Source organism: Perognathus longimembris, chromosome 4, assembly GCF_023159225.1.
Source record: "Perognathus longimembris pacificus isolate PPM17 chromosome 4, ASM2315922v1, whole genome shotgun sequence".
Classification (NCBI taxonomy): Eukaryota; Metazoa; Chordata; class Mammalia; order Rodentia; family Heteromyidae; genus Perognathus; species Perognathus longimembris.
In genome coordinates this window covers 60,505,249-60,635,138 of record NC_063164.1, presented here as the reverse complement: position 1 = coordinate 60,635,138, position 129,890 = coordinate 60,505,249, and the positions used below count along the sequence as shown (strand labels likewise).

General features: G+C 36.4%; 2 protein-coding genes and 1 pseudogene across 2 annotated transcripts; 2 read left to right on the top strand and 1 right to left on the bottom strand.

Annotated features, from left to right (window-relative positions):
* Positions 1-27,833: 27,833 nt before the first annotated feature.
* On the top strand, positions 27,834-114,683 carry Psmd14 (proteasome 26S subunit, non-ATPase 14). The gene is made up of 12 exons (XM_048345336.1): positions 27,834-28,015; positions 33,203-33,329; positions 35,492-35,543; positions 74,291-74,362; positions 74,822-74,941; positions 77,548-77,618; positions 78,582-78,732; positions 93,946-94,053; positions 98,818-98,892; positions 102,460-102,585; positions 112,183-112,245; positions 114,559-114,683. The coding sequence occupies exons 3-12, from the start codon at positions 35,496-35,498 to the stop codon at positions 114,655-114,657; spliced, it is 933 nt and encodes a 310-aa protein (XP_048201293.1). The 5' UTR covers positions 27,834-28,015; positions 33,203-33,329; positions 35,492-35,495; the 3' UTR covers positions 114,658-114,683.
* Positions 55,446-56,012, bottom strand: LOC125350623 (annotated as a pseudogene).
* A 5,238-nt stretch (positions 114,684-119,921) lies between the features above and the next one.
* Tbr1 (T-box brain transcription factor 1) lies at positions 119,922-129,593 on the top strand. Its single transcript, XM_048344283.1, has 6 exons — positions 119,922-120,868; positions 121,472-121,626; positions 121,991-122,112; positions 122,634-122,792; positions 123,928-123,989; positions 127,011-129,593. The coding sequence occupies exons 1-6, from the start codon at positions 120,177-120,179 to the stop codon at positions 127,867-127,869; spliced, it is 2,049 nt and encodes a 682-aa protein (XP_048200240.1). The 5' UTR covers positions 119,922-120,176; the 3' UTR covers positions 127,870-129,593.
* Positions 129,594-129,890: the final 297 nt, after the last annotated feature.

Genomic DNA, 129,890 nt, shown 5'->3' with positions numbered 1-129,890 from the left:
TCTAATTATAAAAGGATCATACTTATATGTATGTGAATGAAGGGATAAGTGAGATTAAATTCATTTTCTATATTTTTTAGCATTCTTAATTTTTTTAGGAAGTGAAAGCTAATAATAAGCTAATGATTTTCTTCTGTGCTTGCAAGGTGGTATGTGGCAACCTTTCTGATACTGATACTATTTAAACTGAAGATACTTCCATAGTAATTCAGTCAAATAATCACAAAGATTCCATGTCACACAACTTGTTTTTATTATTTGACTGCAATTAAGCAACAAAGATAATTCATTTTTTTTTCTTTGTAACAGGAAATGAGGAAAGTATTCTGAATTCCATTGGAAACATGGTCCATTTCTCATTAGGGTATGATGGAATTCCCGCCCGACCCATCCCCCACCCTCCTCCCCCCATTTTGTTGGTTAAATGGACTTTTAATAGTAAGAGAGGCCACCAAAGTGGATTTTCTTTGAGATAAGAAGTTCTGTGAAGACGATGGATTATTTTACCCAATACTTTTTGCTACAATCTACTCATAGTTATGTTCTGAACTGGGCTGCTTAACACTTATTTCATGATCTAATTTTTAGGGTTCTGAGGACAGCAGCTTCCACCATGATCCAGGAAAGACAATTCCCAAGTCTAGTCCCTCTAAATACTTAAGGTAGGCCTTCATTTCTTTAAAAATAACTGTTATTCAAGTTTGAAAAACAGCTACTGCATAAGCAGTCTGACTTAAAACTGACAAAAGCAAGGGAATTCTGGATCCATAATTCACCTTCCACCCCTTGACCTCACAAACCGCCATATTAGCGTGATCACACCAAAATACCAGCTTGTGTTTACAGTTTCAGTCCTCCTGATGGCGGACGGGCGCGTGTACACGAGCACTCGCTCTGTGTGCACTGAATAGGATCACGATCCGGAGAGCTGAAAATGTAAACACAAGCTGGTATTATGGTGTGACTGGCGGTTTGTGGTTCTTTGTTTGAATACTTTAAAAATGGGCACCCTGGCAAGAACAAAAGAGGCAGAAAGCAGAACTGCTCTTAAATGGTTTCTCTATCTTTGTCCCTCCGCAGGTAGATCCAAAATAACTTACCCATTTGATGTAGTCCCTGGAACCATGTGTTTTTTTCTAGTTGGCTACACTTCAACGCAACAGTTTTGTTTTCAAATGAAGGCCATTAGTACTTTGCCTTTGGTAGTTTTAAACAATTTTCTGAGTACCCTCAAGCACTATACTTCTCTAGTTATTACATGTATCAAATCTGCCCACATTGCAAATTCATTGCATCATTTGATGTGTTTAATCAAGAACCCAAACTCTTTATCTGGCCTTTTGAAAAATATTTGCAAGCCTGTCTTAGTGGTGTCTACGTGTAATCTCAGCATTTAGAAAGCTTAGGCAGGAGGATTGAGAGTTCCAGGCCAGTTTGGACTATGTAGTGAGACCCTATCTCAAAAAAGCCAATCCAAATAAAAACAGACAAAAAGAATATTGCTAGTTAGCAATGGTTCTTTCATCTCTAGTGAGAGATTAGTACCAATATTAAACTATTAGACAACATGTCTACCTGTAGTTTTTGCTTTTGCTATTTCAGTATTGATTTTGGAATTCAAAGGGTAGATACAAGACCGATGTAGATGATTTTTTTTAAGCTAAATTGTAAGCTTTATTTTACCACACGATATACTTGTATAACTGGTCATTTCTTTCCCCTGTATTCTTTATTATTTCTCCATGTTAACAGTAAATAAGTTTTATCATTGGCTTTTACACTGTGAAACTGGGTTTGAAAACTGATTAAATTGCTGGTTGAAGAGATGACTATCATTTCAGGGAGAAAATTAAGACATATAAAGAAGGAAGTTTGAAAAACATATTTTCTGAAAAATGTCAACACAACACATGATATGCTTGACTTTGTGGTAATATATATTATCTTGTTTTTCAAAGAACGAAGATTTCCCTTTGAATAAGATATATTATTGCTACCAAAAAAAGCAGTAACTAAAGGAACAGTGGGTAGTTTGGCAGATCTCTTTTCTTAAATAAAGTTACAAATTGATTTTACACCTATTGAAGCAACCATTCGCTAGTCTAAGCTTATTTCTGACAACTGTTTGTTTTAGAATCAACTAAGTAATTGAAAAACAAGTGATTTTCTCAATCCAGTTGAGAAGTAGTTAATGTAAAGACATAAACACAAACAACTCATGGTCATGGCCATAGACAGTTTTGATGTAGGCTGCAATTCTGAATAAATGAAATAAGAGGGATCTTAGCTTAGGACATTTTAATGAAATGCCACTCAAGTGGAAGCAAGTGATTCCGAAGTGTTGTCAGTCACTTTAGACTGAAAAGAAATAACGAGAAATAGCTTGTAAGATATCAAATAATTCACACTAAACTACTATGCTATAGCACTTCACTTTTGAATAGGCCAACAATTTGCCTTGTTTATTTAAAACAAACTGTACTTGATCACTTCATGAAATGGTACAACTTAACTTACCTTTACAGTCTTATATCTTGATTATCTTGCCTCATGTGAGATCTCTCCCTAAGACAGCTTGCAAGTATTTCACAAATTATACTTCAGGAACCACCAGCATATACATCAATACTGACAGATCTAGATCATCATATTTTCACCTGAGATACGTTCAGTCTAAATTGAAAACTAAGGAATGCATAGATTTCTTGGAAGAGTGAATTTAGGCTTATCTTACAGATGTTATAAGAACAATTATATGAAGCTTTTGGGGGGATTCAGTTCTGGTAATTTATTTAGATATACAAATAATGTACATTGAAAATTATGTAAATATGAAAAAGAAAGTACATGAAAAATGGCATTTTCAAAAGTTTTAGCCCCAATATTATATAAATTGTTATCTCATGTTTCATCTGAAAATGAAAGTCTAGGCTAAAGGAATTCATAGCTGTTAATTTTCAGTTTTAGAATTTTTAAAGAATAAATTCACTTAAAATATGCCTATATTGAGTTGCAGACATCATTATCACTCCTCATTATTTGTGTTGGCTCATGTATTTTTTAATATTATCACTTCCCTTAGCTACCTCATCCTACATAGTTCTGTTAGTAAACAAAGCCTTATAGATTAGAAATCTTTGATAAATTTGTGCTGTTGAAAGAAGCTAGGAAATATAAAGTAGAAATCACATAATAGTTCGCTCAATATTACTAGCAGATAGAAAAGTTCTAGAGATGAATTATAGTGATGGCTGAACAACATTTTAGTGGTTAAATGCTAAATTTTTTGTCACATATATTTGCCCACAATAGAAAAATAGAAACTGGGGACAAGTGAGGGAAGGAGTGACAGTGTCCAAAAAGAAATGTACTTGTTTCTTGATTTATATAACTGTAGTCCCTTTGTATATCACTTTTATAATAACAATAAAAATTCGATTAAAAAAAGAAAAATAGAGTAAGATGAATTTGAGTAAGAAATTAGGCATTGCCTTTAAATATGGAACAAATACACAATGGAATTCTACGCCTCTATCAGAAAGAATGACATTGCCCCATTCATAAGGAAATGAAAATCATACTAAGAAAAAAAATCATACTAAGTGAAGAGACCCCAAAAAAATAGACTCTATGGTATCCCTCATCAGGCTAATTAGTACACTTCTAGGGTTATCCTAACAGAAGAGCACAATAGCTCAATAGTCCATATGAACATATAAGATGATGCTAAGTGAAATGAACTCCAAGTTATGGAAACAAGTGGTTTATCACTATTGTTGTTATTTTCAACATAATATGTGAAATTATGCCCTTTTTCTTTTGTATTTCTTTCCCATGGTTTAACCACTGATGTTACTGTAAATAATTTTGGTACCCTGGAACTAGGGAAGGGAAAGGGAATATCAAAATCGAGAGACAAAGGATAAATAGGCAAACCAAGGCAACAGCAATACTTACAAAACTATATGGTGTAATCTAACTGCACACCTCAAGTGGGGGAGGGAAACGGGGAGAGGGAAAGGTGGGGGAAAATGAGGGAGGAGGTAACAAGTTGGATAAGAAATGAACCCACTGCCCTAGGTATGAAATTGTAACCCCTCTGTACATCACTCTGACAATAAAGAAATGGAAAAAAAAAAAAAAAAAAGAACCTATCTAAACCTGGCGCTAATGGCTCATGCCTATAATCCTAGCTTCTTAGGAGGCTGAAACCTGAGGATGGCAGTTCAAAGTCAGCCTGGGCAGGAAAGTCCCTGAGACTCATATCTCCAATGAACCACAAGAAAACCGGAAGTGGCGCTGTGGTTCAAGTGGTAGAGTGCTAGGCTTGAACTGAAGAGCTCAGAGACAGTGCCCAACCCAATAAATAAGGGGGGAAAAAAGAAAAAGAAAAAAGAAATGTTACATACTCATAACTAGGCACTTGAACCAGGATGAGAGTGATAATACTGAATGGGATAGAAAATAAAATGTGCATATTTAATAAAAATTAAAAAAAGAACCTATCTGGCTCATGAAAAAGCAAGCATATTACAGAAAGGAGGTAAGTATATTTGAGAGATCATGCAGACAAACCATGTGTCATTTCCAATTTATTGGAACAAACACTTAGAAACTGTTAGCCACTGTAATTTATTCAAACACAAATAATTATGTAAAGTAGACAAAATAAAATATTAAAGTAAGAAATGCTTTTTGTACATATTTTAATTTCCCCTTTTCTATATTTTTCAATTGACCATCTTTATTTCCAGATTGTTATTTTTTAAGTTCATGAACACGAGCATATATGACTGTATATGACTATTTATAAAAATGGAAAGGAATAAAGTAAAAAGAAGTGAAAAATAACACTGCTTTAAATACTAATGAATTTTAAGTAGTTGGATTTTTAAAAGTAAACTCTAAGTCATACTCAAGGGCCTACTTTCGCATTTTTTAATAGCTTTCTAAAAAAACTCCAACCTTGAAGTGCATGCAATTAGAAACATGCAACAGTGAAGGCTAGGCTTAGTCACAGTACTATTTCAATGCAAGCTGCTCCTATTTTTGGTGTCCTACAGAAAAATAGAATTAGAATGTTCTAACCTCTGCTCATTCTGTAGGTGAGAGTATTAAGCTGATTGCTTTAAAAATTGGGGAAGTGGTTCCTTTTGAATTAGTTCTTTTTCATGTTTTAGGCGTTAGGCATTTATTTTATTGTGATGTAGACCATGAAGGACATACAATTAATCTTGTACTCTACTCATAATTAGTTTCAAATTCTCCCTTCTAGATTTCCATGGACATAGCCTGTCTATGAGCATCAGAACAAGCTTTCTGAACCATACTCGTATTTCCTGGATGTGAGCTACACAGTTTTCAAGTGTCTCTGTAATCTAACACAGACATTATGTGAATTTATAAAAATCTCATAGCAAGATAAATTTTAGGTTTACTAATTCAAGAACCCATATGATACTTCAACTGGTTCAAATAGTTACGTAGCCTTAGCATCAATAATCCTTGTGATTTCAACACTGAAGCATATATAGCTGAGAACAGAGAAACTAATAAGCTAAGATTAAATTACTATAAAGTAGCAATTTCATCTGCAAAGTAATTTCATCCACAAGGATATATAAAATTGAGAGTTTAAGTAATCTATAGAACATTGCTTACCTAGTGGTAGCAATATAATTATTAAAACTATTTGCATCATACTTTTGTTTATGTTTTGTATGTCTAATGTTATTTAACATTGTATAGATTATTTGTTCGTAACTATTATGTTAGCATTGCCATTAGTCATATTATGATATAGAAACAGTTCATACGTTTTTAAAATGAAGGAAAAATAAAATTATTTCTATTAGACATTCGATTCTTGTGGTGTTGCTGTTTTGGCTTTGTCAAAATAAATTTGCATAAATATATACCTGTTCATTTATATTCTCATTTACTCTGTTGCTAAAACTTCAGTCACAAACTATAAGCATTACAAGATATTTTTGAATCTTATGATTGTCCCAATAAGGTTCCTCTCATATTTTGTTCATACCTCTTTATTACCTATATGCTGAGGAGTAGGAAAAACTATTAGCTTCTAGATCTAAAATATCACATGTTTATTTCATAATTTTATACATAGATACAAAAGAACCATTTTTTCTGGTAAAACTTCAGTCAGAAGATTTTACAGTCTTTGAGTTATGTTTTCAAATTATCTTAATGATTTCTAGCTCTATCAATATGATGATCATTAAACTAATCTGACTGCATGCAGCTTTTTGAAGATAAATTAATTCAAATTATAAATAAGTGACCTGAAATTTTTAAAGTAATTAGCAGTTCTGGTTTACCTGAAAGATGCAGTTATCAGGAGCATGGAATTTAATATCAGCACATCTCTAATATCGATGTTATTTAAAGCCATACATTAAGAGTCATAAGCATCTGTAGTGACAGAGAGGCATACAGCAAAACACTGAAAAACTGGAATAGAATTAATTGGTTTTGGTCTACCCACTTCAAATTAGAAAATAGCAACAGAAAAAAATTAAACACTAAATGTATTCCTTAGGCAGGATCAGCAATCATGCTGCCCACACATGATCTGCAATTAATTTGTAAATAAGAAGATTCATCACCTGGAGGATAATAAACTTTAGTTTTATGGCCCAAAAGACTAGACAAGTAAAAACCACTAATGAATGCACTGTATAAACACAGGGGCAAAAATGTACATTGGTTGAGCAAGTGAGGATAACAAGGAGACTCTTTTTTGTTAGTAAAGTAGACCAAAAGATACACGACACATATCTAGAGATTTTTCTGAAGTGTTAACACTGCTCAAAACAGGGTCACTTAAAAGGCATGGAAAAGTGTTACTACAAGGTAAGGAGGACAAAGTTGATGTTTAGAAAGAGTTAGCCATTTTTAAAAGTAAGGATCAGTGTTAAAAAAAAACTTAGTTACCTTAATTTTAATTAACTTTTATAATTGCATATGAGAAAGGCTTAACTACAAATAATCTGAAATTATTTTAGTTTGTCATCATTAGATGTGACACGGACTATGAAGAGATATTGCCACATACTATCTAGTGGGAAAAATATTAAATTGAATTTTAGGTATTGCTCTACTTTGGAAGGGACTTTAATGTGAAAAATTACATTCTTACAAAATATAGTTGTTTTCACATCTTAAATTTTACAAAGTATTAAACACAAATTTGAAGTTGTGTAAGTATGTTTTCAGACCTGCAGTCAGTGTAATAGAATCAGAATTGCTGCTAAAATTTAAAAAGGTCAAAAGGAAATGGCTTTTGTTTTTTAGCTTTTGGAGTTTTGTTTGTTTGTTGTTGTTATTTTGGTTGTGTTGGCATGTTGAAGTCAGGGCCTCATAGTGGTAATTTAATTGTTTTTCTTTTTGTGCCAGTCCTGAGGCTTGAACTCAGGGTTTTTTCACTCAAGACTAGTGCTATGCCATTTGAGCCACAGCTCCATTTTTGGCTCTCTTATTTGTTTGTTTATTTACTTGCTTACTTATTTATTGTTGTTAATTGGAGATCAGAGTCCATGGACTTTCCAGCCCAGACTGGCTTAAAACCACAAGCCTCAGATCTCAGTCTCCTAGTAGCTAGGATAATAGGCATCTAGCTCTAGAAGTTATTTTATTTCATTTTATTTACTTCATTTTTTGCATGGTCCCTGGGGCTTGAAGTCAGAGCCTGGACACTCTCCCTTAGTTATTTCACTCAAAGCTCTCCACCACTTGAGCCACAGCTCCATGAATGGCTGGTGGTGAAATAAGGGCCTCACAGATTTTCCTGACTGGGCTGGTTTCAAACTATAAACCTCAGAGCTCTGTCTCTTGAGTATCAAGGATTATAGGCCTGAGCCATCAGCTTTCAAATGACCTATTTAACCTATTCTTTATAGCATGTTAGTAGAGTACTATTTGGGGAGCTTGCTTTTAGTAAGGGTTTTTCCTTTTTCCAGATTTTAGGTATGTGGCTTTTTTTTTTTTTTTTTGCTAGCACCAAGGTTTGAACTCAGGACCTTGCATTTGGTTGACTTGCTTGTTTATCTCATTCTCTGAACTTCAGTCACTCCTCCCGTTCAGCTTTCTGGTGGTTGTTTTGGAGATAGAATCTTGTGTGATTTTCTGGTTCAGCTGTCTTCAAAACTTAGTCCTCCAAATATCTAACCCTTGAGTAGTTAGAATTACAGATGTGAACCATGGGTACCTGGTTAGATATTACTTCTTAAAAGTTAATTCTAGCTGGGAATTGATGGATTATGCCTGTAATTCTAGCTACTCAGAGGCTGACATCTGAGGATCACCATTCAAAGCCAGCCCAGGCAAGAAAGTCCATGAGACTCTTATCTCCAATTAACTATCAAAAAGCTGGAAATAGTATTATGGCTCAAAGTGGTAGAACACTAGGCATAATCATAAAAGCTTAGGGACAGTGCTCAGGACTTGAGTTCTAGCATCAATACCAGTCCCCTTCAGAAGAAAAGAAACAAAAAAAGAAAAATGAGTTCAAAGTACAACTATGCATAATAATATATATAGGGCTCCATGAGTTTACATACAAACAAACTTACTAAAGTAAGATATACATAGGGGAGAAATCTGAAGGAGTAGCTCTTCTGAACTATTAGAGTACTGTTTGGCAAAATGAACACCAGTAAGTAGAAGCATGTTTTGGAGGAGGGAAAACGAGGGACATAGAAAAAGAGGGAGGAAAGGTGAGCAAATGTAGTCATTACATTCAATGTACATTATGTAAAATGAACTATGTAACTTGAGGTTGCGGACAAGAGGAGGAAAATTAAGGAGAATGAAGGAAGGGATGACACTAAGAAGTATTGCATTCATAACTTCACTTATGGAATTATAACCCCTTTGTACAACTACTTAATAAAAATTAATAATAATAAAAGAATGAAGACATAGCTATCTACAGCCATCCATTTAATGTAGGGTCAAATGCTACACTTATCTGCATGTAATTTGTAGTACTAAAAATTAATTTTATATTGGTCATTATTATTCACCAGTAAAAGTGCATTCATTTTTTTTCTTTCAAAGTAATGCCATGCTATATTGTCCAGGGTGGCTTTAAACTTCTGGGCTCAAGCAATCCTCTTATCTCAGTCTTAAACTACAGGCCTGCAACTACAGAAAGAAATGTATAGAACATTTTTTAAAAGATTTTAATGAAGACAGTTTAACATGAACAATTATTTTACAAATAGAAATTCTTTAATTTGACATATCATGAAAACTCCGTTAGTTGGATTTGCCTCAAAGGAAGACAAGGGTTTTCCCAAATACATTAATAGATTGTGCTACTTAGACTTAGGTGCCATCTAGTGGCATGCAGAAATAGGGTAATTGTTTTACTCATTGGATTAGGACAATAAGAAATTTGCTAAACCCAAGGTACGATCATAGCAATGATAAGGACTTACAAAGTAAAAATAATAAGTTTAAGAAAAAACTTTATTGAATGCTGACTATATATATACATTTATGGGAATTATTTTCTTACATTTTCAAAAATATTCCCTTACTATGGAAAATCTGACAGATGAGGATGGTTGCATGAGATATCATATATTCAAAAATAAGCTAGTGTAAGATTGAACTGTTTTTTGTGAAATAACTATAGCTAAGAAAACTATAGGTAACTAAAATCAAGTACTAAAGAATTAATAAAATTGAAAGAAAAAAAGACTTCACTTTTAGTCTAATATAACTGAAATGACAAGAGATTAGCTACAATAAATAATACTTAATTATCTAGTACAGACAGGAATTTCACTGAAAAAATAATTCAAAATGGGACTTATAGTCACTGTCTAAATAAGGCCCAAGAAAGGAAGCACTTACAAAGCAATTCTCTTAAAGGTCTATAGCATATGGTCATTATTTGACTTGACATATATATATATATTTATTTAACTTTTGACATATTTTTTATAATTTCTGATGCTATAATGTTCAAACATATAAAACAAAAACTTTTTTTCTGAAGATACATAGGAATTCTTTTTGAATTGGTGCGTGTTTTGAATTAGAAGGCAGTATGTGAAATGGAAGTAGAATTTGCAGTTAGAGGACCATAGCATTGAATCCTAGTTTCTGCTAAGTCTTTAGTTCTGAGTCTGTTTGTGAACTGAGCACACAGCCTCCTGTTCTATAAAGAATTAATGATGTCAGTTTTGTGAAACAATAACTGTGGCTGTGGCAAGTATTAACTAAGCTGTATTCCCTTTAATTCTTTGGCCTTTTCATTAGCACATAAGTAAAGCTAGTTAATACTAGAAACTAGACAACTGTCAAAGGGAAATAGTTTAGATGTGATATGATTAGACAAGGGAAAAATGTAAGATGTTCTGAGCAAGATCTAAAAAGAGAATGATAGATACAAAATGACAAAGAGAGAGCAAAAAAGCATATAAGCTTGAAACATAAAACTTAAATTAACATCAAATATTGATACAGATGCCAAGGTAGAGTTTAAGAAAAAATAACATGAGAATGGCATTAGGGTTATATAAGAATCCTATCTTAGATTCATTTTATATGATAGACAATAGGGAACCACCGTATTTTCTTGAAAATAAATTTAAAACATCATAAAAGCAGGTGGTATTTCATGTCACTTTGTAATGAAATTGACACAATGCAAATGTACAATGACCTGTGAGTCTTTCCAAAGAAGAGTAACTGGAGTAAGTACTTCATGTTTGTATATGATTAGAAGGAAAAATCTTTTTAAAAGATTCCCACAAATAGTTGTTGTTGTTTATCATCTGGGCACAGATGGCTTTCATATCTGTAATTCTATCTACTCAGGAGGTTGAGATCTGGAAGATTATGATGAGAGCTCAGCCCTGGCAGATACGTGTCCTAGACTTCATCTTCAAGTTATCTGCAAAAGAGAACCAGACTGAAGACATAGCTTTAGTGGTACAGCACCAGGCTGGCAAGATCAAGGTCATGAGTGCAAACTCCAGTACTGCCCCGGCCCAAAAAGCTTTTCTCTAGACTTCTGCAGTACTTCCAATGTATACTTGTCGTACTTTCCTTCTCCTCAGTCACTCTTTTCTAAACTAAAATGTCTGTATCAAATGTTATAATAATTTTTAAATTCTATGGTCCTAGTCTTAGAAAAATAACAAAACAAAACAAGTAAAAAGAAACTCTGAAGATAACTGTTCTGTACCTTTTTTTTTTCTTTTTTCTTTTCCCATACTGGTGTTTGTACTCAGGGTCACATAGTGCTTTTGCTTGCAATTACTTGCTTCGCTAGTACTCTCCCACCTGAACCATGCCTCCAACTTTTTCCTGATTAAATACAGATAGAATCCTGTGGACTTTTCTGCCCTAGCTAGCTTTGAACCATGACCCTCTAGATCTCAAACTAGTGCCCTGCTTATAAGTTGACTTTTATGTGTGCCAGTTCGGAGGCTTGAACACAGGGCTTCGGGCTCTACCACTTGAGTCACAGCACCACTTCCAGCTTTTTCTGAGTAGTTTATTAAGAGTCTCACAGGCTTTTCTGCCCAGACTGGCTTCAAACCACAATCCTCAGATCTCAGCCTCCCAAGTAGGATTACAGGCACGAGCCACCAGCACCTGGCTATACTTGAATTTGAATAAACTGTATCAAGTCCTGTCAAAAATATTATAGTTTTTCTTTAGCAGCAAATAGGCACAATTGGTAATCCATAGCCTTTACCTACTTATTAACTAGGCACATAGATTCTTAGGTTTGAAAACTTCATGTTTTAATTGTGTGTGTGTGTGTGTGTGTGTGTGTGTGTGTGTGTGGGTGTGTGTGTGTGTCCTCAGGCTTGATATCAGGGCCTAGGCAATATTCCTGAGCTTATTTGCTCAAGGCTAGCATTCTAGCACTAAGCCACAGCTCCACTTCAAGTTCTTTTGGTGGTTAATTGGAGATATGAGTCTCATAAACTTTCCTGCCAGCTTATATATAAAGTTGTTTTTTTTAGTAAACTTATATATAAAGTTTTTAAAGTAAAAGACAGGGCTAGAATGAACATCTTTCCTCATTTTTATCAACTCTCTTCATTGTTATAGTACTCACTGTATTCAAGGAACCTGTGAAATTCCCTATACTATTCATCCTTTAGAGTTGTTTGTTGTTAAAATTTATTCATTCATTCTACTTCCTGAGAGCCTTTCTAGGTATTAAGTTTTTAAAAATGGATAAGATTACATTCCTGTTATCAAGGAGCTCATAATAAACTAGGGTAAGAAAGTTATCTAAGTGACAAAAAATTACAACTTATGGAATTAGTAGGAAGATGATTTTAAAGATGAAACATATTGATCAATTTATTTTTACAATTTATTCAGTTTACACATAATGGTTCACATGCTCATGGCTTTACTTTTATTTTTTTATTGTTATAAAGGTGATGTACATAGGATTTGTAGTTACATAAGTTACATAAAAAGTACATTTATTTTTGGACAATGTCACCTCCTCCCTCCTTCTCTCTGTTTTTTTCTTCCCATCCTTTTGTGTAGCTCATTTTCAACATAGTGTTCAGTGAGTACCATTGCTGCATTGCTCACCCTTTAGCCCTCTATTTCTGTGCCTCCTTCTATACTCAAAAAGGTATATAAACAAACAAACAGAACAAAAAAGGGAAAAAGGCAAAAAAGAAAAAAGAAAAAAAGGAGTTCATTTCATTGTATACATAATTATGTATATATATATTCTCTGCTTTTGTTTTTTACATTTTTAGTGATTTTATTTATAGTTTTTTTTTTTACTAGTCTATGGGAAGAAGCAAGAAGCTGTTTTGAGTGGACATAAAAGGATGGTCCCTTAAAGTCTGTGCACTTTCATGATCCTTGTAACTTTTGAAGTGCTTGTCAAATTGTAATTTGGGTATAAAATTTCTTAAGCCAGGTGCGGGTAGCTCATCCCTATAATCCTAGCTTCTCAGGAGGCTGAGATTTGAGGATCACAGTTCGAAGCCAGCCCAGGCAGGAAAGACTGTGAGATTCTTATCTCAAATTAACTACCAGAAAACTGGTGGTTAGAGCACTAGTCTTTCCTATCTATAATTCTAGCAACAAAACTATAGGAAAGAATGGTTTTCTAATCAAGAGAGAGTATTCAGGAGAGGCTAGGCTTATGTGGTGATAACAAAACTTCCAAATATTTCACAATTTAACACATGAGATTATTCTATATATTTATACATAGTATTTAAATTAGATTTTTAAACTTTTCACAATACAGATATATGAAATGCTTGTTTTTAAAAATTATACAAACCTTATTTGTTGATTCCCCTCTCTACTTTTTTTGGTTGTAGGGCTTGGACTAGGCACTGTCCCTGAGCTTTTCTGCTCAAGGCTTGTGCTCTCCCACTTGGAGCCCAGAGCTCCACTTCTGGTTTTCTGATTTTTTTTAATTGGAGAAAATATCAGAGACTTTCCTGCCCAGGTTGTCTTTGAACTGCTATCCCCAGATCTCAGCCTCTGGAGTAGCTAGGATTACAGGCATGAACCACCAGTGCCTGGCTACCCATCACCACTGCCACCACCACCACCCTTCCTTTTTTGAGATAGGGTTTCATTGAGTTCCTTGGCCTCAAAATCCTGGACTCAAGTAGTCCTCCTGCTTCAGACTCCCATGTAGATAGAACTACAGGCATGTGCCACTAAGTGCAATTTCTAACTACATTTGTTACAGTTTCTTATAATACTACTGTTCTGATGTCATGGTGTTAGTGTACAAAAATCTCTTTGTTCTTCTTTCATTTGTTATATAAGTATACAGAAATTTCTAGTTAAATATAAGAAAAAGTGTTTCTTGAATACAAAGCAATGTCTAAGGGGGAAAAAAAGGGAAAACCTTGAGATGCTAGAAATAAAGAGGAAATTAACAGTCATGAAGTAAGGCCAGATAATATTCCTCTCAAAGATGTCTGTTCCCAAGAATCTGTGAAAATGTTATCTTTTGTTGTAAAGAGTCTTTGCAGATCTGACTAAAGTCAAGTTCTTGACATAAGGAGACAATCAAGGATTACCTGAGTGGACACAATATAATCATGACAGCTCTTAGAGAGAGGTAAGAAATCAGAGAGAAAAAGTAATGAAGACATCAAGCACATTAGAGTGATTTAGCCAGAGGCAATGAAAATCTGGCCACTTGTAAAGATTAGAACAATTAAAGAATTGATTCTGTCCTGTAACATCTAGAAGGAATCATCCCTGTTAAAAGTTTGATTTTACCTTACAGCATTAATTTTGGACTTCAAAAGTCCAGAACTCTAGCATAATAAATGTGTGTTGTCACTAAGTTTGTGGTAATCTGTTACAGCAGCAATAAGAAACTAGTCAGATGCCAAGACAGAGGAGTTATCAGACATGAATATGAACTAGGTAGGACAGAAAATAGAGTTCAAACTCTCTGGTGGAAACGAGGCTTGGAGCTCAATTCCTACAAGAACGAACTGCAACCATGGCTTCTGAAAGACTACCCCTTTTTAGACTACCATGGCTTCTGAATGACTACCCCTTTTTATGTCTAGTAGTATAGTCCAAATTTACACAGCTGTAATGGTGCCAGACACCATGTACAAAGGAAACTAATAAAATTCAAATTTAGAATCTGGCTGGGCACTGTTGCCTCATGCCTGTAATCCTAGCTGCTCAGGAGGATATCTGAGGATTGTGGTAGGAAGCCAGCCTGGGAAGAAAGTCCGTGAAATTCTTATCTCCTTGAAACTCTTTATATATATATATATATATATATATATATATATATATATATATATATATATATATATGTATGTATTTTTATTATCGAACAACTACAGAGAGGTTACAGTTTCATACATTAGGCATTGGATACATTTCTTGTTCATCACAGAAAGACCAGGATGCTGTCACTAAAGTGGTAGAGCACTAGCCTTGAGCAAAAGGGACAGCAACCAGGCCCAGAGTTTCAGGCCCAGGACTGGCAAAAACAACAACAACAACAACAAAAAAAAAACCTGAAGAGAGAATTGGTTAATTGACAGATATGAGAAAACTAGCTAGACTTGTAGGATAAAAGGATATAAACATAGAAGATATAAAAAACAAATTCAAAGTATCCTCCGCTTAAATGTGTCTCTCAGAATTCATGTGCTTTACTTGATTACCAGTAGAATTGAGAGGTAATTGCTTCATTAGAGATCTTCCCTTATTAATGGATTGAGCCACTCACAGACTAAGAGATTAATTGGGTATTATGGAAGTGCCCGTGTTATAAGCCAGTTACCTCTGTCTTACCATATGAGAGTCGGAATGAAATAGGAAGCATTCACTAGGTGCCACCACAATGCTCTTTGACTTCCTAGCTTCTAGAATCATGAGCTAAATAAACTTCTTCCTCTTTTTCCTTCTCCTCCTCCTCTTCCTCCTTCTCCTCCTCTCCTTTCTCCTTTTCTTTCTTCTCTTTATTTTTCTTCCTCCTCCTTCTTTGTGCCAGTCATGGGGCTTGAACTCAGGGCTTGGGTGCTATTCTTGAGCATTTGTGCTCATAACTAGTCATAGCTCCACTTCCAATTTTTATGATGTTTTTTATGATTGGAGATAAGAGTCTCAAAAAAAAACTGGGAGAGAATGAAGGAGGGGGTGACACTGTTCAAAAGGAAATGCACTCATTTCCTGACTTATGTAATTGTAACCCCTCTGTTCATCACCTTTATATATTTGTATATTTAACAATTTCTGGATTTAATATTTTCTGAATTATTACTTATTTATTGTCAAAGTGATGTACAGAGGGGTTACAGTTTCATACGTAAGGCAGTGGGTACATTTCTTGTACAATGTGTTACATCCTCCCTCATTTCCCCCCTCCCCCTCCCCATTCCATCTTCCCCCGAGTTGTTCAGTTGGTTTATACCAAATGGTTTTGTAAGTATTGCTTTTGGAGTCGTTTGTCTTTTTATCCGTTGTCTGTTGATTTTGATATTTCCTTTCACTTCCCTAGTCCTAATACCAATAAATACAGTATCCAGGGTACTCAGATGAGATACAGTGATAGTGCGGGTACAACCACAGGAAGGGGATACAAGAGGATCATTAACAAAAGAAAAGCTACAGTTTCACATGGCATGTTGAAAGTAATTACAACAGTAATATAACACTTGTTTCCATAACATGGAGTTCATTTCACTTAGCATAATCTTATGTGTTCATAAGGGCATAGCTATTGGGCTCTTGTGATCTTCTGCTGTAACTAGCCTAAACCTGTACTATAATTATTCCTTATGAGAGAAACCATAGAGTCCATGTTTCTTTGGATCTGGCTCACTTCACTTAGTATAATTTTTTCCAAGTCCTGCCATTTCCTTATGAATGGGGCAATGTCATTCTTTCTGATAGAGGCATAAAATTCCATTGTGTATATGTACCACATTTTCCTGATCCATTCGTCTACTGAGGGGTATCTGGTTGGTTCCATCAAATATTGTCTTTTATTATATTAATTTATAATAAATTTTTATTTATTTATTTAATACCAAGAAGTGGGTACTTAGAAGGGGCAGAGTGTGGTCCAGGGGAAAAGAGTGGGGAAATGAAGAAGAGAAAAGGCAGATAATGCAGTCAAGAACTCAATATACATCCCCACAAAAATAATAATGAGGGAAGGGGTGGGTAGTACAAGGATGGGTGATAATGTTGAAAGGGATGACATTGCTCAGAATATATTGTATTCATACCTGCTTTGTTAAACGTCAACTCCTATGTACAACTACGTAAAGACAATTTAAAAAAAATTGACAAGTACTATAAACAAATCTATAGAGAGGGTTCCAGGATCCACTATTTCCCATCTCACCAGAGTAACTCTGGATTTATCTACTTTATACATGGATATTTTAACAGAAGATGCCATTTGACTAAATGTTCTGTTAGAATAAGAATAAAAAAAGAGGAAAACATTAAAATGAAACAAAACCAAACCGCTCTTTAGGCCCAAACACTGATGTCTAGGCATTTTGCTTAAGTAAAAAATTAAACAGTATAAGTCTTTGTTTGTACTATTTTTGTTTTGAGGTAAGATATGGTAGGTAGCTCAAAGAGGCCTGAAGTTTGCTACATAGTACAGGCTGTCTTTGCAATTTTGATCTTCTGGCCTTTGCCTCCAAGTACTGGCTTTATAGGCTTGAGTCATCATGCCCAAATAGTAACTTTTTTTCGCAGCAATTGAACAGTCTATAGATTCTTTTGTTATTTTTTTAGGTCTTAGTGCATGCAATTCGTTTTACATCTTTTGTATTGCTTCATTTTTGATTATATAATCACTAAATATGGCTGCAAAGTTAGGGAAAATATATATCATATGTATCTTTTTTCAAAGTATTTTTTTAAATTTTTATTGTCAAACTGATATACAGAGCAGTTACAGTTTCATACGTTAGGCAATGGATACATTTCTTGTAGTTTGTTACCTCGTCCCTCATTCCCCTCTCCCCTCTTTTCCCTTTCCCTCCACGAGTTGTTCAGTAGATTTACACTAAACAATTTTGCAAGTATTGCTTTTGTAATCGTTTGTCTTTTTTACCCTGTGTCTCTCGATTTTGGTAATCCCTTTCAGTTTCCTAGTTCTAATACCAGTATACACGGTTTCCAATGTACTCAGATAAGATACAGAGACAGTGCAGGTACAACCACAGGGGATACAAGATCATCAATAATAGAAGCTACAGCTTCACATCGCATGTTGAAAGTAATTACAACAGTGATATAACAGTCATTTCCATAACATGGAGTTCATTTCACTTAGCATCATCTTATGTGTTCACAAGGGTATAGCTATTGGGCTCTTGTGATCCTCTGCTGTGACTAGCCTAAACATGTGCTAATTATTCCCTATGGGGGAGACCATAGAGTCCATGTTTCTTTGGGTCTGGCTCACTTCACTTAGGATAATTTTTTCCAAGTCCTTCCACTTCCTTATAAATGGGGCAATGTCATTCTTTCTGATAGAGGCATAAAATTCCATTGTGTATATGTACCACATTTTCCTGATCCATTCATCTACTGAGAGGCCTCTGGGTTGGTTCCAGATTCTAGCTTGACAAATTGTGCTGCAATGAACATTGTTGTGCTGGTGGCTTTAGTGTGTTCTTGTTTGTGGTCTTTTGGGTAGATGCCCAAAAGTGGGGCTGCTGGGTCATAGGGGAGTTCTATGCTTAGCCTTCTGAGGAATCTCCATACTGCTTGCCAGAGTGGCTGAACCAGTTTACATTCCCACCAACAATGAAGTAGGGCTCCCTTTTGGCCACATCCTCTCTAACATTTGTCAGTTAGTTTTCTTGATATAGGACATTTTTACTGGGGTGAGATGGAATCTCAATGTTGTTTTGATTTGCATTTCTTTTATAGCCAGTGATGTAGAGCACTTTTTCATATGTCTCTTGGCCATTCTCATTTCCTCATCAGAGAAGTCTCTTTTTAAGTCTTTAGCCCACTTTTTGAGGGGGCTATTGGTTCTTTGCAGTTTTGTTTTGGAGGAATGTAATTTTTTTAGTTCTGCATATATTTTAGATATGAGGCCTTTGTCCATTGTATGGCCGGTAAAGATCTTTTCCCAATCTGTGGGCTTTCTGTTTATCTTGCTATGTCCTTAGCCATGCAGAAGCTCTGCAGTTTGATGCAGTCCCATTTGTCCATCCTTTCTTTGATTCATCACATTTCTGGGTCTTTGTTAAGGAAGTTCCTCAAAGTTATTTTTCAATCTGTCTAAACAATTAAAAGTTCAGTAGAAACATTTTGACAAAGGTAAAATTTGGCACAATATACTGATTTCATCCCAATTTCCAAAGTATCTTATAAGGTGTCATCTTTGAAGCAATTCCATAGCATAGATATGATGGCTAGTATTATAACTCTAGCACGACATTTTATATTCTAGCCTTTTAAAATTATTTCATGCCAATATAAATATATGTTTTGATGCTGAGTCATGTGTTTAAAATTATTTTTAAATGTTTTTAATTAAGGCAACTAATAGCTTAGTGACCCTTGTTAAACTTTAATGACTCAATTAGGTTTGAAATAAAATAAGTTACTTAAGTAAGAAAAATAATACTCCATTTAATTCTTAGTAACGTGTCATCTCAGAATTGCTACTTTTAAACTTTTTCATTGAACAGGTGTGTTTTTTTAAGTTATCATCTATCTGTAGTAAATTTTTGTCATTTTGTGAACAAACATTAACTTCTCTCCAGGCATAAGCTCATTTTCACCTAAATTGTAAGGAAATCCATCTATTACACTAACATATTGAAGTCTGAGGTTACTGTTTAATTTATTAAGTTCATAATAATTAGTCAATAAAACTACTGAGAAAACCAATATAAAGAGTAGAAATGGTTTATGGTGAACTAGTCTGCATATCAAATAAGTTCATTATAAAAATAGTTAATTTATAATAATAGGACTCTTTATACAACTTAATTAATATCCAACAAAGGTGATTTTTTAACTACCTCATTAAAGGATAAGAAAGCTTTTGAAGTTTAACTAGAGCAACATTTTATGACTTAACATATTTAGATTTAAATCCCCTTATAAGTGGATCAAGTTTATTTTATAAAGATTTAGAATCTTTACGTAAGTCTTAAACAATGAATGAATCACTAATATTTTACTCTTACAGTAGGAATTGTCAGTTGGGAAATTTTATGAAAATGAGAAAACTGGTTTCTACTCCAACTTTGAAGGCAGTAAAATTTTATGCAAATAGAATTCTGCATATTGAAACAAGAAATGAAAGAGGGAAAAGAAATCTAATGGGAATGAATATGATTATAATCATGATTATATGATGAAAAAATCCACTGGTTTGTACAATTAAAGATATGCTAATAATAATGAAAAGAAACAAGTGACAATATCATACTTGTGTCCTGTAGAAATTTAAAGTAGTCAAATTTTTCAAGCAGGAATATATATGAAGAGTGTCTTCAAAGGGTCTTTAAGCTAGCTCAAAAAAATGGTTAGAGTAGTGGGCTGGGGATATAGCCTAGTGGCAAGAGTGCCTGCCTCGGATACACGAGGCCCTAGGTTCGATTCCCCAGCACCACATATACAGAAAACGGCCAGAAGCGGTGCTGTGGCTCAAGTGGCAGAGTGCTAGCCTTGAGCGGGAAGAAGCCAGGGACAGTGCTCAGGCCCTGAGTCCAAGGCCCAGGACTGGCCAAAAAAAAAAAAAAAAAAGGTTAGAGTATAGAAATACAGTCTATTAGATCATCCCCTTCTACTTATGGCTATTCTTCACACTAAACAATTTTACAGGAGCTTCTTTAGGGTTTTTTCAATCTTTAATTTCCTTACATAATAAGCAGTGATACAACATTATCACTGCAAAACTCGACTATCTACTCCATTTTCATCTTATTTTCAAAGCACTTACAATTAAAAGCACAAAAAACTGAAATATTTTATTCTGTCTTTGCAGTTGATAAAGTCTTCTGTACTTATAACTCATAATGATCATTTTGGAATCATTTTTTTTTGTGTGTTTGCTAGCCTTGAGGTGTGAACTCCGGGCATGGGTAATGCCCTGGAGCTTTTTCCTGGAGGCTAGTGCTCTACCACAGGAGCCACAGCTCCACTTCTGGCTTTTGATGGTTAATTGGATAAAAGAGTTTCATAGACTTTCCTGCCCCGGCTCACTTAGAACCTTGATCCCAGATCTCAGTCTCCTGAGTAGCCAGGATTACAGATGTGAGCCAGGCATACTTAGCTGAGTTTTCCTTTTTATGTTACCTTCTATGCAGTTACTGACAATTCTTCACTAAATTATTTGTTCAATTGTTTGAAGAGAACTAATGGGATTACTTGAAAATATTAAATTTTATTGACACCAAGGATACTTACATTGCAATACCAAAAAGAGTTATGGCAATATCAGTAGTGCCTTTAAAATTAAACGACAAATTGGAAGTGTTTAACAACATATGGTCTCTTTTCCTTGACATATATGATTAAGAATATATCTTTTTATCAAAATGTAAAATACCATCTGGCTTAAGTAACAATTATGCTATTGACTTTATACATTAAATTAATTCACTGTATTTTAAAATGTAAATATTTTCCTATTTTTCTTTTTCTTGCACTGGATCTGTATTTATTTATAATACTCACAAACTGCATGACTAAAAAACTATAATTAGCTATAACAATTAAAACTAATTTTGAATTTTGAACAAAAAATGTTTCTTACATTCTTTCTAAACATTTCTTAGAAATATTTAATGGCATCAGACCTTTTTGACATTCATAATTGTAAAGCTGGGTAGATGAACATTTACCATTACAACTTATTTAACAAATTCTGTCCTTAGAATTCTTAATAGGAAGATTTTTTTTACAAAAGCATTGATGCATTTTAAGGTTTTCAAAATGAGTGTACAAATGTTAGTAGCCATTCATTCATTTAATAAATCTTCCAGATTCAGACAATACAAAATGAAAATTTTCTCTGACACACTATATGCATTACATACTTAGTAATGTGAACTTTTGACAACTTATGACTTTAGGAAATATGTTAAACATTTCACCATTCTGTGTACTATAGTGTTCTTCAAAACTCCATTGGGAATAATACAAATAAATGAACACATGCTTTAAGCATTAGCATTTGACATTCATATCAAATAAATTTTGTTTGCTTGTTATAAAATCACTTATTTCAACAGGATATAGATATGATTACATATGTAAACTTAAAATGTTCCTTATATTTTAAACTATTCTTTGTAAGCAAAGAATATCTTTAATATTCAACATTAATTTTTACTATCTTTTATGACCAGAGTATGTTCTCTGCTTTTAAAAATTGGTTATAAATATGCTAAGAACTACTGGAGTCACAACAATAGACAAGAAAATAATTGTCTCAGCAAGGCAAAATTTACTTATGAGGAAGGGCACGCATTAACCCAGAAATGAGGTAAGCAAGCACACAGAGCAGGCAGGCTGCTCCCTATTTATCCCCTAAAACAGCAGGGTATGTCTCTCTGCTTGGATTGGTTGAGCTCTGGTTCACAATCTGCTCTCAAGATTGGCTAGTTTGAATAAGGTAAAATGTATTTACCTAAGATGAACATTCAAAAGGCTTTGAAATAAAATTAACAGTACACAAAGAATCTCAAAATATATCCATATCCTATTTCTTGAACAATCTGAAGTGTGTCTTCTGAGGCATGTCTAATTCCATCTTGGAAAAACCAATTAAAACAAAACCTTACAGTTCAAAAATCCTTCCTTATTCCAAAGTAGTACTGCTTTTCCTTTTTGTACTTGCTAATAATGTCTTAGCAGAATAATCAACATGGGCCAATACCAAACTAAAGCAGGAACTTTTAAGCCACAGTCACACAAGTCAGATAATGAGTACATTTCTTTATGGACCCCTTCCCTTGCTCTTTCCTACTTTGTATTTCCCCACACACAAGTTGTATAGCTCGTTTTCAACATAATATCTAGGGAATCCTACTCATGCATTTGTTCACCCTGTGTTGCTCATTTCTGTGCCCTCCACCCCTAATTTTTTTTGGATTATCATTGTTAAGCCATGGTGTCGACATAGGCAACTATTTTTTAAAAAGCAATTGTTTAGTCAAATGGTAATTTTCTTTTTGAGACAGTGTTTTGGTATGTAGTTCCAGAGGCCTTTGAACTCAAGATCTACTTGCCTCAGCCTCAAATGTACTGGGATTACAAGCACTGCCACAAAGTCTAGCTTGGTAAATTTGGTTTTATTTATTTTTTTAATGCTAGAATAATTTCTAAAGTGATTCTGTCATCTTAGTTGCTCGTGGCAACTAAGTGTGTGTGTGTGTGTGTGTGTGTGTGTGTGTGTGTATGTATTTCATCCCTTTACTTTCAACTTGTTTGTGTCTTTGACTCTAAAATTTATTCCTTGTAGAGGGAATATAGTGGGATCATTTCTTGAAGACCATTCGTCAATTTCTGCCTCACTACTGGAATGTTTATCCCATTTACACAAGGTTCTTAGAAAGCATCTAAGGATCTATCCTGTTGAACTCTTCAGAAACTTGAGGTAAAGAGGAATTAGATAAGTGAAAGGTTAGTGGGAGAAAGGAGAGTGTGTAGCACTGTGCTCTAAGCAGAGTTCCAAAAGTTCAGTACTTGGGACTAGATCAAGCAAAGAAAGGAAGGATGGCTAGAAAAGAGGGGAATGGCAGGTCCCCAGAGGCCTTATAGAAAGGAAAAAGGTGTAGACTTATTTCTAAGGGCAGCATTTGTTTTCTTACCATCTTTTTGTTTGTTTCTCTTCATTATTGCTTGTTTTTGCATTGTCAGATACATATTTACACCATTTTAATTCCCTTGCCTTTCTTTCAATACACACACACACACATACACATTTTCTTTAGTGATTGTTCAAGGAACGTATAATTTAAAAGTTCTAACAGTGAAGTTTAGATTAACACAATTTAATTTTACTTGTATACTGAAAGGTTGCTACTGTTTAATTTTATTAGTATTTTCCTTTCTCTTCCATTGCCATACAAATTACATAAAATATTCATCAACAGATTTATAACTGTTATATTGGGGGAAAATGAGATACAAAGAAATATATATATATATATATATATAGTTTGTTTTTTACTTACTTTTACAGATGTTCTTTATTTCTTCATAAGAACTTGAATCAGTTATTGCCCTTTAATTCAGGTCTGAAAGATTCTCTAATTCTTTTCCTTTCGTGTGTGTGTGTGTGTGTGTGTGTGTGTGTGTGTGTGTGTGTACTTGGTTGTGGATTCAGAACAATGATTTTCAAGCATTTACTACTTGAGCTAAACTTCCATTTTTTTTTTTTTTGTACTGGAGTTTGAACTTGGGGCCTGAGTGTTGTCCCTGAACTTTTTTGCTCGAGGTTAGTACTCCACCACATGAGCCACTACTTCTGGCTTTTTGGTGTGTAATTGGAGATTAAAGTTCCACAGACTTTCCTGCTTGGGCTGGCTTTGAACAGAGTTTCTCAGATCTCAGCCTCCTGAGCAGCTAGGATTAAACACACTGCTGGGTTTCCCTCAGGTACTCTCATCTCTTCTCACCGGTATAGCTATGTCCTTTAATACTTCTTGTAGGGAGAATTTCTTGGTGATGTATCTCTTTTGTTTTTGTAGTATAGTAAGCCTGGGAGCAGACATTTAATGGACTTTTGCTTTCACTTTTTTTTCCCTGTTGTTCTGTGCTGGGGCTTGAGCTCAGGGCCTGGGCACTGTCCTTGAACTCTCCTGCTCAAAGCTATAGTTTTACCACTTTGATCCACATCTCCACTTCTGGTTTTCTGCTGGTTAATTGGAGATAAGAGTCTCATGGCCTTTCCTGCCTGGGCTGGCTTTGAAGGTGACACTAAAATTGCAGCTTCCTGAGTAGCCAGGATTACAGACATGAGCCACCAATGTCCAGCTATATTATTTCTTTACATATCATGTCTGTCCCATTTTTGTCCTCTCCTTCTGACACTCTCATTATGCTAGTATGTTAGTAATACATAGATTATACATTTCTTTCGTTTGGCTAGATTACCTGATTTCCTGTCGCCTGTTCATATGTGCTATTGAGCCCCACTACCCTCTAAGTTCTCATTTTAGTGAAACCTTTCAATAAGTGTTATTTATTCTGTGTGTGTGTGTGTATCTGTGCATGTGTGCACATACACTGGTACTGGCAGTTGAATTCGTGGTCTCATCTTTCCTAGGTGTTAGATCTATACTTGATCTATACTCCGGCCCTTTTGTATTTTTCTGGTAGTCTTGGAAATTTCTCCAGGGCAACCTCTGGACCATGATCCTCCTACCTATGGACTCCCACAAAGCTAGGAGCACAGGCTGGCCTAACTGAATCCAACTTAAGGACATGAAGATCTCCCTAGCATTTTTGTGCGTTTGCTCAAACTGTTATCCTCCATAGCTCCTTTTCTGAAATAGCTAGTATCACAGGCTTGAGCCTTTATCACAGCATTTTCCTCAATCCTGGGGCTTGAACTCAGGGCCTGAGCACTATCACTAGCTTCTTTTGCTCAAGGCTAGCACTCTACCACTTCAGCCACAACACCACTTCTGGCTTTTTCTATCTATGTGATGCTGAGGAATTGAACCCAGGGCTTCATGTATACAAGGCGAGCACTTTACTACTAGGCCATATTCCCAGCTCCTTCCTCTAGTTCTTTAGACATGGTTTCAGCAAGCTTTGTGAACCTATTTTAAATATATGATTTAAAAAATCTCAATTTTAACATTAGGTTTTCCTTTAGAATTTCCTTTTGGAGCTGGTTGCTGGTGGCTCACACCTGTAATCCTAGCTACTCTAGAGGCTGAGATCGAGGATCATGGTTCAAATCTAGCCCAACCAGAAAGTCTGTGAGACTCTTATCTCCAATAGACCACCAAAAAGCCAGAAGTGGTACTGTGTGTGGCTCATTGTGGTAGGGTGCTAGCCTTGAGTGGAAAAAGCTCAAGGACAGTGCCCACACCTTGAGTGCTCCACAAGCAACCTTCCAAAAAATTCCTTGTGGAACTTTAAGGGGCATGACTATAAGTGTATCACCCATCCACCCACACACACACACGTGTCAAAAAATAATAGCCAGTTGCTGGTAGCTCATGCCTGTTATACTAGCTACACATGAGACTTGAGGTGTAAGGATCAAAGTCTGAAGCCCATGAGACTCTTATCTCCAATTAACCACCAAAAGCTGGAAGTGAAGCTGTAGCTCAAAGTGCTAGAGCACTAGCCTTGAGTATAAAAGCTGAAGAGAGTGCCCAGGTCCTGAGTTCGAGTCCCAGGATCAAAAACAAAAAAGGTCAACAAGGTAGAGAATAGGCTGAAAGGAGACACACTAGAGATTGGAGGAACGGATTATTGTAGCATTCTAAGAAAAAGGGAGGGAGGCCTCATAAAGCTGAAGTGGTGAATGTGGAGAAAGGAATGATGGATTGTAAAAGCTATTATGGAGAATGGACATTTCATTGGTTACTAGACTGATCAATTGGAAGGCCAAATAGAGAAGTGATTAAGATGCAAGTGTCTATTCTCAGGTTTCGGGTTAGGGATATTAGTTGGATGATGAGGTTATTTATCAAAAAGCAAAGAGGTTTATGGGGAGATGAAGTTATGCATACAAATATAACTAAAATTACTTTGGATTCAAATACTTAATCTCATCTCACCCTCCATGCAACAGATTCACCAAGGTTTTTTATTTAGGTATGTTTTAAGGTTGTTTTTATTGATTAGTGTGGATATTGGGGCTTGAACTCAGGGCTTGGGCACTGTCCTTGAGCTTTGTTGCTCAAGGCTGGCACCACCTGAGCCAGAGCTCCACTCAGGCCTTTTGCTAAATGGAGTTTCATGGACTTTCCTGCCCTGGGTGGCTTTGAATTGTGATCTTCAGATCTCATCCTCTCTGAGTGGCTAGAATTACAAATATGAGTCACCAGTGCCCAACAAGGTTGTTTTTTTTGTTTGTTTGAATTTGGACCATACTTGAGAACGTGAAAAATGGGATTGCCAAATCTGGTGCCCTAAAACACAGACTGTATCTAGAATCAAAGTACTATAAACTTATCAACAGTAATTTTGGGGCAGTTTGTTTCTTTGCAAATTTAGAACAGATAAGATAAAGGTTTGCTAAGGCATGGCTGCCGATAAGCTTAAAATAGGTAGTGTAAGCCAGGTGTTGGCAGTTCATGCCTGTAACCCTAGCTACTCAGGAGGAAAGCCAATTCCAGTAGGAGAGTCCGCTAGTGTCAGGAATGATCAAGTAGACAAAAGGGAAGAAAAGGGACAAAGACTTCATCAGATCAGATTTTATTCATCATTGAGGAAGGGTGCCCTAGTACCACTTAGCAGTCAGAGATCTAAGGGGCAAGGGCACTGGGGGTCCAGGGTTTAAGTATATAGTCAAATAAGGATGGCAAATCATTCGGTTGAAGCAAAAGGTTCTGCACAGGCAATGCATGCTTTTGGACAGGTTTTCCTGAGAACTGTTGCTCCACGGCAGGGATTACAAAGACTGACACTGGGTGGGTGGGTCATGGGTGCTGTGAAGTCAGCATTGGGTTGTGAGAACAATGCCAATTGCCTTCACTTACTTCCAATTCGCCACCAAAAGGCAGGAAGTGGAGCTGTGGCTCAAGTGGTAGAGTGCTGCTAGCCTTGAGCACAAAAGCTCAGAGACAGCGCCCAGGCCCCGAGTTCATACCAGACCTGGCTAAATAAAATGAGTTTCAAATTAATATCCTTTAAACTCAATCCCTCAAAACATTGACTACAAGAAGATGGGTAAACTGGGCTATAGGACAGGTAAACAAAAACAGTCTAACCATTTCCCTTGTTTGGACCAAGTCCTTTTTCCTAGTTTTCCAGATAGCCAAGTTACTAAGGAAAACTTTTTAGTTTTTGAGGCGAGCCACACGGCGGTGGGATCAAGATGAAAGTTGTTCTGGGCCCCACAATACTAACAGTTTCTTTTCCGAGCCGGTCATCTCTCAAGCTGGACAGGCGCGTGTCTCTGGCCTGGGCGGCGGCTGGAGGCTCCGCGGAAGCCGGCATGGGAACTGCAGTCCGGTGGAGGGACTGAGCAGCCCGGGCCCAGGCGCCCACTTCCGCCTCGCCCTCGGGGAGGAGACCGCGGTGGGTTGGCCCGCACCGTCGGCTCCGCGCGCTCGTCCGGGGACGTCCGCCCAGCGCCTATTGGCCATAGGGGAAACGGAAGCCGAAATGGAGCCGTGAACCCGGAAGTGCTTCGCGGCTGAGGCCCGGGCGACTCTTTTTGAATGGAATTGGGCTGATTCATCGCCGGTTCGCGGAGTCAGAGCCGGGCCGAATCTGAGCCGCTGTCGCCGCCGCCGCGTCACCGCAGAGACCAGACGAAGGTCTAGACGGCGACCTCCTGCCCTGTCCTGCCCTGCTTGAGGTGAGGCCTAGAGAGTTAGCGCGGGCGATCCGCGGAGGTGGCCGCGCTAGGCCGCTGCCATCCCCGGGCTTTCCTGAGTCACGTTGCCCAGCCGAGTTGCTACTGGAGGCCCAGACCCCGAGAGAGGAACAGTGGCCGGTTTCTGCTTTCCACCGATTCCCCAGGTTCTGGAGAGGGTTCAGGTCTGCCAGGGATCTCTTCTTTCATTCGTTTCTACTTGCTGGAATTCACCACAGATCGGGACTGTCTCCTGCCCACACTGGGAGCAGCCTTGTTTATGGCCTGCTCGGGCCGTGTCGATAGTTGTTCCAGTGTTGGAAAACTTCTGGGCAATCCTGGACCACAGGGAGAGACCACAAAACTTTTCCAGAATACATACTTGCTTTTTCACTTGCTCCTCCTGTCTCTCCCACACCCCCCGTAGGCTCTGTCCATTTAAATTATTTTTTGTCTTAGATTTTCAAGTTAATTAAAAGAAACTCCTTGGAAAGGCATTACTTTTAACCTTGAATATTATCAAAACAGTATCGTTTTTCCTACCACTCATACTTATTTTCTGTATTGTAAATTAGGTAGTTGTCGTGAATTGATGACATTTTCTGTTTTGAGTCTAGTAGAAATACCTACCTCTATGAAGTCTGTGTCATTACCTTTTAGAAGTTCATTTTCTTGGGAACTTAACCTGTCAAAAGAAAAATAATATAAGCATTTTAAAATAGAAATCTAGTGGCCAAATGAAAAGTTTTCGAGATTAAAGTAATGATTTCCTAGAAAAGGCAGAGGAGAGGCTTTTGAACTAGCATAGAAATATAGTTCTAGTTGTGAATATATATATATATATATATATATATATATATATATATATATATATACTTTTGTGTGTGTGTGTGGTGGTGGTATGGGGGCAAGCTCTCATATGTAGCCCAGTCGGGTTTGGTGATCATACTGCCTTAGCTGGGATTTCAAGTTTATGTTTCCACACTGGCAACAAAGTACATTTTCAGTCTTGCTGACTTAATGAGTCAAGCTTCAAGACAAGTACTGATTGTGTTGAAATAAACTGACCAGGGGTTGAGTTAAAATAGTTAACATAATGGTAGCCTTGTCATGTAAGGCTCACTTAAAGTTACACAGATTTAAAGTATCTGGATAATTGTAGAGGTTAAGGTATGTAGTATCTAAGAACAAACTATGGTTAAGATATGTTCAGTGAATAGCCTGAGTGTTGTCTTAAATTTGACCAGGACAAAGGTAAGTCTTGCCAAAAGAAGAGGATGTGTGCACGCGCGCCAGCATGCCAGTTCTGGGGCTTGAGTTCAGGACTTGGGTGCTGTCCCTGAACTACTTTTGCTCAAAGCTAACACCCTACGACTTGAGTCACAGCTCTACTTCTGGCTTTTTTGGTGATTAACTGTAGATAAGAGTCTCACAGACTTTTCTGCTCTGGCTGGCTTCAAACAGATCTTCAGATCTCAACCTCCTGAGTAGCAGGGATTATAGTCGTGAGCCACTGGAGCCTGGCAAAAGAAGAGTTCTGATGTCATCTTTCATTTTAGCCTCATCTGTTTCTGTGGTTGCTTCTTGTTTGTTTCCTACAAGGTGCTTGGTAATCCTAGCTACTCGGGAGGCTGAGATCTGAGGATCATGGTTCAAAGCCAGCCATGGTTGAAAACTGTGATACTCTTAACGACCAGAAAACTGGAAGTGGCTCTGTGTCTCAAAGTGGTAGAGCACTACTCTCCTTGAGCTGAAAAGCTCAGGGACAGTGCCCAGGCCCAGAGTTCAAGCCCGCCCCCCCCATAATAATAATGCATTGTTATTCTAATTGGAAAGCTGGGACTCAATGACATGGGCCCATCCTATTTTTATAATTGCCATATAAACTTTGTACAAAGTATCTAGTTTCAGAACTGCTTGTTTGAAAAATTAGAAGTAATTGTGCTCTGCTTTTATTGAAATGTTTTTTCACTCTTCAGTGAAAGCCTTGCCTGATTTCTTGGTCATGAATTTAATATCTACCTTGGTTGCACTCATTTTACATTTCACATTTTGCTTTACAATACTCTGATGTTCTCATCTGTAAAATGAGAGAACTGGAGAGAATAATCCCTACCAGTTCTAAAATAGTTCAGACTTACAAGCTAGATAGATAGTACAGATGAGATCCCAAGTATCTAACCAGAGAAGGTTAACTTGTTCCAGACAACATAGTGAAATAGTAGTGGATCATGGATTTGAATCTAAGTAGACTAGTTTTAGAGACTTTGTTTTGTCTTTTTTTAAAACACCTTTTATTAGCATCAATTAGTTGTGCAAAAGGATTTCATTTTGTCATCTCTCCATATGTATACAATATACTTTGCTCAGATTCAGCTTTTGTCTCTCTAGAGGTCTTTCTGCTCTACAGTTTCCCTTCTACTATTCATATTTTTTATAGGGTTTTATCTTACCCACCTCCCGATTCTTGAGTGTACAAGGTCATGAAAAAAAGGGACATTGAAAAAGTTGTTAGAAATGTCATTAAAGCTTATATAAGACAAATACAAATGTTGATTCTGTATTTTCCTGGTCTTTAAGGTATATGTATCTTAAATGGTCAATATCTTTTTAATGCAATTAATTGCTAATCAGTGCTCATGCATGAACATGGAACATAATCTATCTTGTGAAGAGTAATTCTATATTCCAAATCTATCTGTAGGGGTTTGGGGCATAACTCCGAGATAAAAGACTTGCTAGCATACAAGGGGCCTTGGGTTCAATCTGTGGTCCTGCCAGAAACAAACAACAACAAAAATAAAGCCAACCAAGAAGTACAAGTACATTTGTAATAGACCTTGCCTTATTATTCTGTTTCTTCTTATATTTTTACACTGTCCGTGGGTAAAGTTATAAAATATAGATCACGTAAATTTTATTATTTTAACTACTTTTGGTTTACAGTTCAGCAGCATCAAGTACATTGACATAATGACTCACTAACCTGATCACCACTAGCCTTCACAGCTTTTCTAGTTTCTCAGTTGCAATTTCAGTACTTTTGGAAACATTGGCAGCTCATAATTTCATTGATTAGAGGATAAACATCATTGCTCCACAATTGCAAAACATTTTTATTTTTAGAGATAAGTTAGCCAGTGACTTCTTTCAATATTACATTGTAAATTATTTTCTTTCTTGTATCAAAACTGGAGCTTCAACTTAGCCTGTGTGCTATCTGTGAACTTCTTACACTAGTTTTAGGACATTTACATTGTTTGTAGGAAAAATTCTGTATATATTAAGTAGTTTCTCTAGTTTTCTTTCCAGTCAGCAGACTATCTGTGGATTCATTGGTTGGTTCACATAAATGGAATCACATGATATGAGATCGTTCATGCTGCTGCTGCTGCTGCTGCTTCTTCTTCTTCGTCTTCGTCTTCTTCTTCTTCGTCTTCTTCTTTTTCCCAGTCCTGAGGCTTGAACTCTGGGCCTGGTCACTGTCCCTGAACTTCTTTTGCTCAAGCCTAGCACTTTGCAAGTTGGGCCACAGCACCACTTCCAGCCTTTTCTGTTTATATGGTACTGAGGAATCAAACCCAAGGCTTCATGCATGCTAAGCAAGCACTCTATCAATAAGCCACATTCCCGGCCCCTTATGCTTATTTCTTTCTCAAAGTTGTTTATGTATTTATTTGACTTGCTATGTAGTCTATGATGGCCTTGATTTTGGAATCTTACTGCCTCAGCCATTTTCATCTTAAGAGATGAACCAATGCTTTAGGTAATACAATAATAACTTAATAACTGAATAATTATATAGTTGCTGTAGTTTGCTTTAAATTGCCTTATTTTATACAAATTATTACGATTGTTTTATCTTGTTATCTTAATCTCTTGTATAATTGTTAATCACTAAGAAATAACTAAATTCTGAGGATTATGAATGGCACATTTTAAAAGTAAGAGCTGTGTGCTAGTGGCATGTCCATAATCCTAGGAGGCTGAGGTCTGAAGATACCAGTTTGAAGCCAGCCCAGTCAGGAAAGCCTGTCTCCAATTAACCACTAAAAAACCAGAAGAGGAGCTGTAGCTTAAGTGGTAGAGAGCTAGCCTTGAGTGAAAAAGCTCAGGGACAGCATCCAGACCCTGAGTTCAAGCCCCAAGACCAGCACAAAACATGAAAGGAAAATATTACTAAGCACAGATTTGTAGTAATTTTTAATTAACCTTTATGTTAATAGCATGGTTGGATCTACTTTCTACTTAAAAATAGCTGTAGGGCTAGGTGTAATCCCAGCTGTGTAGAAGATGGAGATGGGAAGGTCATAGTTTAAGACCAGCCTAGCCAAAAAGTTAAGAAACTATCTTAAAGAACACATCTGTTGTGGTGGCACTGGTACTTTAAGCTAGAAGGGAAGCAGAGATAGGAAGATTGAGATTCAAGATCTCTGGCCAAAATAAAATAAATCCAGAGGGACTAGAAGTGTGGCCCGAGACTCTTGAGTTCAAACCTCAATACTTGCCCTCCCATGTAAATAAATAAATGTAAATTTTATACGTGGAGAAACTTCCAGACCAACTAAATGCCATAAAAAGTGAGTCTTTATAGTCAGTGTTCAGCATGAAATATACAAACAAAATTTGGACGTAGAACTAAATGTTCTATTCCGTACCTGCTTGAGATGGTATCAATTTAGGGCTGGAGCGTATGTAGCTCAGTGGTAGAATGTTTGCCGAGCATACTTGAGGCACTGGGTGTGATCCACAGCACTGCAAAATAAACAAATACCTTAATTTCCATGTCATTTCTAAAACTTCTTGTGATGTGGAGTTTCATACTTGCTCTGTAGAATACTCTTCCCCCAGCTCTTTTTGCTTATTTGTCATATAGAAACTTGTGGTCTTACCCAAGTTGGCCTTGGCCAAGATCTTTCCATTTATGCCACCCTTGTAGTTTTGAGTACATATGTGAAACACCATGCCTGGTTTATTGGTTAAGACAGGTTCTCTGTAACGTTTTTGTCTACACTGGCCTCAACTGCAGTTCTCTCATTCTCTGGCCCCTAAAGAGCTGGGATTGTGGACATAGATAGGCATGCACTACCACAATCAGCATAAAGTTTGCTTTTTGAAATGACTTTTGTATAAAAATATCCTCTTTAATTTTAAAAATAATTGTATTTAATTTGCTTTTGTTTTTTTAAGGAAAGAAAAAAATAGTTCCTGGAAAAATTATACCTGCCTAATATTAGCAAGAGTTTGAATTAAGAAGAAACTTGTCCAGACTCATCAACTTGAAGCTTAATACCTTACGATTTTTGTTACCAAACAGGTGGGATTTAAAATTGTGTTTTACATTTAATTTTTATTTCAGGATATGATAGACACTATGAAAAAGGATTTTTTTTTAGCAGACATAGAATTATGTATGTTTATTTATTTTAAAATCACCAGATTTTTAAAGTTGTGTGATTTAGAATATTGTATATTTCAATCCAAATGTTAGTATTTTTATTAAAATGTGGTCATCTGAAACATTTTAATTTGTTAAATATTTTTCCCAGATTGAGACGCTTAGTTTTGCTGAAAACACAAATTTGACCTGCCAGATTTTCTCTCTCGCCGTTTCCCACATTGCTCATGTATATTCACAGCATCTGGAGTCTGTGTAAAGTCATCAGAAACAACACAGAGGGAGTAGATAAAACTGAACACAGCTGGGAATTGACTTTGGCCTAGAATTTACATATATATTTGCACACATATGTATATAAAATGTATTTTCTTTATATACTAAAGTATTCTCTGCATTGTTTTTTGTTTGTAATGGTCCAATATTTTTCTTCTTTGTTAATATATTTAGAAAATCTTGTCTTTAATATATATCTATATAGATATAGATATCGAGGATGTTTTTTCTGTTTTGAAAATATGCTATATATTGAATGCCATATTTGAGTAGAGGCATTTTAATAAGAATTTGGTGAGATTTTATTTGTAGATATTATTAGGTTTAGTAAGGTAGTGAAATAAAAATTTTGTCTGGAACTTTAAGTTTTCTTACCCGTTCATTTGTACAAATGAATTTATTGTCACTTGCATAAGCTTTTATGCTTAGTGAAACAAGCCAGACACAATAAGTATCTGATTCTGTCCATATAAAATTTGAAGCTATAGCACTGGTCTTTGCTATTAGAAATTGGAGTCCTACCTATATAATATGGTGGAGACTGGAAGGAGGCATTTTGGAGATGTGCATTGTGGTTTGTTTTTTTTTTCTTCCTTTCCTGTATTTAGGTGATGGTTATTTGAGTACATGGGTTTCTAGTTTTTATACTTTTCTGTATGTGGGCTTGGATAAAGTTTGTAGTGTTATTGCTAAATATCTGAAGTTAAAATGCTACTGATTGGTTCAGCAAATATAGAGAAAAATGTAGTGATATTAAGTATATTATTGAATTTGCATAGCAGTTCTAACTAGAAGAACAACCTGGACAAATGTTATTAGCACTTAATATAGAATATAATTTGGTAATACTGATTTCTAAAGAACACATTTAGAAGAAGAGGAACTTGAAGTCATGATAGCAGTTTTCAAATTGACAAAATATATTTTTATTTTATAAGAATCTGTTTTACTGTTAAATTTTGTAATTTTATTACTTTAATGCATTTGAGGATATATTAAATACTTCTGTTAATTCTTTTCTTCAGTAAGTTTCTTGGGGTTTTGTATAGTTATTCAAAACACTCAAAATAAATTGTGGTCCAAAGTTAATCCTCTTTGTGTAGATGAACACTGAAATTGTAATTGAGAATAGCAGCTGAATTTCCTTAGTGGAAAAGGTTTGTATCTACATTTGAAGTAATAATATATCCATGTAGGTTCAGAACACTACCTTACTGTATTAATGTTTACTTTATAGTATTTCTTTTAGAATAATGAGTTCATTTTTTAAAAGCCTTTGATGCTAATTCAGAGATCCATAATCTGCTCACAATGTCTTTCACATGTAGTTTTGATGATAACTGACAAGCTGTAAGTTAATTAGCACAGAACTTACTAATGAGGATGTTAAAATTTAATTTAAAAGTGAGGATTTTTATTTGTACACTCTGGACAAATTGAAGGAAATTCAATCATACATATGATAAGCATTTCAGACACTTTTTCCTCATTCAGGTAGTTTATTAGATAACAATAAGAAAATATAATTAACTTAATGATAGCAAAGTTTTGAAAGTATGCTTAGATTGCTTGTCTTTAAAACTGGGGATAACCCAAAACTAAAGCAGTAAAATAAGGTCTGTTAATTAGCATGGAAGACAGCTTCTTGAATTAATATGTGGTGTTAATTAACAGGAAGTCTGATGTTGTGTTGTAATTACCACCAATATTTTTGACATACTGAGTGACTGAAGGTGAATTATATAGATAGCAGTTAAGTAAACACTTTTGTGCTTAGGAACATTTCCTTTGTTTCTGTTTTCTAGAAACATGGACAGGCTTCTTAGACTTGGAGGAGGTATGCCTGGACTTGGCCAGGTTAGTATGCAAACTCCTTAAGTATTTCATATTATGTAAACTACAAGCTATTCTACAGTTGCACAAAGAAGTCACCCAACAGATAACATGGCAAGGAGCTAACCTTAAAGATGCACTGTAACACTAAATGATGTGTGGAAAACATTTATTACTTTGATTAATCATTTTCCTGGAAATAAGAATTTTTTCTGTTCACTTTGTTTAACATTTTGAGATATGTGAAATTATAGTTAACTTTTAGGGAAAAGAAAGACATACATTTTATTTCTGGGTTTAAATCATAAACTTTGTTATGAAAAAGTAAGAAAGGTATACTTTTTGAGCACTTTTTGATTGTTTGTATATTTCTCATATGCCTTTGATATCAGCCAGTTTCTGATTCTTCATTTTGTAACATCTGTCTAACTCATTTTCTGGCATATGAAGATGCTAGATGTGAGCTGTGGTGATAGGGAGATTCTGTAAATTTAGTTGTGAATGTGGGTTAAGTAAATTCCTAACAAGTTAGGAATTCCTAACAGAAGTTGCATCATGCTTAGATACCAAAATAACTTTTCATTAATTTTTTTTGCCACTGTTTTAAACTCAGGATTTCTTGCTTGGTACTTTACTGCTGAGCAGTCTTCTAGCCCCCAAATAATTTTTCTAAGGCATTAGATTCAGATTAAGATATCCATCTTAATAAATTTATGCTGGAAAAATGGCTGGACATGTAATAATGACTACAAACTGCTATGCTGATTCTCAGAGACCACTAGAAACCATTGTGTTACACACATACTTAATGCTTGCTTAGTAATCTCATTTTCAATTTTACTAACTGGGTCTTAGGTACTCAGTTTGTAATCCTACTGGAACTTAAATATATTTTGCTTAAGAACCTGTTGTTTCATCCCCCATTGAATGATAAATTCTAAAAATAATTTGTAGAGTTTTTTGTTTTTTTTTAAACCAGTCCTGGAGCTTGAACTCAGGGCCTGGGCACTGTCCTGAGCTTTTTGTGCAAGGCTAGCATTCTACCACTTGAGCCACAGCACCACATTTGGATTTTTCTCTTTATGTGGTGCTGAAGAATTGAACTTAGGACTTTATGCATGCTAGGCAAACACTCTACCACTAAGCCACATTCCCAGCCCTAGAGTTTTATTTATTTATTTATTTATTTTTATGTTAACCCCCTTTTCAGGCAGTCAATTTTTTTCTCCCTAAAACTTATTTTATTCTAATTCTAGGACTAAATTGACAAATACTGTATTTCTTCTGCAACATGAAATATTAAGTATTACTCTCAAATAAAAATGATATGTGTATTTTTTGTCTAACTATTTGTCTATCTATATGAGTCCTGTGAACTCAGGGCTTGAGTTCTGTCTCTTAACTTTCTTGCTTGGGGCTTCTAACTTTTTGATGGTTAATCCAAGATAAGAGTGTCATGGGCTTTGCTGCTTTGAGCATCAATTCTCTGAGTAGCTAGAAATATGGACATGATTTATCAGTGCCCAGCGTGGATTCTTTATTTTTAATAAAAAGTTGAAGTTTGTTGTTTGATTGGTTGGTTTGTGTTGGAGATTGAGCCTATGGCCTTGCACATTTAGGGAAGTACTCTACCACTAAACTACTCCCCTAACCCCATAAAAAAACCGAGGTCTTTGAATCAGTTATCTTTATTTATCTTATTTTATTTATTATTATTATATTAGTTATCTCTATCTTAGTTATCTTTTTTTATTAGATACATATATTAGCTATACCATTGGTCATAGTATCTTAATATAATCTAGTATGAGATGACATTTAGGCATTGCTCTGTTAATCTTGTTGGTCACCTTTTTTTAGGGAATTCATAGTACCAATACAATTGCAATATTATAATCACAGTTGACACCGATATTTCATTGACTTGCCTTGACTGGTTTATTTAGGCATAACAGTTGGGCTAGAAGGTAAAAAGGAACTTTAAATAGTTCTTTAAAAAAAAAAAGTCAGTCTTCATTTTAGACTGTTGACATTCTCTCAATAGACGAGCACCCTTTACTATTACAAGTCTAATCCTTCCATAGTTTCACTCCCATGTTCTTGAAACCTGTCTCCACTGATCACTTTCTTTGATTATAAAGATGTTTTTCATATTATGTCTACAAAATGAAGTCTAGTAATCCCTTTTTACTATTTGTTTTAATACTCTCTAAAATAATATACTCTTTTTTTTATACTTCCTTATCTTTTTCTTTTTTCTTTTTTCTTTTTTTTTTTTTTGCCAGTCCTGGGGCTTGGGATTCAGAGCCAGAGCACTGTCCCTGGCTTCATTTGCTCAAGGCTAGCACTCTACCTCTTGTGACAGTGTCACTTCTGGCTTTTTCTGGTTTTGTGGTGCTGAGGAATCAAACCCCGGGCTTCATGCATGCTAGGCAAGCACTCTAGTGCTAAGCCACATTCCCAGCCCCTTCCTTATCTTTTTTTTTCCCTTTACTCTCATGAAACTATATTCTAGTCTTTTTTTTTTTGGCCAGTCCTGGGCCTTGGACTCGGCCTGAGCACTGTCCCTGGCTTCTTTTTGCTCAAGGCTAGCACTCTACCACTTGAGCCACAGCGCCACTTCTGGCCATTTTCTGTATATGTGGTACTGGAAAATCGAACCAGGGCTTTGTGTATACAAGGCAAGCACTCTTACCACTAGGCCATATTCCCAGCCCCTAGTCTCTTCTTCCACTACTGAACTATAATTGGTAAAATTGGTAAATCTGGTGGGCTGGAAATATGGCCTAGTGGCAGGAGTGCTTGCCTTGTATACATGTAAGCCCAGGTTTCAGTTCCCCAGCACCACATATATAGAAAATGGCCAGAAGTGGCGCTGTGGCAGTTCTGAGGCATGCTGCACAAATGTTCTATCACTGAATTATACTCCTTCCCAGTTTTATTTGAAACAGGGTATTGATAAGTTACCCAGGCTGGTCTCAAACTTATTGTCCTCTTACCCAACCCTACCTAGTAGCTGAGATTGTAGATGTGTATCACCATACTTGGCTCTTGACTTGCTCTTATTTCTTGTTTATTAGATTTGAATCTTTCATACTAACAATCTTAAAACATTCTTCATCCATAGCTTTTATCATGCTACCTTTTTCAGTTTATTATCATGACTATTTACAAAACAACTTAGAGTTTATTGCAATGTTACATTTGAAAATGTAAGTACTTGAAAAGTGGTAGGCTAAAATAGTTACATGTGTCCACAAGCATTTATTTCAATATGAGTTATTGTAGTTTGGAGGTAAAGCAGATGTTTTGATAGTACTGTTATATAAAATAATATTTAAAACAATTTAAACATCTTTTAATTTACTAAAATCCTTAAGAATTTGACATTTTCAAAAGATGCTAAGATGATTCTATTAGAACATGCACTGCTGTAATTTTTGGTGGGGGGCTTGATCTCAGTGCTTTGTACTTAGTGCCTCATGCTCTTGGTTGACTTTTCATTCATGTTGATGGTCTACCACTTGAGCCAGGCCTCCAGCTGGTCTTTTTGCTAGTTTATTGGAGGCAGAATTTCTCGGATTCCTCTGGCTGGCTTTGAACTTTGATCCTTTCATCTCAGGCTCCTAAGTAACTTAGATTACAGACATGAGCCTGACTGGTGCCTAGTTTGTAATGTTTTCTTCATTGTAATCATGTTGCCCTAAATCTTGACATCTAACCTATTTGTAAAAGCAGTAAAGTCAAAATCCAAAAGATGAGATTGGAAAAATGTAGTGCCCAGAAAAAAAAATTTTATTTTTTGGCCAGTCCTGGGCCTTGGACTCAGGGCCTGAGCACCGCCCCTGGCTTCTTCCCGCTCAAGGCTAGCACTCTGCCACCTGAGCCACAGCGCCCCTTCTGGCCGTTTTCCATATATGTGGTGCTGGGGAATCTAACTGAGAGCTTCATGTGTAGGAGGCAAGCACTCTTGCCACTAGGCCATATTCCCAGCCCGTGCCCAGAAAATTTTACTTTTAGTTTTTTGGTTCTTTTTCCTTGGTGGTACTGGGGTTTGCTTCTAGCCCTTTTTTGTGCTAGTGTTTTTTGTTTGTTTTTACCATTATTGGAGCTTGAATTCAGGATCTTTCACGCTTACTTGCTTTCTTTGCTCCCACCTAGCACCATGCCACTGGAGCCAGGCCCACAGTTCCAGCTTTTTGCTGGTTAATTGGAGGTAATAGTCTCTGTCTTATCTCTCTGGGCTGTTTCCCAACAGTGATCCTTAGATCTCAGCTTACAGAGTAGTTAGCACTATCGATATAAGCCACCAATGGCCAGCTTTTGCTGGGTATTTCTGAGATTGAGTCTCACTTCTTAACCCATGACAATGCCTATTTTAGGTTTCCCACAGTTGCTGAGATGTTAGATGTGCCTCACCATGTTCAGACTCTTCCTGTGATATGGAGTGTTAGGGACTTTTTTTGCCTATCTCAGCCTCTTGTGTAACCGAGTAGGGCAGGCATATACCAACTCACCAGCATTGTGTTGTGAAAGGTTCTCATGAACTTGTGTCTTGATCAGGGTCACCCCTTTCAACATACTGACCAATCTTCCAATGAATGTGATGTATTTTCTTATAACTTCCAAATCTTTATAGTATGTGGTTTTAATGTAGATTAACTAATAACCATTTTTCTGGTTTCTTACTATAGGTCTTGAAGTAAAAACGATTTTGTTATCCTAGATTTGTTCTAATGCTGCATAAATGGGATTTATTTAACATAGCAATGGGAAAATTTATTTCATTTATTCCAGTAATTTTGGATGAACAGTCTCTTTTTTTTTTTTTTTTGGACAGTACAGGAATTTGAACTTGGGGCCTCGTGCTTGCTTAGTTTTTATGTTTACTCAGTTGGTGCTTTACCAATTGAACCACCCCTCAGCCATAGGGAACTTTTCTGCTTGGGCTTTAACTCTCAGTTTTCTAGATAACAGTTTTCTAAGTAGCTAAGACACAGGCAGTCAGCACCTGTCCTGCTTTGTTTTGTTTGTGCTAACAGGTTTGAACTCAGGGCTTGAGTTGCTTGAAAAGTGCACTTAACACTGAGCCATGCCTCCAGCTCCCATTTTGTTTTTAAAATATTTTTCCTCTCAAGATAGGAAAGCACGCTCAGTAGGAAAATATTCACATTTTTACTGCCTTAGTAAAAATATTACTAATTCTTGTCCCTGAAACACAGATTTAAACTTAATTTTATGGAGGAGGTAATTGTAACACATTCATCTGCAAGGCATTAAGCAGAAACAAAAATCAGTAAAATCAGTAATACAAAAAAAATATAGAAGTAATACAAAAAAAGATAACCTCTTAGAAAAAGAATGTGAAGTGGTTTGTAGATTAAGAATGATCAGCAACAAGCTGGGCACCAGTTCTTGCTTGTAATCCTAGCTACTTGGAAGACAGAATGAGAGGATTGTGGTTCCAGGCCAGACAGGGCAAAATCTATCTCAATGATAGGAAGCTGGACACAGGTGTATTCAACTGTGATCTCAACATGTTACAAAGACTAAAAGTAGGAGGATAGTACATCAAGACACATGCTGGGGTAAAGTGAGACCTTATCCTAAAAGTAACCAGTAAAAAATAGGGCTCATAGCAATATCATAGCAGCCTAACAAATATGATGCCCCAAGTTCAAACCCTAGTATCACTAATTAGAATATGGTGAAGAGGCTGGGTGTAGCAGTGTAAATTTAAGGGCAGCCTGGGCTACTGGGTGAGAGAGCCCCTATTGCTCTACAAAAAGACTCTCTCAAAAAACCTGATTTTTTAATTTTTATTATAAAGGTGATGTACAGAGGCGTTACAGCAACATAAGTTAGGTAAAGAGTACATTCTTTTTTGACAATGTCGCCCCTTCCCCTGCACTCTCCCAGTTTTCCACTCTTGTCCCCACTAATTTTTTTTTTTTAGTGTACAAAAAGATAACCAGTGTGACTGTGTATTGGGAATAAAAACTAAACCCCTGTCATTGTTTGTTGTATTGGGGATTAAATTCAAGGCCTAGCAAATGAACCTTACCCTAGTCCTTTCTACTGTTTTTCAAACAGTCTCGCACTTTTGCCTGGATGGACTTAAGACTATATATATGGAATGTGTGTGACTCTCCTACCTCTGTCCAGTGGATAGCTGGGATTGCTGGCCCCATCATGCCCAGCCTGTTATTGAGATGGAGTCTTGCTAACCTTTTCCCACACTGGCCTAGAACTGAAATCCTCTTGTGTTGTCTGAGTAATTGGGATTATAGGAATACACATAACAAAACCACTACATCTGGCTTGTTGTTTTTTTGTATATGTATGCACTGGTACTGGGTTTGTTTTTTTTTTTCACTTACAGCTGACGCTCATAAGATGACTTGTCTCCAATTGTGGTTTTTTACTGGCTAACTGGAGATAAGAGTACGTATATATTAATGAAAATTTAGAGAAGCAGTAATTCTCATGAAAGGTTTTCTACTTATATGGAGATAGAGGGTGGTGTATGGGGGTAGGAGATGTTGGTGAAGGATTGTAGCTCAGTACTTAAAGCATTCCCTAGAAAATAGTAGACCATATATAAAGATGTTGAGTGAACATAAAGTATGGATTCTAAATGGTTTACGCTACTTAGCAGAGAAATGTGACAGTATATAATATGTTGAAAATTCCCAGACTTCAAGATAGTCAGCAGTTCCATTTATTCACTTTAGAGAAACTCTTATACCTGCATATCAGGAGATATAGAATTGTTTGGAATATTGACAAATTGCAAAGCATTTCAGCCTAGGAAGTTAAAAAATGAAATTTTATGTTCTAGTTACTGTTCTCACAAATACCTCTTGGGTCCATAAGATGTATGTAGCATAACTATTTAAAACTTATTTAAGTTTAGGTAGTCAAATGTATCTAGTAGCTATCATGTAAAAGCCTCCATAACTCACACCAAATTAATGAGAAGGGAATGCAAAGAAACTTCAGCTTTTTTTTTTTTTCAAATTTTTATTATCAAACTGATGTACAGAGAGTTTACAGTTTCATACGTTAGGCAATGGATACATTTCTTGTACTGTTTGTTACCCTTTCCCTCCTACCCCCCTCCCTCCTCCCCCTTTCCCTTCCGCCCCCCCCCCAGGTGTTCAGTTCACTTACACCAAACAGTTTTGCAAGTATTGCTTTTGTAGTTGTTTGTCTTTTTTTACCCTGTGTCTCTCAAATTTGGTATTCCCTTTCAATTTCCTAGTTCCAATACCAGTATACATGGTTTCCAATATACTCAGATAACATTACAGCGATAGTGTAGGTACAACCACAGGAAGGTGATACAAGAACATCATCAATAATAGAAGCTACAGATACACATAGGACGTTGAAAGTAGTTACAACTGTGATATAACAATCATTTCCATAACATGGAGTTCATTTCACTTAGCATCATCTTATGTGTTCATAAGGGTATAGCTATTGTGTAGAATCCTTTTTACTTCATACAAAGGTCCAGACTAAAGCAAAAGAACAAGATACTACTAACATTAAATTCCACGTTACATTAAGTGATATTAACATTTTTATTTAGTTCTTAAAAAATATTACCAAATGGGACAAACTCAAAATGTATTTAAATTTACTTTTCAGTACTTTTATTTTCATTTTTTGGTCAGTCATGGGGCTGTGTACTGTCCCTCAGCTCTTTTTTCTCAAGGCTAGTTCTCTGCCACTTTGAGCCACAGCACCACTTCTGGTTTTCTGGTTGTTAATTGGAGATAAGAATCTCACAGACTTTCTTGCCCAGGCTGGCTTTGAACCATAATCCTCAGATCTCAGCCTCTTGAGTAGCTAGGATTACAGGCGTGAGCCATTGGTGCCTGGCTTCATACTTTTAGTCGTGCATTTCCAAGGTATCCATATCCATTTTCTTCCTTTCTTGCATTTGAATGGGATGACATTAAATAGGTGGTTAAAGACTAGATCTTGCAGAACCTTGTAATACTCTTTGGAATATGTTGAGAAACCATGAAAGTTTTTAGCAGAAGAAAGTCGTCAAAATTAGGCCTTTAAAAAGTCTTAGATACTTAAGAGATAAAATACAGGAAGCTAAGAATACAAACAGAAGGAAGTAATTTTTTTGAAGTAATTTTTTATTAACATAGATTACTTATGCAGATTTCACTGTTACATTTCCACACACATATACAGTGTATCCCATTTAGTCTCATACCCTCTATCACTCTACCTTCTTTTTCCTTCCTAATTTCAACCTGTTCAAATGTCCTATTTTTATTGTGTGTGTGTGTTTTTTTTTTTATTTGTGGGGCTTGAACTCAGGGCTTTGGCACTGTCCCTGAGACTCTTTGTTCTCAGGGGTATCACACTGCCACTTGTGCCACCGTGCAACTTCTGGTTTTTGAGTGGTTAATTGAAGATAGTGTCTCACTGGGACTTTTCTGCCCGAGTTGGCTTCAAACCATGATCCTCAGATTTCAACCTCCTGAGTAGTTAAGATTACAGGTGTGAGCAATTGGTGCCTGGCTTATTGTACTTATTTTTATTTCATCTTTATCTGTTAGACAGTTGTCTGGCATGAGCTGTCATAGGTTAATGCATAGAATTAGTCTTGAAACCTGTCACATTTGAAATAAAAGCTTTAATTTTTTTATAAGTGGTGCAGTAGCATGAAAATGATTTAACAGGATTTGATAAAAAGCTTTTTTGAGCTTCTTTATATTCCTAATTCTTTAGCCTACCTCTCTTAATGGTATGTATCTATTATGTGTATATGAATGCTTCTGTTTTCTTTTTATCTATTTTTGAATTATCGAATGTTATGCCCCTGTATATTTATAAAAAGCCTTTCTGAGTATCCTTGTATTTATTTGACCATTTTCCTTCCAGTTAAGTTGGGAGAGGTCAAGAATTTTTTAACACTTTTCTTTCTTTGTCCCTTTTTTTACAACTGTAATTTTTCTTAAGAAAACAGCGAAAGTACAAGATGTGTTTAGTGTTCTTTTTATTTGCTGTTCTTTAGTAATTATTATTTTTAAAAATATAAATATTGATCATTCTATTTGGTGTTTGTACTGTGGAAAATACAGAAAGGTTAGGTCAAAAGTGACTAGTTTTAGGCAGACTAAAAAGGTCAGTTTAAAAGTAAGCTAGGCTTTTCATTGTCACTATAGGTATTTACCTCTGAAAATGTGCTCTTGGGAGGTCTCAAATCTGCTCTTGAGCTTCTTAACTAAAAGAAACAAATTCCTGGTGGGTGCATTAATAATCTGTGTCATTCTGTTTGAACATTCTAGTTGTGACAAGTGTTTCAAGGAAAACTTGTGAATGTTAAATTTCTATTTTTGTAAGAAATTACAATACATGATTTTGAGTTCTTCAGAACATAAGAGTGGTGATTTTTTTTTTGAGTGATACTGAAATTGTCCACAAGAATTAATCACATTCTGATGAGATAAGACCAAATTAAAATGATGAGGAAAAATATCATGGTTAGCGTTTTAAACCTGAAGTCAATAATATGACTTCTGATCATGACAGATGTTTATGTTTTTAGTAGCAAGAATGTTTGGAATGGAGACAAAAAAAAAAGGATGAGCCCAACAAATGTCTGGGTTTTACGATCCTAAAAGATCCATTCTCCATTTTTTGTTGTTGTTTGTATCTTTTAAGTACTGGGAATTGAACTCGGGGCTTCACACTTGTTAGGCAAGTATTGTACCATGTGGCCATGCCCTCAAGTCTTTCTTTACCCTTAATATTTTTTACATGTTTGTTTTACTGGTTATGCTGAAGATCTGGCATACCAATGTTTTGAGTTTTCTGTCTTACATATGAGTAATACATCTTCTGAAATTTTCAGTTGATATTATCAGTTCAGTCCTATTGTTAACATACTCACTAAAAACCTTGCCATGCAAGACTGGAATTTTCTCCTGTATGTATAAGGTGATTCTTTGTGAGATACTGTCTTTATTGAATATTGTAGAAGCTACCACCAAAGCAGAGTAATGGCATTCCCAGGGCAACTTGTCAATGCTGCTTTTCAAATGGTTGCCAGTGTCTCTCCTGCTTGTCTCTCCTGTGAAGAAAGGACTGAATGCTTCCAATGAAGGGCATGATGAGCGGGCTTAGAGACAATTAAGAACAAACTAGTGATAGTGATAACTTTTCTCATATTTTTGTCTATACATTTCCCATTGTCTCATTGGAATACATTTTTACCTCTCTGTACAGTAGCTTCTGGTTAATTAGTTTTTATCCTCCTACTTTTGTTACAAGTATCAGAACTTGAATAATTAGAAGCAGAATGCTTTTCAAAAATATATTAGGGGTGAGTTTGGTGCCAGTAGTTCACACCTGTAATCCTAGCTACTCAGGAAGCTGAGATCTGGGGATCCGGGGCTGGAAAGTCCACGAGACTTATCTCCAATAAATTATAAACACACACACACACACACACACACACACACACACACACACACACACACACACACACACACACACACACACACACACACACACACACACACACACACACACACACACACACACACACACACACACACACACACACACACACACACACACACACACACACACACGAAAAGCAAAACAAAGCCGGAAGTGTAGCTGTGGCTCAAGTGGTAGAGCAGAGTTGGGATACAGTTCAGTGGTACAGTGATAGAACACTCACCTAGCATTCCCAATTTCCTCAATTTGTTTGATCCCTAGCACTGCCCTCTCCCAAACAAAACTCGAAATGTACATAATAAAGCAGCAAAAACTAGTGTTAGAAAAGTGCTCTATTTTGCTTTGTAGAAAGAGAAATTTCTTATACTACTTTCATTACCTAGTACAATATATCTTGCTACTGTAATATATCTATATTAGTTACTATAGGGAGGTAGTTTTTACTTTATTGTAATATTTACCAGGTTCTATGACTACCATCCCCAGCTTTCAGGTTCTGGTTACTATATACATTTCCTGTTCTACATTTTATATTAAGTGAGATCTTTGAGTATATTTAAACTCAGTTTTTCTCTGCCTTGGAGGCCTTTAATTTTATAATGTTATGAAAATTGTAGTCAGATATTCTGAATAAGAAATGTAATTTCAGTGGGATCTAGAATAAATATATGGATCCAGAAAGAAAAGCAACCTTCATTGGCAACTATCAGGAGTCCTTTTCGTTCTTAAAGAAGTAGGATAGGAGAGCAGAGGAGAGCCATTGAGCTAACAGAGTATATTCATATTCTAATATAAAGTTTCTACGTATGTCTTCCCATTTAATCCTTATTCCTTATAGGTAGGGATAATTATTTCCATATCATATGGGTGAGTCAAAGAACATGTAATGAAGCTAGAGTTTGAACACAAATCTTTCTGCTAGCAATGCTAGACTAGGGTCTATATAAAAAATATTGTCTTGAGTTGTAACTACTTTCAACGTCCCATGTGTATCTGTAGCTTCTATTATTGATGATGTTCTTGTATCACCTTCCTGTGGTTGTACCTACACTATCTCTGTAATCTTATCTGAGTGTATTGGAAACCGTGTATGCTGGTATTGGAACTAGGAAATTGAAAGGGAATACCAAAATTGAGAGACACAGGGTAAAAAAAAGACAAACAACTACAAAAGCAATACTTGCAAAACTGGTGTAAGTGAACTGAACACCTCAGGGGGGGAAAGGGTGAGGGGGAGGGGGAGGGGGGTATGAGGGACAAGGTAACAAACAGTACAAGAAATGTATCCAATGCCTAACGTATGAAACTGTAACCTCTCTGTACATCATTTTGATAATAAAAATTTGAAAAAAAAATAAAGATTGTCCAGGAAAAAAAATATATTGTCTTGAGTAGATAAACTATAGTGTAGCTACTGGCTACTTGCTTTATATTACTAAATTCTAAATGGTTGTAATTTTTATTGAAAAAACTAGGAAGTTAAGGTATGTAAGAGGGTTATTTTTTTTATACTGACATGAAATACTTTATCCACATTTGAAAATTCTTCTAGAAATTAGTGAATAGTTTATTTTCTTCACTGGGATAATGTATATCTTGACACATTGTTACAATTAGAGGTTACAACAGTACAACCTTTCAAAGAAGGTTTGCATTTTTTACTCATGTCTTAAAACATTATTTATTATTATTTTAACAAATCAGAAATAGATTAAATCTTATCAGAGTATATTGTTTTACTAAAAATGTTTTTTGGAGGAAGAGGTATCACTTATTAACCTAATTTCAGTGACCTATCAGGTTGTACCTTGACTTGTAATAATGAAAAAAGAGGTACAGAGAGCTGTTTTATTTGAATAATAGACTTGCCAATTAGCCATCAAGTGCTTCCATCTGTGAAATTGTTGATCAGATGGGTTAGCTGGGATATTTCCAGACTAGGGCATCATAAATGGCACTTGAAAACTGTCACTTTGATGATGAGGTTTCAAGTATAACACTGCTTGATGCTGTGGAACCTTTTTTTTCCTTTTTCATCACCATGTTTTTTTAGAACATGCTGATCCCATTTATGAATTCTGTGGTATCAAGAGAACTTGGGATACCTGCCACTCATGTAAAGTTCTGCTTAATCTGCTGCTCTGGCCTGTACCGTGTTTTACACCAGCCTCTTTATATGGTCTTCACAATGTTGGTTGGTGATATTAGAGGCAAAGGCAGGCCTGCTAAGTCTGTGAACTATGGGTCTGGCACAGTTTACAGTGTTTCTTTGCACTTTTTCATTAGTATAAACTCATTTTCAAAAATCTCATTTATAGAGATGTACAGTATAGCCTAAAACCACCCAAGTGATATATTTAACCAGTACTCTATTGGTAAATCACATAATTTGTTTTCTGTTTTGAATTGGAACAGTGTTGTAGTAACTGGTTGAAAACATTATTTCACACACATATTTCCAAGATAAATTGCTAGAAATGGAATTACTGTGCTTAAGCAGTATAGGTGTAGCCTGATGTAGAAAGAATGAAGGCTTTGGCTTTGGACTTAGGCCTTCTTAGTATCTTGATCTCTTGAACACACTGGTTAACTACCTTCAGCCTAAGCTTCACTTACCGAAGAGATCCACTTATATCCCCTCTGCCACATTATATTATTAGAATTAATATGTATAATGGATCTCTCAAGTGGTTTCAGGAACTCAAATTAGTAGTATAGTGTTACTTTACTCTGTATTATTTTATTTGACATTACTGATGCGTGAGTTCAGGCTTTGTGCTTGCTTGGCTTTCTTGCTCCTGGCTGGTGCTCTACTACTTGAACCATGCCTCACACCAGCTTATTTATGAAATTAGAAATGGAGTCTCATGGACTTCCTATCCAGATTGACTCAAACTGTGGTTCTACAGATCTCAGTCTCCTGAGTAGGTAGGAATACAGGCATGAGCTACCATCACCCAGCTTTTTGTCTTTTAATTAATAATGAGAACATAACCAGCCTAGAGGCCTTTTCTTTTTTTTTTTTTTTAATGTTGGTTGTGACAGAACCTTTAGAATAGCTTTAACTAGCTCATTTCAAGTTTAGAAGTATAGACAGGCCTGTCTTTTACTCATTTGCTTTCTGAGTTGTATATAGCCTATAAATTACGTTTCATACTATTTTACAATTTTTTTTTCTTTTTTTTTTTTTTTTTTTTTTTTTTGGCCAGTCCTGGGCCTTGGACTCAGGGCCTGAGCACTGTCCCTGGCTTCTTCCCGCTCAAGGCTAGCACTCTGCCACTTGAGCCACAGCGCCGCTTCTGGCCGTTTTCTGTATATGTGGTGCTGGGGAATTGAACCTAGGGCCTCGTGTATCCAAGGCAGGCACTCTTGCCACTAGGCTATATCCCCAGCCCCTATTTTACAATTTTTGTGTATCATGTGGCAAAACTACATTTCAAGTTAAACATGATGCCTTGCCTTTCAGCCAGTAGTTAAATTTAAGAAGAGTAACTATCTTATTTAGAGCATTGCAGTTTGCGTATGATTCTTTTATGGCATATTGGTAGAACACAGGAAAATGAAAATGCCAATATTATTTAGAAGTAGCTGTAGGTATTAAAATTATAGAGTTAATGGGCTGGCTTTGAACCATGATCCTCAGATCTCAGCCTCCTGAGTAGCTAGGAGTACAGGTGTGAGCCACTAGCACGTGGCTAAGGGGTTATAGAAGCTTATTGTGAGTATGTATTTAGTTTTCTCCTTAGTATATTCAGAGATGCCACTTATTTGAAATAGAATCCTTAAGTTAAACTTTGCAATTTGATTCTTTGACTGTAGTGATTTTTATACTCTTAATACACTGGCAGTTATTTGTTTATAAGAATTCACAATTCACAAGACAATATCTTGGAAATTAACTGTATAACATGGGGAGTTGGGGGAAGGAAAATGAGGGAGAGGGTAACAAGTTTGACAAGAAATGTGCTTACTACCTTAGGTAACGGCAACCTTCTGTACATCACCTTGACAGTAAAATTAAATTTAAAAAAGAATTCACTAAAGTCCATTTTCAATACCTTGAATCATCATGTAAGTGGTTACTCGTAGAAATAATTTATTCAGATTTTATAAAGAAATATTACATAAATATTTTGACATCATAACCCAACTTTTTCTAAGTATACAGAATCAGAAGAAGTTCCAGGCATGTCTGTATGAGCAAGAGGAAAGGTGCCATCCTTCCCTCCTCTCATTTGTAAACCAATGTACCTGGTAAAGTGTATTTGTATATAAAACTCAGGTAAGAGGAAAAACTAAGTATTAAGTTTTTAATGCTTAAATCTAGTATTTGTAGAGCACATATGGTATCTAGAATTGCCAGTTTGGTAGATGCAGTCATTCTAAATATTAAAGGCTTGTTGATAAAAATAGGAGGAGTCACATTTATGTGCCTGCTATATACCAAATGCATTCCTGTATTATCTCGCTTAATCTCCATAATAGTCCAGTACCACACACTTGATTAGCACAATTCACAAAGAAAGCTGAGTCTCAGTTTTAAGCAGTAAATATCGAGCCTCAGATTCAGTCATTCTGATTCCAAAATATTTATACCTCATCAGTATTTTAGTTAGAGTGGGGATTCATCAGGTCTTGATAGGTATTAACTTGATTATGTCCTGAACTCACAAGCATTCTCCAGTGAAGATGGATCCACAAATGTGGGTTCTAGTTCTGAATGTACCTTTGATCTATATTGTAGAACATACAATTTACTTCATTTATCTACATTTTATTTCTCTGTGTATTTTTTTAAGGATCGATAAAAATTATTTAAAATATTTTGTAGAGCTGTTTATATAGTACTCAGTTAACCATTTAATCTAAAAAATGGGTTATAGCTCATCAGTAGAGCACTTGATTAGCACGTACAGGCTCTGAGTTCCTTTTTTTTTAAGTTGGTGGTCTCCAAACAGAACATCACAACTAGAAGCATAATTAGATTTATGTGTTGTTGTTTTTTTAACTAGAATTACTGTCAAAGAATTCTTGGAACTCTTTTTTGGATGTATAAGTTAAAAGAAATGAAATTTTGAAATATGCCTGTACGTGTGTGCATGTATGTGTGCATATGCACAGGTGTTGTGATTTGGTTATAGTATAGATAGGGCCATGTTACTTTGAAATAGAGAAAAGCTACTCTTAAATGTTTTAGAAGAGTGCTAGGAATTGAACACCAGGGTCTTGTATGTACTGTGCAAATGTACTACTATTGATCTATGTTCTTAGTGCTTAAATTTTTTTATTTAGACATTTCTGAATTAATGTTGTTATTTTTTTATTTAATTTTGTCAACATGATTTACAGAGGGGTAATGTTATTTTTGATCATTCTGAATTTTCTTAGTATAACAAATCATGTCATCTGCTCTGTATGTAAGCTCTGTTTCTCTTCTTTCATGCTTCCAAAAATATTTGTAGCCATTCTATTTGAAAATGATTCAAAAGTGGATACTAAGAGGCTGGGAATATGGCTTAGCGGTAGAGTGCTCACCTTGCATGCATGAAGTCCTGGGTTTGATCCTCAGTACCACATAAGCAGAAAAAGCTGGAAGTGGCGCTGTGGCCCAGGTGGTAGAGTGCTAGCTTTGAGCAAAAAGGAAGCCAGGAACAGTGCTCAGGCCCTGAGTCCAAGCCCCAGGACTGGCAAAAAATAAAACAAAAAGTGGATACTAAAAGGTTATTCATTAAGTTTACTCTAATTTTGGAGAGATAAATTTCAGGGTAGGGTTATTTTTGTTTTTAATAATATTACTAAGATGTAAATAACATGTTGTAAATATAAGTATAGCTTGCTAAATTTTATTATTATTATTATAATTTTTTTTTTTTTTTTTTTTTTGCCAGTCCTGGGCCTTGGACTCAGGGCCTAAGCACTGTCCCTGGCTTCTTCCCGCTCAAGGCTAGCACTCTGCCACTTGAGCCACAACGCCGCTTCTGGCCGTTTTCTGTATATGTGGTGCTGGGGAATCGAACCTAGGGCCTCGTGTATCCGAGGCAGGCACTCTTGCCACTAGGCCATATCCCCAGCCCCTAAATTTTATTATTTTTGATTGTACAAAACAGTTTCAATTCAATTAGTTAGTTTATAAGTACAATATGTCTTGATCAGAGTCACCTTTACATTGTTTTCTCCCATCTCCCCAAAGTTTTGAATCTGAGACTGAATCTTTGGGTTCCACATCCATGCATTCCACCAACTACAGGTCAAAATATTTTTGGGAAAAGAATCATGTTTGTACTTAACTTTTCTGTCATCTTCCCTAATAATGTACTTATTACGTTGTGCTATGTATCATAAATAATCTAGAGATTAAATGACACAAGATGATGTGCATAGGTTATGTGCAAATACCACACTATTTCATATGATGGACTTGAACATCCAAAGATATCCTAAATGGGGAGTGTTTTTAGGATCATTTTCCCATAGATACCAAAAGATGGCCCTAATACACACTTGAAAAACCATCACTCCAATCAAGATGGTGACTATCCATCACTCAAATTTTATTTGCTTTCCATTTGGTAGTCCTTTTTTGTGAATTCTTTCTTCCATCTTTCCACACTTAACTGTTTAGTTCACATTATATGTTATTTTGCATTTTCTAAAGTGTTAAAAAATAGAATCATATAATTGATGACTCTTTGGTTTTTCATTACTACTGTACAGATACTTCCCAGTTCAGAATTCAGCTTAGGAACCATTGTTGGTTAAAAAAAAAAACACAAACTATAGTTCATATTTTGATCTTAGATATTTTTCTAGCCATATGGAGTTCAATACTATCTTAAGATCCTGGGCAGTGACAACAAGCTTTTGGCAGCATCCAGTCAACCTCCTCATTACAAGTATAAACTTAAGGATAAACAATGGATGCTGTGTAGTATACAATATTGCTAAGCTCTCTTGTTTGGCAGGAAAGTATATTAAATACATTTCCTTTTTCTTTTTTAAATCTTACTTTGTTTTTTTATTGACATGCAATGATTGTACAAACTTAAGGGATATAATGTGATACTTGGATACATAAATGTAGGATAAATAAGTGTATCTGTTACCTCAACACCATTTTGTGGTGATTATATTAAGAATTCTCTTTTCTAGATAATTTTAAATATACAGCATGTTATTGCTTGGTCATCCTACTGTGCAAGAGAACACCAAAACTTATTCTTGCTATAACTCTAATATTTCACCTGCAATCTGTTTTGCTAATGGGTTCTTTAAATACCCTAGATAAAAGTTATTATCAAATATAACATTTGCAGATATGTTCTCACATTCTCTTGCTTATCTCTATTAACAGTGCCTTTTGAAGACTAAAGTTCTAGTTTTGATATGGCTTAATTGACAAAAGTTTCTTCTCTAATGCTTTGGTGTTGGGTTTTTTTTTAACATGATCACAAAGATATTCTCGTAGGTTTTAAGCTTTATGATTTTAAGTCTTCAAAATATATATGTCCATAATCAACCTTTGAATTTGCTTTTGTAAATGGTACAAGGTATGGGTCATGAATATAAAGTCTCTCTCTCTCTCTCTCTCTCTCTCTCTCTCTCTCTCTCCCTCCCTCCCTCTCTCTCTCTCTCTCTCTCCCTCTCTTCATTTCCTCTCCACCCTCCCTAATGGTACTGAGGTTTGAACTCAGAGCTTTGTGATTCTTAGATACAGTATACCACTTAAGCCACACCTCTAGCCCTGCTTTTTGCTGATTATTTTGGAAATGGTAGACTAGCAAACTTTTCTGCTTGAGTTGACCACCAGCTGTGACCTTCTAGATCTCAATCTCCTACATAGCAGCGAGTATAGGAATGAGCCATCAGTGCCTGGCTTTTTCATTTTTGTTGATAGTAGTTGGGTTCAAACTTAGGGCCTTATGCTTCATAGTAGATAGTGACTTAAAACACACCACTGAATATGAACATTAAAAAAATTATTTTACATGTGGGAATCTAATTTTATATCACTTACTAAGACTGATCATTTTTTATTCAATTTTTATCTTTATTGAAAAGTTGATGGGGGGGGGGGTTATAGTTATACAGGGGCTTGGGACTCAAGGCCTGAGCACTGTCCCTCGCTTCTTTTTGCTCAAGGCTAGCACTCTACCACTTGAACCACAGTGTCACTTCTGGCTTTTTCTGTTTATGTGGTGCTGAGGAATCAAATCCAGAAGTTCATGCATGCTAGGCAAGCACTCTACCACTGAGCCACATTCCCATCCCCATGAGTACATTTCTTGTTGAACATTGTTACCCCCTCTCATTTTCTTTCACTTTTCTTCCCCTGACTTCCCTCCCCTCCAAGTTGTAAAGTTGATGTCTAGCATAGTGTCTTGTGAGTATTGCTGTTGCATTGGTTTGCCCTTTGTCCTTTGTTTCACCATTTTGTTATTCTCCTTCCCTTCCCCAAATCAGATAAATGTATATGCAAATGTATATGCAAAATCAAAAACAGTGACAACAAGGAATAAACGAGAGGGGGAAAATGAAGGAAAAAAGAAATCACATAGTACATTAAACAAACAGAAACCTTTTGTTTCTATATCTTGGAGTTCATTTTTATTAGCATCACTTTATATTGTCATGTGTGATGTGATACGTCATGTCATATGTGATATGAGCTATTGTGATCCTCTTCTAAGGCTGTCCTAGACATATACAATTAAGTACAATTAAGTACAATACTAATTAAGTACAAATAGAGAAACCATGGTGCCTATGTTTCTTTGGGTCTGGCCTACTTCACTTAATAGATGTTCATTATTAGCGTAAAGAAGACCAGTACTATACCTACTTTGGTGTTGAAAGTTTCCATCAGGATGGGTGTTGAATTTAGTTACAATCTTTTCTTCATTTATTGAGAAGACCTTATGGGCCCCTTTACTAGTATCAAATGACCTTAGTTTCTTATAATATCTTTAGCTGTGAAACTGGTATTACAATATGCAGTGCATCTTTTTTTAATGGTTCTTGGAATTGAACTAGAGATTCTTGTTTGCTGAGCAGGTAACGTGTTTGATCCACTTTCCTGATCCTCTTTTTCTTCAGTTATTTTTCATGTATAGTCTCTCTAGGATTTTTAAAAAAAAAATTTTAATGTTATTTTAAAGGTGATTTACATTTCCTTTTGGACAATGCCACCTTTTCCCTCTTTCCTACTTTTTCCCTTTTAGTAAGGATACTAATTGTATTAAGGCACTACATTAACCAGTAGGATTTTTTTTTGTCCAGAAAAATTTAACAGGCTTATTTATAATTGTTATAAAGTTGAACTGCTGAAACTTGTTCGCTGAAACATTTTGACTTACATTAATGCTTTATATTCCCACAGTTATATTAAAAATTCACACACAAATGAAAATGGAAAAACTGCCAATAACCTGATTTCTGTCCCCTATTTTTTCCACTGGCAATCATATACTTAGGTACCTTTTGACCCCATTGGGGGGGGGGGGGGGGAATCTAACATTTAGAACTACTGATAACAAGAAAAGGGGGGGGGGACTTTGAGAATGAAATGCTTCCCATCTTAAATGGATTCTTAAGCACGTTCTCCACGTATGCCGCGTGCTAGCTGGATATCTTTTGGCATAATTATTACACGTTTGGCATGGATAGCACACAGATTGGTATCTTCAAAAAGGCCAACCAGATAGGCCTCACTTGCCTCCTGCAAAGCACCAATAGTTGCGCTCTGGAAGCGCAGATCTATTTTGAAGTCCTGAGCAATTTCTCGCACCAGAAGCTGAAAAGGGAGCTTGCGAATCAGAAGTTCAGTGAACTTCTGGTAGCGTCTAATTTCATGAAGCGCCACAGTACTGGCCTGTAACGATGGGGTTTCTTCACCCCTCCAGTGGAGGGCGCACTCTTGCGAGTGGCTTTTGTTGCCAGTTGTTTCCTGGGTGCTTTACCACGGGTGGATTTGCGGGAAGTCTGCTTGGTATGAGCCATGGCATAGTTAGGCCTTACTCACCCCCGTTCTTTGGCTGGAGCTCGGCGAACGGAGGCGGCGCTGACGTCAGAGAGCGGTGATGGCTCAACCGCGGAAGCTGCGAAACCCTAGTAGGATTTTAATGCATGAATTTGTGGGGGGTGAGGAGCCCAAATAATCTATATTGTATGGTAGGTAATTTTAATTTTTTTAAAGGAACTGTCATATTGTTTTGTACAAAAGTCTGTTTTCTTTTTCTTTCTAGTCTGATTTTCTACCACTTGATCTATGCCATAACCTGCCAGGTACTAATAGCTCATTACTTTAATCCCAGTTACTCAGGAGGCTGAGATGTAAGAATCGAGACGCAAACCTAGCCCCGTCAGGAATGTTTGTAAGGTTCTTACCTCCAGTTAACTTGCAAAAAGCCAGAATTCCAGCTTCAGTAACAACACACACAACCAAAAGTCTCATGGATATTCTTGTCTGAGCTGCCTTTGAACCACAATTGTTAGATCTCAGCCTCCCAAGTAGCTGGTATTACAGGAATGAGCTAAAGAATGGAGAATAAAGTTTGTTAGAATGCTTGCCTAGCATGCTTACATTGGATTCCACCCCATACCAAAATGTCAGGAGCTGGATATGGTGACAAGTACCTCTAATGTGGAGTATGTAAGTATGAAAGGAAAGGAAGAAAATATTAGTTAGGAAAAAGGCACAACTACACTTAGCACTTAGATCAGAAATATAAATGACTATCATGCCTAGTCAAGTGCCTAACTAATTTGCTGTCTAATGCCTTTTTCTCTAGTTTTTCATTTAATTTTGTTTTGAAATGAAAGGATCTAAACTTCTTAATGGATACCGTACAAGCAAAGAATTACCTTGGCATATTCATGTATGCCTGGCACACAAAAGCATTAGAATGCTTGCTTGGCATTTGTGGATGAGATAGTGAGTCAAAAGTACAAGTTAAGTAGGAATGGTAGTTCACATCTGTAATCCTAGCTACTGAGAAGGCTGAGATCTCAGGATAAAGGTTGGAAGCCAGCCTAAGCAGGAATTCATGAGACTCTTGTCCTCAGTGAACAAAAAAACAAAACAAAAAACCAACCTGAAGTGGAGCACTGTGGCTTGACTGGTAGAATACTAGCCTTGAGCAAAAGAAGCTTAGGAACTGTGCCTAGGCACAGAGTTCAGGCCCCAGAACCAGCACACACACACATTCACACACAGTAAAAGTGAAAACCACATTTATTTGTAAAGAGAATACCATTTTGTGTTGCTTTGGTAATCTTTCTCTAGTATGGAATTATCTCAATGTCTTCTACCTCTCAATGTTTAGCTTTTCTATTGTTATTCTGCCAGTAACAACAATAGTATATACAGACATCCATTTATGTAATGCTACAAACAAGTAAATGACAGTCTTTGAGTTTGATTTGATAGATTTAATGACATGTTGAGCAGTTGATAGCCAAAAACAGAAAAATCTAGGGCTGCTGAGGAGTGTTACTCAAGGGATGGAGGTCAGAGTGACCAGCATGACTATGTGAGTACTATGCTCTGAACTATTTTCTTCCTAAAATATAAGATTATTTCTCAGTGAATGATTATCACATCGTTCAGAGATGCTGCTTCATAGTAGATGCTGATTTATAACAAAAATGAAAACTTTTTCCAATTGGTGAAGGTGCTTCATTTTTTTCTAATTTTTATTTTAATCCCCAGTTAAATTTAAATTTCAAATAAATAATTTTTTTTTGCCAGTCCTGGGCCTTGAACTCAGGGCCTGAGCACTGTCCCTGGCTTCCTTTTGCTGCTCAAGGCTAGCACTCTGCCACTTGAGCCACAGCACCACTTCTGGCCGTTTTCTGTATATGTGGTGCTGGGGAATTGAACCCAGGGCCTCATGTATATGAGGCAAGCAAGCTCTTTTGCCACTAGGCCATATCCCCAGCCCTCAAATAAATAATTTTATTATGGATATTTACCAAATATTTAATGAAATGGACCTGTTAGCAATATCTGAAATTCCGATTTACTTCAATATTATTATTATTGTTGTTGTTGTTATTACCCGTCTTGGAGCTTGAACTCAGGGCCTGGGCTCTGTCCCTGTGCCTCTCTGTGCTCAAGGCTAGTGCTCTATCACTTAAGCCACACAGTGCCGCTTCTGGCTTTTTCTGTGTATGTGGTACTGAGGAATCAAACCCAGGGCTTCATGCATGCCAGGCAAGCGCTCTATCTACCATTAAGCCACATTGCTGGCCCAGTATTATATCTTTTTATTTGGCATTTTTTTAGGAGATGTTGAACTTCAGTAATTTATACCAAGAAGAAAGTAAACTGGTCCTATGAAGATCAGGTGTTAGACTGTTTAATTTTAAGGGAATAACTTCTTCTGGACCATCTTAAATTGTTCCTCTTTGGGCAAAATTCTAACTAGCCATTTGTAGACTAAATATAATGTTAGTACAGCTGTGTTAACATTGAACTTAACAGAGTCCAGTCTTGATTGGTCAAGACAATGGAGATGAGAGGAGATCTTGGATAATTGCCAGAGTAAAAAAAAAGAGATACAAATGGATTTCATGTCCACATAAGCATGTTAATCAATAGAATGATGTATTATAAATGTTTTAAGAAGTAGATTCTGGAGAATTTAGACATGGCCTGAAGGTAGTTAATGATATTGATGTATACCTAGCTGGCTAAGCAAAAACCTATAACTATACTGTACTCCTCCTCCCCATGTTTATAGTCCCTAAGTATCATTGCATACCTCTTGTTTCTTTCCTAAGCCTGTCTTGAATGTGTTTCCTTCTGTCGTTCCCTCTGCTTAATTCAAGCCTTTTCATATTCTTATCTGTGGTCTCCTTGTCACTAGTTTCTCCACTACAAGTAATTGTACAGTACTTTTAAAATGTAGAACTGGTTTTACATTTATTTCTGTTTCCATTATAGGATGTTAGTGATCTTCATTGTTGGATAAAAGTTATATTTCTAAAACCAAACTGTAGTGTTTTTCAAGAGAATGAGAATACAGTGAAGGGCCATCTCTCCTAATGCAATCAGAAATATTTGGGAGTTATAACTCCTGATCCAACTTTTTCTTATCTTTAACTAGCTGCTTTATACTACAGTATTTAATTCTCTGTATGTTCCATGCCATTCTGTTCATCCATTACCTGACTTTTAAGAAGGATTTTCTTACTCAGGTATTCTCTTTCTAAATTGAATAGCCTTGCTGCTATCATTCATTTAAATAAACTTGCTCCTAACATTTCTTCTAGACTACTTACAAAGTCCCTTTCCTCTTTAGTCTTCTATGGTATGTCAGGAATATTGTGTTATGCTTCAGGAGCAACCACTAAATCGCCCATGGCTGAAAACTATAAAGCTTGGCCAAGCACTGATGGCTCATGCCTGTGATCCTAGCTACTGAGGGGGGTGAGATCTGAGGATCATGGTTTGAAGCCAGCCAAGACAGGGAAGGCCATGACACTCTTACCTCCAATTTACCACCAGAAAACCAGAAGTGGCACTGTGGCTCAAAATGCTAGATTTCTAGCCTTGAGCAAAAAAGGTTAAGGTCTGAGTTCAAGCCCCAGGACCAGCACAAAAAAAAAAAAAAAAGCAAAAATAAAAACATGCAAAGCTTTCTTTTGTACTCTCATTGCATGTCTGTCCTGGTTCAGCTTGGTCCTCTGTGTTGTAATATTGGCACTACTCTGGGACCCAGTCTGACAGCATTATCATTGAATAATGGCTCTTAAAAAGCTTTTGGTGGAAATGACATTGGTCACTTTGGCTTCTCTTTGATTAGGTAAAGCAAGTAAGTTTACACCTAACTTCAAGCTGTTATGGAAGAGCAGTCTTTTTTTGAAGGACCAGGACTATATTTGCCCCCAAAACTGTTAATTTCTCCTTCATGCTTTTATGATGTTTTGAAAAACATTTGCATCTGAGTTGGAATGATAATAAATAAAGGTATGTAATATAGAATTTGTTGTGTTTGTTTGTGACTCTGGATCTCTGAAATTTCAAGCCAGCTACCTGGCAAACTAACTGCAATCATGTTAGTAACCCAACAATAATGAAATCTTTGTTATGTATGTTTATTGTCAGTGGCCTTCAACCTGGACTGTGCCCCACTTGGGGAGCTTTTCTACAAGTAAGTCAACAGACTGAACCTTACCCCAGAGCAGTTAAATCAGCATCCCTGAGGATGGGCTTGGGCATCTGAATTTTTAAGTTCTCTATGTAATTCTATTGTATAAACAGATCATTGTTTTCTGGAGAGGCTCTTTAACATGAAGCCTTACTTTTATTATTTCCCTAAGATTTACTCTATTTCTTTTTGTTTTTAGCACCAAACCCAAGTTACATATTCATATTTGTATTTATTTGTATTTTCCCTGTCTTTGATGCTACTTTTTAAGGACTAGCACCACATCTAATTGGTTCTTCATAGTGCATGTCTAGTATCTGTTACCCAGAAGATTTCACAAGTTTGTTTTCAATTTTTTTTTCTGATTCCCATGTCTACCTACATCTCCTCATGGTTTTGGACTCTTGTTGGACCCATATATTATTCTCTTTTTCTTTTTTTTTTTTTTTTTTGTTTTTGTTTTTTTGGCCATTCCTGGGCCTTGAACTCAGGGCCTGAGCACTGTCCCTGGCTTCTTTTTGCTCAAGGCTAGCACTCTGCCACTTGAGCCACAGCACCACTTCTGGCCATTTTCTGTATATGTGGTGCTGGGGAATCGAACCCAGGGCCTCATGTATACAAGGCAAGCACTCTTGCCACTAGGCCATATCCCCAGCCCCTTATTCTCTTTTTCTTATATTTTATTTTTTGTATTTCTCTTCTGTCAGTAGATAGATAATATTTGAAATGAAGGAAAATATAAACACATTGAAAAATTATGCAGCAAAATACACTCAAACAGGGAAGGTTATTATTATTCCTGTTAACATTTCAGGGTTGGGCTTTTATAGCTGATCACAGTAGTATCCAAATAACTAGTAGTCATCAATGTCTAATAATTGGATTTCATCCTATTTATTGAAAAAATATTTTGTTCTAGGAACTTTTACCTTAAATAAAAAACCAAAAGACATTGATTGATTGGTTGATTGTTAGTCAAGGGGCTTGAACTTAGGGCCTAGGGGCTGTCCTTGGGCTCTTTTTGCTCTAGGTTAGCCCTCTACCAGCCTCAGCTCCACTTCCAGTTTTTGACTAATTGGAGATACGAGTCTCAAAGGGCTCTGCCTGGGCTGTCTTTAAACTGTGATTCTCTGATCTCAGCCTCCTGAGTAGCTAGCATTACAGGTGTGAACTACCAGCCTCTGGCTATGTTTTGAAATTTAAACACAAATACTGTGTTTAAACATTATTTTTTAAAAGGTAGTGTGAACCACTAGTGATTAAGAATGCTAATGCTAGTTATAGTGTCTATTATGGGATAATTCTGATAACCATAATACTCTGTTGTTGTACAGGACACTCAAGGTTTGGCTTGATTCTGGGTCCTTATTTCTAGTTGGAAAAGAGCATGATTTGCTATTCTCAAATGTTTGTAGTTACCTTCTGGGTTTTGAAGTTTGAGCTGATCCTCTAAATTTTGCTTTGAAACAAAAATGGTCAGGCATTGTACTTGCTCCTTTGTATTACAGTAGAGAATGTGATATTCACCCAGAGTGGAAGACACTCTGTCTTTGTTCTGGTAGGACAGCTTTAATAGATATCTCAGTGACTGGTGATCATGGCATAGTTTATAGGTATATCCATAGACATTTTTTTAAGTAGGTGAAAGTAGTTCGAAAGTAACTATCAAATGTCTTTAGGGGAGAGAAATGTTGCAATTGAGTGTTGTACACTGGGCCACTAACCCTTATTTTGATCAGGCTTCTTTATAACTAGGAAATAGTGTCATCTTCCCTCTCCCTGCTATTACACCTACCCCACAGCCTGTTCCCCACTTTATATTCCCAAAATATTGGCTTTAGGGCAGTCACTTAGATTTGTTATACAGAATCTTAGTGGCCTAGGGAAAGAAAGGTTTGGAAAAGAACCAAGTTTAACAAATAATTGAGTGTCTTGAGAGGTGGACTGTGAGAAGAGAGAGGTATAAAATAGTTTAGTAATAGAGTAAGCTGTGTAGACACTCTCAGAGCATTGTATTTTCCATCATTATCTTGGCCCTTACTGATCAAGTTTTAAATAAATAAATGTATTAGTTGTAGCTACTCAGGAGCCAAGCTATATGTCATCAGTGGGTAGAATTATACTTCTTTGATATTGGTAACTGTTGATTTATCACAAGTATGTAGTGTTTGGTATAATAGATTTTTAAATGACTAGTTCTTACTCTGAGTTTTTAGTAAGGTGAGTACTTTCATGGTTACTCAGATGCATGATGCAGCATATGTACATTAATTTTAATATTAATCCTTATAGTATTGTTTACATAATTGAGGTTTATTTTAAATTCCTAAAATGATTAAAATATATGAGAATATTAGTAGTTGTAAATATGGTATTTGAAAGGCAATACATCATTATTTTGACATTTCCATTCTTACTTTCTTTTGTCCTTTTTTTTTTTTTTTTTTTTTAAGGAATTAATGTGCCATCTGGAAACCTGAGATCATGCCATAAAAGGAATTTTGGCTTTTTTTGGCAATGATTCATCAGGGTATGCTGTGATCTGCACCTTATCAGAATAATAAAATGTATTTAGAAAGGTATATTAACTCATATGTTTCAAAACAGTTTTATATTGAGAATTTTTGTATAGATGTGAAGAAAATAAAAAAACAACTCCTACTAATTTATCCTAATGTTAAGGTGGTTAATAGTACAGTTGTTGGATTCTCAAGCCCAGATGTATCAAAATTCTGTGTGACTAAAATTAAGCTGTTTCTGAGCACTATATTTTAGATCATGCTTTCAGTGTTAAAAATAAGCAAATACAATTAACTTATATATTTTTCGGGAGGGGAGCTGTTGCAGTATTACATTGCAATTAATTTGCTGTGTTTTTCTGAATAATATGGCCATTGGAATTGTCAGCCAAAGAACTTTTTTGGGAACTTTTTTTTTTAACTCTTAAAAAGTAACAAGTTTTTTTTTCTTTTCCTTTTTTTTTAAAGATTAATTGAGAGAAAACAGCTGAAATCATGCAAGGAAAGGGTTAAGTCGACATGAAAGAATTCATTTCCACTTTAATGACCTAGCCTTGCTGGGTTAGGACGATAGGGAACATGCTTCTGACTTGTACTCCTATTGCCAATTAACACCTCCTATAACAGGTTGCCTCAGCTAGTCATTGAAGCTCAGGCAGTAGAAATAGTTTACATGCAGCGTGTTTTTCACACTACTTGTTTAATACTCACAAAATTAAAGTATTAAAAGGTTGTTTCTTACCTTACTGGGTAAGAGGTAAACAATACAATGGTAGTTATTTGTATATGTTTGAATTCATTTATTTTGTGTTCGTTTTCTAAGGGATTTTTAATCAAGAAAATTGAAGGTGGTGGTTTTATTACATTTTTAAATTTTGTGATATAATTTGTTGAAGCTTAATGAATGCAACAAAATTAACAATTACTTTCTGTCAGTTGTTCATTATCTTTGTAAGATACATTTCATATTTTGGGGGTGAGGAGTGTTTGGTTTTTTTTTCCTTAACTTTTATTTATTTATTTTTATTTTTTGTCTTTTCTTTTTTGATACTGGGGATCAAACCCAGGGCATTGCACTTCGTAGGCAAGCCCTTTACCACTGAGCTACATCCTGGCCCTACATTTAATTTTGTGTTTAAAATATAACCACCTTGTTAATTAAGTCTATTTTCTTTTTGTTAAAACATTTGTATCTTAATGGATTTTTAAAGATAATTCTAAGATGTGTGACCAAATGTTCCACTATTTACAATTTATTTACTATTTATGAAATAGGTCCTATGTAGTATTTTAATACTAGAACACCTATATTTAAAAATTTTGAAATGTCTTTTTTTATGTAACTTTGTGTCTTTAGATTTTGGGGGGCTATTGCTATTCAGTGAAAAGTTATTTTAGATGTATTTTAACTGATATTTTGGTGTATGTTTAATCAGCAGGTATTTTAGTAATACAATTGGCTTAATAATTGATATCAGTTCACACTATAAGAAAGGTGGAGTAATGCAACTAATAGTGTTAACCAATTTGTTAAAAGGCCTGAGTAGGTAACACTTTGAGGAAATAGTTTTTATGCTATTATAATGACAAATACCTTTTTTTTTCTTTAGCACTTAGTCAACAAGGGCTGCCCAAATAAAAGTCACAGCTTTTTATGTTAGATCAGATTTTTAACCTGGATGGGGGAGGGGAGAACAAAACAATAAGGACTGAATGACCATGTCTCAGTATAATCACTTCTGAAATTTGTGGATTTAACTAATAATTTCTGCTTACTCAATGTGGCAGATCAAGTAAATTTGATGCTGTTGAGTTCACAAGAGGTTTTACAAGACCGATTTGTTAGATTTTCATGTTTGAAAAAGACTGGTTATACTATTTGCCCTACAATTATACAGCTGCCTTATACATTTCTTCAGTTTACAGACTGTAAACCTTTATAAGACAAAGTCAGACCTAAGTGATTTCAGTTGCTCATGAGAATCAAGTATTGAGGATTTACATAGAAAAAGCATTTTGTTGTTTTGTAAATGATACATTTTGGCTTTATCATATTTACAGAAGTATACAACTGTAAACCAGAGTCCCATTGTGAAATGTAAACATTGCTTTGAGATTTAATAGTGGATTATAAAGTCAAAAAAACCTTTACGGTTTCTCATTTTACTTATCTGTTAACAGTGATATATTGCAGTGGTACTGGGTGAAGTGTAGACCAATTTTCTCTAGTTGTTGACTTCTTTTTGTTTGTTTGTTTCTTTAAGTACCTCCATAGTTATTATTATAGTTGGTACTAAAGGCCCCGAAGTTTAACTTGAGCCATAGTTAATCTCCAAAAAGGTGTTTTTCAATCTTGTTTTTGTGGTAAAATAGCTGTTATGAGATCAGCAGAGTTAATGTGAAGAATTGTCACAATATAGAAATTGATAATTTTGTATGTGTGCTGTTGATAAAGCACCAGAAAGAAGGTGCTATTTTCCATTGGTATTTTTAATAATATTAATAGCCTAAGTTAATTTTTAAATTAAAATTTCATTTGATTTATAGTTTTCTTGACCCTTAATTTAATCCAGCATTTAGCTTAGTTTCTTAAACATGTTTTCAATAAAAGAAGAACGAATAAGATTCACATCCTGCACATTATTCAGGACATACATAATTTTTTCTTGGTTTTGATCACAATTCCATTTTAGTTGAGTGGAGATCACAGAAGCAATATTGAAAATATGAGACAAGAGGGCAGGAAAAGTTAAAGGGACTTGGAAACTCTGTGGGTACTGTGTAAAAGCCATCATGACCTGACCACTCTTACTCGGTATTGGTAGCTATGTACTTTTGGAGCGGGGGAGTAAAGAGGGACTAGGGAGCAGGGTCTCTTTTTTAAGCTCAGGTAGCCTTTAAGTAGTTACTCCTCCTCCTGCCTTCAGATTGCTGGCTTTACAGGTGTGCTTTCCCGACCAGTTTTTTTCCTTTGTTACTTGATATTTGAAATAGAAATATGTATTAGTGTTTTTATTTGTGTAGTGCATAAGAATTAAGTACATAAGATTTGTTTGTGTATATATGCTGATCCTAGGACTTGATGTTTTAAGTCCAGTTACAGGGAACTCACTAAGTTTAACTCCTCTTCAGGTGACTTGAACTAATATAAAATAATTCTCGTATTGAACTCCAGGCTACTATGACTCTTGCTTCTTTCCACTGGACTATATTATACAGTACATAGTCTAAGTCAGTAGTAATCAAATTCCCTGACTGTCAGTATCACTTGAAGTGCTTTTTTGGGAGGGCAGAGGTTGGGGTCCTGGGGCTTGAACTCTGGGCCTGGGAGCTGTCCCTGAACCTCTTTGTGCTCAAGGCTAGTGCTCTACTACTTGATCCACAAACCACTTCCCGCTTTTTCTGAGTAGTTTATTGGTGATAAGAGTCTCAAGGACTTTACCGCCTGGGTTGGCTTTGAACTGTTATACTTAGATCTCAGCCTCCTGAGTGGCTAGGAGTGGGTGCTACTCACACCTGAGTAGCAGGCTTGAGCCACTGGCACCTGGTTAGGGAGTGTTTCTTTAAAACTGATTTTTTTTAAACTATGCCTTCTATAATTTCTGATTCAGAAAAAAAAAAACATGCATTGCTAACACGTTTGTAGGTGATGTTGAAGGGACTGATTCAGGGTCTACACTTAAAGTTTTAGTCTAAACTCTTCTGGTAATTTTTTAGGTACATCAAAGTAAACTTGTATGCCTGGAGTCTTGTCTGTTCCAAACTTCCTCTACTTCTTTAAATTTTCCTATATGTCATTTTTTTCTTGTGTAACTCAGATTTTGATAGTGAAAGATTCTCTAAAATTGGAATCCCTTACTTAGAGCCAGAAAAGGCTACATCCTTGAAATGCTCTAAAATACTTCATGCTGGAAACCCTTATATTCGTTGTTTTATAGATTAATTCCTAACTTACTTATATGTCCCCTTATTATATCAAAGCCACCCAAAAGAAATTACCTCCATAGGAGGCCAATCATGAACCATTCTCTTAGCTTTCTTCTTTATGCTCCAAGCTTTATAAATAAAAAAAAAACTGTGTGATCATAAGGTGTACAATTGCTGCATCTGCATTTTATAATAAAATTATCAAAATCATAGTTTATGCTGCCTCACCATGCATATGTTAGATTTCCTGAATTTATTCATAATCTTTGACCACATTTCCTTTTCCCACCTCCCTACTTCTGGTAACCACCATTTTATTCTCTGTATGATTTCAGCTTTTTTAGATTTTATGTATAGATGAGATCATGTCTTTCTGGCTTATTTCACCTAACATAACGTCCTCAAGATTCATCTATGTTGCAGAAAGCAAAGTTTTCTTTTATGGCTAAATAATATGCCAATGTAGATATCCACACCTCTCCAATGATCTAAAAGCATGCACTTAGGTTATTTCTACATCTACATAGGGATGACTGCAGTGAATATGGGAGCTCAGATATCTTTGTGGTGATTTTGATACCTTGAATACAAAACCCACAAGAAATTAGAGTCATCTTATAGTTCTGTATTATTATTTCAAGTTGGTTCCATATTCTTTTCTCGTATTGACTAAACAATTCATATTTCAGGCCAGGTGCTGGTGGCTCATGCCTGTAATGGTAGCTACTCAGAAAGTTAAGACCTGAAGATTACATTCGAAGCCAACCTGGCAAGAAAGTCTGTGAGACACTTATCACTAATTATCCAGCAAAATGCCAGAAATGAAGCTGTGGATTTAAGGGAGTAAGGGCACTAGCCTTGAGCTCAGATATCTTTTTGTAGTAATCTTCTTTCCTTTGAGTATAAAACCCAGAAGAGAGATTATAAAGTCATCTTGTAGTTCTATTTATTGGTATTTTTGAGCATGACTAATCCAAATGCTGAATGTTTCAGAATCTAAAAGCTAAGGGCCCCAGGCCCTGAATTCAAGCCCCAAAAATGTTCTCCACCAACATTGTACAAGGTTGTTTTTTCTCTACAGCTTTGGTCTGTTTTTACTTTGGGCGGGGGGAGGGCTTTAAGAATATAGTTAAAATATTCAGTAAACAGAATGAGTAACTTGTTTTTATTTTAAGATTGTATTGCTGTTTAAGGTGGTTAGAACCATCAGAAGAAAGTACTTTTAACAATATTCTTTACTTGTAGGTTAAATTCTTATGTAAATTTTCAATATATAAAGAATTTTGTCAGCATTGTAGTTTCTAAAACAGCTCTGCTTATTTACTTTAATAATTTATAGGAATAAAAAAGTGGTTTACAGAGTTTGTACACCTGTAAGATTCTTCATATACATTGTTCAGCTGCTTTTGATAGATGTACCAGTTCACCTTGCCACCAAAACTGTTGAATATTCTTATTATACCCGCTCTAAAATTGGACATTGTAAAACTTGTTTTGTAGGGTAAAAACATCTTAATGTGTTAATTGGTATTTCTTTAATTAAAGAAGGTCAACTAGAGATATTGAACATTTTTTCATATTTATTTCATCACGCATTTTTTTTAATTTACTTGTGTACTGATATTGTTACAAATGGAATAGCTTTTTTTAGAGTATTTGTTTTGCTCTTAAATTATTTAATATTCAGAAATTTTTGATTTGGTGTCAATTTTGAGTATATACCTAACATGTTTCTTCAGTCTTTGTAGGCATTTGCTAATGTTTTTTTTAGCAGTTTTTTATACAGTTTGGTTTTTGAAATGTAAGTCTTAATTCATGTAGGTGGTAGTATAGCATGATGTAGAGAAGCAAATTTCATTTTAAATGTTTCTAGTATTAACTAAGAAAACTGAAAAGAGAGTATTTTCAATTTTATGGTGGTAACCTTGAAATATAAAGCATGTGAAAAGTTCTGTAACAGTGTAGATTCATATAGCAGTCCATTTAGTCTCAAGATAAAAACAGACTGAGTATCAGTACCACTGAAAAAGTTAGAACAAATAACTCCAAAACAGTATCAGAGCCAAATGTTAATAATGAACTCTCCCTGGTTTTGACATGGTATTTATGTACATACACAGATTATTAGGCTGTAGAAAACTTTGTAACGGGAGAACTTGTAAACATTTCTTATTAAAAATTATTTTATAAATTACTATACTGCTATAAAAGCAGAACAGAAAAAAAGCCCGGCTAATCTTAATTTGAAAAGAGAAACTATAAATAAAAACTATTATATCAAACATTTACATGAGAAGTTCAAAGATGATTTATTGCTGGGAAGCAAGATAAATGAACCATAGTGACCATACAGATTGAGCATTGCTAATCTAGCTGCTAAAGTGCTTTAGAATCCAAAATGTTTAACCTTCCCAAAGTTTCAGATTTGGGGGAGCTTGGCTTAGGGATGTTCTGCAGGTACAATCCATGTAAATATTCCCATCTGGGACTGTAAGATCTGAAGCACTTTAGGTTCCAAGTATTTCAGTTAAGAATATATTTATTGAAAATCCTATTGACTGAATACTTTCGCTCAATCGTACTTTTTGTTTTGTTATTGTGTTGAGATGGGGGCTTGAACTCAGGGCTTGGGTCCCTGAGCTTTTTTGCTCAAGGCTAGCAATCTACACCACTTAGGCGACAGCTATACTTTTAACTTTTTGTTGGTAAGAGTCTCACGGACTTTATTTCCTCAGCTGGCTTTGAATTGAGGTCCTGTTTACAAGTGTGAGTCACCATCCAATTTTTTTTCCATTTCCTTATTGTCAAAGTGATGTACAGTGGGGTCACAGTTTCATAGGTAAGGCAGTGCGTACATTTCTTATCCAACTTGTTACTTCCTCCCTCATTTTCCCCCACCTTCCCTGTTTTGTTGATTTTTAATCAGCATATAGATGAATATAAAATCCATTTTGAATGCTTTTGTTTCATGCATGGAAGCAAGATCCAAAATAAACCTGGACATGTTAACTTGTATAGAACTATAGGCATTCACACAGTCAGACTAAAGAGGATACCCTTAGGGGAGGCACCCAAAGGCATAACTCCTGAATATTTAAAAAACTGTTTATGGAAATAATTTCCAGGAAATGGAAATATTTTTGTTGCTGGTAATGGTGGTGTTTCTTCTTCTGCTGCTTCTGCTGCTTCTTTTTTGTCTTATTATGGGAAGCAATAATGGGGCACAGAAAGGGAAGGAAAAGGAGTGAATAAATGCAGTCATAGTATCAGTATACACTATGCAGAAAATAAACTATACAACTTATGGGCAGTGATGGGAGGGAGAAACTAGGGAAAGCGAAGGAAGGGGTGACATTGTCCAAAAAAGAAATGTATTCCTACCTCACTTATGAAATGGTAACCTCTTTATATAACACCTATAATAACACCAAAACTATTTTTTTCAAAAATCTATTTTGAGATACTTTTATGTTTTAGTAAGAGACTTATTCCATTAGTATTTTTCACAACCAATATATTTTTATATTTGATCATACTATATGTAGTTTGGTACTTTTTACCTTTGTTCACTTCCTATATTTGTTTGTCCCCCGCTCCCCCCTTTTTGTTCTTGGTGAGTTTGGGGCTTGAACTCAGGGCGTAGGTACTGTCCCTGAGCTCCTTTGCTCAGGGCTAGCACTCTACCACTTTGAGCCACAGCTCCACTTCCAGTTTTCTAGTGGTTAATTGGAGATGAGGTCCTCACTGATTTTCCTCCCCTGGCTGGCTTTGAATTATAATTCTCATCTCTCAGCCTCCTGAGTAGCCAGCCCAAGTTCTATATTTGTATTCGTGTTTTTTTTTGTTTTGTTTTGTTTTTAAATACAGGCTCTTTCTGTACCCCAGACAGGTCTTGAACTTAGAGATTATCCTGATTCTGCCTCCCAAGGAATTGAGTAGGGTGTGGGCCATCATAGTCAGCATTATTTTCCTTTTTGACATGAGTCTCATGGTTAGGCTTGGTTATGTAATCCTTTCATTTCTATCTCCAGAAAAGTTGGGATTACAAGCAAGACCCACCATACCTGGTTCCTACTGTTGTTTTATTTTCTATGAGGGTTTTTCTTTTCTTCAGAGACTTGATATGACATACATTATAGTTGAAATTTTTAGCCTTAAAATTAAAAGATTTTCAGTCCCTATTTGTAGAATAATCAGTCAGTATTTTCAAAGTCCATTTTTACCTCCATTTGTAAGAGATAATTTTGTATTCTTTATCACTGAATAAAATTTGCCATGTTTTTCTTCTCTTGGTGTAATTTTAATTCTTGGTTATTTTTCATCTTCACTATATTTAAGTTTGTATCTCAAAGAAAAGAAACCTTGTGTTTTTACCAACACCATAGTTTTATAAAACTTTGTTCATGGGGCTGGGGATATGGCCTAGTGGCAAGAGAGCTTGCCTTGTATACATGAGGCCCTGGGTTCGATTCCCCAGCACCACATATACAGAAAAAACGGCCAGAAGTGGCGCTGTGGCTCAAGTGGTAGAGTGTTAGCCTTGAGCAAAAGGAAGCCAGGGACAGTGCTCAGGCCCTGAGTCCAAGGACCAGGACTGGCAAAAAAAAACCCCAAAAAACAAAACTTTGTTCATGATTACTGCTTTTAGGTGACTTTCTTCTCGAAACCGCAGAATACTGGCCTCCAGGAATGGTTTCTAAAGACAACAAATGTTGATAATCTACAGCACCACATTTTTTTCTGCCTTGGAGGCTAATCGAGTCATTTTTTTTTTTTTTTTTTTGGCCAGTCCTGGGCCTTGGACTCAGGGCCTGAGCACTGTCCCTGGCTTCTTCCCGCTCAAGGCTAGCACTCTGCCACTTGAGCCACAGCGCCGCTTCTGGCCATTTTCTGTATATGTGGTGCTGGGGAATCGAACCTAGGGCCTCGTGTATCCGAGGCAGGCACTCTTGCCACTAGGCTATATCCCCAGCCCTAATCGAGTCATTTTTAATCTGTAGCTGTACAAGTTCTTTCTCTCTGGACTCAGTTTCCAGGGTCTTAGTTGGGTTTTGTTTTACATTACTTAGTTGCATGTTATTCTGAATAGGTGAACATGTAAGAAGTGCAGTAGCCTAACATATTCTCTGCTAGTTATGGTCCTTAATATTTCTTCCTTTAGTTTTTTTTCCTTGCTTTTTCTTCCTCCTTTCTTCTGTCTTTCCCTATTTGTGTTTTCTCCTCTTATCCCCAAAGAAAGAAAAAGAAAAAAATGCTGAGGGGCATGGTAAAGCCTTTGCCAAGCATGCTTAAGACCCTAGGTTCAGTTCCCGTATAGTGGGAAGGATGGGTATGGCTGACTCAGATACTTACTGCATGTGGCCTGTTCCCTCTCTCACAAGTAACTGGTGGGCTTTTTCTGTATTTCAGTGTGTTCATTTATTCTTTTCAACCAATTTTAATGTATTCATTTATTTTTTCCAACCAATACATACTGAATTCTTACTATATCCTTTTCTAGGTGGTTATGCATAGTGCTGAAACAAAAAGTTTTCTTCTTTAATGTCAGAAATGGGTTGTGTTAGTAATACATTTTGATGATGGTATAATATTTATTTTTTTGTTTTCTAACTTTGCTTCATTCTCTGTATTATTTTAATAAATGTAGTGTTTATTATCCCAGTCTTCCTCAAACTTCTCATTACTTCTGGTTCACCACTGGTCTCAATCTCTCTTAACTTTCTTAGTTAACTGAATAAAATTGTGTCACTAAAATTATAGTGACTTCTGCAGTTTGTCTTAGCCTGATAGTACTTTAGCTTACTAAGTTTTCATTCTGAGAGAAATTCTTACCTATTTGAAAGGTAAGCAGTAACTCCATTCAATGATAATAAATAGTGGATTTGGTCGTTTTTAACTTCGTTGTCCAACATTTATTATTAAAAGACAAATTTGTAGGGCTTGCTTTTTTTTTCATACTGTGCACAAAAGTAAATAAAGACAAGTGTCAGTGGCTCACACTTCAAATTCTAGCTACTCAAGAGGTTGAGATCTGAGTAGCCAGGCCAGAAGTAAATCCATTAGACTCTTATCTCCAATTAACCAGCAAAAAAAAAGGGAAATAGAGATGTGGCTCAAGTAGTAAGTTGACCTTGGGCAAAAAGGCTGAGTGCTTGAAGCCCTGAGTTCAAGCTCCAATACTTGTACCCCCCCAAAAAAAAATGTGTTTTGTAAGTGATTCTTACATTTAAAGAAAAATGTATAACCTTTTGTACTTTAGGCTTACGTTAAGTATTATGATCACTTAAACCAATTCCCCCCAGCAAAAATGATAGAATACAGTGTATAGATAAAAGTATATAGAACAAACAAATATATTCTGTAAGTTTGGAATACAATCAGCAAACCGGTGGTTTAATTTCATTGAGTAAAAGTGTAAAAGAAAAGTGAACATTGAGAAAAATAAGCCGAATTGCTCACTGTCATAAATCCTTTATTGCCCTTCAAAATGTGAGGGATGCTTTGTATTAGAATTTAAATAGCTAATTGTAATGTAATTTGTAATAGACATTTTCAGACAGACCAGTTTAAACAAAACAGGATTTGGCAAATATAAAATCAAATCTTGGTATGTGTTACATTGGTAAAACCACAAGATTGTAGGCATCTTGAAGGTAAGAACTGTAAGTTGTTTTGTGTAGACAAATACAGTCAAAAGAGATTTACTCCTTACTGATATAAAATAATTTTTCAGAAGAAACTATCTTCATTAGCCTGTGATATGATTTATAGTAGTATTTGTAGGGTTTCGTTTGTTTTTTTTGTTCCAGTCCTGGAGTTTGACCTCACACACTGACCCTTTCCTTCTTTGCTCAAGGTTAGTGCCTATCACTTGAACTACAGGTCCACTTCTGGCTCTTCCCCCGTAATTAATTGTAGGAGAGTCTCACAGGCTCTCCTGCTCAGGCTGTCTTCCAATAGAGATCCTTGGATCTCATCCTCCTGAGTATCCAGGTAGGATTACAGGCAATTACAGGCATGAGCCACTGGTGCCAGGCTAGTATTATTTGTTTTAATGGTTTGAAATTAAACTTCAGATTCCTGGCCACTACTATTAAAACAAAAGTTAACTACACCTATGTTGGCTCATTTGTTCACACTGGAGGCAATTGTGCCAAATTTGCTATGTATACAGGCAACTTTATTAGGTGAAGTGCAGACTGTGTTAACAGCTCTTTCATCTAGGGATCAGAAGTCTTTCCCATTCCTTACCACCATTCTGCAAAGTGATCCCATAGCTCTAATCTATATGCTGTCTATCTAAAACTGAAGAGTCTCAGAGGATTTGCTGTTTGCATTGATCCTTCAGTTAATTATGCTAGTCCAAAGTGTCTTACTTTGACATTGTATTCTCATTGTGGTGACAAATGTGGCCAGTTGGTGCTTTTAGAAGTATTTTTATAGCCAAGCATTGCTGAAAGACTTCAATTTTATGACCATTGGAAACTTGCTGAATGCTAAGCTTTATCTGTTTTCTTCAGGTTTGATACTTGGAAATGTATGATGATTATTTGGGTTGTAGCTAAAATGAAAAAGTACTTGACAGTTATTTCTAGAACTTGTAAAACCATTAAGCTTATGTGGCTTGTAAGTTTTCACTTATACACTGTGGATTTATAGTTGATATACTTGTTTCTAGGGCCCACCTACAGATGCTCCTGCAGTGGACACAGCAGAACAAGTTTATATTTCGTCTTTGGCACTGTTAAAAGTAAGTAAATGAAGTAATGGTTTAGAAAGTGTCGATTTCCCTTTCCCCTCCCCTCCCCCATCTTAGAGCTTGCACTCAGGGCCGAGGCACTGTTCCTGAGCTTCTTTTGCTCAAGGCTCGTACTCCACAACTAGAACCACAATGCCACCTCTGGCCTTTTTCTGAGTAGCTTATTGGAGATATAAGTCTCATGAACTTTCCTCCCCAGGTTTGCTTTGAACCACGATCCTCAGGTCTCAGCGTCTCCTGAGTAGCTAGTATTACAGCTGTGAGCCAACTGCGCGCTCAGGTGATTTTACTTTGGTACCGGTCACCTTAATCCTCTGAGACATAATTATTTAGGCATATCAATTTTAAAAAAAGACTTTTTATTGAAGCATTTTGTTTTACTTCAACAGCTTTGGGGACCAAACATATCAAAGTAATATGTTTTGTCTTAACACACCTTCCTTTTTACAGATGCTAAAACATGGACGTGCTGGAGTTCCAATGGAAGTTATGGGTCTGATGCTTGGTGAATTTGTTGATGATTACACGGTCAGAGTGATTGATGTGTTTGCTATGCCACAGTCAGGAACAGTGAGTACTTTTATGATTGCCTGCTGAAAGTAAATGTGTTTCTTTTCTTTCTTTTCTATTGCAAAGTAACTTTAATCATTTTGTATTTTTCTTTCTAATAGGGAAAATTAATCATGAGTAATAATATGTATTTCTAGATTGGACTGGGAAAACCATTAGTCTTAAAATGACATTCTTCTTATATGTCTAAAAATGCTGACACTAAATCCTTTTACTTTTGTATTTAGCATTAATTAGCAAAACATTGGGATTAAAAGTTACTCTATAAAAGCACAATATTAGTTTGGTTACTTTGAACACTTTGTTCAAAAGATTTCAAAGACTTTGGTTTACAATTTTAATGTACATACATTAACTAGTCCTTATATCTTGTTTATATTACTATGAAATGTCCTTTTTGATATGATGATGATGAATGGAACTGTAGCATATCTTAGCTATTTTTGCTCAAGTATGTTAATTTATATATGTACCAAACTTCATATGTATTTTGAAAGTTATTCTTTTTTTTTCAAATTTTTATTTTCAAACTGATGTACAGAGAGGTTACAGTTTCATACGTTAGGCATTGGATACATTTCTTGTACTCTTTGTTACCTTGTCCCTCATACCCCCCTCCCCCTCCCCCTTACCCTTTCCCCCTCTGAGGTGTTCAGTTCACTTACACCAAACAGTTTTGCAAGTATTGCTTTTGTAGTTGTTTGTCTTTTTTTACCCTGTGTCTCTCAATTTTGGTATTCCCTTTCAATTTCCTAGTTCTAATACCAGTATACACGGTTTCCAATATACTCAGATAAGATTACAGAGATAGTGTAGGTACAACCACAGGAAGGTGATACAAGAACATCATCAATAATAGAAGCTACAGATACACATGGGACGTTGAAAGTAGTTACAACTGTGATATAACAATTGTGTCCATAACATGGAGAAAGTTATTCTCTTTACAATGTATCATTCTTTGTAGATATATTTTTTATGTCTTGTAGATAGAAGTATGTTTAGATTTTAAAATGACTTTTAGTCAGTTATTATTCTGTACACTAAACAGTGATGCATATATTCTTTTCACCTATTTTCTTTTTTAAAATGTGCATTTTTTATTTTGATTTTTGTTGTTGTCTGCCTGCAATAATTCTCACTGAGTCTTTTTTTTTTCCAAATTTCTATTATCAAACTGATGTACAGAAAGGTTACAGTTTCATACGTTAGGCATTGGATACATTACTTGTACTATTTGTTACCTTGTTTCACTGAGTCTTGTAAAGTAATCGATTTAAAATAAAGCTGAGGATTTTTGCTTTGGTAAAATTCACACTAGGAAACAAATTATATCTTTAAGTGATAGTGTATATATGAAGCAGTTATTTTGAATAGTTGTTATAGAATGCAGTATATTTATAAATAAAACAAAATACTAGAGAAATATGCAGATTTTCTTCTATACTGAGGTAAACTAATTGAGTTTATTGATTTTGCCCCTTTGATTATCCATTATATTTATTTTTTTCATTTAGATATAAACACTATATATTACACTCTGTATATTAGTAGGATTTATATTTGAGTTTTAGACTTATTGCTTATCTTTATATATAATAAAATTAACTTGGTCCTGTAGTTCCAAGGCTTTAATATAATTACTTCAGTGTGAAATAAAATACTTTGATATTCATACTCTGTAGTAGAATCAGAAAAAAAAATTTTTAGGTCAGCAGCATACTATGTACTCACATTCTCAATTATTTGCTTTGCTAAGGAGGAAGGGTTTATACTAACTTATTTCTTTAGATAGATTAGATTTAGATTATGATGTTACAAGAAGTCTTGTAAGAACTATAATGGCAGTGATATATCACCAAACAGGTAATAATGCAACCCCACCCCCTTTTATGTATTTGCCAATCCTGACACTTGAACTCACTTGAACTTCACTCTCACTGGGCTTTTTTGCCAATGCCTGGACTCTACCACCTGAGCCATATCTCCAGATCTGACATTGATGGTTAATTGGGAGTAAGAGTCTTGAAGGGTAAGAGTCTTAGAAGTAAGAGTCTTATCTGCCCTGGCTGGCTCTGAACTCAGATTTCAACCTTCTGAATTGCTAGGAAAATAGGCATGAGCCAGCAGAGTCCAGTAATATGAATCCTTTTTATTTTTTCATGTGTTAGAATCTTATTGCTTTTATTTGAGGCTATGAATTATTCTTCAAAGTGTTTATATTATTTTAAAATATGGTCCATTATAATAAGTGAGTATTTGTAGTCTTTATTAGTTATCAGATAGTGGCATTAAGAAGTATGCTTGTCAACGAAAAGTTGTAGTTGGTTAAGTTATTTGGTATTTCTAATACATGACATAGTAATAGCTATAAATTTTTGAAGGATCCTGAATGTTGTCTTACTTAAATGATTAGTCAGCAACAATGTGATACTTAGTGGTTTTAGGAATTTTATTGTTATAAGGTGTATAATTGAATAACTTAAGTAGATATCAAATCTTATACAATTACTTTCTTTTTTGTAGAGTTTTTTGCCAATTGACATTACAGTACATCTTTTTGTAAAGTTATAAAAAGCAACCATTTTTCTTTCTTTCTAAACTAGGGTGTCAGTGTAGAAGCAGTTGACCCAGTGTTCCAAGCTAAAATGTTGGATATGTTGAAACAAACCGGAAGGTAAGCATTCTAAATAATCTTTTTGTAAAGGGAACTATTTTTTAGAAATATACCTCACAATAATAGGTGTTTGTGAATATTATTCCTAGGGGAAATAAAGCCATATCGTTGACATAATAGTATCTGTCAGTATCAGTGTTATATTCTGCCTATGTGTTAATCTTTTCCCTCCAGAATGAAAGAATTCTGCCATCAGAAAACCACCTCTTATTAAAATTCTTGACATGGGCTCAAGCTTACTATGTCTAGGATTTTGAGTTACTGTCTTGTCACTTGTAATTGAAAGAACCTGTGTAGTTTATGTATTTGAGAATTGCAAGTGAATGAGATTTTGAATATTAGTTTGTAGATATGTTTTACAGCAAGGAGAACCTAAATTTTCTTAAGTTTTTATCCTCTAACCAAATCTCTCAATAGTTGTCATTCTCTTGCTCAAATTCTTCTACTGTGGAAAAAACTTCAAAATTAATGTTAGCAAAAGGCTCAGCAGCTGAGCAGAACAGTGCAAATTGGTTTTTGACTGCGTTCCTAGTTCTACTGCTGGTTTAATTGATATTTAATCCTTTCACAACAGTGGATCCTGGTGTCCATTGTTAAAAATGTACTCTGTGCCTAGAAATCCAACTCCCAGAGCTAAGGAGTTAAAGAGTAGATATTTACTTGAATGCTGAAAGGGTAAAAACTGGCTCTGAGAAAGTGTGGTAACAAGGTGAAAAACTGAAAGCCTTATCTACCACTGCTAATGTGCAACTCTTAATGATAGCACTCTTTTGTCACACTTATTCATTTCTGTGTTTTCTGGGTAATATGGTGTACAATTTCAGAGTTTCTAATGGTGCTTTTTCACACCTGTGTGTTTTTCATCTCTTCTTAATTTATACCCTGTTAGTGTGTTGTTTCTTTTCATATCATAAATATATTACTTGTTCTGTTCTGAGCATCTGAATGCCCTCTTTGTTTCAGGCCTGAGATGGTTGTTGGTTGGTATCACAGTCACCCTGGCTTTGGCTGTTGGCTTTCTGGTGTGGATATCAACACTCAGCAGAGCTTTGAAGCCTTGTCGGAAAGAGCTGTGGCAGTAGTTGTGGATCCCATTCAGAGTGTAAAAGGAAAGGTAGAGTCAATTCTATCTTTGTTGCTGTCTATGGCCACATTCTGTTTATGTGTGGATTAAATAAAAATCCATTTTGTTTTACACAGGATTTTTAATCACACCAAAACCACTTCATACTTAGAGGGAATGAAAGTTTGCAAGTCAATTAATGTGTTTTGATATTATTAGCAGTTTAACTCTTTAGGGATTTGGCTTTTTTTATGTTTATTCACCTAGTGTCATGTATGAATTTTTTTTATTCATAAATTTGAGGATATTAAACCATACTAAAAGCTGCTGTATGTATTTTCTTACTGTTTTAATTGGCTTCACTCTACCTTTTTTTACTTTTTAATGGTACACTTAGAATTGGCATTGTATTATAAAATGTCTATTGGAAGGATTCTGTTTAATGTTGTGCAGGACATAATCTGGAGTTAAATGTTCCAAATCCTTTAGACAATGGAAACTTGCACCAAAGATTTGGTATCAGCCATTCATGTATCTGGAGTAAGGACACAGATGAATGATTAAATATGCTAAATGATTCTGAAAAGAGAGATTTACTTGCAAAGCATATTGGGTTATAGTTGCTCTTTGTTGAAATCTCTTTTGTTCTTATTTGGTTCTTTTTTTTTTTTCGTTCTTTCTTTCTTTCTTTCTTTTTTTTTTTTTTTTTTTTTATTTCTTTCTTCCTAGCCCCATATGCCATTTTCCTATTTCCTGCCTCATGACAGCAGGGAGCAGCTCTATTATCACCTTCACAGAGCTGTCTGCAAATGTGAGAGGCAATTCGATTTTGCTCAACCACAGGGAGAGTGGATTAGAAAAACTACAGAACATACAGAAATTGGCTAGGTGGTTACTGCTTTAAAATACTGCTGAGGTGTCTTGTTTGAGCATGTACTTCCATTGTAGTGTAGAATAATTGTTAAAATAAAATCACAATACATTTATGGAATCCTTTTTATTCAGGTTTCAAATAATTTTTAAAGTGCTTAGAAATAAATATTTGCTTGATATCTATCAGACCTACAGTTTTATAGTAGTGTAGATTACATTTACATCTGCTCACCAACTTGAACAAAGTAAACATAGTTGTTAAAACGTGGAGTTTTTATTTATTATAAATTTGGAGTTGAATGTGTCCTGATGTATTATTGTGATACATAAGAATTGAGGTCTTCTTTAAAACGTAATTCTATTAAGTGAAATTTAGCTTCAGAGACCATAACTATCCACAAAAACAGTAATAATAAGAAGCTGATATACTAGACAATTCAGAATGGATAACTTCTTTGGCTTGCTACATGTTTGTGTTTATATTTACTTAGTTTGTTGTTTACTAAGCATATTTGTATCAACTTGGTAAAAATCAAGTTGATTTTTATCTCTAACACTCCTTGGTTTTTGAGAATTAAAGTACAATATAATAACTCAAGTTTAAATCTTTGGTATTTAAGGTATCTTTTTAATAACCTAAGTAATTTAATTAAACAAAATTACTGTTTTAAAAATACATAGTTTGCTTTCGATAGCCCCTTTGCCACAATAACTAGTTAGCAATAATTAAAATTTACTCTTAAGTATAATTTTAAATAGCAATTAAATAATACCTCTCATTAAGTATTCTAAAATATTGAACATTTTATTTCTAGTTATAATTCATATTAAAAAGTGAATATTATTTTAAAGTACACTGATTATATTCCTGTTAACAATATTAAATCTAGCTTTTTAAAAAACTTTATCTTATAGTAATATATATTACTGTCTGTGTCATGAAAAATATTCTTGAAAAAAGTTAATATAATTTTATAGTTGATGACTTTTACCACTTGTTGTACCGAACCTGCAGATTCATATGATTATATCCCTGAAATAAGGATCCAGATTATTGGCAGTAAATCAACTTCACCTAGATGGTGCTTGAGTTTTGTTGTAGTATAGGATTTTTTTCAGTGTCAAGGCCTCTTTGCCAAGTTGTGGTGGCTCATGCCTGTGATTTTAGTTATGAAGGAGGCTGATATCTAAGGATTGTGGTTCAAAGCCAGCCTGGGTAGGAAAAGTCTGTACGACTCTTATTTCCAATTAACCACCAAAAAGCCAGAGGTGGAACTATGGCAAACAAAGCCCTGGGACAATGCCCAGGGTCTGAGTTCAGGAATCAGGATCAGCACTCACATGCGTGTGCATGCAAGTGCACCCAAATAAACACACACACAAACCTCTCAACACTTACGAGCCAAATTAAATGCTAGAAAAAACATGAACATGGTGTGAGTTAAATTATTAAACTTAGTAATACAAAGTTATAAAATGAAGAGTAGCATAGAATTCTCCCTCTCCCTCACTGTATATGATTGTTCAAAGCTGTCAAAATATTTAGGAAGTCAATCATTAGATCAGGAATTAAATGTCAATCTATATGTAAGTGATTTAAGTTGGGTCACTTAATATTTTTGATATCTTTCTTATATTTTTTTTGTTTTCTTCCAGTTTTACTTGTATCTTTTGAGTAATTTGATAATAGGGAATTCTTTGTGAACTTGTCAGTCTATTAAGTTTGACTTTCTTTAAGAGTGATTTGATCGTAGTTTTACTGAATAACTTCTGTGTGCCTAGTATTGTAGAAATAACCATTTCAACTTATCATACTAATTCTTTTCAGTAATCCTAGAGATAAGCACAATTAATACCTTTTGTCAGAAAAATGGTTGAAGAGGGAAATGTCAGAGATTACTTTGCCAAAATCAGACTGTAAGAAAGCAACAGAACATGAACATAAATTCAAATCTATAAAATTTGAATGCTCGAGCTTTTTAAATTTTTAAATGCTAGGCTATTATAAACTATATAATCAGAAATAAACTCAGGAATGGTAAGTGAATCCTAGAGATCATTTCAGGATCTTTCATTAGTGTGGCTAGACGTCACTCCTTTCAGCACTAAGTTAGGTAAAAGAGCTATACATTTCCTCTAAATTGTTAATAGTTCTTTACATTACATATACTGGTATTATGCATTTTTAAGAAAAATTCTGAGTCATCCCTGTCAGTTTTTCTAGACAGTGAGACCACTTAAATGATAAAATACACTATGATAAAGAATCTATTGCACTCTTTCTTCTAGATTGCTACAAATGATTTTTTTTCAAATTTTTATTATCAAACTGATGTACAGAGAGGTTACAGTTTCATACGTTAGGCATTGGCTACAAATGTTTTTAAATGATAGAGATGAAGACAATGCTAATTACATTTGAAATTTACAAAGAGAGTAATTAATAAGCTCATGAATATTACCAGAGAATTCTGCTCTAAACTGATCAGTGAAATGCTTTTCAGGATTCAGGTTCTGTTTTAGTTTATTTATAAAAATATATATATTCAAATATTTTAAGCTTTGTTTCTTAAAATTGCACTGTGGCAACCTCTTGTTTTATATTTTTTCACCTTATATATTCAAATTGCAACTTGACTTGGTCCAGTAGCAAATCAGAGTTAATCCAACTATATACCTAAGCTGCTTCTTTAGGAAGAAAAGAACAACAACAACAACAGGATACTTAGGGCAAGACCAGGACTAACATACAACTTGACTGTGATATTTTAACGTATTTATTGAAAAGTATAACTAACTACTTTAGAGAACTTACTCTCCTTATAACAGGATCCTTGTTTGTAAAATATTCACATATTACCTGCTGACTGCAAGCAGTTGTAGTATCTGGTTGCAAACACAAAAACTAATGACCATTTAATTGTCAGTACATAATTCAATGAATTTTCCTAAAACATTTTTATTTAAACTGATGAGAAATACCCAGTAGATCTTAAAACATGTAATATTTGTATTGTTGAAGATCACCTATATTACCCAATTATACGTGATACATCTATAGTTAATGATACTGGGGTACAAAATTAATTGAAAATATTTTTTTGTTTCTTGAAGATATTTCTTACATAGTGTCAGTAGTTAGTAGTATAATATTCTGCCAGCTATACACCATACCTTGCATACTAAGACACTGCAGAATATAGTAATATTGCTTGTTTTATTAAGTATTAAGTAGGTTATCAAGGACAGAAATAATTCAATAAATACTCTAAACTGTGTGTACTGGTATACAATATAGTATTACTCTTGTAGGAAATGTCTTTAAAAAGCAAAGTAAATTTAGAGAAGGTAACAAAATAGTATATACTGAACAAAGTTAATGAAGCAGGCACTTAGCTTCAAGAATGGAAAAGGTAGGATATCACTCAGAAAAGAAGAGCTTATGCCATGTGGGGAAAAATGTAGAAATACTATTGTAACTCTACTCATTCTTTCACAAATGTAATGTAAAATTAATAGTATTATTTATTTATTTATTTATTCACTTATTTTGGTGGTATGGAGTTTGAACTCGGCAACCTTTGCTTGCTAGGTAAGTGCTCTACCACTTGAAACATGCCCTCAGCCCTTCTTGCTCCCCATCCTCTTTATTTTCTGCCTAAGCCAACTGGGACTGCTATCTTTCTCATGTAGCTGGGATGACAGGCACCTATCACTGTAGGTACTTACTGGTTGAGAAGGGGTCCTGAGAACTTTTTCCTGAGCTAACCTTGAGCCAGTCTTCTAACCTCAGCCTTCTAAGTAGTTAGAATTTCAGGCATAAGTAGTGTTTTCAATAAATTTTTACTTTATTTATTTATTTATTTATTTATTTATTTATTTATTTATTTATTTATTTATTGGCCAGTCCTGGGCCTTGGACTCAGGGCCTGAGCACCATCCCTGGCTTCTTCCCTCTCAAGGCCAGCACTCTGCCACCTGAGCCACAGCGCCCCTTCTGGCCGTTTTCCATATATGTGGAGCTGGGGAATCGAACCGAGAGCTTCATGTGTAGGAGGCAAACACTCTTGCCACTAGGCCATATTCCCAGCCCCTACTTTATTTTTTTATTTCTTTCTAGAAATTATCTTCAAGTAGTTTTATAAGTGAGTTGCTGTTCAACAAGGCAGATTATGAATGTAATGTATTTTGCTCATTTCTCACATCCATACTTTCATCATTATCCTCCATCCTTCCCAAACCCACCATTCCATTAATATTTTACTAACCACAGATGAGGCCCTAGCAACTAAACACATGTAAGAGAAATGAGTTAAAAGTGAATGTTTTATTGTCTATGTAGAAGGTTGTCTTTCTCAAGAGAGGAGTACTTGTCCATGATGTCTTCTACTAGAAAATTGTGAGGTAGTGGAGGTTTTAAATAATTCAAGTAATAGGTTTTTTTTTTTTTGGTCAGTCCTGGGCCTTGGACTCAGGGCCTGAGCACTGTCCCTGGCTTCTTCCCGCTCAAGGCTAGCACTCTGCCACTTGAGCCACAGCGCCGCTTCTGGCCGTTTTCTGTATATGTGGTGCTGGGGAATCGAACCTAGGGCCTCGTGTATCCGAGGCAGGCACTCTTGCCACTAGGCTATATCCCCAGCCCCAAGTAATATTTTTGCTTTAAGCCTTTAATTAAAAAACAAAAAGGTATGTGAATACAGGGCACAAAGTAACAAAGAGCACAAGTTTCTGGACAAGGTGACATTCAAATTCAATTTTGCATCATAACCTTGAACAAGCTACCTAGTTTTCTTTTTCTTTCTTTTTTTTTTTATCAGTTGGTGTGAGAGACTGCATAATGTCCCCTTCTGAAAATGTTTATGCCCCAAATTTATTAATTTTTTTTACTAGTCCTGGGGCTTGGACTCGGGGTATGAGCACTGTCCCGTGGTTCCTTTTTGCTCAAGGCTAGCACTCTACCACTTGCACCACAATACCACTTCTGGCTTTTCTGTTTATGAGGTGCTGAGGAATTGAACCCAAGGCTTCCTGCATGCTAGGCAAGCACTCTACTTACTGCTAAGCCTGCTACCTAGTTTTCTTATCTAAAAAAACAAGGGATTTAATACCCATTTCATAGTATTACAAATATTGTGAGACATTCTGTATAGTGATTAGAATGTATATCACATAGTATGTAATTATTAAATATCGTATGAAGTGTCTATTATGAATATATTCCCTTTGAATGTGGAATATAAACATTTATGGAAAAATTATAGAAAACTTAGGATTTTCTTTTTTTTAATTTTATTGTCAAGGTGATGTATGGGGGAGGGTTACAGTTACATATGTAAGGTAGTGAATACATTTCTTGTCAAACTTTTTACCCCCTCCCTCATTTTTCTCCCACTTTCCCTCCCTCCAATCCCCCAGAACTTAGCGTTTTCAAAGTTGTCTTTCAGCATACTGAGGAAAAAAAGTGATTATATTATATTGAAGTTCTGTCCTATAAAATGGTTTGTATATGATGCATAACAACCTTGTATTTCAATCATCATTCTGTTTTCTCCCCCACAAGGTTTAGTAATTTTTATAGATTATTCATTTTACAGATTATTCATTTTTTGAAGGACTGAAACATGAGATTAACAAGGTCATTTGAACAGTTTGTTCATGCACATTAGTCTGGATGAATTTGGACCTTTGTATAAGGAGAGCAGATCTCAAATTTAATATATTGTTTGTTTTTGCAAAGTAGTGAAAGACACCTTTCCTGCTATTGATTGATTTTTTTTCTTATTAGTGTACCATAAGGATCAATTAGGGCTATATAATTCTAATTCCTTACTACACACACACGCACACATGCATGCACATGCACGCATGCACTCACACACACACCATGCCTTGGTCTAGTGTTCCAGATTGCTACAAGAAAAATGAGGAAATACTATAGAGTGCATGAAAATTCCATTCCAGATGCAGTTCTGTGAGCATACCCTTCCAACTCTTGGAACAGAGTTAGTTACTATATTATCTTTTGTTTGCCTCCTGTTTGTCATTCATCCCTTTTTTGAAATTTTATAACACTCTCAGACCTTGTGAGAATGCCTACAAAAATGTTATAGATGCTAATGTGACTGTTACTGTTTGTCATTTAAAAACTTGTTTATAACATTTATTTAACTGCTATAATCAGAATTTTTTTTAGTAATTTTATAGGAAATAAAAGACACTGTATGAAAGGAAATGTACTCATAATCTGACTCATGTAATTATAATTCCTCTGTATATCTATCACCTCTATAATAACAGTAAATTGATAAAATTGTTTTTATTGTAAAGGATTTACAGAGGCGTTACCATTACACAAGTAAGCTAATTCAATTAGTACATTTCTTTTTGAATAGTGTTACCCCCTCCATTTTCTTCCACTTCCACTGCTCCATTCCCCTCCTCCCCAAGTTGTAAAGTTCATTTCCAACAGTGTTTAGTGAGTATAGCAGTTTTATGCCTTATGTGATAAAAGAATAATCTTCAATGGGGATAAGTGTTCCAAGTTGAGTTCTTTTACTCTACAGCTTCCATATTAGTATCATCTCAAAGCTAATTTATTTTGCGTTATTACTTGCTGTGCATTTGAATGATTCAAATGTGTCTCAAATTACTTTGAATCCAACTGTTTAAGCAAAAATGCATCAGAGTCTTTAAGTCAGTGTCCCATTATCTGTAAGAATAGTACTTATTAACTCTTTGTTTTACTGAATTCTTTAATTCCTGTGTCATCTAATTATCTGTGGTCATTTGTTTAACACACACTTGTTGTTCACTGTTGTGGGGCAGTAGCAGTATAAATACTGTATTCTAGTTAATAACAGCCATTGGTAATTGCAAAGTTTTTTTTCTAGACTTAGGTCTTAGTTTTTACAGGTATAAGGTGTTATTGTAATTTGTTAAAGAATTTAGAATTATAATTGGTAAATTTTCTTCAAAGCAATAGTTGATTTCTCAGTGGTGTTGTTAGGCTTATATTAAGCTGTTTAATAGATGCTTGTTCCCACCTTTCACATTACAAATAGCTTTACTAAAATGGGGAAAGGCCAGAAAGTCCATCATAGCTTCCTAGAGGACCACTATTGGGTGACTTTATTATTGTTTAATATCCCTGTTGTCCTTTGTGTACATAAATACATAAAGTATTATATAATTACACAGGAAGTTGCTTTTAAGCTCTTTTCTTTTAATTTCTGAAGAAGCAAAAATAAAATGAGACTCACCAGAAAAAAAACAACAGCTTTACTACATGTACTTTTTATTCCAAATTAGTGTTTTTATTCTACAAGTCAGTTTGCCATGACACAGGAAAGTTAGTTTATGAATTTAATCTAACATCAATAAGAAAATGGGAAGAGTATAGATTGTTAAAGCTAATTATTAGGGCTTGGTTTTTAAATAGATAATTGATTCCTATTGTCTTCTCTTTTCCTTCTTGAATTTATTTAACATGATTCATAAGACCTAGTAAAAAAACAATAACCAAAAAGTCTTGGCTTTTTTTATTGTAAGATATACATACATTCACGTGTGTGTGTGTGTGTGTGTGTGTGTGTGCGTATAAAACCAAATTTATTTATGCCACCTGATTTGTTGTAGGAAGGACATCAGTATAGACAGAAACAATTTTTCTGTTGAATAACTGAATTTTAGCCTTTTGCTTTTGTATTAGGATAGCTTGATGATAGTTCTCTAAACTTTAGTTTCCTCACTTGTAAATTGATATTTTTATTATTGCCAATAATAATGTGCCTCTTATTTCTTCAGGTGATTAGGCAGGACAATTCCAATACAATATTTAATTAAAAAGCAAAATTAAAAGTGCTTAAAAATGCCATACAGTAAGTTTATTGAGCTTTATTTTTGCCTAAATAGATTTGCCTTTTGAGGTAAGAGTTTTTTTTTTTTTTTTGGCCAGTCCTGGGCCTTGGACTCAGGGCCTGAGCACTGTCCCTGGCTTCTTCCCGCTCAAGGCTAGCACTCTGCCACTTGAGCCACAGCGCTGCTTCTGGCCGTTTTCTGTATATGTGGTGCTGGGGAATCGAACCTAGGGCCTCGTGTATCCGAGGCAGGCACTCTTGCCACTAGGCTATATCCCCAGCCCTTGAGGTAAGAGTTTGAAGACTATAATTTGCTTATTTACTTGAGGTGGTATCAACAGCACAGGAAATGTATCTAAGTCCCTTATTCTTCTCATATACCTGCTTATTACCATGCTAAAATGAGTGAACTGTAGTCTTTATTCTTTAGGACTTTTTTTTTTGCCAGTCCTGGGGCTTGGACTCAGCCTGAGTTCCTGGCTTCTTTTTACTCAAAGCTAACACTCTACCACTTGAGCGATAGCACGACTTCTGGCCTTTTCTCTTTATGTGGGGCTGAGGAATTGAACCCAGGGCTTCATGCATGCACGGCAAGCACTTTACTACTAAGCCATACAGCCCTCTCTAGGAATTTTTAATTCTTTATATGGAACTATCAAATAGGCACACCAATTGTGTTGGCTTAGTATCTATACCACAATGGGATCTAAAATCACTTGATCATTTTATGTATACTGACTAAATAGCTACCAGAGAGAATTGTCACTCTTATATTGGGATCAAACCAGTGACCCATGGGCAGTAGTCTCTGAGTTCATTAAAAGTCCCTGAGGAATTTAGTTTTAAGTTTACTGTTCTTTTGTAACATATAAGCCTGAAAACATCCATCATAAATGATTACAAAGAGATTCTTTTTTTCTGACTTTTAGCACTGTTCAGCCTAGTAGTACTCTGCTTTAACTGTGTCAATTTGGATACTGAAAAGATAACAGGATGAGATTAAGCATATAGCAGATGTATTTGGGTGAAATATTCATGATGGGGAAAGAGCAGAGCCTTCAGACAACTGGGGAAGAAAAGGAAGGTAAAATTGGATGGAGAAAACCCAACTGTAACCTGGGTGCCTGTGGTTCATGCCTGTAATCCTAGCTACTCAGGACACTGAGGATCTGAGGATCACAGTTCAAAGGCAGTTGAGTCAGGAAACCCCTTAAGGCTCTTTATCTATAATTAACTACCAAAAAGCTAGAGATGGAGCTGTAGAGTACTGTAGAGTGCAGGGACAGTGCCTAGGCACTGCATTCAAGCTCCAGGACTAGCACAAACAGCAACAACAAAAACCCACTGTTATAGGCTAATAGGGATCCTTCAGGCAGAATTGATCTTCATAGGTGTCTTTTGGTAGTAAAAGGATCCTAGTATCATTATTATATCTAGTCATTGGCTTAGAGCAACCCAAAAGAAACATGACCTGGGGAGTCCTAGGGCATCCAAAGTGTTAGAGATGGAAGTTAACTATTCTCTACAGCAGGTTTTGTAGAAATGGGGTCTGAATGGAGCAGCTCCATGTCAAGAGTTAATAACAGTAAGAATTACAAACACACATATACCTAATTTTACCACCAACTGTGAGACATTATTCATGACCAGAGAAATTGAAATGTTAAATAACTTGTCCTAGGTAGCTAGCAAGTGATAGAACTAGAATTCTAACTTAGAAAAGATCCTGACTCTCTTGTGTCTCAGAAGCTTAAGCTCTTATACCATACTGACTGAATGCATACACTAAAATACTTTACTAAACTTCCTTTTACAACTTAAGTAAATTCATTTCACAGTGTTTTGTGAGTCTAAAAATGTCTAATTACCTTTTTGCCATACTAGTTTCTGAAAATCGATTTGTTTTCATTAAAGCATATATGTTCAAAACTTGTTTAAAACTCTTTGAATTTTGATGCATGTCTTCACTTGTCAAAAAAGTATGTTATGCTACTTTTATCCCATCCCCCTTTTCTCCCAGTATATTGAAATTGTAGTGCAGATCTCTAGCTACAGTAAGCAATTCTCCAAGGATGAAGAAAGAAAATGTACATACACATAGGAATTTCTTTTCCAGAGCTAAAATTGACGTTTTATAAATAATTTCCGTGTTGCAAACTTGAGACTAAGAAATCACAGCAATTCAGTGATATGCATTTGGCATGAGTCAGTTTTAGTTTTTAGTGCTTTTCATTGGAAATGGCATAAAAAGTAAGAAATCTCTGAATTTTTTATGCTGTGGGCTTATAAGAGACATAAGATTTTTTTTTTTTTCTGATAGATGTGTGGCAGTGCATAGAAGCAGAAGTAATGAAATGGTCACAAAGCTCAGGAGTATTTCCCAGGTCACATGCACTCTTAATTTTTAAAGAATCTAGGGACAACTTGAGCAGTTGATAACAGGTCATTTCTAGGTGATAAAGAGTGTTTGATATGGGATGTTGCTTTTCTTTCCACACTTCTCATTTCTGTAGTGATTTGGAGATTCATTTTAATTGATGGTAGCTTTCTATGTTCTTAAATATGTAGCATAGTTGGTAACTGAGTTTTCATCCCTTTTTTTTTTTTTTACTTTCCAGCACTGATTTTTTGAAACCCTATTTTATATTTAAAAATTCTTAAGACATTAATTTTATCTCAAATATTTCTCATAATTATTGACTTCAATATAAGTACAATTGAAAATGCCACTGGCAGGGAGACAGGAAAAAGAAGACAACACACACACACACACACACACACTTAACATTAGCCACTGCCAGAAGTATGCATTTTTTCTTTAAATGCTTTTGTGTCCAACCAGTTTGAAGAGGTGTGCTTGAAAAAGTAGCATCCTTTGAAAGTAATTATGGACTGGTGCTTTGGAAATTTAGTCTAGTCTTTCAGTGACCTAGCAGTTGATAAGAAAATAGGAACTTAAAAATAGCATATTGGATGAACCATACTATACTCATGAAAGAAGCCAAAACAATATAGTTTAGACTGAATTTGAACATAATTCAAGTTTCTTGTCCTAAACAGGATTCGTCCTTAAAGTGAAATGATAGGTCATTTGACCCATTGGCATGCTTGGAATAAACATGGAATTTAGCATTGTTTTAAAAACTATTTTGCTTTTATAAGCTAAGACAGATGTACAAAAAAAATGTAGTTTTTATTTTGTATTGGCAGCTTCCAAATATTTAGTATCTATTTCCAAGAGTTGCAATTAGTAAAGCAACCATGGTACTGAAATCTGCACATCCCACAAGCTAATTATATTTGCAAGGTCAGAGTGAATACATATTTTCAGAAAAATAAAGGGTTATATAAATATGTGTCTTCTACTTGGCTGTTATATCACAGTTTGTTGATCTGGAGTATAATGTGTACAATTCACAAATTTGTCTGATAACAGAAAGTGGTGTGTGATTGTGTTTATTTTACTAACCAGTATATTCACAGCAATCACTTCCAAATATCTCTCCAGTAAAGATGTGTTAATTACAAAACAGACAAGGTCTTCTATTATATTAAAGCTACTAACAAGAAGACAGCAGGAATCACACATGTAAATAGCATCATCAACCCCTATTTTAGTCCTCTGTTTTGATCTGTGAGTTGCGCATAGACCAAAGGTGCTATTAAAGACTGAGTGTATGAAATAGGCAGCATTATATGAACAAAATTTATTCAACAAGAAAACAGACCTTTAACATGAATTTAACAAGCCTGAGAAATTATAAACTATCATATGCTGCAGATTCATGCAGTGATAATAAACAAAAAAGGAAAGTAAGAGGTTTCCCTAAGCTAGCCAAACTGCTAATGGTTTTGTTATAAGCTGTCTACTGTTGCAGTGACCTCTGAAAAGTCTCAAGGCACTTGTACCAGGAAAAATTAAATGGTCAGGCAAGTGAGTAAATTCAGTGTTGTTTTTAGGACTTCAGCATGGAAAGGAATTTTACAAGTAGTGCACCCAGAAACTATTCTTCCCATTTCAACTTGGAGGTTTTCATTATTACATATTAAGGAGGTGGTTTTTGTACAGACATTTTTGCTTAAACAATTTGAGGTTCACAAGACAAAATGGAACAGATTAATGGATATATGATTCAAAAGGAATTATTTAGAAAATTCACATATATCCAAAAGTAGATTGTTTTTCCAGTACCTTCCCTAATACTTAAATTCTTGGGGTTCTTTGTTACATATATTACCTCTAAGATTTATAATCTGAACCACAGAGTGACCACTTTACTGTCATTCTGTTGCATCATGCTGTAAATACACAAACATGGGGAAACATCTTCAGCTCATGAACACTTCCATGTTCTCACTAGGGCATTTTCTTGAATCTAACTGTGGTATAATTAACACCTTCTTCACCCATTGCTCATTAGTGCACTGGACATTAATGAGTCTATTTTGATAGGTTGCTCTAAAGGAGGAACCCACTTATTCTCACAGCAGAAAAAGCAATTATAAAACTACAGAAATTAAAATGTAGACTATTGCCATATTTATTTTTTATTGCATGCTAAGTCTAATTTTGGTCTGCAGGTTGTTGAGCATGTTAGTTTCCTTAAGACAGTTACTATAGTGATGGCAGCAAATTCCTTTAATCTTAGTGTGAAGTAATCATTTCTATTGGCTATCATTGCTACTCACAAATTGTCAATTTAAACGGGTCATTTCACATAGGCTGTAATTTATTAGTTGGACAATTCTTTCCTTAATTTTTCCTCTTGATTTCTTAATAAAATTACTTACTTTTATTTTCAAGTTTTTGTAAGAAACAGACCGTGATACCTTCTTGGTATTTTAATCTCTTTTTTATGATATTTGACACCTGCTCACATTGTTTTCCAGAGACTTACATGTAAAATAGCTGTCTGGTGTTTTAGTTTGAAAACAAGCATTTCATTGTAATATATATTAAAATTTCCATAGTGTCATGCTAGTTTTTTTTCCCCTACAAATGGATTTACTGAATTCTTAAAATGGAGCCATAAAATAATCAGACCAAAGTGATACTTTGCTCCTTAATATTTACTAATCATAATACAGTGGCAGTTTTAAATTATTACTTGTTTTAACATGTACATCTATCTATTAAAATGGCTATTTTTCTAACCATCATTGCATAAAAATGAAAAAGTTTCTTTGAATTATTGGAGCATTATTGTTCTAAAGATGTTTGACTTTATTTTGAGTCGAGGGGAATCTAGGAAATTTTGAATTAGAATAAGCTTGTATAGAAGCATCAGATGTGTTTTCTGTACTGTTCTGAATGTAAGTTAAGTATAATTGTAATATTTGGGCATTTCCTGGAAGTAGTTTGAAGAGTGTTTTTTCTTTAAAGTATTTTTTTTTTTTAGTATATCACATGTAGCAATTCTTATTGGTTTTGGTTAAATTTCATTTGGCTTAACCTGAAATATTATTTTCATCTACCTCAATAAGCTCTTAATTGTACAAGTAAAGACGTATCTAATTGACAATAATTCTTAAGATGTTGGAAATTTCAGTTCATACTTTAGGTAGAACTTTCAGATAATCTGAAAATACTATATTATCTTACTGTAAGACTTTCCGTATGACAGATGTGTTGAAGTAAATTCCTATAAAAACACAATCTGTTTTAAAATTACTTGATTTTTACCTAAAACTTCCCAATAGTTAAAATCTTTAACAAGTTTTTTTTAATCTGTAAGGAACACAAACACGTTAGCAAAAGAATAGTGTATATGTGGTTCTTGTTAATTTCTTAATGTGTAAAAGCTACCAGATATTATATCATGTAAGAATTGGAAATTTTTCTGTATAGAAAAATTATACCTATTATTATTATTTTAGTATAAACTTGTGGCTGTATCACTGTATATGATTCTCGTGTCTTAAAGCCTGAATGACCTTGGTTTCCTTATATTGTGCCTCCTGTGCTTTGCAGTGCTTTTATGTTTAAGACTATCAGACAAGGTATAAAATCTTTCATAGTTACAAGAAGTAAAAGGTATCTGACTAGTAGAGAAACACATGGACAAGTGACTTGCTGGCAGTAATTTTGTTGTCATTTCAAGTACTATGGTGGTATAATTGATGTGACAGGACTGGGCTTTAAATGTAGTCCCTTAGCTTGTGCTCACTTTCAGTTTTAGTTTCTCTGTCATTCATTTTGACTAGGTAAAATTTAGGTGACAAACATGCACACCAATGAAGGCTGTTTGGTGTAAGTTTAATATTGACGTATTTTAATAATAAAGATGCAAAGATAGTATTTTTCTTTACTGCTTCATGAAAATTGCAATAATTGGTGTCACCTTACATTACAAGATAGAGGGTGGTATGCTGATGGCACAATCAGCAGGAGATTCTTTTTTATTAATATTATAATTAAATGATTTTCTGGAAAGAGGCCAGAAACAGATGCAAGTTGATCATGCCTTGTCCACTGTTACTTGGCATTATTGCTTGTTTTCTTAAAAAGAATTGATTTGACACCTTGTTTTTACAGGTTGTTATTGATGCCTTCAGATTGATCAATGCTAATATGATGGTCTTAGGACATGAACCAAGACAAACAACTTCAAATCTGGGTCATCTAAACAAGCCATCTATCCAGGTAATGGCTATATTTGATAAAACATTCTAGTTTACATTTTAAAACTTGATATTTTCACATGTGATTATTAACTATGCACTGTGGCTCGTGCATGTTATCGTACTACTCAGAAGGCTGAAATCTGAGAATTGAGGTTCTAAGCCAGCCTAGGCAGATAAATCTCTGAGACTCTTATCTTCAGCTAACCAGCAAAAAGCCAGAAGTAGAGATGAGGATCAAGTGCCAGCCTTGAGCAGAAAAAAGCCACATAATTGTATGAAGCACTGAGTTCAAGCCCCCCACCCCCCAACACACACAGAAGAGATGTAATTCTTAAATTTTGATTTTTTTGCATTTTTTTGTTTTGTTTTAAAAGGCAATTTTAGGAAGTGACACTGTGGCTCAAAGTGGTAGAGTGCTAGCTTTGAACAGAAAGAGCTCAGGGACAGCACTTGTTCACTGAGTTCAAGCCCCGTGACCAATCAACAAACAAGCAAAAAAACAAATAGAAAGAAAGAATTATGCTATAAACTTAACTATTTGGGAAGCTAAAGGATTGAGTGTAAGCCAGACCTAAACAATAGAACAAAACTTTATCTCAGTTAAAAAAAGAAAACAATTATGGAAATCTTATTGGGAAAGTTAGATTTACTCATATATAGGTCAGTTTTCTATAAGTCAGTTTTTAGTAGTCTTTTCATTTCCCTACTGTATTTTGAGGACACCCTTTTAGGAGCATAGGACAGCCCTTGAGAGAACCTTCATGTGGTTAATTTTGTAAAGGAGTTTCAAATAGAGGGCATTGGCTATCGCCATTGATTAGTTCATAGATTTTTCTCATAGCAGAAAATAATGGGAAAATGAATAGAAATTTTAAGAGGCTCTTTAAAACAATTTCTAGATAATACTTACATTTCCTATCTTTTTTGTTTAATACCCACTATTAAGGCAATTCCTATAAAACAAAAGTTACTCTTGAGGAGAATTTATCTCATTTTATCTATTTCAACCAGTGTTGTCAGTTATTGGTGTTTAAATACTTAATATCCTCTTGAGTGACTAATGTTTTCTTGGTATCATTCAAATGCCTCATTGTTTTAATACAAATCTTCATTGTCTACAAAAATTATATTAAGTGTCATAGTCTGTGTCTGCATAAGTAATTATTTCTCTAAAGATTAATTAATAGGACAAAAATAACATGTTTGGTTAAATAGAACACACAAGACAAACACATTATAGTAGCTATTGCTTTTCTTCCTTTGAACCCTTGCTTTGCCATAAGGTTCTCTTTGGGGAATTGTGGCTTTGACAGTTAACTATGGTTAAGTTTGGTTATACTTCAAAAACTTTAATACTTTTAAACACTTAATTTTGTGGCAGTTACTCATCCAAAAATCTTCATTAAAGTGAAATGTATTTTTCAGAGGGTTGAGATATGTTGCTTTTGAAATAAGTATTTTTATATTCAGAGAAAACTGCAAAGTATAATGAGTATTAAATAACTACCCGTGGTTTTGATTGGGCACAGACAAGCCTGTACTTGTATGTTCCAAGAGAATATATTATTGGACCTGTTTAGCCTGTGATAATGACCTTTCTTATAAACCCCCATAGCACCATACTGCTTCATTATTTTTTGCAAAAGGTTAAGTAGCATCTCAATCTAGAATCATTGGGATTACTGCATGATATATTTCTGCCAGAAGTTTTTACTAATTGCAAATCAACAGCCACCTGTTGAAGATTTTTTTAAATGAAAATAGTACTCTTTTGTTTTAAAATTGAGTATCATAGATGTTAAAATACATATATTTCTGTATTGGTCCACTTCATACTACCAAATCTTACTTTATAGTATCTTATGATTCAAAATGGACCTTAGGAAGCAGGTACTAAACCTAAGCTAAAGGACCATGTTTGTAACAGATACAGCATCATTATTTTTTCTGTCATTTTAGTTTGTTTTGCTTTCCAATTAGAATCTGTAAATATATTTATTTCACAGTTTATATAGCGCCCATCAGAATGACATCTATCTGGGAGCTTTACAGTTTTAAGACAATTTCATTACTAAATCACACAAATGAGATCAAGCCAAAAAGTGTCAGAACAAAGCCACACCTCAGAATACTTTGTTTGTTTGTTTGTTTGTTTATTTTTTAGAAGCTAGAAAAGAAACAAACTACAAGGGACTGAGATGAATGGCAGTATTCACAATAGCATTTTGATATAGATGCTTGCCCAGTTCCTAACTTACAGATTATGTCTTTCAGATATTCCATGCCTTTTTTAAAGGGAAAGTTAGACCTTAAGAGGGAATCTGCTCCTTAGTTTCTTTCAAATACCCTTAAGATTTGTACAGTGAAACATAATTCTGTTAGAAAATGTTATTGTATAAAGCACTAATGATGATGTTCAAGTACTAATAGACAAATTTTGTTTTAAATATAAAAATTCAGTATTCCTGGCAGAGAGGGTAAAGTATAATGCATGATCCATACTGTAGGCTTCTATATTGAGACTTCATGTTACTGTATACTTGGAACATTTGATGGTTATATCAAGTATTTAGAATTGAGAATGAGTATTTAGTAACTAAATTTTAAAATAGTCCCGTTAAACTATTTGTGACATTTTAGATTAAGTAACTATTGATGCATAGCTGCTTGTGCTAGAGCCTTGAGCCTGAGTTCCATCTCAAGTGCAGATGCATCATGTGGTAATGTTACCGATAATTATTAAACATGTAGGCAGCCAAAGCAATTGCCCAGGAACTATTTCACCTGTTTTGTAAACAAAGCAGCTGAGGCTCAGAAGTTGAGTTGTTCAGGTTATTCTTTTGAATAACAGTTGGACCTTTAATTATTTAACTAACTTTGTTCTGGCACAAGTGGCTCTCACCCGTAACCCTAGCTATTCAGGAGGCTGAGATCTGAGGAGCTGTGGCTCAAGTGATTGAGCACTAACTAGCCTTGAACAATAAACAGTCTAATACAGCACCCAGGTCCTTTGTTCAAGCCCCAGGACTAGCCCACCCAAAAAAATTAATTTTGGGATAAATATTTGACTATGGTTCAAAAAGATAGACTAGGGCATTTAATAAAACTTCTCTACTGATGCCTTCTGCATCCTGGTTCTCCATCCTAGAGGGACCCAAAAATACGTTTTTTATTTCTTTTCAGCGTTTTTCTGTTTATATATAGAAAACTTCATTTTAGAACATCTTCCCATCGTTCTGTAAAATAGTTCAAGACAAGCCAGTTTGTGGGTCTACGCACACCTTTTTAAATAGTTGTAATGTTTTAAACCTATCAAGAATTGTAGGATAATTTAAATAGAGTTTGATATAAGTAAACCAGCTATGTGCAGTTCTCCTCCTGCAGAGACCAGAAAGCTCTTGGCCAGTTTATTTATGATCTGTGATGAATACATTAGGAGTACATAGTTGGTGAGTTAGTAAAACTGGAAGGCAACTTGAGTATAACTATTTAAACTTACACTTGTTTTATCAGCCACTGTCATCTAGGGTATTTTATAGCTCATTTGTATAGCAGACATCAGAAATATAACAATAGATTGTCACAGTACATCTGAAATCTTTTAGTACTTGCTAACAAGTCTTTAAGAAAAACTATGTTTTCTTTTCATGCAAATCCTTAAAATGTATAGACTTAATCCGAGGAAGAATTTACTAATACGTAACATAGCATGTTAGAAAGAACTTGGGTTGTGGAGTCAGAATGACCTAGGTTCGAGCTCTGTATTTTGCTAGATATAAGTTGGGACAACCACAAAGATTTTGTCTTATTTTCTTTGTCGTAATACAGATAGAACCAGCCTACTGAAGATTGTCTAGAGAATTAAAAGAAGTGATGTGTAAAGCAGGTGCTCATTAAATGTTCACTTCCCCTCCCCTTCTTTTTGTGTCTTAGCACCTTAAGACCTGCACTGTAAAAATCCTTTTATTTTTATTAGTTTTGTCCTGCATTCATGATAGTTAATCCTCAGTCCCTTTTTGTTTTTTATACCTGATTTTTTAAATAATGTTTGTAAATTATTATGTGTTCTCATACCTTCCTAGGCTGACTGAGCTTTTTAGGTTCCTCAGACTATTTTGAACCTCAGTTTAATCCTTGTTGCTAATGCTAGGTACTTGGGCAGTTGTGAATTGATTCCAACACATCCAGGGTTATTGACTTTTTTAATGAAGCAATGTCACTAGCATAACTTGTTATTATGATTGGTCTTGGAGATTGAGTGTAATGAAAGAAATTCTGGTTAGTGAGATTCACATGACACTGGAAGAAAATATGCATTAGCTACAGTAAAGAATAAACTCCACATTGTTAATTTAGAAATGGGCCTAGACACAATTATTTGAATCATTCAAAACTGAGTTAAGAAAAAGGAAACCCCAGATTAATGTGGATAAAGAAATAAGTACATTATTATAGTGTTTTTAAAATTTTGTTTTGAAATGCCTACAGAATTACATTATGAAGAACCCATACCTGATTTCTGACTCTGAGTAAGGCTACTGAAACTGTTGAATTTGTTAGGCTCTATAACATGTTTTAAAAAGAATGTGTCACTCATTACTTTAAACTTTCCTTTAAACATGTAGCTGAAGAAATAAAATGTTTAAATTTAATCTGAATTCAGGATACAATGCCCTTTTGTATATTGTGTATTTTGTAAGTATTGTGTAAAACATATATCAACGGTTTCAAACATTTATGTTACTACATAAAGATATTACTTTATTCTTTTCAAATTATGTAGGCATTAATTCATGGATTAAACAGACATTATTATTCCATCACGATTAATTATCGGAAAAATGAACTGGAACAGAAGGTAAGTTTAAGTCTTTATTATAGAAAAGAATCTTTTTCAAACTATTTCAACTATTACTTGAAGTTTAAAAATTTGTATTATTATAAAGGTGATGTACAGAGGGGTTACAGTTGGTCAGGTAAAGAATACATTTCTTTTTGGACAATGTCACTCTTTCCCTTGCTCTCCCCCACTTTAAATGAACTTTTGATCTCTTTTGTTGTTTTCCGTAACTGCAATATAAAGGAAAGATCATTTTCTTTAAAGATGTATTTTCTTTTTTTGGTGCTAAGGTAGGAAATCAAATGTTCGTCTTAGGGGCTGGGAATATGGCCTAGTGGTAAAGTGCTCGCCTCGTAGATACATGAAGCCCTAGGTTTGATTCCTCAACACCACATACATAGAAAAAGCTGGAAGTGGCGCTGTGGCTCAAGTGGTAGAGTGCTAGGCAAAAACAAGTCAGAGACAGTGCTCAGGCCCTGAGTTCAGTCCCCAAGACTGGCAAAAAAAAAAAAAATTATCTTTGCTTTATGATGAATTATAAAAGTATTTTCCTGTGGTTTTTCCTATTAACTTGTCATTTACAACGTTTCACATTTGATAAGAATTCAGATAATTTTTTAATTGTATAGTACTTTTGAGGGGGGGGGAGGGATATACAGGTCTTGGTGTTTGATTTCAGGCTCTGGGAGCTATCCCTGAGGTTTTTTTTGCTCAGTGCTACTAATCTACCACTTAATGGTAGGAATATACTGTTGTTTCGAAGTCATTAAGGAAATCTAGTTCTTCACAGTTATGGCTCATTTTGTAGCATAGGTAGATAACTTGAAATTGTACTAACATTTTTAAAGTATTTTCTAGAACATTATCAGTGGAGACAAGAATCAATCAAAGAAATTAGATTTACAGTACAAGATTTTTCCAGTGTTTAAACATGTAATTTTTGTTCCAGAGACTATGATGGAACTTTGTCTTTTTTTAATGTGTGTATGTGTGTTCGAGTCCTGGGGCTTGAACTTAGGGCCTGGGCACTGTCACTGAACTTTTATACTCAAAGAGAGAGCTTTGCCACTTGAGCTACTGCCCCACTTCTGGCTTTTTGGTATTTGATTGGAGATAAGAGTCTAGGGAGCTGGGAATGTGGCTGAGTGGTAGAATGCTTGCCTGGCATCCATGAAACCCTGAGTTCGATTCCTTAGCACCACATAAATAGAAAAGGCCGAAAGTGGCACTGGGGCTCAAGTGGTAGAGTGTTAACCTTGAGCAAAAAGAAGCTAGGGACAGTGCTCAGACCCTGAGTCAAAAACCCAGGACTGCCTGCCCCCTCCCCCCCAAAAAAAAGGTTTTGAGCAGCAATTTTCAGATCTTGACCCCCTGAATAACTAGGATTATAGACATGAGCCACAGGCACCTGGCTAATGGTGGAACTTTTATCCTGGAAAACTTTAAAGGCTTTTCATGCAACCTTTGACAGTATTTTCCAATATAATATAAACTGTGTTCCATAAAAGCTGCAAACTTCTAAACAAGTGGAGTGGTTTTCTAAACTGAACTAATCTATAGAAGTTATATATCCAGATTCTCTGGTTATGTGATGCCAATTAAAATTCACTTGTTCTCTTAGTGTCTGTGTCTATGGAGTTGGGAATTTAACCCAGGGCCTTGTGCATAGAAGCAAATGCTATATTAGTGAATCGTCTGAACAACCTGTAAAGTATTCTGGTGACAAACCAATAATTTTTCTGTAGTGACCATTTTTTTTCACATTTCATAATTTTGTCAGTCTGCAAACAAAAACAAATTATTGGGTGATAGTCCTTAATTGGAAAAAAAAATGTGCTATAAGAGCCTGGGAATGTGGCTTAGTGGTAGAGTGCTTGCCTCTCATGCATGAATCCCTGGGTTCGATTCCTGAGCACCACATACACAGAAAAGACTGGAAGTAGCATTGTGGCTCAAGTGGTAGAGCACTAGCCTTGAGCAGAAGAAGCTCAGGGACAGTGCCCAGGACTGCTTTGGGGGAGGGAAGGGGAGAGTTTAAGAAAAACTGTCTTAAAAATACAAACTTGAAAGCCAGTGATGGTTCATGCCTATAATCCTACCACTTGAGTTCCAGGCCAGCTTGGGCTACATAGCAGGATTCCCACCCCTACCCCCTGTGTGTTTACATATACCCACGTATATACATGAGTCCAGTTTGAAGAATATTGAGTTCAGGTGTTGGGTATCAGAATCACTAATACAGAGTCCAACCCCAGTTTGCAGTGTGATTACATACCTGGATTTCAATATTATTTACTCCCCAGCTTCGTGCCCTTTTATTCTGACAACGTAGAAAGTTTTAAGCTTTCAAGTAATAGATAAAATATGCAAAAATTGATATCAATTTATAGGTACACAAACTGGTTTATCATTATTGTTGTTTAACATACCATGTGAAATTATGCCTTTTTCTTTTGTCTTTCTTCCCCATGGTTCTACCCCTGATGTCACTGTAATTGATTTTGGTACCCTGGGTATTGTACATACGTTTATTGGAACTAGGGAAGGGAAAGGGACATTACAATGGAGAGACAAAGGGTAAAAAGTGAACCAGTGCAACAGCGATACAAGACAATAAATATGCTTATGTAAACTGTTTGCAGAGAAGGAGATTGGGGAGGGGGAAAGGTGGGAGAAAAATGAGGAGGAGGTAACAAGTTTGATGAGAAATGTACTCACTGCCTTACGTATGAAACTAACCCCTCTGTATATCACTTTGACAATAAATAAATGGGGATTTTACCTCCTTGACATTCAAAAACCTGACTATATGAACAATTAGCAGACCTGTGTGTAATACGAAACAGATTAATAAATCTAGTTTTCAGTAGATATTTATTGTCTGTGATTAGATATTACTTTAAAAATGTAGGCTGATGATCTTAACAGAGAAGCTCTTTCCCTGCTAGCTTCTTTTTAGCAGGAGAGAAATGCACTGAACAAGAAAAGAAAAATTTCAGGTATTTATACACATTATAAAAAATAGCAATGCCAGGCACTGGTGGCTCACACCTGTAATATTAGTTGCTCAGGTGGCTGAGATCTAAGGATTGCAGTTCAAAGCCAGTCTAGGTGGAAAAGTCCAAAATACTCTAATCTCTAAGCACCTACAAAGCCAGAAATGGAGCTGTGGCTCATGTGGTAAAGCACTAGTCCTGAGCAAAAACATCAGGGACTGTGTGTCCAAGCCCTGAGTTCAAGTCCTAGGATAGGCACAAAAAAGCATAGTAAGATAAGGCATCTTTGATTAAGATAAGGTAAGGTGACCTTTTTAGATAGTATAGTTTGGGAAGGCATCTATCTCTTAAGGAAAAGAGCAAAGTAAGTCATGTATTGATTAGAATAATCTTCTAGATAGGACAGCAAAGGGAACAAAGGACATAGAATTGGAGAACATCTGAGATTACATAATTTAAAAGAATCTAATTAGGATTTATCTGAATTACTAAAGTTAAATTTGTTAATACTAACAGGTTTGGTAATGTCATTTTCTCAAGGGAATTTTCTTAAGATAAGAAAGTAATTACTTTTTGTTTGTATTTTTAGATGTTGCTAAATTTGCATAAGAAGAGTTGGATGGAAGGTTTGACACTTCAGGACTACAGTGAACATTGTAAACACAATGAATCAGTGGTAAAAGAGATGCTAGAATTAGCTAAGAATTACAATAAGGTAAAACAAATTTTTGGACTGTATATGTTAGGTGTCAAACAAATGTGTGTTATAAAATAATTTAAAATAGAGAATCCTGCTTTGTAGATCAGATAGTAAATATTTGCTTTATAGATAAACTAGTCTCATAAATGCCGTGCACACTGCCATTGTACAACAGCAGCCATCAACAAAAATAAATAAATGAAAGTGATATGTTCTGTTAAGATGAATAGCTGGTCAGATTTGGCCCATGAACTGTAGTTGGCCAATTTGTATAGACCATGTAATGTAATTAGTTACACATTTGACATCTTTGTATAATTCAAGGAATTTTTCAAGTAAAAGAGGAAGAAGATGTAGACAGTAGCAACAGCATTTAGTATTTGCTACATGTCATTTATGGACTTTTCCTATTTTCCATGTAATAAATATTGAAACCTACTGTGTGCCAGGCAACAGGGATACAGTAAAAAACAAGGAAGAGAAAGTCCTTATTAGTCAGGGAATTTACTTTCTGTAAAGGAAAGAAATATAAGTAAACAGAATGCATTGTGCTATGAGAAAAGTAAATAGGATAATATAAAACAAGTAACTCGAGACTCTATTGTTTGCTGAAATATGTATGTCTATAATATTTTTCTTATATTTTATAATTTTTTCATAATTTTATGTTCTTTTACAACTCTGAAAGTAAGAAAATACTTGAGACCAGGCACTGGTGGCTCACACCTATAATCCTAGTTACTCAGGAGGCTGAGACCTGAGGATCACAGTTGGAAGCCAGCCTGGGTAGAAAAGTCTGTAAGATTCTTATCTCCAATTAACCACCCCAAACTGGAAGTGGAGCTGTTGCTCAAAGTGGTAGAATGCTAGCCTTCACCAAAAGATGCTCAGGAACAGTGCCCAGGCCCCAAAACAAAAACCTTGAGATTTTACTAAATGGTATCTTCCATGTTGTATTAACCAATGCTTCCATAAGTTACTATAAACTTGTGTCTTGAAACAAAAAAATATATATATTCTCTCACAGTTCTAGAGGCTAAAAGACTGAAACCAAGATATTAGCAGGACCTTCCTCCCTCTGAAGCTTGTAGGAGATGGTCCTTCTCTCTCTTTTCCAGCTTCTAGTGATCCTAGGCACACTTCAACTTTGAGTGTAACTTCAATGTTTAATCAGAAATGGAATTATAGCATATCTTATTGAGACATCATTTAGCACATAACATAGTTCTCAACTTTTTAGACCCAAATATACATTAAAAATACAAGCTGTGGGGGTGGGGGAGCTGGGAATATGGCCTAATGGTAGAGTACTTACCTTGCATACATGAAGCCCTGGGTTCAATTCCTCAGCACCACTCAGGTGGCTGAGACCTGAGAATTGCCAGCCCAGGCAAGAAAGTCTGTGAGATTCTTATCTCAAATTAAATCACAGAAAAGCTGTACTTGACTTGGCACCATGGCTCAAGTGGTAGAATGCTAGCCTTGACCAAAAGGAGCTCAAGCCTCACAACTGGCTATATTTATATATATATATATGTAATCTTTTGACCCAGTAAATACATCAGTGTATGTATGATTATACAGAATGGTGTATGTGTGATAATACGGAAATCAGTGATTATACAGAGGCGCTGGAGGTGTGGCTCAGATGGTAGAGCTCCAGCCAGTGAGCAAAAACATCAGATACCAACTTCAACTCCCAGTTTCTGAGGAAAGAAAAAACAGACATTTGAAACAGTGCTTATTACATGTAATACATTCATTTTACTTCATTTCTGTTGCACACATATACATGCATGTGTATATGTATGTATATATGTGTATTTGTATGCATGCATGGGTATGTATGTGCATATATGTGTGTGCATATATATATACACTGTAACATGTAAGAAATCTGAACTCAGAGAGTACAAAAGTGTGGTTATCAGGTAGTAGGAGGAATGAGGGGAAAAGAAACAGTCCAATATATCAAGTAATAGAAGCTGAACTATCAGGAGTTATTTTTTTTTTAATTGGGAGCATGAATTTTTCTTTAGAAACCAATTTACAACAGTTTGGAAGGAAGGAATGCTAAATGAGGAAACTTGAATGGGAGATTGTATTGAAGAAGAGTAAAGAAGAGTTTGTATTAAACGTCTAAATTATTTTAATGGCATTGAGAATTAAGGTATTAGACAAAAATACTGGTTATGGAATCAAAGAAGAATTCAAGATTTTCTGCCTAGGTGATGAGAAATGCATGAGTGCCATTAACTTTTCCAAATTAGAAGTAGAAGGAGTTAAGTTTTAAACAAGCAGTTAAAAATGTGAGACTAGCCAGGCATTAGTGGCCCACACCAATAATCCTAGCTACTCAGGAGGCTGCGATCTGATGTTTTCATGGTTCAGTGCTAGCTGGGGCAGGAAAGTTCATGAGACTCTGAATCTCCAATAAACTACCCTCAAAAATGCTGAAGTGGAGTTTGGCTCAAGTGATACAGTGCTAGGTAGCCTTGAGCAAAAGAGTCTCAGGGACAGTGCCCAGGCCTTGAGTTCATGCCCCAGGACCAACACCAAAAAAAAAAGTGAGACTAAAATTAATACAAGAATTCAAGCTTCTGGTGTCATAGTTAAAACTGATGTTGGTTGTTGCACCAAAAAGCTTGTTTTTTCTTTTAAATTAAGCACAACGTATTTTTTTAATGTTGCTGAAAGCTGCCTGGGGCCAATGTCTCATGCCTATATTCCTAGATACAGGGGAGGCTGAGATTGTTAAGTTCACAGTTCAAGGCCAGCCTGGCAGGAAAATTCAGGATCCATTCTCAATGAAGAGCAAGACTGAGAAGAGCTACTGAGAAGTGTTAATAGAAGTGTATAAGGCTCAGGTACAAACCTGGGCAGGAACTAAGACCCCCATCTGAATAATTACCAGCAGAAAATAGGACTTGAAGCCTTGGCTCAGTGATTGGAGCACCTGCCTAGCAAGTAGGAGGACCATACTTCAAACTCCAGTTTTGCCATACGTATGTGTGTATAACATAATGTATATCACATATTATACAATACATTAGGTATGCAGTAATATAGAATATATCATCTGTTGGGTTGTTACATATGACAATATGTAACATATATAACATGCATGTGTATGTTATATATGTAAACTCAGGGACAGCTGTAAGATTTTCCAAATACAGCAACAAGTCTTTTGAGAGAATTAAGCTTTGAAATAAAGTTGGTTAATGAAAAGTAAATTAGTTTATATAGAGTATTTCAACTGGGAATTCTTCCTGGCAGAAGATTATAGGTAAATTATTCATCTTTGTAGTTATGTTGTCATGCTGTTGAGATTCTCTTATCGTTTAACCTTTTATTTTATAAAGTTATAACACGTTACTGTTAGCTGACTGTAGGAATGGATTTTATTTCGCTGTGTCATTATATATTTAAGTAAATTTGTATTGGTACTACTGCCAGGAAATAGCCTATTTATGGTTACTGCTGCCTGTCCACAGAATTTTTCCTGTTTTACAGTTTTAGAAAATCCCTGTAGTGCTCAGAAACTTGTAAATTTGGTTTAAAAATGAAAATAATGTGTAAGCTGTGATATAGAAGAATCCAAATTTAGTATTTCCCTGAATGATTGAAAAATACAGTGGACTTTTTTAAAACATTTCAAAATGAAAGGTCCATGCTACCATTTTTAAAATAATATTCTTTTTTAATTGGTTGGTGCTTAAACTGAGGTAATTAATGTTAGGTGACAATCAGGTTCCAAAGTAAAAGAAGGTTCGAAAATAATTAAAATCTAATGTTTGAAAATTTCAAGACTGAATTCCATATAGAAATTTTGCTTGTTTATTAGGCATGTGATTTTTCTAATTATTGCAGCACCCACAGTCCTGACTATTCCAACCTCCTAATTTATTCATGCCAAGATGCATTTGCTATTTTAAAATTTTTGGTAATATTTTATTACATATTTGTAAATGGATGTACAGGTGGAAAATGAATTATGAAAGAGCATCTTAAGAATAACAAAAATGCCTATACCAGTGGCTCACACCTGTATTCCTGGTTACTCAGATCTGCTGAGATCTAATGGTTGCAGTTCAAAGTCAGCAGCCAAAGTCCATGACATTCTTTTTTTTTTTTTTTTTTTTTTTTTTTTTTAGTCCATGACATTCTTACCTCCAGCTAACTACCAAGAAGCCAGAAATGGAGCTGTGGCTCAAAGTGGTAGCCTGCTAGCTTTGAGCCCAAGAGCTTAGGGACAGCAACCAGACCCTGAGTTTAAGCCCAAGGGATCAGCACAAAGAAAAAGAATAACAAAAACAGTTCCTTTTCAAGCATGTAGATTTATCTTGGTTATATATAAAATATGTAAATTTACTTCTTGGTTTATTAACAATAGCTCCATTAAATAGAAAACTCTTGCTGTATACTAATTTTATGTAACTAGATAATAAAAACAAAAGATCTAAATATAGAGGAAAATAGGCTACATCTTCATTGTTATGAAAATGTGTGTGTTTCATTCAAGCCTAAAAGTCCTGGAGAATAATCTATAGACACTTTCAGAGCTGTTAAATCAAGAATTATATAGATGGTGGAAATGCCAGTAAATTAGGCAAAAGGTAAGTTTTCAATGAAGCTAAATTGAGGGCTTAATGTAGAATGGCTCAAGTTGTTGAGTGCCTGCTTAACAAGTCCAAGGCCTGAGTTCAGTCCCCAGTTCTATCAAAAATAAATACATAGGGCTGGCAATATGGCAAGAGTGCTTGCCTCCTACACATGAAGCTCTCAGTTCGATTCCCCAGCACCACATATATGGAAAACGGCCAGAAGGGGCGCTGTGGCTCAGGAGGCAGAGTGCTGGCCTTGAGCGGGAAGAAGCCAGGGATGGTGCTCAGGCCCTGAGTCCAAGGCCCAGGACTGGCCAAAATAAAAAAATTAAAATAAATAAATAAATAAAATGCATAAATTGACATCATAGTTCCTGGAGCTATCTTTTATTTCAAATGTATACAGCTTTTCTTTTATGTCTGAAATGATACTTGAATTCTGGATCTTGAACATTCTTTGACTTTATCTTCCTAGAGCTGCACTCCATCATTTAAGCCACACCTCTACTTCAGGCTTTTTTAAAAGCTGGCTAATTGAAGATGAGAATCTCCCATATTTGTCTACCTGAGCTGGCTTTGAACCTGGAGCCTCAGGTCTCAGCCTTCTGAGTAGCTACGATTATAAGATGTGAGCCACCAGCATTCAGCTTGCATACACCTTTGAAAACAACATGTTTTCTTTTAAGAATTCATGATGAGAAATAAAATTCCACAAGAATTGACTTAGAGAGTTGATTATAAGCTGCTTTTAGATATAAAAAATTATTTAACAATATGCAAATAATAAATTTACCATATTTTCTTCCCTAACATTTTTTGAAGTATTAATCCCTTACATATATTGTGTTGGTGACATTGTCACTTCTAAGGAACTAATAGTTTGTTTTTCAGATAGAGTCCTGGTCTAACTTCTTTGGATGATCTCAATCTATGTCCCTCCTACTGTTGCCTTCTGAGTAGTAACAGGGATAATGAAACATGTCACCATTCCTGGCTTAGTCAGTCACTTTCTTCCTTTTTGTAGTTCTGGGATTGAACCTGGGTCTTAGACATGCTACACAAGCACTATACAACTTGAGCCCAGGCTCTAGGTAATTTAGAAGATAGATTTTTTTTCCAAACCTTTTTGCCCAGCCTGCCTTTTGATCCTTCTTTCTCTGCCTCTTAAATAGCTGGGATAACAGACAGGGACTACCATACCCAGCCTCATCTTGAACTTCTTTCCCTTCCAAAACTATACAGTTGCTTGGTTCTTCTAATTCTGACTACTACTTTTCTTAGCAACTTTGAAATTTCTTTTTTGCTCCCACTTGATTTTTCATCTCCACTGTCTCTGAGATCTTTCCACTTGCAGGTACTGAGTACTTCAGGTGTTACTGTCCAAGTGAACACTGTTGTCTGCTTTCCTTTCCATTTCCGAATAATTCTTCTAGCAGTTGCCATTGACCTCTAATATTCCTAAATATGTTTGTTTCAAAGCTTGGAATTTTCTGGCTTTCTCTTCTGTGTTCTTCCCTTGTGGATTTTGTGTTCTATTGCCCTGACTTTTTTTCTCCAAGCGAATTGCTTTATGTTTATTTTTCTTTCCTAAGTATGTTTTGAAGAAAAGCAGTTTCTTTAAACTTATTCTCTTCCCCTGCAACTCAATGTTATTTTCAGTTATATATTCAATATGAAAAAATTGCAAGTAGAGTTTCAAAATTCACTAGCAGACAGAGGTTGTTTACTTGGTGAAAAATTAACATATGCCATTTTAAGTTTCCCCTCCCCTCCCCCATATTCTATAGCAACTTCCATACTGGTTGAGGACTAGGGGAGGAAGTGCTCAGGTGCTTGATTGACTGCTTGCATAGCATGTCTGAGACCCTAACTTCAATCTCCAGTACTGCCAAGGAGAGAAAAGAATAGGTTTCATGGTATGTTAGAGAGGGAACAACAAATGACAATGGAGGTAAGAAGTGAAGGAGTCAGACATGTAGAATAAGAGGCACATTGTCAAAAGTACAAGTTAAGAAATAGAAAACAGGTATTGGATTAATTCTAAAGGTATTCCGAAAACTGGAATTTGCCTGATGGAGATCCTTAAAATTGTGGTAGTGAATATCAAGGAATCAATTTATGTTTTGTAAAGAGTTAATAAAATGACGATGTTTTGAGGTACAGATTTTCCATTTGAAACACTTGACCATCAGCAGAAAAAAAAAAGAGGATGAGATTAATGGGTTACTAAAGGTTTTGTAAGATGGGGGTACATCTGAGGGGATTATGATCACATAACAGACCAAATTCCAAGAATTTCTTAGAAATGTGCAGACCGTGCATGATGGGATAGCCATCTGGGGGTCTTTGTTGATAAACTGTTAAAACATTTCTAGTGTGAATAGCCACAAACATTTTCAGTGCTTTTTTGTTGGTTGAGTAAACCGAAGAGCATGAATGCAAAAGCAAAATTTGAAGCCAAATCACAGAAGTTGCCATAAACACAGAAGTTCCCTAGTGAGGACACTGCCTGTGCCTGAATTTCATTTGTTTCTGCTACTACCATTTCTTAATTTTTCCTGGTGACTAGCCAGATTACAACTGTGAATGAAGACAGTCTGGTCTTACCCAGATGTAGGTGAGATACAGGTAACTTAGGTAGATGGAGATGTTATGTAGGGGTTTGATGAGATGATCTGGTCTGCCTTAGAATGGAGGAGATGTGCTTACTCTTCTGTCATGGGGGTTTGCAACCTTAGTATATGCCTAAAATCTGCAGCTGCTCCTCATTTCCCAGATGGCATCCATGGCTGGGAGTACTTTTTACCATCTGCACTTCTCAAAGAGTTTGTGAACTCTCTTTTAATTATTGGGAATAGAAAAACTAATTGGTGAAGTGGCTAAATGATGTAATGTAAAAGGTTTTTTTTTTAAAAAAAATTATAGCCTTTATAGTCTTATCCTCTCAAATAAGAATAGTGCTTTCAGTGCTTTTTGACCTTTGTCTTTGTGTAGCTGCCACCATTGATATTTGTACTAATCCAGAATATGCTGTAATAGCTATTTATGTGTAGATTGTTATTTTGAGCCAAATTCCAAAACTCTTGCCTCCTTCCAATACTGTAGTAAGTACTGTTGTTGGCATGTGCATAAAACAACTAACACTGAATGGGTACAGAGTACAAACTTATGTGAATTGTTCCATTCATCTAATACATTTTTAAGTCAATTGAGGTTTTATGTCACAATTTATACAAGTAATTTAGAAGGATGAGATCTTAATGTATGTCAGTGTTTCTGCTTATGTAGAAACACTTCAGTGAAAAGTAGAATGAATTTCCTAGTTAAAGAATACTTTCATATTAGCAGAGAATAACCGAATGACATTTGCCACTGAAAATGAACATGTTCTTTGTCTAGGGAATTCTAGATTGAGAGTGTTTTGAACTTTTTATTTTTCCTTCTTTCAAGTTTATGAGTCTTAAGTGTAATTCTTAATGATGTAATGTAAATAAGTATCCCCTAGTAATCATTAGAGGCAAAACTTGTGTGCCATCTTTTCTTTTTAGGCAGGTTCTACTGGGGAAAATTCTCTAGATAGTTTGTCCATTTATAAAATTAGACACTTGCCATCTTTGCTCATTTTCAAGTTCTCTGTTTACAAAACTATTAAGAAGGTGTGAAATGCAGCCAAACTTCCCAGTTTATGGGAAATGTCTGATCATTGCATTTCCTACATGTTCATTGTTCACACATAAAGAAATTTGGCAGCTGTGAGATTATTAAGTTTAGAGTATCCAAATCTAATCCTCACTAGGATTTTGGTTTCTTCCTTTCTGCCATTACCATTTTACCACTTTTTGTAACTATCTTTGTGGTAAATGCTGCAGTGGCAAGTTTCCCATTAACAAATGTTATAAATAAATCATAGACCATAGGTTCACCAGACACAGGGTCCTATCTTCAGGCAGCAACATACTCATTGTTAAGAAAGTTTCTTAAGCTTAGAATCCTCCATGAACAGGGTTTTGTGTTCATGCTATTACCAAAAGAGAAGGGAAATGGTGGTAGCTGAACTAAATGTAAATGATTTTAAAGTTGAGTTTGCCAGATTGGTTATAATTGGGGGCTGGGGATGTGGCTAATTAATTATAGGGCCCTAAGTTCAAACCCTACTGCTACCAAAAAGAAAAGAAAAAATGTATGATTACAAGTTTATAGCTAATTTGGAAAGTAGAAAATCTTTAATAACACGTGTTGTTAGTTTTGGTTTATTTGATCATATTTGATTTGGCTTTTGATGTTGAAAACTTGAGATTACTTTTTAAATTATTTTTTAGAGATTTAAAAATATGAAGAGGAGCTAGGCGCTAGTGGCTTACCCTTGTAACCCCATATGAGGATCACAGTTTGAAGCCAGCCCAGGCAGTGAAGTCTGTGAGATTCTTTAAGCAGCAAAAAGCCAGAAGTGGTATATCTCTCAAGTGGTAGGGTGAGTCAGCCTTGAGCAAACAAAAGCTACAGGACAGCTCACAGGTTCTGAGTTCAAGCCCCTGTAATGGCACTAAATGAATAAAATAATTAATTTAAATATGAAGAGGTCAACCTGTGATTTGTTAAGGGGTTCCAAAGTCAGCAGCTCCCTTGGGTCTAAGTGCTATCATATGTACTAGATATACAGAGGCTGGATTAATAAGTGAAATGGAGACAATGAACAATGACTTGGGAAGTTAGGGTGAGTGTAGGAAAAGGAGAGAACAGATCTAGTTAGTTAGCATGCTGTTATAAGATACCACCTCATGTTCCATTCCTCTATCCTTCAGTAATGTTTTGCAGTCTTTTTAACTGATAGTGGTAAGGTTTTCTTTACCCTAGTGATTAACAGAATTGATTTTTGTTAATAAATTCTTTGAATAAAAGTTTCTGTAAGTGAAAATTATGGTCACCATTATTTTGGTGACCTTCTGTAGGAATAGTAAATTTAAATTTTGAAACTCTTTATTGAAAATTTTTATTTCACTCACAGGCTGTGGAAGAAGAAGATAAGATGACACCTGAACAGCTGGCAATAAAGAATGTTGGCAAGCAGGTGAGGAGACCATGATACCTTATATAGTCGCATAATAATTTGCCCTTATGGAGTTAAAACTATATTAACCATTTGTTAAGCAGCAGAGCATCTATAATTTTTTTAAATCTGTTTACTTATATTTTTCTTCTGTCATACAAATGCTCATTTTAAAGGACACTGAATTTACTTGCTATCAAATTCTATCTATAGAAAATAAGCCACAAATCTATACCTATAATATACCGTTCATAGTGAAATAGTTTACTAGAAATAAATTAGGACACTTTTGTCTTGAGCTAATTTTGCCGTAGACCTAGTAAGATATTATTAAGATAATTTCTTTCATATGTAATAACCTTTTAAGTAAGCGATTTTTATCAATCTGTAGGTAGAGTACCCGAGAGAGCCTAGAACTCAGTTGATTATACTGAGTAAAGATGAAAGATTTTTGTGGGTTTTTTTTTCACTTTTTCTAAGATGAAATATATATTTTAGTCTTTATTATCTGGTGGTGGGAGGAAGATACCAACCAATTAAAGGAATCTACAGATTAATTAAGACTGTTTTTAAAGAATGTTGATTACATTTTTTTTCTATTTCATGGAACATGGTTATCATATTGCTGATGTTGGCAGAATCTTGATATTTCAGATGCAAGACACTAAGCTGTCTTTGCTTTCAGCCATCCTACCATATGCTCTGATCCCATCACATCTCACAAGCTATGTAGGTTTGGGCCAGGACCATTCTTGGATGGGAAATCTCTAAGAATCACCCAGCTGCCACAAGAAGTAATGTAGATAACTGATAAATTACCAGTTCACTATAAAACCAATTACTCCAGCAGAGTGGTAAGGGCAAAGGTCTGACGTTATTATATATTATAAATGAAGAAATCTACTTTCAGTACATTCTAAATATTATAATTTAAAAAGAAGTAAACCCTAACCCCAAATGAAATATAGTTATCTTATTTTCTCATCTTACTTGTTAACAGCCTTGTTTTCCTTCTTCTCCCACTTATTTTAATAACTAATGTTTGATCACCAATTTTTGAGCCATGTCCTTCATAGAATTCACTGGTTGAATAATTTTTTCCCTGAGGCTATAATTCATTGATTTAGATTTCACTGAAAAGCAACAAAATACAAGGAGTAAATTAAAGTGAAACTGAAAAATAGGTAATTGGCAAAATTTAATCGTCAGAATTATTTTCTTTTTATGTAGTATCTCCCTGTTTGGCCTACTGCATGACAAAAGAAAACCTGTGTAAAATAGAATAAAAAATGGTATCTTTTTCTCCTGTCACTCTTCCTAAGTACCTTTCACTTAAAATTAACTAAGCTTTATTTCCAACCTTAAAAAGCTATTAATATTTTGGCCCAGCCCATTGGAATTATCCACAGTTATATCTCAGTGTTGTTTAGAGAAATTTTGGTATTGAAATTATAAGTTAGAAAAGTATAGCCAAAAAAGTAATTCCAGTAATTAACATTTGTTTATAGTTAGTAATCTTGGCTATTTTAACAATATCCACAAGAAAATTATGTTTTAATATTTTCTGTTGTGTACAGGACATAGCCTTTATTTCAAAGATTTTAAATTCATCTGAAGTAATTTATTCATCCTTAAACATGAGTCCAAACAAGCATTTTAATTTAAATTTATTATTACTATGTAATTTTAAATCTCATATTTAACCTGCTTGAAAATGGATTTGGTTAGGTTTAAGGGTTGAAATCCTATAGTTTTTATAGTACATTTTCCAAAATAGCTGCATAGAAAATTTTTAATATTTTAGAATAGATCCAATTGTGTTTAAATTTTCAACCATAGTGACTTTTATTCTAAGATTATTTTTCTGAATCATTTAAAGCGCCATTCTTAGAGTAAGTATTAAGATTATAAAAAGCAAGTGGTTAACATTTTAAATGAACTCTTTTCCTTTGCTTTATATAAAGTACTCCTGAGATATTTATAATATGTGAATAGCAGGAGAATACATACAAATACTCAGATGTATATACATACATATACTTTTTAAAATCAGATAGTTGTGAGTGTTGTGGAATTCCATGTTACCCTTTACAAAAAGCTCTGGTACAGGTAAAGCATTGATTGTGTAAATCAGTCTTTTATTCTGTAATGTTATTTTATTAGCTGTAGCTTTGTAGATGTAAAAACTCTCAAGAACATAACAATATTTCAGAAAAGTTAACTTGTGACATTGTAAAATTTAGTCTTCATTCATTCTATCAAGCTTCAGGAAAACACCATAGGTAATATATCTAGTAATACAATGCTTTTTCCTTACATTTTTTTTTCTTTCAGGATCCCAAACGTCACTTGGAAGAACATGTGGATGTACTTATGACTTCAAATATTGTCCAGTGTTTAGCAGCTATGCTGGATACAGTCGTATTTAAATAAAGCAACATGAAATGCTATTAGTGAAACTTTCAGTGTATATTCCTCTGTTGTTCTTAATGCTCAAAATCAAGGGACCTCTGAAGGTGTATTTGGTTAAATGTAAGACATCTGGCATCATTTGCAACACTATAACACCTTTAGTCTCAGTTGTGCAATTACTTTTGTTTCTTTAGTCAGGGTCTTTGCAGATTCCAAACTTGTACAAGAATACATCAAAGTGGACAAATTTTGTTAAAATTTCATTTAATATTTGAAGAAATCAGCACAAATATATTTTGATTGTTGCTTACAAAATAAAGAACATTTACAATCCATGTCTCCTGAGGTCTTTTTGGCACTGGTTGGAATTGACAGAATAACATTTGACAGTGCTGTAGAAATCTTATACAAAGATGTTTCCCTTTGCATTTTAAGATCTCATAACACATAAAAACATCAGTGTGATAGCAAAACTTCACAAATGCAAAATGATTGCCATTAATGATAGGCTACCTCATTAGTGAGTAACCCAGCAAAAAAGTTGACATTTTATGCAACGTATTCTCACAAGCTAGCATTGTATACTCAGTATCCTAACATATTATACTCAGGATTTTATAGGGATACATTTAAAAAGAAAAGGAGGGCACTTGTAATTAAGACTTGATCGTAATTTTTAAAGAGTACATTCGACCAGCAGATTTGAAAGTGTCTGAAGTTGACGGCTGGGAACCACTAGATTTTCATCTAAGATAGTCATGGAAGTATATAATGTCTTAATAGCAAGTGAGAGAAAAGTAATCAGTATGTGTATAGTATCATGAGTTCATAAACAGTAATTTTGTTTTTTCTCACATCTTTCCCAAATTTACCTAGAAGTACTGTTTTTATTTTGTTTTTGTTTTTTAGAGAAAACCAGTTTTCTCTCAAATAATGCCAGTTTTCAGAGAAGACTTGAAACCTTCAACCTTTTTCTAATTGTAATACTCATGGTACTTACTATACTAGGTTCCACCTAAAGGAGTATGGCAAAACGTATGAAGGTAAAGATTTATGTAGAAAGAAGTGTCCAATACCTCCTAGTCCTGTAGTTTTTTCTTTAGATATGATAATGGTATATTCTTATTATATATGTGTGTGTGCGCATGCACATGCATGTGTGTTTTTCTGGAATTACATTAAACTATTTAAATGGAAGATAAACAGCATGGTGGTTCATTATAAACAGAACTCTGGAGGATGAGGCAAGAGTTTGAGCCAGCATGGGCTACATAGTAAGTTCCAATCTACCCTGAACTACATAACAAAACCTTGTCTCAAAGAAAGAAAAGAAAAAAGAACATCAAGTAAAATAGAAGTTAGAATTTTTATTCAAACTTTTATGTTGTTTTTTTTTTTATTATTTGTGGCAGTGTGTTACTATGTAGCCCACAGTAGTATCATATCCTCCTGCCTCAGCTCTCAAGGGCTAGGATCATGGATATGCACCATGATACTTAGCTAAGTTATTCTGGATGTATTTCCTTTCTAAATAAAGATCTGTATTTTATTTCACAGATATTGATGATATTAGCTAGAGTTTTCTCATACATTGGTATTATCAAGGTGATGTACAAAGGAGTTACAGTTACATAAATCAGGTGAACAGCACATTTCTTTTTGGGCAGTGTCACCCCTAACCTTCCTCTCTCCCAGTTTCTCCTGTCCCCACACAAGTTATATTAGTTCATTTTCAACATAGTTCTTAGTGAGTAGGGCTGCTGTATTTGTTCACCTTTTGTCCCTTCATTTCTGTGCCCCACTCCACCTTCCCAAAGACAGATTAAATGACAAGACAAAAGGCAAAGAAAACAAAATAGCAACAAAGAAAAAACTTCATTTTCATTTCCTGGAGTTTATTTCAATAAATATTATATGATCACAATTTTTTCCCTTTATTTTGAGTTTGAGCTGAGGATTGAACTCAAAGCGTGGCATACTATACAAATACTATACAAATGCTCTACCAATGAGCTTCATTGCAATCCTCTTACAACTTGTCGGAGAAGAGGATTGTGAGAGAAAAACTGGGAGAAAATGAGGGAAGAGTTGAAACCATTCAAAAGAAATGTAGTCAGTACCTGACTGTAACTTAACTCTTCTATATGTATATCACCTTTACAATAAAAAGGAAGCAAGGGGTGTTTTCCGTAGTTTTTGCTACAGCATGCTTTTAGAGGGAATTTTCATTAGTTTTAGGGATGGTCTCAATATTCAAGTTGAAAGATGTGATTTTGTTTTTCACTGTTTCCTGAAAATACCTTATACATTACCATGACTGGGAACGCTTCCATAGTGTCTGATCTTCCCGTATTCCTCAGACATGTACAACTTCCCCTTAGTTCTTGTTGTAAACAGTCTTAAATTCAGAACTTAATCACAGTGCTACACTTCGCACAAATAGCAAAACCCTGCATTTTCTTGGTAAGAGTTCAAAGTCAAAATCAGGAGTCTCTGAAAGGAGATTCTCAGCAAACACCTTTGTCTAGGCATGTACAACTGTTTTAGCAACAACCTGATGTCCCAGGGCCAGTTAGCATTAAAATAATCACAAGCTTAATAGGCTGTGTGTACACATATGTGCATCTGCACAGGTTTGCTTATGTGAGCATTGTTACTCCTCACTAAGAATTAAAGCAGCTCTGGAAACAATACTTGCCACTAGTGTGAAGACATTCCTCTTTCTTCTCAGACTTGTAGGGGACATTGAAAGCTACAGCTCCACTATTCAAAATGGGATCTACCTGGACAACACCTGGATGGGAGCTTATTCTACTTATTTAGATATAAATACATACTCGTTCCAGGCCTCACCCCAGACATAGTCACAAGACTACTGGCATGGTTCATGTGCCATTTAAAATGAGAACTGGAAGGTGCACTGTCATGATCCTTAGGAATGTATTTTCCTTCTTGAGCGTATATAAATTTCAAGGAAGAGCCATATGTAAGGAGCCACTGAATTTTATATTGATTATCCCACACTGAAGGTACACTTGATTTCTATCCTTTTAACATATTAATGTTAGTAATTTTTTCTTTCTTTTCTTTTTAAAGACAGTTCAGGATGTTCGAAAACCAAAACCTCAAGAGTAGCTCAGGTGGTCGCTCATGTAAGGCTGTTTACCACTGAGGGAGGAATAAGGAAGCCACGGAGGGAGATGCACTTGGGGACTGAGGTTGATGAAAAATAGGAGAAAACAAGTGGCCAAAATGGAGCAAAAAAAAAAAAAAAAAAAAAAAAAAAGCCCCTTATGAAGACAAATGGTAGGAGGTTAAGTGCAGGAACACACATGTCAAATGGTGTCATAGCTTTTCAGCTATTCCCTTCCCAGGCTTCCCAGTGTGTCAGTAGATAAGATCCTGCTTGTTTATAAAGCTTTCTGGCCTGGAGCTGGTTTGCTTTCAAAGGGAAAATGGATCTGAATTCATTTTTCTCCCAGAAAAATAGCCTGGGCTTGAATCTGAGACATCTGGTCATCAACCTGTCCCACCATGGGCCGCGCCTGCCCGGCCTTGCTCTCGGCGCCCTGCCGGACGCCGCAGCTGGTGCCCTCTGCCGCCAAAGCGCCCAGCCTGCTTCGCGGGTGGTGCAGTCTGGGCTCGGCGATGACCGGTAGGTCGATGGCAATGCTCTAAATTGCACCACAGCTGCGAATCTGGTTAACCCGTCTGTCCATCCATGCTCAGACACCACCAACAACCCCCCGCCGCCATACACACGCCCCGTGCCCCCCCCCCCCCGCACCACTCTTCCTGGAGGGGGCTCTCTGTTGGGGGGGGGGGGGCGCTGGCTGGAAGGCAGAGGCTCCACCCGTTCGAGACGCCCAGGCCAGCGCCTCGGCACGGGGAGAGTGTGAGCCTCTGGGGTCCGCGCCAGACGCGGTCGCCTGGCGCGCTCTTGGCCCTCCAAGGCGGAGCCCGCCCGGAGCTCGGCCAGCTCGCTGGGCAGAGCTGAGCTGTGGCGCTGCGCTGCTTCCCATTCCCGCGCGGCTCTGCGTCAGGGAAGGAAGCTGCGGGAGGGCAGGCTGGAGAGGGCCCTGCCACAGGAGCCAGCTTGGGGCGGATTAAGCCTATGGTGCTATTGGCTGGTTCCGGCAAAGGGCTGGACTCTTCGGTAGAGAGCAGGTACTGAGATATCTCCTACACTTCAGACTTGCTTTGGGCCTCGTGCTATGTATTTGTGCCAACATTTCTTTAAATTGGTTCTTTACTCCTTTTAAGATTACTGGCATGAATTCTTTCTCTCCCCTCCGTATTATATAAACATCACACACACACACACACACACACACACACACGCAACTAAGATCACTGAGCTGACACCACTTCCTTTCGGTCTCTTCTGGCGGACCCATTTGCACGGGAAACTGGGCCCTTTTTCCTGGTGAGGCTTTTGAACGAGTACCTCCCAGAGAAGGAAGTGCAGGAGAACTCGATGCATGGCGTCTGGCCCCAGTTAGATGTTCTTCAAATGATCTGCAACCAAGTTGGCTGATAAAATATTTAGTAAAGACCTGGTAAACATCACTGCAAATACATTAAGGCACTTCAGCCCTACAGCTTATGATTATTTCAAAACTTAAAAAAGGAGATCATAGATTGTCACTGTTTCTGTGTTCCACCGAGAAACCGAACCTTTGCAGAAGTGGGTGGATGGGTTGCTGCTTTTCGCCCCTACTTCGTCCCTCAGCCGCCACCCACCCCCACCCCCATCGCCACCAACTCTGTGGTTCTCGGCTGCAGTGATTTATTTATGTATGTATGTAGTTTAAAAGATGGGGGAAGAGGTGTCAAGAACACGCAGGTCCTCCTCACAAAGCACCGCTCAGGTGTTGTGTGCTTCTGTATTAACTGGAAAAGACAGACTCTGGAACTTTTACAGGGCGAGAAGAGGCCACCGGCTCATGCTTTGTATACTTTGCACTTGAAATCGTTACATTCAACTGAATATTTGGCTCATTCAGATTTGAAAAGTCTCCTAGCATCATCGAATTCCCTCCTCCGCTCTAAAGTGGGGAAGGGGGGGGGGGTAGGAAATGTTTAGTAAATTGCACATCTTTGAATCTTCCTAAAGCAGTGGTCACAAAGCTTAAAGGTGACACAACAGAGCTCACGTAAACCAGCACACATTCTCCACCCCTCAAGCCAACAATAAAATCATCCCCTTCAATTTGCCATGATCGTCGCGACCAGGAGCCAGGTGATTATCCTAATTAATGTCTATCTAATTAAATTACTGTCAGCAGTTAACCAATGGCAGGAGCCGTTTCATCGGCTGCATAAGCAGCAAGATCAAAAGTGAGCCTTTTCTGATTGCTGCATAGTGTCAATTGGCCAATCTCTTCTCCCAGGAAAAAAAAAAGTAAATCAAACCTTTGAGAAGCATTTGCTGGTTGAAGTGCTTTCTGTCTAGTGAGGGGGTCTGTGGATTTCTAGTTTATGATAAATAGGACTTTAAAAACCAGGGACGGGAGGGTGAGTGTTCAGGTTCTAGAGCTATGCAGCTGGAGCATTGCCTTTCTCCTTCTATCATGCTCTCCAAGAAATTTCTCAATGTGAGCAGCAGCTACCCACATTCAGGCGGATCTGAGCTTGTCTTGCACGATCATCCCATTATCTCGACCACTGACAACCTGGAGAGAAGTTCACCTTTGAAAAAAATTACCAGGGGGATGACGAATCAGTCAGATACAGACAATTTTCCTGACTCCAAGGACTCACCAGGGGACGTCCAGAGAAGTAAACTCTCTCCTGTCTTGGACGGGGTCTCTGAGCTTCGTCACAGTTTCGATGGCTCTGCTGCAGATCGCTACCTCCTCTCTCAGTCCAGCCAGCCACAGTCTGCGGCCACTGCTCCCAGTGCCATGTTCCCGTACCCCGGCCAGCACGGACCGGCACACCCCGCCTTCTCCATCGGCAGCCCCAGTCGCTACATGGCCCACCATCCGGTCATCACCAATGGAGCTTACAACAGCCTCCTGTCCAACTCCTCACCGCAGGGCTACCCCACGGCGGGATACCCCTACCCACAGCAATACGGCCACTCCTACCAAGGAGCCCCGTTCTACCAGTTCTCCTCTACCCAGCCAGGATTGGTGCCCGGCAAAGCACAGGTGTACCTGTGCAACAGGCCGCTTTGGCTGAAATTTCACCGGCACCAAACGGAGATGATCATCACCAAACAGGGAAGGTAATGCTTCCATTCTTGGCCGTAGCTGCTCCAGGCGTGACCCGGGGCAAAGCACGCCCAGGGTGTGACCGCCGCAGCAGCGATGTTTTTGGGGTCGGGAGCAGAATGGATGGCGCTCAGATGCGCCCTGGAGTTGGCTGGTTTTGGAAAGGGGAACGTGGAAAGTATAACCACTACGGGGAGGCTAGGAGCGGGAGAGCTCTCCGGGGGAACGCTCGCTTTGCGAGAGCCAGTAAGTGGCGGGAGAAAGGGGAGAAAAAGGAAAAGGACCCGCGGCTGGCTGCCGAGCCAAGGGAGGGAAGCTTCGACACCGGTCTTTTTTTTTTGGACAGGTGGAGACGCAGGTCGCCAAAGAGCGCTTTCCACTCTGAGCAGTGTGGTGCCTGCCGGCTCCCCACTATAGCTTGTTTGTTGCTCTCCCCGACTTTGGCCCCACTTCATTTTCCCTCTCCCACCGTCTCTTTTCTAGACTAGCAAACATTCGTTCATCTACTGTGAGAACAAGTTTTGCTTTGCTATCTGGCGCCCCGCTTCTTGCATTTTATCTTTAACATTTATTTTCTCCCCCCTCCCTTGTTTTCTCTCCCCTCTTCATTTAAATAGGCGCATGTTTCCTTTTTTAAGTTTTAACATTTCTGGTCTCGATCCCACGGCTCATTACAATATTTTTGTGGATGTGATTTTGGCCGATCCCAATCACTGGAGGTTTCAAGGAGGCAAATGGGTTCCTTGCGGCAAAGCGGACACCAATGTGCAAGGCAAGTCCTTCCAATTAACACGTTTCCTTGACACTTATTTAGGTGAGAATGATTAATTAAAGCCTTTGTGGACTGGTTCGAGCGACTTTTAAAACGATCGGCCAATGACTCCTTAAAGGAGACGAGAGGATAAGGGGGACAGACTGAGGCGGCAAGAAGGGGGAGGATTATGCAAAAGCTATTTTAATCATCCCCAGTTAATAGGAAGAAAGCACAGCCTCAAAAAGCCCCAGCTAATGGGCCTCACAATGGCCTAAGGTGTGAGTGTGTGTGAGTGTGTGTGTGTGTGTGTGTGTGCTGTCGTGAGGAGTTGGGACTGGGCAGTGCCAGGGGGCATTTGCAAACAACATATTTCTTTCTCTAGGAAATCGGGTCTATATGCATCCGGATTCTCCCAATACTGGGGCTCATTGGATGCGCCAAGAAATCTCTTTTGGAAAATTAAAACTTACCAACAACAAAGGAGCTTCAAACAACAATGGGCAGGTCAGTCGTTCAAGCGCGTGTCTCTCCGTGTTTCTGTTTCCGTCTCCCCCACCCCACACACAGTTTAAGCAGCACGCAAAAATTGGGTAGTTTCCTTGCTTTATTATGGACTTCTAAAATCAGATTTCAAACCTCCAAAATGATATTAAGTTCATAAAGTTGTTCTCCTCGTCCCCCATCCTGGTTTAATACCAGAACTGAACCTTCCCCAAGGACAAATATTGACTGATTGGGAGAAGGGAATCCATCAGACCTGAAGGTTGTGTGAAATCTTTGTTCCTCCTTAAAAGAGGAATGGAAGGGCCCAAGTCTTTGCCGCCAGCTCCGTTTCCTCCGGTGGCCCGTGGACCCTGGCTCGCAGAGGTGCGAGGATCATCAGTCTGTCCTAGACAGCTGGTCACCAGGGAGGCCAGTCCCGAAAACAGTTACCTGGGGCGCCAGGCTCCAGTTTAGCTCACCCGGCCCTGGGCGAGCAGCCGGACGCAAACAGCTCGGCGCTCTCCTTTCTCTTCGCTGGACAGATGGTGGTTTTACAATCCCTGCACAAGTACCAGCCCCGCCTGCATGTGGTGGAAGTGAACGAGGATGGTACGGAGGACACCAGCCAGCCGGGCCGTGTGCAGACATTCACTTTCCCCGAGACTCAGTTCATCGCTGTCACCGCCTACCAGAACACCGATGTAAGCAGGCCTAGGGGATGGGCGCGCCGCGGGCCGGAGCACACGCGTCCCGCACCCTCCGTATGCTCTGGCTCTCTTGGGCTTTATAATAGCACCGCTAACAGCAGCCACAGCTGGCTCCGCTGAGCGTAGGTTAGGGGCTAATGCTTTCGATTTGTCACTTGGACCACCTATGAGTTGGTCAGGATTTCTTGGGCCTCTTCTTTGAAGAGTTTTAATTTGGTCCTCCAACTAGTGCAGATGATCTGCTCTTCCTTCTTTCCTTCCTTCCTTCCTTCCTTCCTTCCTTCCTTCCTTCCTTCCTTCCTTCCTTCCTTCCTTCCTTCCTTCCTTCCTTTTGCTCTCTCTACCTGCCCCACCCCCACCCCACCCAGGTTTAGTTTTACTTTTGGCAAGCTTTGGCATCTAAAATAGTCTTTTTTTTTTTTTTAAATAAGGAATGGTGGCTGAAATGAGCAAACAACTTGTTGGGGGGTAGTGCTAAAAATACACATTCATATATGTGAAAACTGTATTAAATCAAACTACTGGTATCTGGGGGGTGTCTATCACTTGAGCTTGTTTGATATCTGCATGTTCACCAAAACATGATTTTAGTGGCTGGTTGGAGTGATAAGTTTCTTGTGTTTCTGTGTACTTAAAAAATATCATAAACAAAAATGCATTATTCTAAATGAAACCCTATTTTATAATTCAATTTGTTGACTTCTCAAGTTGTAAATGAGACATGGCCAACTTCTTCAAATATGGTGAAACATTTTATAATGGAAATATTTAACAATAAATTCAAGTTCTTGAACAATTTTTGTCTAAGTGCATTATGTGTAACAAGCATTTTAAAATGAGGCTTAATTTTAAGATGTTTGTTTAAGCATGGGAGAGATAATTAAAAGCAAAACTTTAGTTTTAGGGTATCATTGATTTAAACATGTTTCTGAGAACTTTCATGATACTTTCTTGTTTTTTCCTTTCCATCTGTTCTCTGAATATTTTATTAGGGAAACCCAACAGAACTACAAGCCTTAAGCCCCAGTAAAATGTGGCAAGCTATATATTTAAAAAAACAAAACAAAACAACCAAAACCTTTCCTGTATAGAAATTGAAATCACAATCATCTTTTTTTTGATTCCCCAGATTACACAACTGAAAATAGACCACAACCCCTTTGCAAAGGGATTCCGAGATAATTATGACACGTAAGTAATTTTGCATATTCCTTCTTGAATAATTGTTGAGTTGGCCTCTAGCTCAAGGGTGGACTGTTGTATTCAAGGCTTTTGGAAGTTAAAATGTGTCAGGATAGAATTGTTTGAAATGTATCCTTTATTTTTTTTCTTTTTCTTGATCCCTTGTCCTCCCCCCCCCCCCCCACCTTGTGGCTTGGTATTTGTGTGGTTTGGGTCAAAGGTTTCCTCCACCTCTTTTTGGTTTTTCTGTGAATTCCAAAGTTGTTGGCAGGCCTCTGGGGCTGGCTGCCTGGCTGGGGAGCTGCCCTGGGTGCGGGTGTTGTATGTGATGCTGCAGATGCTCAGCTCAGATTGTCTGTGTCTGAAACGGGCAATTCTGCCTGCAAGTGCATGTGGCTCTGGCAGTTGTTACAGTCTCCTTGGCATATGTGACATTTATTTACCCATTTCCAAGTTTTGTGTATTAGCATTTCCTGTGCAAGTTTACTATGGACTGAATTTTTATATGTGCATGTACCACAGGCAAGTTCATGAGCAGAAGTGTTCTTAAAGTCATTTCAGGCTTTTGGAAGGACTAAGATGCTATTGCTGTATATTATTTATAAACTTTGAAAGGAAAAAATGCCCCTTCTCTTTTCTATCTATGTTTTAATTAAATGTGTTGGTTCCCTTTCCTTTAGGCCTCTGCTATCCACCTTTATCTCTTTTTTAGCCCAAGGCTATTCTCTGGGGCAGCAGTACGTATAAAATAAATGCTTTTGGTTCTGGGATTGGATTCTCACTCATGGCCAGTTATACATACATATAGTGCCTACAAGTTCAGATAGTAGTATATAGAAAAATCTCAATTGGTAATGTGGGGGTTCTCCCACTTTTCGGATTATAAAAAGAGAAAGCATATACATCTGAATTTCATGACTTGTTATCAAGTGTTTGGGATAGAGCTAAAAAGTTGAAAGTGTTTTTGAGTAGGAATAGAGTAAATGTGTTGGAGAAACACATAGGTGGCTGCCTCTATTTGGTCTCCAGGCAGATACCCATGCCCTCTCTTGATACTGTAGAAGAAATTGAAAAGCCATTGATAGGTGTTTACAACATATTTGTTTCCCAAAAGTAGTTCAAAGGAAGCAATTCTCATCAATACGATCCTCTAGTTCTCATAATCTAAAAAAGGGGCCCAACACTGTTAAAAGAATATGGCCCAAGGGACCAGAGATATTGGAGGGGAGCTCTACAGATTTTGAGCTTTTGATTCTGTTACAAACATCTGTTCAAAAGTATTTTATTTTGCACAAATCAGTTTGGTTATCCCAAGTGGGTTGGGACCTGATGGGCATCTAAACTGTATCTTTTGCAGACTGCTTAAACAATTCCTTTAAAAAACACATTGTGGTAGTAAACAGAGAAGGTATTTGTATCTTGCTAGTTATGTTCCCTTCCTGCCTTCTTTCACTTCTCTTATTTGCAACTGAATTAGATTTCAGGAGGGAAATTTTGTACAGTAGACATAATGCACCTGAGCAGCCACAGAGATTCTCACCTGCCCCTCCTCCTCTCCATGGCTGCTTCTGTTGGAAAAGCCACTTCGCTTTCTAAATCACAATACATTTTTTTCCACAAAAATCCTTACCCGTATATAAAAGGATGCCTTAGGTTTTTAGGTGATAGTGAAGGCTGAGTGGTTGATGACACTCCCTCTCCCCCCTTCATGCTAGTGAGATGGGCAAGGGTGGATCTGGGTAAACTAAGGAGTCATTCAGGGAGTATTAGGAGGTATCTTGGCTATTCTCTTCCCACAAAGGAATAGCCTACTAAGACTGAGGCTCTCCTTCAAAACAGTCTGTTGACTCAAGGTTAAAACATGTATGTGTGAACAAAATAAAAAAGGAGGCATGTTTGTATGGGAATGAGGAAACCCTTGTAATCTTCATCCAACCCATGGCTCCCTCTCAATTGTATGGGTCCTTCTAGGCCCAGGGCCTAAAATTTAATCTTTACTCATGGAAATTCAGTTATTGGGCAACTTATTTAATTTCCCTTTGCTCAGTTTCCTCATAAGTAAAGTGGGATGATAGGAATACTTAATGTAAGTTAAACAAGCCTGTGTATGCCATCTATAAATAAGTTACTGTATGTACAGTCCTAGAGACACATATAAACTGTGTAAAGGTAAGCTGTTATTAGTGGTAGGTTGCTTGGTGTTGGGTTGATGTACTTTAAGAGTTTATCCCAAGTTTTTGCCAGTAATATATCAAAAACCGGGTAAAGAAGCTTAAGAAAGAACATTTTTTTTCTAAAAAAGAAAAGAATTTTATTGATTGATGTGTATTGTTTCACGTAGTAGTTCTTGTTTGTATTGGTAGAGGTAAGGATTTAATGCACATGTAAGGAAGAGATAATAGAAAAAAGTACCTTGGAGGTTTCCAGCAGAAATTCTCAGGGATTCAGAAAGCCACTGAAGGCCAGTCTTTGATTACTGTCTGAATTTGTGCACTCCTACCCCAACTTCCCATGTGTTCCCTAGGGGTTTGCATCTAAACTATCTAGATAAAGGAGGCAAGGAATCACTTCAACATACAATTAAATGGACAGGAAGGTCTTAAAAGGATGAATGGAGTAGGGACATTTCTTGAGAAATTTCATCCAGAAATTCACCACAGTGGAGAGGCCCACTGGGCAAGTAAGCTTTAGTTACTGGGTAATCACCGTTCATACATTCACGGGAGCGGCCGGGTGAGAGGCCCTTACAGTGGTCCTCTCTTGTGGTGCCCGGTGCATTTAGGGAGAGCCCAAGGGCAGAGGGAAGACTATAGCTCGGAGCCCTGTTCAGGTTGCTGCATAGACAAGTTGGTGTAACTCCAGCACTTAGGTTGGGGACGGCCGGTGACCTTTGTTGGGATGTCTCCTGTAGGGCAAGTGCAAGTTACCAGATGAGAGGTGGGAGGGTGGCAAATGCAGGTGGCTCTCCCTTCGGTACCCTAAGGGGCCTCCGCGCCACCCCTCGGTTCTCTCTTTCTCCCTTCCCCACAGGATCTACACGGGCTGCGACATGGACCGTCTGACCCCTTCGCCTAACGACTCTCCGCGCTCGCAGATTGTCCCCGGCGCCCGCTACGCCATGGCTGGCTCTTTCCTGCAGGACCAGTTCGTGAGCAACTACGCCAAGGCCCGCTTCCACCCGGGTGCAGGCGCGGGCCCCGGACCGGGGACGGACCGCAGCGTCCCGCACACCAATGGGCTGCTGTCCCCGCAGCAGGCCGAGGACCCCGGCGCGCCGTCGCCGCAGCGCTGGTTTGTGACACCCGCCAATAATCGGCTGGACTTCGCGGCCTCGGCCTACGACACTGCCACGGACTTCGCGGGCAACGCGGCCACGCTGCTGTCGTACGCGGCGGCGGGTGTGAAGGCGCTGCCGCTGCAGGCCGCCGGCTGCACGGGCCGCCCGCTCGGCTACTACGCCGACCCGTCGGGCTGGGGCGCGCGCAGCCCCCCGCAGTACTGCGGTGCCAAGTCGGGGTCCGTGCTGCCCTGCTGGCCCAACAGCGCCGCGGCCGCCGCGCGCATGGCCGGCGCCAACCCCTACCTGGGCGAGGAGGCCGAGGGCCTGGCCGCCGAGCGCTCGCCGCTGCCGCCCGGTGCCGCTGAGGACGCCAAGCCTAAGGACCTGTCCGACTCCAGCTGGATCGAGACGCCCTCCTCCATCAAGTCCATCGACTCGAGCGACTCGGGGATTTACGAGCAGGCCAAGCGGAGGCGGATCTCGCCGGCAGACACGCCAGTGTCCGAGAGCTCGTCCCCACTCAAGAGCGAGGTGCTGGCCCAGCGGGACTGTGAGAAGAATTGCGCCAAGGACATTGGCGGCTACTATGGCTTCTACTCGCACAGCTAGGCCGCCCCTGCCCGCCTGCCCGCCCGTCCGCCAGGGACGCGCGCCCCGCCGAGCCCCCAACCAGGCCCCCACCGCTCTCCCCTAGTTCCTCTACCCCAGGCCCCAGGTTGCGCACCCTCGCATTTTCTTTGACCCTGGATGACCGTCTGCAGCGAATATGTGCAGGTCTCACAACTATGGTTTTAACCTTTCCCCCATTCTTTCTTTATTATTATTTATTTTTATATTTTACACAGCCAACTCTGCAATTAGCACAGCTGACCTTCAACTTTGCTGCCAACCTTTTGCCTTCCCAACTTAGTTTTCTTCTGTGAAGCTGTCCTCCTAACCGTCCTCTTTCCGCTGTCTTTTTCTCACTCCCTCTTTCTCTTTCTTGTATTAAAACCTTTCACCTTTAGGAGACCTGGACAGTCCTGTCAGGCAGCAGCGATTCCGACCCATCCTTCCGTGTCTTGGCCTCCCCATTAACCATAAGATGTTGACTCTAGAATCTGGACCCACCCAGCGCGTCCTTTCTTATCCCCGAGTGGATGGATGGATGGTAGGGATGTTAATAATTTTAGTGGAACAAAGCCTGTGAAATGATTGTATATAGTGTTAATTTATTGTAACGAATGGCTAGTTTTTATTCTCATTGTCAAGGCACAAAACCAGTTCATGCTTAACTTTTTTATTCCTTTCCTTCTCTTTCTTTACATTTCTTTCTCCTCCTACTCTTTCCTTTTCTGTCCCCTCTCTCTTCATTTTCTTGTGAGATATTAAAAATATTTCAATAACCTCTGGAAACATGAAATACTCCATAGTGATGGCTTTCTCATTTCTCCTAAATGCGTTGCATGAAATATGTGCCCTAAAGCACACATATAGCTAAGGAGAATCTTAGCCAAACACCTGTGAAAGATAGGTGTCTGTCCATAGGCAAGTCGACTTAAGTGGCATGATGCCTGCAAAGCAAAGTTAACTGGAGTTGTATGTTTTCCTCCCTTCCTTCTAAATAGAATAGCTCGACATCAGCAATATTATTTTGCCTTATTTGTTTTTCCCCAAAGTGCCAAATCCATTACTGGTCTGTGCAGGTGCCAAATATGCTGACAAACTGTTTCTGAATATCTTTTCAGTACCCCCTCCACCTTTATATGCTGTAAATCTTTGTAATGAATACTCTACTAATGATATAGATGACTGAATTGTTGGTAACTATAGTGTAGTCTAGTGAAGATGAATTGTGTGAGTTGTATATTTTACTGCATTTTAGTTTTGAAAACAATCCCCCCTTGCCACTTAGAAACAGCTGAAATTTGATTTCTTTGGGAAAATACTAGCATTAATGCAAGCAAAGACTGATTCCCCCCCCCCCCAAGTCTTGTTACATTTAAATAAGGCGCATTAATCCCCCTGGAAATAGATTAGTAAGATTTCTAATGTTGTGTAGCAAACCTATACTTTTTGTACTTTAAAACTAATGTGAAATATGCATCATACACAATATTTCAATCTAGATTCCAGTCCATGGGGGGATATTTCCTAATAGGAATTCAGGGTCTAAACGTGTGTATATTTTGGCTCTTCTGTAAATCAAATGTTGTGATTTTTATATTTGTTTCGTTTTGTCTGTGAACTGAATAATTTATACAAGTACACACTCCATTGAGAAACGTTTTGTTTTTTTGCTTGTTTGTATTGTCTGTGTATAACAAGTAAAATAAACCTGGTAAAAATGCTAACTATGGTGTTTGAAAGCAGTTTACAGTTTGAAAATACCTCAGTTATTATAGATTGATTACTCTTAAGGGTTAAGAAAGACTGGCCCATCCATCCCCACTCTGATATGGGCAATCTGTTTAATGAGAACTATTTCCTATTTCCTCCTTAATTTTGTTTGATAGCATCATCAGGGGCTACCTTTTCTTATTTATTATTCACATTTATTTAGTTCGCTATGAATCAAGTTTCTCTTTCCTATGCTCATTTTTCCCTCTAAAAAATACATGCCCTTTCTTCATCATGTCTAAGTCTCTCTG

What these genes read in the sequence shown, in the direction of transcription:
- Psmd14 (XM_048345336.1), top strand. Translation starts at nt 35,496, where the DNA reads ATGGACAGGCTTCTTAGACTTGGAGGAGGTATGCCTGGACTTGGCCAG. An exon ending in GTATGCCTGGACTTGGCCAG is followed by an intron (nt 35,544 to 74,290) that starts GTTAGTATGCAA and finishes ACTTGTTTCTAG; the next exon opens with GGCCCACCTACAGATGCTCC. An exon ending in TAAACAAGCCATCTATCCAG is followed by an intron (nt 94,054 to 98,817) that starts GTAATGGCTATA and finishes CAAATTATGTAG; the next exon opens with GCATTAATTCATGGATTAAA.
- Tbr1 (XM_048344283.1), top strand. Translation starts at nt 120,177, where the DNA reads ATGCAGCTGGAGCATTGCCTTTCTCCTTCTATCATGCTCTCCAAGAAA. An exon ending in ATCATCACCAAACAGGGAAG is followed by an intron (nt 120,869 to 121,471) that starts GTAATGCTTCCA and finishes TCATTTAAATAG; the next exon opens with GCGCATGTTTCCTTTTTTAA. An exon ending in TTCCGAGATAATTATGACAC is followed by an intron (nt 123,990 to 127,010) that starts GTAAGTAATTTT and finishes CCTTCCCCACAG; the next exon opens with GATCTACACGGGCTGCGACA.